Here is a 144,179-nt window from a genome sequence, read left to right on the forward strand (position 1 = left end):
TTTATATCTCACGATAAAACTCTATATCCAAAAATATCACAACATCAAATAACACTAGAGTTGTTAGTACACGTTGCATGCATTACGGAGGTCCTCTGTAGGGTTTCATGGAAGTTTGGGGGAAAAAAAAAACACGTGAAACTCTACAGAGGTGCGGTAATCTATAACCGCAGCCGTTAGAACCTTTTTGGGTTGGGCACCACGCACCCTGGCGAGGTTATAGGGGCCAGGTATCCTAAAAAAACAACAATTATTATTTTGTTTGTTTGTTTGTGTTACAATACATAAGCGCGCGCGCGTGTGTGTGCGTGTGTGCGTGTGTGTGTGTGTGCGCGGCACGTCGTTCCCCCCGAGAGAGAGAGAGGTTTACAAAGATCGCGATATACAAACATTGGCCCCCGGGAGTTGGAAAATTACGATATGGCGCATTCGCTCATTACTGTTCCCAGCTATAAGTTTTTCTCTCTCTCTAGCCCCTTGCCAACTAAAAAAAATGTAGGTAGGAGTTGGTAGCACTGCGAGAAAATAGAGATCATGCCTTACAAGAAAAAACCATTAAGGCGATTTTTATTTGATGACGTTGAACCCGTGTAGTGTTCCCATCCATCCATCTCTCTCTTTTACGGCAGTGCCGGCTCTCTTTGTTTAGTATATGTAGGTTGGCAAAAATTGCTTTATGCACTGTAAAGCAAACCTCAAGCAAAGTTGCCAGCCCCTTGCTTTAGGTTAGGTTAGACAAGAAAAGCTGTAGGTAGGCTGTCGGCTGTTTAACTCTTCCCTCTCTCTCTCCTCTCTCTTTTTGTAAAAGGCTATGGCAAAAGTACCAGTAGGTTGGCAACCTTGCTTTATGCACTGTAAAACAAGCCTCAAGCAAGGTTGCCAGCTCCTTGCTTTAGGTTAGGTTAGACCAAGACAAAAACCTTGGTGATTTTTTTTCGAGTAGGTGTTGGCAACACTGCGAGCCCCACTTCCGGTTGCAGAACTCTCAAGCAAGATTGACAGCTCCTTGCTTTAGGTTAGGTTAGACCAAAAAAAAACTTGGTGATTTTTTCGAGTAAGAAGTTGGCAACACTGCGAGCCCCCTGAGCCTCACTTCCGGTTTGTGAACTCTCAAGCAAGATTGCCAGCTCCTTGCTTTAGGTTAGGTTAGACCAAGAAAAACCTTGGTGATTTTTTCGAATAAGCAGCTGGCAACACTGCTCCTCACTTCAGCTCCTCACAAGAGGTTGGTGAACCGGGCTGATTGCACTACTCTGCAGCAACACATGCCTTTCATCTGTCCCTGTCCTGAGCAAGATCTATATACTCCTTTCCTTCCCCACCAATTTCCTTTAGGTCCATCTCTACATTATCCCTCCATCTTTGTTTTGGTCTTCCTATTGATCTTTTACCATCAGGTTTCCCAACAAGAATCCTGTATACTCTTCTTTCCTCTCCCATTCGTACCACATGATCTACACACCTAAGTCTTCTTGATTTAATCATTCTAATAATATCTGGACATGAATACAAATTATGTACTTCTAATTTATGTATATAAAGATCTAAGAAAAAAAGCAAACAACCTAAGTCAAATTCAAGCAGCAAGAGGAATACACAGAAACCAACATGGCATCCAGAAAGAGAAATCAATAGTCACACCCAGAGCACAGTTTAAAAAACTACATAGCTGAAACCTTAGAGAAACATAAAACTGCCAACACAATATATCTAGATTCTTCCAAGGCATAGGATAGAGTAAAAACATGGCTTGCTTATGGACAAACTCAACAACATAGGAATAAAATACACAAGCAATCCTTTTTTCAGTAGAAAATTCCAATTACTCAAGTAAGCTACATCATACGTAGTACATAAGAAGAGCAAATTAACATCATCAGCAGTAAACCATCATGCAACTTCTACCTGCTGAAACAACTAAGTGAGTATAATGTATCAGAAAAATGCCTACATTTCAGCCTAATTTACCTCTACATTAATAATACTACCAGAATACTAAGGCTTCAAAAGTGAAAACTAAGAATAATGTTCAGACTAAAGTACAGAGCATCTTGCAAAGGATTATTACTCCCTACATCTACAAGTCAGTAACAATTATTCTAAATACTACGAACTTGGACAAAATATAGTCAAATACACAACACAAGAAGGAAAATAATTACAAGTAAAACAGCAGACACTCAATATCTCAAAACAATCCGGTAAAAATATTCTACAACAAACTGCCTCATAACATAAAACTGCTAAGTCCCCAAAACATATACAAATACAATCAATAAAAACTACTTGAAATAGGAAAACTGTCTACAGTCTCACAAAGTTGATGTGAAATAACAGCAAACTTAGAAGCATGCACAGTCAATAGTGCTCAATTTGCATACAGTTCACATGCAAACTCTCATGAAAATGTTCAAAACAGTCTCCCAGCTCAGTTCTCATCTATACTTGGACAACAAAATCCTGCAACAAATTCTCAGAAATCCTACCTTTCCTACCCTTGCTTAAATAGCTAAAGTGCAATCTTCATACTAAAATATTGAAAAAAGGCATATCTATTTACATAAACGTGTGCACACATGTGTTTGTCTGCGTGTACTCTTAGATAAACTGATAAAAAAGCAATATAGTTATAAATCAAAGACTATAACTAATAATATTAATTTCAAAATAAGCTGATAGAAAAAGATATAATAACTACAGTATAAGCTTTTAATTTTTGTTAATTACAAAAAATAAAAGTTAAATACAGTAAATAAACCTGGTCCCTTAGATTGAAAAAGGAACATAAATTGAGACTATTTGAAAATAATATCCTTAGGAAAATATTTGGGCCTAAAACAGATGAGGAGACAAATGAGTGGAGAAGGTTACATAAATTAGAAGTACATAATTTGTATTCATGTCCAGATATTATTAGAATGATTAAATCAAGAAGACTTAGGTGTGTAGATCATGTGGTACGAATGGGAGAGGAAAGAAGAGTATACAGGATTCTTGTTGGGAAACCTGATGGTAAAAGATCAATAGGAAGACCAAAACAAAGATGGAGGGATAATGTAGAGATGGACCTAAAGGAAATTGGTGGGGAAGGAAAGGAGTATATAGATCTTGCTCAGGACAGGGACAGATGAAAGGCATGTGTTGCTGCAGCCATGAAACTTCGGGTTTAAGAAGGGTAGAGAGTTAGTTAGTTATACATTAAATAAGCATAATATTTGGATTGTACATAGAGAATATAACAAATGTACAATGCATTGTGCGAAAACTGTCAACTTTGCATTACAAGCAGAAAATTAAACCAGTTTGCCCTAGAAATACATTTTAAGAATAGCCCAAAATAGCATGCGTAATAGAAAATTAAGAAAACTTTCTGATGCATAAAAGTACTGACTAGTGCTGAATGAATCAATTACTGTAAAATATTATTCTCTGATTCAAGTAATTTAACTGTATCTTTTGTGTGTAAAATATAATTGTTAGTTGAACTGATAAGTACAAATATTAACTTTATACGCCTTTATGCACTCTAAATAACATAACTTTGATATATAAATTAGTAACAATTTGTTAAAATTAAGTTAAAGTGTAGAATTGTTTTCTTAAATAAATATAAAGTAGTAAAAATACTAAACAAATAATTTCTTCTTTTCCTATTTAAAGAATGCCAAGCAGTGTAAACCAGTTGTTAGTGGCTAAATAACATAAAATTTGAAGGCAGTAACAATATTTTTTAAAAATACTGTTTTTTACCTAACTTTGTGAATTAAATACTAGTACATTTTGTCAAATTATAAATAAAATATACCTATTTCTTTGATATTTGTACTAAAGTGAAGAAAATGTTACTAAAACTTGGCTAGTACAGCAAATCTTAGACTTTTAGCTTTATTTGTCCGTAACTGGATATAATTGTAACTTGTTAATCTCGCCAAACACAATCTTTACCTCAATTTTGGAAGCTAGCTGAACTTTAGCGTTTCGAATTACATATAGTGAAGGCCTCTATAGTGGAAAAATACACCCAGTCTGTAAAAATTTGGAAATGTTGTCTCGTTCTCTGTCGAACCAGACCAAAAATGTTCTCAGGTGTTTCAATATATTTCTTAACATAACTAACTTTTTAAAAATGCAGGTAGCTTAGTTTGTATAGCGCTAGGCTTTTAACCTATCTGTCCAGGGTTCAAGTCCCTGACAGGGTTGTTACAATTTTAGATTTTGTCATCGGATCTTGTGCAGACTTCAAATTTCATAAGTTATAAGCAATCTAAGTTAATTTTGGGAGTGGGCCAAATTGGTTCCTCATATAAAAAGCAATGACCAAATTGGTCGTAGCGCCTATGACCCTACTTGGGTTCATCCTCCAAAACATCTGCTTCGAGTCTCCGATGCCATGGTGGAGCCCGTTCAGGTTCTACCGCCCACAAGTGCGTTCCTTCGCCAATCCAGCGAAGGTGAGAATAATAGAGCGCAACCCTCTATATATACATTCAGCTCACTGATGGTCACCCCTTGATCTAGTTATTTTCATGCAATCACCTACATTTAGTGAATTTTGCCGTCTTTCTGTTTGATCTGTTAAATAAGCCAGTCAATAAAAATATACTTACATAGAAAAATCCTGATATAGTTGGATTCTCAAAAATATATACAATCAGTGTTCTTGATACATTTAGCACCTGAGATAGTATAAATCAAAATCTAGTTAGTGTTGGCATGTGTGCTTCTGGTACATGTAGTTACTTGAAAAAGCAAATATTGGTTGTGTAAAAAATAGCCTCCTTGTGAAACAATGAAAAATTAACATTATATCCTCATAGCATTAGTTGCAACTGCTTCTTGCAGATTAACAAAGCTCTGGCGTGTGGTCGAACGTCACCTATAATCCTTTGTAAGGTTCGTGTTGTCCTATAAATTGTCGATATACATGCTAAGTCCCTAGTTACAGCCTAAGCTTTTAGCTTCAATAAATGTATTTTAGTCCTCGGAGACATATATTGATCTTAGAGTAAAAAATAAACCTCGTATAATAAACCAAATGGAAATAACCCAAATGTTGATGCACCCAAAGAAGCCAGTAATACTTCAAAAATACCTTGAAAAAGGCTATAAAGCTAAATAATTCTTCTAGAATAGTAAAAAAGTTTGGAAAGTGTACCTAGACCCTAAGCCGTCTGTTAACTTCGTATTATAATTATATTGTTAAATTGTTATATGTAAGGGGAAAAAACAATATTAGTAAGCGTCCAAATATGGACCTTCGGTAAAGGGGTTTCAGACCTCATAGACACATCATAATTTTCGTTACACTAAAAAATTGCCCTCGTATAAAAGCAAATAGTTGAAATGTTAAACATTTCGTGTACTTTATCCAGTAAGCCTTAGCTAGAAATACAATAAATGCGTTACAGACATAAAAATTAAGCAAGCTTTGATATTCTAGTGGCACATAATAAGTATAAAATATCCTTTAAAATACTCTGACAAATAGTTGTGGGTTGTCTGAGATCAAAATTTTCAAGTCCTCTCTCCTCTCTCCTGCATAAATAGGCTCTAGAATTCACTAAGCCTCAAAATAATATTGGGTACATAAAATAAAAAGCAGATGGAGAGTGGTGCTGATCGCATCATCTCCAAAATAGCAAAAACAAAAGTATATAGAGCTCTATCTGGTATATTTAGAAAACTTTTACCTAGTATAGCAGTAACAAAATACTCAGCAAACTCTAAAATAAACAAACTTTCCTACGTGGCAGGCGTAACCTGCCCTAAATAAATACATATAGAAATACAGAACCAAAAATAGCATAGTGGAAATCAGTAAACCCTAATAATAATAATAATATATTCTGTGGCTTACATTTTAGCTAAAAGTACTTTTTTTTAGTGTTTTTAAAAAAAAAAAAAAATACTAAACTCTAAGTTAAAAATTTGTAAATGTATATATGATACAAAACAAAATAAATAAAAATTAATACATACCCTGCAAAAAATCAATAAAAAAGTTGAAAACCTCTCTTTGTGCATCCAAAATATAATAACAAATCCTTTCTGACTGGATTAAATTGTGTTATTTGAGTAATAATAAGCCTAAACTTGTAAAATAAAAGGGTAGAACTTGACGAAACACACTTCGTGTGTGTAAAATTTAATTCAAAACACATTTAAATTGTGTTATTTGAGTAAACGTGGAGAATAATCCTGTAAACTTGGAAAATATCTCTCTCTCTCTCTCTCTCTCTCTCTCTCTCTCTCTGTGTGTGTGTATGTGTGTGTGTGTGTGTATGTCCAAAATGTAATAAAAAGTATGTCCTGAACAGATGAAATTGTGTTATTTTGGTAAAAAATTAACAAAGTTGTAAAATAATAGGTTAAAAGTTGAAAAAAATGTCTTTGTGAGTCCAAAATTTAATAAAAAATGTTGCCTGAACAGCTGAAATTGTGTTATTTGAGTAATAATAAGCCTAATAAACAGATAGAAGTTGAAAACACACACTTAGTGTGTCGAAAATGTAACTAAAAGTCTTTCCTGAACAGATTGAATTGTGTTATTTTGGTAAAAATAAGCCTAAAGTTGTGAAATAAACAGATAAAAGTTGAGAACACACACTTTGTGTGTCGAAAATATAACTAAAAATCTTTCCTTAATACTATAAATAGTGTTATTTAGGTTAAAAATAGGTATAAAATTGTAAAATAATAAGTTAAAAAGTTGTAAAAATATCTTTGAAAGTCCAAAATTTAATAAAAAATGTTGCCTGAATAGTATAAATACTGTTATTTTGGTAAAAAATTAACATAAAATTGTAAAATAATAAATTAAAAGTTGAAAAAATGTCTTTGCGAGTCCAAGATTTAATAAACATTGTTGCCTGAATAGTATAAATAGTGTTATTTGAGTAATAATAAGCCTAATAAACAGATAGAAGTTGAGAACACACACTTAGTGTGTCGAAAATGTAACTAAAAGTCTTTCCTGAATAGTACAAATAGTGTTATTTTTGTAAAAAATTAATATCAAGTTGTAAAATAATAGTTAAAGTTGAAAAAATGTCTTTGTGAGTACAAAATTTAATAAAAAATGTTGCCTGAATTGTACAAATAGTGTTATTTTTGTAAAAATAAGGATAAGCTGTGAAAATGTTTGACATAAAGTCAAAGTTTGGTAAAAAAATAAACTCAAAATTAAGTTAAATAGCACACAGTAACATAAATTTACTACCTAAATCAATAATCAAAGGGTCCTAGGTTCGTTACCCCGTGATAAAAGCAAATGGTGAAAACTGTAGGCCCCGTCCCTGATAGCTCTCCCTTCTTCATAGTACAGATAAAAAAAACCTGCGCTAAAGCGTCCTGTGCCTTGGGGCAACCCTGAGCGGAATATTAATTGGCGGCTGAAACCAGTTCTACAAGCGACGCATAGCTTCAGAGATTTGACCCTTGCTGCGCATTTCCAGACATCCTTTGTTGTCTGGTTGAATCCCTCCCCTGCCCTACAGTATTGCATACCTTTCCCCTGTTCTTGCGTACTGGTTAACCTTGAAAAAACCGGTTCTGAAAACCTACCGACGCGTTCTCTGATTGGTCAATCAGGTTCTTCCTTTGTTCTGACGTTCTGACGTCATTTGACCTTGAACGCACACTCCCCAAATTCCTTTCTCGTCTACCTGCGCGGAATATTAATTCATTCTCTCTGTCTGGCATCACCGCACTTCCCCAAATTCCTTTCTCCTCTACCTTCACAGCCGAGTCGAGATTCTGAGACAGTATTCTGTCTAGCGTGTGAGACCACCGTGTTTCATACCATAATAACATACATTATTACATAGTACTAATTAATAATATTACATATCGCGGGTTCGAATACCGGGACCGTCTTCTTTCGTACCATTACCAGCGTTCATAGCGGTTCATAAACCATAGAAAACTTATTTTCAATACTATAAACATTAATTATTATCGATTTACACATTACATACTTTGCAGTAATGAATATAAAAACATATGCATAGCGTTTAGTACCTCTAATTACCTTCTATATACATATTTTTCATAAAATAAATAATTATATATTCATAAAAAGTTATAAACATGCAAATACATAAATGTAAAATATTCTAAGTACTTGCAAATAAATTCTAAGTACGTGCAAATTAGTTCTAAGTACGTGCAAATTAGTTATAAGTACGTGCAAATGAATTGCGAATATTAAATAGCAACATCCACTAGCGGGGTCCTCTACTACTATGTTCCACCACCAGGTTGAAATGTGGCGCTGTAATAATGAATATTGAATATTCGGAGTCCTTTCGCATGACAATAACGTCGTAGTGCAGCTGCACTATTACTACCGTTCTGATACAACAACTTCACCAGCAATGCACGTTCCTTCTTATTTAATGGCATGTTGATCACTTCCGAACTTTTGTTCAGCACTCACGTTAAGTGATTTAGCTGAGTTATTAATTAGAAAGACATTTGTTAGTGGCTGGAAGTTGCGAGAAAATAATCTCTCGTTTATTGCAAGATTGCAAGGTAAAGGCAAATCCATAACCAATTGGAGCAGTTTACGTCATTATTACAACCCATCATGGAAGTACAGCGCCACATTTCAACCTGGTGGTGAAAAATCGAACTATTTTTATCGCCATTCTCTTCCCCATAGTGGATTCACCAAATTTCAGAGTTCTACGATGCCTCAAACAGGCTGCAGAGGGCTCTGAGTTGGGTAACTTTAATTCTGGCCACCCGGTACATATCGAAGGTACACACGTGTACGAAATGACTTCCAAATATGACTTTCCTTCTGGGTGCTTAACTTTTTTTTTGTTGTTGTCAATGAGTGTATGAAAAGAATAGACTTAATTCTAGAAAATGTTGCCGATTTTTCAACCCGTTGATATCAACTATGGATGCATTCGATATAGCCTATGTTGATTTCTCTGAAGCTCTTGCCGATATACGTTATAATTTAATGAACTCAAACAAATATCAGCTGCTGGTACTGGGATGTTTAAAAGCTGGATCGGTATATCCATCTGTCCGGCAATGACAGTAAAAAATGACAACAATAGGTATTTTGGGAAGCTGTGTGTATTTTATGGGTAAAATGACGCTAAGATAAAATGTAAAAGAAAATTGATTTATCGAATTACCTATACGTAAAACTTCGAATGCTCCAGTGATAAAATGTTGCATTGTTTTTTCTTGTTCCGGCCATTTTGTTAAAAAAAATATGTAAGCAAAAAATGGATATGCCATTTTGATTACTGCCAGCAGAGCAAAGTGCATAGTAAAGTCACCTCCTATGTATGTGGCTGGGTGTGTGTCAGGAGCGTATATTCTAGGCTATCTGCGAAGCCTAAAGTCTAGAGAATAAAATACAGGCGAAAAATCTATCAGAAATTGTAAATAAAATTATTCATATCAGTGATATGATGATATTGATTCTGGAGTTGGCAACCTGATTTCTTGTGAGTTGGCAACCTGATTTCTTATGAGTTGGCAACCTGATTTCTTACGATTTGGCAACCTGATTTCTTATGAGTTGGTAACCTGATTGCTTATGAGTTGACAACGAGATTTCTTAGGAGTTGGTAAACTTATTTCTATTCATAGCCTAGGACCTTGTGACATAAAGAGATAGCCCAGATATTTGCCTCAGCAAATGTGTGTGTGTATGCAAATACAAAATATTCCTCTTATATATTTATTTATTCTTGTCCTCCTGGTGGAGTGAATTCTACTTTATTATTTGAGTACTGAATGGATTTGAATAAACTACTACATCAACGATATTCACTGTTAGTCAAAAGAAAAATACCTATGGGGCAGAGAGATCTTCATGGTATATTGACACTAATCAAATATTATTTAAGAAGTATTTATGTTGCGTAGAAATCACTGTTTTGAAGACTAAGTTCCTTTCTTCTAAATTAAGTTACAAAACTATTATTTAAATTTGTGTTCATATATTCATGTATTCTACCGTGCGTCCATTTCGATGTGCAGCCGAGAGATCGGGAGAAGCGTGGCGGGCGGCGCTGACGGAGATGCCGACATTTGCGGCCTGAAATGCCCGCGTATTTTTATGGACATATGCAGACATTTATATAAATATTGCAAAACGAGCACTAACCTGTGTTATAAGAGTATGGTTTTAATTTTAGTAGCTTAGTGACTGTATGTGCCGATGATTTTGACACGCCCACCTCTTGTGAAACACGGCGTAGAGGTTTGTTTGGAGAACGTTCTAACGCTGCACCAATATCATCGAGTTTTGCTTCGGTTAGAATCCGTCGTTTTTGCTTAGGTGTTTTAAAATTTAACGATACAGTTTCTCGTAATTTAAGGACAAGATGTCTAACCGTATCTCTGTGTGGAGTTGAAACGCATGGGAATTTCTGTACAAATTACCTACACACGTCTCGACACGAGTTTGTTTTCACGTACGTGTCACACATAAAATATCTTTGTTCTAACGTGAATCTTGCGGCTGGCATTTCAATCGTCTCACTGACACGTCACACATACACACTACAATAACACAAACAAGTAACTGCAAGTAACCAAGAATAACACTCTTGCGCACAGTACGAAATTAACACGCTCTTGGTTTACATTGCTCGCCACTATATTTACAACTCTGTCTTCATCTAGTCGCGAAGGAACAAAAAACTCGAGCTCGGATATTTCGGATTGCAAGGAAGCTCACGAAAACCATTCACTTTTATCGGTTTCGTCTGCAGTGTAATCCTGATACAGTGTTGCACATTCGAAACCTCCAAACGATTCCCATGGCCACAAAACTCTTTCAAGGATATAAACTTAAACAGGACGTTACTGGTCAAAACTATGATTAAAATGCTTTATTATCTGTGGCTCTTAACATCGTTTCTATAGCGTATTTATTTGTGTATATAAGAGCAGAACTTGGATGAATTACAGAAGAACTTTTGCGTGTTATAACACAGGTTAGTGCTCGTTTTGCAATATTTATATAAATGTCTGCATATGTCTATAAAAATAAGCGGGCATTACAGGCCGCAAATGTCGGCATCTCCGTCAGCGCCGCCCGCCACGCTTCTCCCGATCTCTCGGCTGCAGATCGAAATGGACGCACGGGTGTATATATAGGTAGAGAGTACGCTTTTGTCCGATTAGTCAATTATGTAATCTTTATACATCATAAGAGTACTCATAGATGGGGTTACTGTACACCATATAGAAATAGGATACACGAATTTACTTTCGACAAACACAAATTATTGCAATTTGTACTATTTCATTTTTTAGCTAAACGTGGACTAACCACATGTTACAAATTTTATAGTGGTTTGAAAAAATCGTAAACTTTTAAAACAGTATATTATTTCTTGCAGTTTATCATTTTTGTCAACTTAATAATTAATTGTGAATTTGACAAGATTGTATAACGAACTGAGTTCCTTTAAAATTTCCTAATTCAGCAACTTTCAGTATGACCCATGTAAAAATATAAATGAAACAAATCGAAATTGCATTTACTACATAACCGTGATATTCTCCGTGCAGTGTATAAAAACTGTGTTCTTAACTTCAGTTGAAAATGGAATCCAAACATCTGTGCAATGCTCCAGCCTGCTTTTGAACACAGATAAAGCCTTTGAAGCAAACATATCATCTCTGATGGATTGTAGGAATTATTTAAAACAATTCAGGCTTCTAACACTTCAACATGCATTAACTTTGAATATAGTGATATTATAGGATCTTAGTAATTAATAAATGGTACTATTACCAACACTGGTTATATCGAAGCTCTAAAAGAATTAAAGCCGTAAAAAACTATTGGTCCTGATCAACATAGAGCCATGGTAGTCTAGTGGCTATAGGTAGTCTGTCTCGCGGCTAGCCGAGTTCGATTTCCAATTTAGACTTGATTCACATCTGCGCTGAAGCAACACTCAGTTCATTCTCCCCTAACGCTCCGCTCACGGTCAGGAGGTTTCTGCACTAACGGCCAAGCTTCACTCCGGTGAAGGTATGATTTTTCTGTATAAAGAGCAGTGATGTGCGTCTACGCGTAAACAACGATAGTCTACATTCTACACGTAGACTATTTTATACACGTAGAGTACGTAATCTATGTAAACAACATGGCGAAAGTTGATAACTTAGCAAAGGGCGCCGTGGAATTAAAGAAAATTATACTGCTGATGTGTGAAGATAACTTTTCATCCTCTTTCTTCCAAATTCGAACAATTTCTCACCTAGGAAGAAACCTAATATAAGAAATATTCTAGTGTTTTATGGGAAATAGACAACTCTTGCCTCACGACTGCCATCTGTTGTTGTTTTTTGCATACTATTTATCTTCTTCCATAGTTGATAATAGAAGATGAGAGAAATTTTGTTGTAAATAGGATTATTTTCATTTCGTTTGGAACCAATATAGTTGAAAATGTCACTTTCCCTTCATGAAACCCTTGAAAATTAATTTTAATGCACTTTAGATTGTCTACGTAGTATATGTAAACTACAACCCAATGTAATCTACGCGTAGATTACGTGTATACAACGCATGTAGACGTAAACGTATAGTCTACTGCACATCACTGATAAAGAGCCTGCCGATTGCGAAAACTAGAATGTTTAAGGGATTTTCAAGGACGGACTTGGCTGTTACAGCACTGGATTTCGGAGAAAATGACGAAGAAGAAAAATGATTGCGAAAACGAAGATCGAACGATTTGGTTGATTTCACTTCGCTTTTCTGCCAATTTTGGCTAATCGCGAAGTTGAGGATGAGAGGTGATGTGATTAATTTGATGAAGAGGCATCGCAAAGACCACCCATGCTCAGATCTGTATTCGAAACCGTGACACCTGGCGTCGTAGCACGCTGTGCTAACCTTTCAGCCACGGAGGTCGTCCTAATACATTTTATTGATGTTTGTATTGTTGATTTATTATGGGGGTTTAGGAACCGGAGCGTGAATGTTGATCACGTCACTCCCACAAATGGTCGAGATCATAAATGTGCGGAACCCTTCCTCCACACCACCACTCTCCATGGCATGTTGTAACTTAAAACGCCGACGTATTTTTGGGAAACTAATGAGAAGAATTCAACATTCAGTAATCCGAAGACAGTCAAATTTTAATACCTGTATGTAATATTAATAATTACTCCTCATGTTATTTACTAATGATTAACCGGTATTATTTTAAACAGTTTAGAATTAATAAAATATTTATTTGGTTTACATCTCACTGTACACACTGATGTGTACGTATATTCAGAATTACTGTATTATTTTTCATTATGTAAATTTTTATTTTTGTTTTCAAACTTTTCAAATTATACAGCGTGTTCTGTTCAAACCTCCCACTTTTGAATTCATCATTGCTAAAAGGTTATGCAACATAATGGAATACGAGTGGTACTAGACGAACAAGAAACTCAAAGAATTTTATTGCATGATCTCGAAGTTCACCGTTCTCTCACTATGCGGTGCCACAATCGCATAAAGCACGATGGCGACTCCGCAGCAGTGCGCACAATCTGTATTCTGGTATGCAGAGACCAAATCAATCATTACAGTGCAAATAAATTACCGGAGAGAATATGGAGGTGAAGCACCTGATGGGAAAAACCATTAAGGCATGGTGTGCGAAGTTTTTGGCGACTGGAAGTGTTAATAAACAATCTGGAGGTTCTCAGATTGGATGTTATTCGTGCTACAAACGGTGCACACATAAATGTGTATTAGAGTTCAGTGTAGAGGTATATTCATGTTTAGTGCTTCATGCAATATGAATTGAAATGTGGGAGGTTTGAACAGAACATCCTGTACATCAAAATATATCTGTGCGTTTTCATTATTTTTTAAGAAAATTTATACAAGTTATTGCCATTAATTATATATTTTTGTAACATTCTGGTGTGGGGATTGAGTACTAATTTGGGGGGGGCAATGTTTGCTCTTCAATATCAAGAGTAAGTCTAAAATTAGCTTCAGAATTCTGATGGGGAGACTGAGTATTAAATTAGGGGGGATATGCAGCTCTTGATTTGTTAAATCTTAGATTGTCAAGAGATTTCTGTAGTGGTGGAGATCCATCATTAAGTTTCGAGGGACCATATTTACGAATATAATGTATAAAATTCCTGTATACCATTGGGAGTTCGTGTACTATCAAAATAATTTTAAGCTGGATTATTCGCAGTGAGAGATCGGGGGTCCTTTCGTGTTATAACCACCATTTGTTCGTTCACTTCCCAAAAAAAAAGGAGTAAAGTGAAATATAGCACTGACTTCTAAATTAGGAGTCTATGGATGGTTGCACGAAAAGGGGCGAAGGGGTCATTTTATCCTCCCTAAAAAAAAAGATGTATCTCGACGTGCAAAAGGAGAAAAAGTTGGACAAGAGTAAATGTCGCCACAATCTGTGAAAGTTTTGACTCCCTATTAAGTTAATATTCTGGATAGTTTGAAAAGAAATAGATCTAAACATGTTCTTGCTCGCTTCGCTAGCAAAGCTGCATTAAACAGTATGTGTATGGAGTTTTGATGAGGTTATTGTGAATTATTAGATACTACTAACTTTAATGCAGGTGCATTTAATGGTATTGTTCTATTAGAAATACTATTGTATTGTCGATTCTCTGCATGCTGTAATAGTTTTACGAAGTGTACTGCATACTAACAACTTGTGAATTACGATAAAGCAGAAAAATATTTAATGTCAAAGTCTGATTTCAAACTTCATGTTACAGGACAATTTTACTTTAGAAAGTGAAATTTACACTTAAAATAAATTCTATGTAATTATTGCTATTGATTATTAAAATAATCATATTTATCTCAAGTAGAACGGGCCTTAGAAATTTCGGTTAGTTTTGATGCCCATTTTGATATAAAACAACAAAATTAATCGGTCATAGGAAGAAACTTTGGTTAAAAGACAACTACGGCACGAATATTTGGTGTGCCCAGTTTGAATTTTCTATCCTAAGTTGAAAGCAATTTGTGATTTTAAAAATCGTATTCTCTGCCCATAAACAGTGTTTAAACGCACATACATAATTTGCTCTCTAACAAGTCAGATTAATCAATGTACTAGTAGCTTTCCGTATTTTGAAAATGTATTTTTAAAAATGAAAACAAATGATCGGCATTCAAATAAAAATCAATTACTGCTTATTTATCCAAAATATATTGGGGGTTCGAACAAGTGTTCTCGTGTTACCAACCAGGATAAATTGGAGTTAGAGCTTCCAACGTTTCGAGGGCATACATTGTTCTCATCTTCAGGAAATGATAAGATGAGAGCAATGTATGTCCTCGAAACGTTAGAAATTAACTCCAATTTAACCTGACTGGTAACACGAGAACGCTTGTTCGAGTCACGTCGCCAGGAAAGCTACAATTCCTATATTGGGGATATTGGGGCAGTGTTATGATGAACAATTATTTTGGGGGGATTTTGATGAACAACTTCAGGGGGATGAGCCCATGGCCTTGTGGGGATGGGCACCCTTGTGTTCCCCTACGTCACAAATTGTTGCATTGTGGATTCGAGCAGCCATGATTGAGGCCAGTTGTAAGCACACATAATTCAAGTGGACGGCAGAAGATACAAACACAGACATTCGTGATATAAAAGAAACGTGCAATTGGTGCAGATGTAACGAACGCTACATGGTGGATATTTCCTTGCAAACGAAAAATAAAACTGGCAGCAAACATGGCGGCTGTGCGCATCCTGACGTCACATGAAACCAACCTATTGGGAAGAAAGTAAATCACGTAGAGATCAGTATTTTGTACATTTAATAGCTTAGTTTGAGCATTGTTTATGTATTGATGTGTGACTATGATTTATTTATAATAAATTGATGTATTATATTTATATCCTTTCGCAAAGATTAAAAAATGGCAACTTGAGAGGGAACTATAGGATGTAAATCTCTCTCAAATCCTCATAAATACCACCCTGTGTATTGCAACTGCACATTACACTGAATATATAGCCCATACTCGGTATGCGAAGGATGAGGAGACTTTTGCACAATTTTAAAATTGAATTTCAAGTCATCAGCTTTCAACTGGGTTTCCAGAATGTTATACAACTTATGCTGCAAGAATTAAAAGAGTACAATTTAACTTCATAAGGTATTATTTCACTTTAAATAATTCGATACAAACTCATATCCAACCCTTTAACACAATACTTTCTTCTTCTTTTATATGGCCCTATCAACGTTTATATTCTGCTGACTTTGGTCAGCGTTTCTGTTATTATAGTTCTTTCAGATTCGGTACATTGTTTCATTTCACCAGTAACACGGATTGAAATCAAATCAATTATATATCACTTTTACCTTTGTACTGTTTCATTGTGAGCAATTTTTACATTTCAAGTCTACATTTTCGTGTATATTCGTATAGATTAAACAGGTTGAGTAGATATTTCTGATAAAATTGGTTGAGTTTGTGTTTTAAGTCCACTTTATGCACAGTAAGGCTAATCGGGACTACAGTTTGAAGTGGGATTCGAACCACTATGTGCCTCCACTGGGTATCGAACCCAGGAACACTTGATTACAAGGTGATGACGCTTCTACAGCGCCATCGGGAAGGCACCAATTTTGATAAAAGGAAATGGTGACACAGGGAATGGAAGTTTCAATCGTTGTAATCCTGTAGAGTATGATTCGTTTCTGTAAGAAAATTAGACATTCTAAGAATAAATGTTGTGTATCGGGGTTTTCATTATCACATTTGCAATTTTGTTGAGTTACAATATGAATTTTTGATAAATGTGCTGGTGTGCGTACGTGTCCTGTTCTCAACCCTCCGGCGGGCGACTTTCTTGCCCTGCAACCACATTTTTTTGCCGTGTCGAGACATGACTGGCGTCACCCTACCATCCACCCTCGTAATCTTCAATTGGGGTTTCTGCTACCGGTGGAGGAAGGCGCTGTTCTCCTGTCAACATTTCTCTATATACCAGAGACGTTTTTCCATTTCTTTGCATTCTTGGGGTGACAGAGTTACGCGCCTTCTCGTGTAACTAAAACTTTAATTATTTTTATTTTTCGCTTGCGTTTGTATCTATTACTAGTTTTATTACCATCACTATTATAGCAATGAAGTTTGATTATTATTTAATATTTATATCTGTTCATCACGCTATTTATCGGATAGACAACAACTTCTTATTGTATACGTGAACATGAATAAAAATACACATTTATATACATTTGTAAACTCAAGGACACAAACATTGTGCGTAAGAACATTATTACTGTACAAGAGAATATAAACAAATATAATTAAAATATTTAAACTAAAAGATACAAATAAAGTTTGCAATAATCTTATTATGTTACATACGAATGTAAATAAATATCATAAATATGTAAAAACTCAAAAGTGAGAACAACAACATTTAATTGTATGAGTGAAAATAAATATACAAATAAATAAAAATAAATATTTGTGCATTCAAGGATGGAAACAAATAACGTAAGAACATGTCTAAATAAAGTTATTCAACGATAAATGTAAACAAGCAAATTTTTAAAAGAAAAACGGCAAAGTTAATAATCTGTTGATAAAAACTATGACCTGCCGTGGAAGTTTATACAAAAAAAACAATGGGTTTTTATTTGTTAAATCTGCTGTCCATATCCTATGTATTAACACAAGACATTTTTAATCAATCTTCATATACATATAACAATTACAGTAGAGCGTCGATTATCTGAACGTCGGTCAACCGAACGACCGCTTAACCGAACTGTGTACTCGCTCACTTTCAGATATCTGTAATGAAAAAAGTACGTGACTTAGCTGCTCGTAAGCGTGTAGGATTGCTTAGACAGACCAAAATAGAGGATTTTTTTAAACGTTAATTTTGTGTACTGTGTGTATTGTTCATGCAAAATGCGTATGTAATATGTACATATTTTTGTTTAATAAACTGTACCACATACTATATATTCCTACTAAAGTTGCCTTTGTACGTTACTTTGTAATACATACTTAAAGAGATGCCTGTTTTTATGAATAAATTTACTGTACAGTACTTCTTTTTGGCAAATAAACATGTACAGTTCGATTATCCGAACAATTAGTTTTCCGAACACCCATGTCCCCCAATTACTTCGGATAATCGACGCTCTACTGTAATACGAATCGAAATAAACAATTTTAAAAATATTGACATTGATACAGCGTTCTTAATCTCAATAGCTCCCTGTTAATTTTATAAGCATGTGTACAACAGAAATAAAGTAAATACAGGTTATTCGTGAATGTTGAAGATAGTCACAGCATATGCATACAGACACACACGAATATGTTTGTGGAAGGAATATCTGATGAATTGCAAATACCGTTAGCTTTATCTGTACGAATATTCTACGGTCATAGGTTTTACAAGTGCATTAAATCTAGAACAATCTAAAATTGCCCATCGGCGGAATGATAATGTTCAGTCACTATGTACCAATTAAGGAGCATTTAACACAATCAAAGTTTCTCAAAGCACGTAAATTTCCACTCACTGAATCGTTCCGTATTCAGCTCTGGAGACACACCATAAATAATTTTCGGTGCATTAATTCCAAGAATTGAGTTGCACATCCATCAAATTAACATTATGGTTCTTGCGCAAACCCCACATTCGGTAGACAGGAACGCATGACAGTTGGAGCTATGTTGAAGGCAACATATCGTCCATTGAGAATGCAAATGTTCTATCTCCAAATTGTAAACAAATCGAGTCATTTTGGCTATATTTAGGATGTAATTGAAACAGCCACGAGAGTGCAAACTCCAACATCCAATGAAACCTTACGACAATTTCCCCAACCAACCACAAGCACCATCCCAGAATGATATAAACCACTTGCATTCTAACCTCAGTCACTTGTGGGATATGCTTAACCATGGTAGTGGTCTTCTGTTCGTACTTTTGTTGTTAACAGACAAGAATTTTGAATAATAGTGGGATCACAGTAGTTGATTGATTTCCAAAAATTTGAATTATTTATTTTACTTTGCTACCAAATGACAAATTTATAATGAATTGTTTCATCTCTATGTCGTTTCCAGAATGCAGTGTTATATCTGGTAGATAGAACACTACACTCTCATATCATAGCTAGTGTTGCGTGCAATTGTTCTATCTGAAATTTCAATTATTAATTACAGCATAAATATCTAACCAAGCAAGTACTTATTTTTAGAGAGGTTTCAATATATCAGCCTTTGCAATGATACAAACTTTCAGCGCAATGGTGACAAGAATCCAAAAAATATATCGTGTCAGACTTTATAGGGCTCTCCTGAAGAATGAAAAATTGGACATAAAACATTTACATTCTCAGTGGACGAAGTGATTGCAGAACGTGACGATAAAACGTGAATTGAAACTGTTTTTCCTCGTTTTGCATTTACTATTTAGATAAATATCGTTCTCGTCTGGTGTTACAGATACCTGTCTCGTCCTCAGTGTAGTTGCGAGTTGTAGATGCCAATGTCTAAAGCAAGATTTTCGATCTCGTATCGGATCTCGAAATAAAAGACACACATAAATAACAAACAAATGTATTGGAAATAAAACTAACAACATAGATTTATGCTTTTGAAACAAGGAATATACGTATTTACGAACAATCATCTATCCTTGTCTCCACCTTGTATCTTTGAGAAAAGATTGATTAATTGATTGTCTCGTCTCGATCTTACAATCATTCTCGTTCCCAACTTCGTTTCAACAAGGCCAAAATGTGGTTGCAGTCTCGAATTTTAAAAATTAGCATCTATCTCGAAATAGATAATATGTTAACCTAATCCTAGGACAATGTCTAGGAAACTGCTACAAACTAGCATTATTTTGTAATACAGTGAACGAATCAACAAAACTCCGTGTGAGCTCTATATTGTAAGGACTTTCCTGCAACCCTTCACACACTGCTTGGCTTATTCATTTTCCGTTGGCTGCTCCCAGAACATCTGCCCACTAAATCACTCCGTTCGTAATCCTGGACTCCAGAAATCTCCCCACTTGAGGAGAGTTATGAGCCTTGACTTACCCAGAACGAATCGTTTGCTTAAACGCGTACGGAATACATACACATATCCTCCCCTCGTATGAAATGCTCTTTACACACACAGTGGTCAAGGCAATGTAATTATTCGGTAAGCATGGCTGCCGTTACCAACTTGGCTCTCTTAGAACCAGAACTAGCTCCTGTGGAGAGGAACAAATCTTGTTCTTTTAGTTATAGTGTTTAACTTTTTATTATAAGTTATTTTATGCATATGTAGGCTCAGTGTGAGAATTAACGGGGGAGATGCTGGGGATTTCCCGCTCCACAAAACATTTTACAGAAAAGAAAATTAAGTTTTTATCTCTTCAAAGAAATGTAATTGAAAGAATGTAGTAGGCTACAATATTTCCGAACTATGTAAAAAACACAATTGAGAAATCATTCGTGTTCATTATTGGTCCAGTCTGTATGCAGCCTTATGGATGAAAGAATGGACACAGTTCTGCAACTAAACCAACTCACTGAGCCAAGACACAGCAGGCTGTTTTGCACTTATGTTTCCATGGTGCTGATATTTCACATGTATTAAAGCTTTCACAAGATACTTGTATATAGGTTGGACGGACATTAAGTTTGAACTTGGCAATATAAATTTTGTTTAGTTTACTGACAAATTTGCATACTCAAAGAAACCTAGCAGACAAATACGCCAATGAGAGAGTATTTTCTCCCCCCAAATCAAGAACCATTTGCACAGTGTATATGCTAATCGCGACTGGGCGTACTCTTAAACGTGGGGTACCAACAGTTCCGGGCCTCCACCCGGATCGAACCCGGGCCCCTCGATTACAAGGCGACTACGTTACCACTAATGGTGCCCGCAGGTTTTTTGTCCTCGGGGAGGCAGAGTAACATTTAACATCTTGTTCTTCAGCGACAGAAACTTATGTTTTACCTTTCATTATTATTATTATTTTACATATCATAAAATTGAAATTGAAAATACTTTGTCGCTATTGACAAGTTTAGACTGGAGTCCACTATTAAAATAGAAACTGGATTCACCTTCCTTCCCTTCCATAACATATATCTCCTCATTCAAGATATCAAGTAGAAACCACTTAATTTACTGTCCTGCATGCTACCTCTGGTCCATGTTCTTACACGCTGAAGTGCACTGTAAGAAAATAATAAAATTTCAAAATGACGAGACTGAGTTGTCAGATACCGAATTCGGGAAATGATTTCCGAAATTTCGAGATCCAGCACAATCGATAAAATGCAAAGGACCGTATTTGAAAGTGGTTAATTGTTTGTATTTTCTACACTATTAGTCTGAAACGTCTGAAATTGACAGTTTTCATTCCAGAAGTACAAAAGCAAACACTCGAGTATTTCCGTCCCGAAAATTTCCCGACCTGGTCAGGAAATTGTGATTTTTTTTTTCACTCTCGAATGTCCGCACATTTCCCTTCTCAATCCAGGCCCGTAGCCAGAATTGATCTCCAGGAGGGGCTCACGGGTTATCAGGGGGGGCTTTGTAAATCAAGTCCCTTTTTCAAAAGTTTAACAATGTTAAATGAAGGTAAATTATGTGTGTGCGGGGAGGGGTCATTAAGTTACATACAGTTTAGAAATGTCACACAAATACTACATTTTTCTATATACAAGGGTTGGATAAAAAGTAATGGCAACACTGCTGTTCCGTGAAAGGGGCGAGTCACAGCGCCACAACCGTTTCGTGGTTGATAAAGGAATGTCAGACGAGGAAGTGTAGTGAGTGGGGTGCGATTGTATGTTATTCAGTCAAAAACAGCAGAGGACGAGAGTGCAAGCGCCCTAACAATATGTTTAGGCAAGAAGAACAACGTCTCTTAGGCAGACGGTCAACGCAGCCTACTACTGCACCTTTTTGCAACACCACCTTCGTCTCGCATTAAGAAGGAAGTGACGGCACGTTCTGGCACGGTGTCCCATCATCCTGCTTGACAATGCAAAGTGTCACACTGCCAACACTGTGACGGCGCTCCTGCATAACTGGTAGTGGGAGGTACTGGAACATCCGCCGTATTCACCGGTATGAGACCGTGTGATTACGACCTTTTTGCCAAAATGAAGGAACCACTGGGCGGGAAGCACTACGACACGCGCGAAGCCATCATACGTACTATAGGGCGGTCACTGCGGGACATCGACAGAGATGGACGCCCAGACGGTGTACGACGCCTTCCATACGTGTGGCAGAAGGTCGTAGAGATGAAGGGGGGCGATTACATTGAAGGAATGTAACACGTGCTCCTCTGCCAATACAGTCAAGTAGCAATTATGCCAGTGTTGCCATTACTTTTTATCCAACCCTTGTATTTTAAAATATAACTTGAAGTGTTAAATGGCTGCCACTGAAATCATTCCGTACACACTCCATACTACGTTTGATGATACATATATTTATATTACCCAAGAAAATGGACAATATTCAATAATAGTGCCTAGCGTACATTCCACTCCCCGGCCGAAACAATAAAACTCCCCTTCGTTCTCAAAACTTGGGCGCTGTTAACCTTTGACGCAGATGCGGAGGAAATTTGCATATTACATCAGAGTCACAGATTTCTGTATAAATGGGAGGTCCTAACAGGGGCAACGAAGGTAAAGATAAAGAAGCTCCCCTGTGAAGGAACTTTCTGATGTCTAGAGAAGAATTGCCGCTACTTAAGACTTCTTATAATTAAGATGAACGACATATATCTATAATCAATATTTCTCAATAATCAATTCTAACAAGTTTAATTTTCTTCTCATCAGTGTAACAAATTTCCTTCTTGTTTTACATGCAGTTCCAAATCCCTTTACATCAGTGCTCAGCCAGGCTCGGGTCTGTATGCAGGAAGAGGCAAGATATTTGTTTGAAATCTGCTCTGAAGCCTGTACCTCATCACAGCACAGCTCTGTCAGGGATAGGGACATTGAGTATAAATTTAATTATATTCAGAACAAACCTCTATAAGATATGACAACCTGCAACAATCTGGATGTATGACATGTTTTGTTTCTGTATTTTTCAGGCTCTTTTGTTACAATCTTGTTTCTCTCTGCAACATTGCCATCACTATAATAATATCTGCCACATGTTCTATCTAACAACTTCATAATCGATGCAAAATAATAAACCTGAAAACATATCTGTAATCAATAATAATCTTGTCAGTAATTAATTCTAACTCATCAGTGTAACAAATTTCCTGTCTTGTTTCACATTTCCAAATACCTGCCCATCAGTGCTGTAGAAATACCAGCCAGGCTCGGGTCTGTGTGCAGGAAGAGGCAAGATATTTGTTTGAAATCTGCTTGGGTATAATTTTCTGAAGCCTGTACCTAATTATAGCATCACAGCATAGCTCTGATAGAGAAGCAGCCATTATAAATGTACATATAATGCAGATATTTGTGAAAACATTGACAGGCAAGACAGTGACCCTGGAGGTAAATCCAGAAGACACTGTTGCTGCTTTATAGCTGCTGCTGATAATCTGATTCTGATATTTTCCACCATTGTTCCTATATAAACGTTTCAACATACGTTGAATCAGATTATCAGCAGCAGCTATAAAGCAGCAACAGTGTCTTCTGGATTTACCTCCAGGGTCACTGTCTTGCCTGTCAATGTTTTCACAAATATCTGCATTATATGTACATTTATAATGGCTGCTTCTCTATCAGAGCTATGCTGTGATGCTATTATTAGGTACAGGCTTCAGAAAATTATACCCAAGCAGATTTCAAACAAATATCTTGCCTCTTCCTGCACACAGACCCGAGCCTGGCTGGTATTTGTACAGCACTAATGGGCAGGGATTTGGAAATGTGAAACAAGACAGGAAATTTGTTACACTGATGAGTTAGAATTAATTACTGACAAGATTATTATTGATTACAGATATGTTTTCAGGTTTATTTTTTTGCATCGATTATGAAGTTGTTAGATAGAACATGTGGCAGATATTATTATAGTGATGGCAATGTTGCAGAGAGAAACAAGATTGTAACAAAAGAGTCTGAAAAATACAGAAACAAAACATCTCATACATCCAGATTGTTGCAGGTTGTCATATCTTATAGAGGTTTGTTCTGAATATAATTAAATTTATACTCAATGTCCCTATCTCTGACAGAGCTGTGCTGTGATGAGGTACAGGCTTCAGAGCAGATTTCAAACAAATATCTTGCCTCTTCCTGCATACAGACCCGAGCCTGGCTGAGCACTGATGTGAAGGGATTTGGAACTGCATGTAAAACAAGAAGGAAATTTGTTACACTGATGAGAAGAAAATTAAACTTGTTAGAATTGATTATTGAGAATTATTGATTATAGATATATGTCCCTATCTCTGACAGAGCTGTGCTGTGATGAGGTACAGGCTTCAGAGCAGATTTCAAACAAATATCTTGCCTCTTCCTGCATACAGACCCGAGCCTGGCTGAGCACTGATGTGAAGAGATTTGGAAATGTGAAACAAAACAGGAAATTTGTTACACTGATGAGAAGAAAATTAAACTTGTTAGAATTGATTACTGACTTATTGATTACAGATATGTTTTCAATTAAATTTATACTCAATGTCCCTATCTCTGACAGAGTTATGCTGTGATGCTGTTATTAGGTACAGACTTTAGAGCAGATTTCAAACAAATATCTTGCCTCTTCCTACATACAGACCCGAGCCTGGCTGAGCACTGATGGGTAGGGATTTGGAACTGCATGCAAAACAAGACAGGAAATTTGTTACACTGATGAGAAGAGCTACTGAGAAGAAAAAATATTATTGATTACAGATAAGTTGTTAGAGCATATAATCATAGAACATGTGGCAGGGCAATAAGATTGTAACAAGAGAGAACCTGAAAAATACAGAAACATAAAAACAATAAAACATCTCATACATCCAGATTGTTGCAGGTTGTCATATCTTATAGAGGTTTATACTCAATGTCCCTGTCTCTGACAGAGCTGTGCTGTGATGTTATTATTAGGTACAGGCTTCAGAAAATTATACCCAAGCAGATTTCAACTATGCCTGTTCCTGCATACAGACCTCCCGAGCCTGGCTGATATTTCTACAGCACTGATGGGCAGGGATGGAACTGCATGTGAAACAACACAGAGAAGAGCCTATTAAGAATTAAACTTGTTAGTGACTTATTGATTACAGATATGTTTTCAATTAAGTTTATACTCAATGTCCCTATCTCTGACAGAGCTGTGCTGTGATGAGGTACAGGCTTCAGAAAATTATACCCAAGCAGATTTCAAAATTGTATGTACCACTGCAGGTATCATGCCTCTTCCTGCACACAGACCCGAGCCTGGCTGATATTTCTACAGCACTGATGGGCAGGGATGGAACTGCATGTGAAACAAGACAGGAAGAGCCTATTAAAAATTAAACTTGTTAGAATTGATTACTGACAAGAATAATAATTAATTGTTGATTACAGATATTACTCAATGTTCTTATCTCTGACAGAGCTATGCTGTGATTCTGTTATTAGGTACAGGCTTCAGAAAATTATACCCAAGCAGATTTCAAACAAATATCTTGCCTGTTCCTACACACAGACCCCCGAGCCTGGCTGATATTTCTTTAGCACTGATGAGCAGGGATGGAACTGTATGTAAAACAAGACAAGAGAAGAGCCTATTGAAAATTAAATGTTAGAATTGATTAGATTACAGATATGTTTTCAGGCTTATTTTTTTTGCATCGATTATGAAGTTGTTAACATAGAACATGTGGCAGATATTATTATAGTGATGGCAATGTTGAAGAGAGAAACAAGATTGTAACAAGAGAGCCTGAAAAATACAGAAAATAAAACATCTCATACATCCAGATTGTTGCAGGTTGTCATATCTTATAGAGGTTTGTTCTGAATATTTTATTGATTATGAAGAAACACAGCAATGTTAGATGGGGCAGGTTTTAAAATAAAGTGCAGTAATAATTTTATACTCAATGACAGTGCAGTAATAATACATACTCAATGTCCCTATCTCTGACAGAGCTATGCTGTGATGGGTACAGGCTTCAAAAAATTATGCCCAAGCAGATATCTTGCCTGTTCTTACACACAGACCCGAGCCTGGAAGATATTTCTACAGCACTGATGGGCAGGGATTTGGAACTGCATGTGAAACAAAACAGGAGAAGAGCCTATTAAAAATTAAACTTGTTAGAATTGATTACTGAAAAGAATAATTATTAATTATTGATTACAGATATTACTCAATGTCCCTATCTCTGACAGAGCTTTGCTGTGATGGGTACAGGCTTCAGAAAATTATACCCAAGCAGATTTCACATATATTATGCCTGTTCCTGCTTACAGACCCGAGCCTGGCTGCAGCACTGATGGGCAGGGATTTGGAACTGCATGTGAAACAAGACAGGAAATTTGTTACACTCTGACAGAGCTGTGCTGTGATTAGGTACAGGCTTCAGAAAATTATACCCAAGCAGATTTCAAACAAATGTCTTGCCTCTTCCTGCATACAGACCCGAGCCTGGCTGATATTTCTACAGCACTGATGATGGGTAGGGATTTGGAACTGCATGAGACAGGAAATTTGTTACACTGATGAGAAGAACCTATTAAAATTAAACTTGTTAGAATTGATTACTGACAAGAATAATTATTAATTATTACTCAATGTCCCTATCTCTGACAGAGCTATGCTGTGATGGGTACAGGCTTCAGAAAGTTATACCCAAGCAGATTTCAAACAAATATCTTGCCTCTTCCTGCATACAGACCCAAGCCTGGCTGCAGCACTAATAAGCAGGGATTTGCATGTGAAACAAGACAGGAAATTTGTTACACTGATGAGAAGAGAATTAAACTTGTTAGAATTGATTACTGACAATATTGATTACAGATTTTATACTCAATGTCCCTATATCTGACAGAGCTGTGCTGTGATTAGGTACAGGCTTCAGAAAGTTATACCCAAGCAGATTTCAAACAAATATCTTGCCTCTTCCTACATACAGACCCGAGCCTGGATGATATTTCTACAGCACTGATGGGGCAGGGATTTGGAACTGCATGTGAAACAAGACAGGAAATTTGTTACACTGATGAGAAGATCCTATTAAAAATTATACTTGTTAGAATTGATTACTGACTTATTGATTACAGATTTTATACTCAATGTCCCTATCCTCTGACAGAGCTATGCTGTGATGAGGTACAGGCTTCAAAAAATTATACCCAAGCAGATTTCAACTATGCCTCTTCCTACATACAGACCCGAGCCTGGCTACAGCACTGCTATGCAGGGATTTGGAACTGCATAAGACAGGAAATGTGTTACACTGATGAGAAGAGCCTATTGAAAATTAAACTTGTTAGAAATGATTACTGAATTATTAATTACAGATATTACTCATTGTCCCTATCTCTGACAGAGCTGTGCTGTGATTAGGTACAGGCTTCAAAACAGATTTCAAACAAATATCTTGCCTCTTCCTGCACACAGACCCGAGCCTGGCTGATATTCCTACAGCACTGATGGGCAGGGATTTGTAAATGTGAAACAAGACAGGAAATGTGTTACACTGATGAGAAGAGAATTAAATTACACTTGCAGCAAATATTTATTTACCTTGATTGCTGTCTCTGCTGAAATAATCAGGGCTGCCTGCTGCGTGTTGATTCCCAACTGCCAGATTCCTGTGCCTGAAATCACACTGAGAGGCTGGACGAAACTCTCCCACAGTTGCATATGTTATGCAAATTATTCTGCCCCAGTGCCTCAACAATACAATCATAAGTGCAATCTCTAAATTTTTGCCTTATAAAATACATGACAAGCTCATTCAAATATATATAGTTGGAATTTGATACAAACTCTGGATTGAAATCTTCACCACTGTACAAATTCCCATTATCAGTTGTAACAAATTCAATCTTCTTATTTTTAGATATCTTGTTAATAATTTTATTTGAATATTTATAATGTCTCCAATTTGAACTCTGAGATGCAATCATGCACATCCTATACTCTAAACAATGCTCATAGCAATTGTTGAACCAATAATTGTCAAACAATTTCAACCTTAAATCATAATGGCACCTGTCTGTATAAAAATTAACAAACAATCCAACAATTCTCTTGTACTTGTTGTATACAAGCCTTTCAAACTCACTGATAAAATTGAGATACAGGCATTGGAATGGCCTGTCACTGGCAAGCACCCACTGCATTTCAGTTTCATTCTGCACAGCAAACAGGTCATACTCGGACAGGCCAAAGAATCTAAGCTTTAAATCATCAACAAGTGACTTAGATTTTATGTATTTTGAAATACATCTTCTCTCAAAAAATCCTGTGTCAAGATTATCCATGCAATTAGATATGATACACACTGCCTTCTATAAGTTATTTGCTTGCTGCTGCTGCTGCCTTGTATTCCTCAGAAACTGCTTATGTGCTCAGAACTTGTTGTTCCTGTTAAACAAAAATAAATATTAGAATTTTGTTATGTTTATTATATAAACTTTCTTGGGGTTCAAATCAAAATTCTATGCTTAATAAAAAAATATCAGTTGGGTTCAGCAGTGTGTTTTGTATATTTAGTGTGTGTGTGTGTGTATATGTGTTAATATTTTTTGGCTTTGGTATTTATATAAAATTTCTTGGGGTTCAAATCAAAACTCTATACTTAATAAAAAATATCAGTTGGGTTCAACAATGTGCTTTGTGTGTGTGTGTGTGTGTGTGTGTGTGTGTGTGTGTTAATACGTTTGGCCTAGTTTTAAGTGTAGCCAAAAAAAATATCAAGAGGGGCATATTTTTAACAAATTTATGGACAACAATCTGACTGAAGTGCCTTTTGTAAGTGTGGACAAATCAATCTGAGGGGGTCATCATTTCACAGGAAATTCCCGAGGGCATTTTTACAAAAATCTTGGATTAGACAGGGTTCCACACTTGAGCAAAAAGCTCATATGGGCATGTTGAGCAAGTTTTAAGTGTAGGCAAATCTGCCTGAGGGGGGTTCATACTTTCTCGTCCTGGTTATACCACAAAACACACTACTGTGAAGTTATTTGAAGGGCTCGGGTGTAAAACGTGGTAAGTGACATTTGGGACATTTTTGAGTTATAAAGTAAAATGTATCATCCTTCAATTTTCGAGTGAAATTTCCTTGTCATATAATTTGCATTGGGCTCGGTGAAGCCTTGTGAAATTCGTAAACACAACACGAAAACAATTTATCTACATTATAGCTTCAAATAACCTTTTTTCTTAATGAACTCATGGTTTGTTTTTCTTGCAATCATTTATTATTTCAATATTCACCTATTCTGGTAACTATGTAGGTAATGTTAAGGGTTAGGTGATGGAGTAGCACATTACTAAACCGTTCCGCACTAACGAAAGGAATTATTATTGTTGTTATTAAATCCACTGTAAAATGGATTTTTAATTTTCTAACACTGTTTCCTCTCACTATATTTAACATGTTGATCCATGTTTTCATCGGAGCGGTAGGAAAAACTGGTCGTGATACTAAAATTAGGAACCAGTTTCCAGTAGATTTAATTGAAGAGGTACTAGAGAGAAGAACATAAGGATGGTATGGTCTTGTTACTACAAGAGCATTCCCTGACATTAGCTACGAGACTCGGCGGCAGCGACCCGGCGTCAGCGCTTGTCTTTCCCGATGAACGGGTCCGCGACAGTCGCACGCTACAGTATGTTTCTTTCGCTCTCCCTGCCTTCGCTCTCTTTCCCTTTCTGTTGACCTTGAAGACTGACGCCAGTATAATCCTCCCTCGGAAGTTGTGTTGTGTCGGGTCCGTGTGTTGAAGATTGTGGCTTAATATGGCACCACAAAAGTTTACATTCAACAAAGGATTTATCTTGTCGAGTGTTACTTCGGAAAGAAGAATTGTGGAGAAGTGTGAAGACGTTTTGCAACGAAATTTCCTGGTGTTCCCGTTCCACATAGGACCACTATATTAAACCTCGTAAAAAAGTTTAGGGTAACAAGGTCAGTTCTGAATAAAAGTGGAAAGAAAAATGGGGAAATCTAAAAAATAAAATATACAAAGACAATCCGCACACCATCCGTGAGTTAAAAGAGAGTATTATACGAGAAATCGGGAGAATTACAGTAGACGAATTTGCACGTGCAAATGCCAATTTCCTTCGGAGATGCCAGGATTGTGTTGCAGCAGAGGGACATCATTTTCTACACCTTCAGTAGTCAAGGTTAGTACACAATATGAGAACTGTAATTTTAATAGCCGACTCTAGCGACTGTCGCGGACCCGTTCACCGGGAAAGACAAGCGCTGATGCCGGGCCGCTTGCCGCCGAGTCTCGTAGCTAATGTCAGGGAATGCTCTGTATAATCAAGGGAGGAGAAAACCAGAGTAAATACTGATAGCGAGGCAAGAAGGCAGGAGAGGAAGCAGGCCGGGGGGTCTCACCCCTCATGAGCAACCGCCATCTAAAGGCAAAAAAGTGGGGGTCCTGTAGAAGCCCTGAAAATTAATATCTCGGTAAATTTCAACTTACAGGGTGCGGCAGAAATATTGAGACGGTTTAAATATCGCGCCACCAGAATCTCCCGACAGATGGCGCGCAAGTTCGTGTGCCGTTGTGTGCACAAGTTAATAGCCTTCAGTAGCAATGGAGCGTTGGTTGAGTGAGCATCGTGATTCGCAGTGGAATGTTACTTTAATGGATTCTGCCACTATAACGCCACGTAGATTCAGGCGCCACTTCAGCATTGGGAGAAATTGGAAAGTGCCGACGCGACAGACCATTCTGAATTGGGTAAGAAAATTCAAAACGATTACATGAACCACAAGCAAGAAGAAAGAGCCCAGGACGTCCACGAATCATGCCAACTCCGGAAGCTGGGGGAGTCAGGAAAGCTTTGCTGCACAAAGGATTGTTCGAGGGAGAATGTTATCCATCTGACTGACATTATTTTCAAGACATATGCATCACATATGCTTTTGCATGTACTTTCCAGTCATGAAAGTGTTTTCATCGTTATTCTGAAGTGTAATATAGATTTTGCAATTTAAATAGTCTTAATATTTCTGCCGTACCCTGTATTATACAAGATGTTTAATCATGCTAAGGAAGTAAAATTAATTATCACGTATCTAAATTAGATATTTGTAGGATTTCGGGGGTGGCTTTAGCCCCCTTGGCCTTCTCTCTGGCTACGTGCCTGAGAGGAAGGGTAAGACCTAGAATAGAAAGGGACAATATCTGTCAGAAACGGTTATAAAAAGAGGGAAGACCGTATTGTAAGTTAAGAGAATGGCTTAAGTAGAAAGATGGCTGAAGGACCCCCTAACAGCACAAATGGAAAGAAACAGTAAGTAAATATTTAACTATTATTATCCACTAAGATATCTGAACTAAAATGACAAGTACAAACATCTTATTATTGCTGATAGATTACTTAGTGTTGCTCATTTGTTCTCTTACAGTGAAGATGGATGAACGAAGTAGAAAAGAAAGGAATAAGGTATAATTGGCGTAAACTACGGAGGGGTATCGATAAGATGGTTGAACACGATATTCGAACCTCTCAAGCTCATACATGGGGCCCTATGCGGTATTTGAACCTATACTCATTGACACAACAAGAGGCGGTTGGTGTGATTTGCGCTGTTGCCACATTGCCGTGCCTATAATTGGTTTTGTTCAAATGTTTTTCGCCCATTAGGTATATTGGGTATGTACAAGAGTTTCTATTTGGTGAAAGGTATCAGGGTATATTTCTCTTTGGAAGCAAGGTTGACGCTTGTACAGCGCCGCTACTAGCGAATTTATTTTGGGGTGAAGACAAGGTGGATATATTTTCAGGTGGGCTGCCTTTTGGTGGACTTGACTACTGAAATTATTTTCATCTTCTTGTGTTTTAAAAAATCTCATTAGTTCTCTCATTACGTTTCTTTCTCTCTGTTTCTTACCTTCATTTATTTCCATTTCTTCCTCTTTCTTTCTTTATAATCTGATTTTCTAGCCTTATTTCTTCTCTGTTTCTTACTTTTATTCTTTTCTCGTCTCTTTCCCTCTTTTATATTGTATCATTTTATTTTCCTTTGTTCCTCAGCTTCTTATCTTTTATTTCTTTTAATTTCGTCCTCTTGCTTGGCTCAGTCTGTAACGCGTCTGACTACCACGCTCAAGGTCCCGGGTTCGATCCCCGGCCGGTTCAAATCCGGGAACTTTTCTAACGTTGGAAGCGGCCCCGGCGCCCACCCAGCGTCGAATAACATGGGTACCTGGGGGAAACCCTGGGGGGTAAAGGCAGTCACGACCGGATCAAAAAAGTGTGCGGCGTAACGCACACCCCCTATACGCCTTCATGGCGTGTGCTAAGCACAGGGGAGCACTTTATATTTTACCTCTTTCGTTCTGTTTTTGTATGCTGCCCTGTTGTACCAAAATATGATCGGCACTGTGGACCAAATGTGTATGTCTGTTGGACTGAGCTGAGTCTGTCTAATTTTGCAAGATGCACGCGAAAGTATTACTTACTGCGCGTCGAGTACAAACCCTTGCATCTGGAGTGGAGGACCATATGTTGTGTTCCAGTGGGTTGATTCAACTCGGATGTTTGCGGAATAACACTCACTGATAAGAAACGATGATATATTGATTAAAAACAAAAGATTACATGTTTATACAAACTTACTGTAATGCAGAGTGGTGGGCGAAATGAAGCGCTGCTTATGCTCCGCCATCTTGTCTCTGCGCACTGACTGAGCGTCACTCTTCTGGGTTCGAGAGTATGCATTGGCAATGCAAAACTGAATTCCCCTGACATCTATTGATAAAAATGACAAACATATTAATTGTGATCTGAGACACTTTCTTTAGTCTGATTTTCTAGTCTTATTTCTTTCCCTTCTCCGTTTCTTAATCTCTTTTTCTTGTAAAAAAAAGTAAAGTGTTCCCCTCTGCTTAGCACCACGCCATAAAGGCGTATAGGGGTGTGGGGGTAACACCCCACACTTTCTTGATCCGGTCGTGAGTGGGGGTGATGTGATCAGCATCACGTCCCTGACCGCCTTTACCCCCCCTTCCCCCAGGGTTTCCCCCAGGTACCCATGTCATTTTATTATTTTTTCTTGTTTCTTTCCTTTTTTCCCTAGTTTCAAATATTTTATTTATTTTCATTTCGTCCTCTTTCTTTATTTTTAATCTGTTTTTTTAGCTTTCTTTCTTCATTTCTCTCTGTTTCTTATTCTCCCTTCTTCCTTCCTTTCCATTTCGCCTTTTTTCCTTCCTTCAACACCATCTTACTTTATTTCTTCTCTGTTTCTCATGTTTATTATTCTCTTTCTCCTTCTTTTTCTTTATTATTTTTTGCTCCTCTCTCTCTTCCTTTCTTCTTCAGTGTATTTTATTTTTTTCCATTTCTTCCTCTATTTTCTGTTTAATCTGTTTTACTATATTCCATTGGGCTTGGCTCACCTTACCTTTTCCCTCCGAGGCAACGGCGCCTTTCACACAATGTTACTGCCATAGGATAAATATTTTTATGTTCGTTCTATAATCAAGTATACATAATGCTACTTTTTTATAAATCTAGTTCTTGGAAAGTGGTTTGGCAATACTGAGTCACTTGGTGGTCTGTGTAAATCATAGACTAATCCAGCATAATTTCGCAAAGAGGATATTCTTCAGTTCGTCCTAACGGCCGTCACGCTGCTACCCTGGTCACCTTCGTTAGGAAGGATAATAAGGATAATATATGGTTCCGCCGCCGAACTATCCGTTTGCTACCACCGAATAGACTAGTGTGAAATAATTTGCTTCCTCTGATTCAATTTTCTTGGAGTGATTTACGATCGATTTCGTGAGGGAATGGTTTATTTTAATCAGCTGGTCATCGATGTGGTCTCTCTGTCAAGTAATCACGTCTAACTTGATCAAACATGCTGCTACAGTTATGATTTACTTTTGCTATGCGTCTCGGGCAAGGCTCAAGCGAATCAACCACCGTCAGGCGCAACCAGTTAAAAATGTATACATTACTCATTTAGTACCAAGCATTGTATAGAAACAATTGAATGGGTGAGAGGAGGAAGTAACAGGTTTCACTGAGTGTAACTTTTGGGAAATGAACGAAATAGTTCTGGGCAGGCCCGTACCCAGGGGGGGGGGGGCAAGGCGGTCATGCTTTCCCTCGAACCATGTCATATTTTGATGCAAACCTACAAAAATAACATGGACAATTTTTAAGATTTTGCAAGAACTTAGATTTTCTTCTTGCACAGGGTGTACCAAAAGTTCCATTGCCCCCTCTTTGAATTGTAGACAAACCTGCAAAATGTTATTTTAACAGCATGCGTATGATGAGAGGATAGTATACCATTAAATCAGACCAATGGCCACCATTTACTCTGTGCGCACACCGCCATTTTCATGGCACAGTATTATTCGCCTCCAGGTGCGATTTGAAATCCTCCGTAACTTGGCTGGCGTGAAGGAAGCAAACGCACTGCGAACAGCTTCTTGAAGTTCCTCAGTTGTCCGATAACCATTATGGGCGACTTTCTGTTTGATGTGCCCCCATAGCGCATTATCACAAGATGTCAGATTTGGACTTCGGGGTGGCCATTTTAAAGGTGCTGGTAAATTTGGCGATCCTCGTCCAATCCGTTTGTCTCTGAACATATCATTGAGGAATTCTCTTAAAATGGCCACCCCGAAATCCAGATCTGACATCTTATGTTACGGAGGATTTCACATCGCAAATGGAGGCGAATAATACTGTGCCATGAAAATGGCAGTGCGCACGCAGATCCTCTGGAGTAAATAGTGGTCATTGGTCTGATTTAATGGTATACCATCCTCTCATCATACGCATGCTGTTAAAATAGCATTCTGCATGTTTGTATACAATTCAAGGAGGGGGTAATGGAACTTTTTGTACACCCTGTATAAATGAATGGGTTGTCTCTGGAGAGAGACAGACTCCAGAAGTCTGCAGTCTACTATATTTAGTAATTTTAGTTTTATAACCATTTATGGTCAGGACAGTTCACCATATTAACTCCCTGTTTTGACTTTTTCGAACTGCAGTCTTGATGAGCAAATGTCATCTTTTTGTGGTTAATTCACATTGAGACATGTCCTTCATTATAAGGATAATTCCATAGCGTTGGTAGTCACATTCAGGGTGGAGGAAAGGGGATCGCCCACCTTCCAATCAACAATCTTGTTCTATTAAAATGTTTCCCTCACTAATATTTTCCGAGGGTAAGAGTTTGTGTTATAACAACAAAGATAAGCAATTAGTTTGGACTTCAAACATACTTTACTACGAATAATATCATAAACACATACAAAGATGGAATAACAAAGAATGGTGTCATCCTGTGTGTGAATGTTGCATACATTTCTTGTTCTATCTCTCTCTCTCTCTCTCTCTCTCTCTCTCTCTCTCTCTCTCTCTTTCTCTCTCTCTCTCTCTTTCTCTCTCTTTCTCTTTCTCTCTCTCTCTCTCTCTCTTTAGGTCTGGTGACAGCATGGTGTAGAAACGTACTTCTACAGTCATAGATAAGATTTTATAAGATTTTAAACGGAAAAGAGTAAGTACATAAAATTTCTACAATGTCTAAGTAGCTACATCTAGGTAGGGGGTGCGAGAATCATTCTCGTCCTGGGCGCTGAAATCTCTAGCTACAACTCTGATAAGAAAATATTTCCTTTCGAGAGACCATTAATAGATTTACACTATTATAAAAACATAACACAATAAAAGTATGAAAATTTAATTATCATTTTTAATAAAAAGCAATAATTAAATAATATCCAACACTTATTAAAAACATTTCACCTTTCTTCTAATTTCTTGACATTTTGAACCAGTCGCTAGAGAAATTAATTTGCTAGTTTATAAATGTAGCAAATTAATTTGTATGTTCCCCCCCCTTAAAAAAATTCTAGGCCTGGTTCTGGGACTCAAGGTACTTTATTAATTTAAAAACTTTCTATTGTGAAATTATAATACAAAGCTCTGACGTAAAGCTTCATACGTAAATAGACACAGTTATAAACATCGTTGAATGTTTACCTTTTGGTTCTCACTTGAACGTAGTAGCAAACAAGAAATGCAGTTTTTAAATATTACAGCCAAGTTATTAGTTGATATAAGATTACTATGAGTGCAAGATAAGTGGTCTTGCCAAACTTTAAGGAACACGACATTTATTTTAAATACGGATGAAGCTCCAACATGAACATTACTTTGAACAGTGTTCTATGTACAGCTCTGCTATATTTTTTTCAGTTCAAGCACATCCACCCAGCTCCGAGCTTGCCTCTTCCTCATTCCCACCCCCATGCACTCCCCGTGCAGCACCCAATGAACAGGCGTGTGTTTGGTTGTGTTTGGAGAGGAACAGGTGACTGCGTGGGGAGACGATGCCGTGACCTTAAAGCGCAGTTTGGAAATGAAAGCAGTATAGTTGACTTGAAAACAACCCCACTTATTCAGATCACTGTTTTGTATTGCAGCAAGATGGAGCTCCTCCACATAATGGACGATGTTCGATTTTTTTCAGATGACTCATTTGAAGAGTGAACGCCGTGGTACCAATGATTGGCCTACGCGTAATTGTGATTTGACACCATGCGATTTTGCTTTGTGGGGAATTGTTAAGGATATGGTATACTCATCAACACCGGCAGATTTGCATGCACTGAAAGACATGCGTTTCATGTCATCAACAATGATACAAGTTTACTGCATTGTATTTGCAATTCTGTTGTTGACCGTTGCACACAATGTATTGCAAACAATGGAGGACACTTTGAACAAAACCTCTGAAACTGGGATTTTGTGTATCTACTTGTATGTATTTTGTATGTATACTTGAATTTGTGTATGGGTAAACCCTGTATATTGATAATTTGGAAACTGAGTTGCTGTTAAAAGTTAATTGCAACTTTTTGCTTATGTAATGGAAAAAGAACTTGAATTTAAGCTACTAGTCTCCAGAAATGTGCTTGTCTTCGGTACAAATTTTCATGACGTGTTTCCGATAATCTGGGCTTAATTGTTGTAAAGAATGATAATTACTTAACATATGTTAGAGCCTATTTAAAATATATGTTCACGGTTATATTGATTTGTGGCTTTATTAATGAGAAATGAGAAGTACATTTCGTAACTATTAAATACTATACATTTGTTTTGCATTCGCGTATGTGTTCATTCCTTAATCTTCAAACTACGGTTTGTTCATAACAGAACAAGGAGCTTTTTCTCATAGTATGTGACATTAGCAATTAGTGAAGTTTAATTCCATTCTGACTATATTTGAGGAACAGTTTCTCGCTGAAAAAATCACACATTATAAATTATTATTTTTTCCTCCCAAAGTGTCAGCAGCAAGCGCGCAATATTTGACACGTGCATAAAGCAATATGCATGTACAGTGCCATTTTGAACCCGTTACCTACGTGGGAGGCGGGGGGGACTGACAGATTTCCAATTCCGTATAAAAAATATGATTTTTAAAATTTCTTCTGCTTCGTTTGATTCCCAGTGTGGGTGATCCGAGACTCACCCAGCCTCAAATTAATGGGTACCTGGGGGCAACCCTGGGGATAAAGGTGGCCGGAGCGTGGTGTAGATCGCATCACCTCTAAAATGGCCGAGATCGAGAATATGTAGTACCCTATCCCTACATCCCCTAAATGTGCCTCCATGGCATGGTGCTATATGCACGGGGAACTTTACCTCTGCCAAGTGTAAATTTCTCAGTCGCATACTCTGACCTTCTTTGCTCTTGAAGGATAGCCTTGAATAAGTCCACGAGTCCATAAGTCCGGGATTAGTCCGGACAGTCCTGTTTTTTTAGTGCTGTCCGGGGTGATGAGAATCTAAACGTGAAAATAGCTACCGGTATTGAATATTCACGACCAGAATTTATGACCGGCAAGGATCGATCGATTATAAGTATCGATTATACCTTTTCTTACTTCGAGATATCGACTTCCGAGCGTTTCCGTTTCCGTACTTCCGTGAGCGTCTTGGTCTTGCAAGCGTGCGAAGTAACTCGTCTACATGTTTTTGATACAAGGAACATCTGCTCCAGTTGAGAGAGTATTTTCAATTATGGTCAATATTTGGTCTACAGAAAGAGGTAGACTTCTAGTATCCTCTGTTAAACATCTGTTGAATTTCAAAATGAATTCAGAAATTTCATGTTGTGAATTTTATGATGTTATTAAAACAAACAAGCCATTTCTGAAAAAAAGTCATGTCTAGTGAAAAGTTCAACTGAGTCAACTAAACATCAGAAAATGTATTATTCAATTAAAGATTTGAAAATTAATTGATTGATTTTAGATAATAATGTTAATATTTTGTTTTCCTGTACAATTTATAGTTTAATATTCCAATAAAATGTTAAGGCTTTTAAGTAATTTCAATTTATTTTGGTAAAAAAAACATGAAATTCAGCAGCAACGAGTTGATCGCGAATATGTCCTGGGTTGGACCCAAAAAAATATGGTAAGCCTAGCCTTGAATGGCACCAAAGGCTTCTGCCACCCTAGTCTACCCCTCGCTACGGGTCTGCTGAAACCAACTTATGCATTTGACTGTACAACGCCATCCTGCTGCTTTATAGAGATACGCTCCGCTCAGCACAGTCCCGTTGCAAGTCCTTCTAGTTAGGACTATCCCCCCTCACTCCCCCTTGCGGAGATTTAATAAGTTTCTTAATGCGAGTCAACGGAATACCCTAACCCAAGTTTTACTCTTCCAGCAGTGAGGCTAATACGAAAGGGAGAAGGAGGTTATGCTTTCGATCACAGCAAAGGTGGCAGGGGGCATCCACCCACCCCCCTCCTCCCCACCACGTGCCAACGCAACCGTGATTAACACGCATGTACACTCTTACACAATTAGACACACAAGAAGTGGCTGACCCTCACACATGTGAGTACACGTGTGGCGATGCACGAAACGCCAATAAAAGAGCCATTCTGCCTCCTCTGCTAATTACGTGCTTTATCATAGGCCTCGGGTCATCCAAGCCACTCCTACTGTGGATCCTAGATCAATCTATCTTGGTCGTAATCCATTATACCCCGGCTCACACCACACTGGTTTCTATTTGTTCGGAAAGTTACATTCACAATTAGTTCCTGCAAATTTCACACAATCAATGATCATTAATTGTAATCAAATAAATACATCAAGACTTACATGTGTTTTATTTATTGCTTTAGGAGAAATATTAACAAATGAACATGATATTAAGTGATAGAAGTTAAGAAAAAGATAAAGGACTTTAGAAGATATACTGTGAACAAGTCTAGTTGGAGATAGATTGTGTTTTGTCTTTGTTGAATGTCTTTCATGTAATTTTTATAACATGAAGTTATAAGTTAAATAAATGTTGTTTTTTTTCTGTGAACGTTTTGCCTAATTGAAGATTATTACATTAAGGAGTTAATAAAAAGCGGTCTTCATTATAGGAAATGCCATGGCCGTAGGCAGGAAAAAATTTCGGGGAGGGGGGTTCATTCATAATTATTCCAAGGGCGTCGCCAAAAATTTGAATAATAGAAATAATAATAATAATTGTACAATAATAATTAAAATTTCATAATAATAAAACAATTTTATTCCATAATAATAATACTAATAATTATTATTATTATATTATTGTTATATCCTTGAGGGGGCTTACTCAATCCAGCAGATGAGTGAATATCCAGCATAAGTTTCTTTTTTTTTTTTTTTTACGTTTCATACAGTGTGTACTGTAATGCACAATTATTTTACTTCGTCATTAAACTTTAGATACCTTCAAGAAAAAAAAACTTTAAAAAGTTAGATGGAAATTTTAGTCATAAAGTTTTTGTTGTTTGACTTTAAAATTAATTTTTTGGAATTTTGAAAAGTGTGGAACCAGTTATTCTCTTTAAGAGCTTAGCCTGGTGCATGGATTGTAACCTCAATCACGAACGTAAGGTGCTACGAATCTGGAGGCACTAGGTTTGAACTCCTATCAAGGGGGATTTATTTTCGACTTTATCGGACGGGGAATTTAAAAGCTGGAAAGGGAATTTTGGGACAATCATAAGGGAATCTTCAGTCTATATTCCTTGTGATGCAGGAACAACACTGGAAAGATGACAGCAGAAGTGATAATGGAAGGGTCGCGGGTGGGCTGCGATTCCGAGAATAAATCCTGTTTCACTTAACTTTCAGAATTCGAAATGTATGAAAATTGTAGCTCGATCGTTTCAACATTGTCTCCTTGTATTTTTGTGATGCTTCGAAAAAAAAAAATGTTACAGATTTTGGTTTCTGAACATCCATTAATGCAACATGTCAGAAGTTTCGGGGGGGGCTTGAACCCTAGAAACTCCCCCTCTAAATACGGCCATGGGAAATGCGTGTTACTTTGTTCTTCATAAACTTTAATCTTATCTTATAATATCTTAGAAACTAAAAGTTAAAATATACAAGACAGCAAGTTTGCCTGTGGTATGGATGTGAAACTTTGTCCGATACATAAAAAGAGGAAAATAAATTATGAGTATTTAAACATAAAATACTTAGAAGAATATTTGGGACTAAATGGGATGAGGAGACAGGTGAGTGGAGAAGGTTACATAATTTAGAGCTACATAATTTGTATTCATGTCCAGATATTATTAGAATAATTAAATCAAGAAGACTTAGGTAGGCAGGCCATGTGGCACGAATGGGAGAGGAAAGAAGTAGACATGGCTAAATCTATTCTTTTAAAAAAATGGAGAAATTGTTAAACTTCTCTCTCTCTCTCTCTCTACTTGACTTAGTTTCCATCCACCCTGCCAGTTTGAACACAGAAACACTCTGTATGCAGATACATATTGCACTATACATTGAAAACATATGGAAAATGCAGAGACGCCCTTCATATATTCACAATCTGGGTGGTGTGTGTGTGGTTATGCCCATGCACACACATGACACATGTACCGGGTGGTCAGAATTAAAGTTGCCCAACTCAGAGTCCTCTGTAGCCTGTTGGAGGCATCGTAGAACTCGGAAATTTGGTGAATCCACTATGCAGACCATGGGGAAGAGGATGACGATAAAAAAGAACAGTTCAATTTTCCGCCACCAGGTTGAAATGTGGCGCTGTACTTCCATGATGGGTTGTACAAATAATCACGTTAAGTGATTTAGCTCAGTTATTAATTAGAAAGACATTTGTTAGTGGCTGGAAGTTGCGAGAAAATAATCTCTCGTTTGTTGCAAGATTGCAAGGTAAAGGCAAATCCATAACCAATTGGAGCAGTTTACGTCATTATTACAACCCATCATGGAAGTACAGCGCCACATTTCAACCTGGTGGCCGAATATTGTAGTGGATTCACCTAATTTCAGAGTTCTGTGATGCCTCAAACAGGCTACAAAGGGCTCTGAGTTGGGTAACTTTAATTCTATCCATCCGGTAGTTGCAAGTGTAACAGAGAAACATGGTTTAAGAAATAGTTAAATATTCTAAATATACAAACCTCCTCTAATTTCTATACTTTGCATCACAAACTTCCAAGGGGGTTTCAGCCATATGAGGTGGATTCCTGGCGCCCCCTCCTTTCATTTCTACCCTCACACCTCCCTAACTATCCACCCTGGTCCCTCTACTTACCACCACCCCTCAATAGAAAAGCACGACCATGTTATATATTCACTGTTTTAGCAAGGATAAATAATAGCTTGAAGTGCTGCTAAAAACACGTTTATTTTAGGTAAGTATTTACTTATTACCTACATAATGATGCCAAATTAACAGTAATCTCTAGCTTCAATTGTTACATGATTTTTCAATGCAGTTATTAAAATATATAGCATCAACTTCAATTAATTTTTGTTTACACAAATTAAAGTATTTAAAACTCCACGCTTGTGCAATCAGAAAAGACATTTTGGTGCTATTCTTAACATTGGAGGGACAAAATAATTCTCTGGCGCCCTCTGGTACTGTGGGGAAATTGCCTTCCACCCCAAAGTTGACGCATATGATTCTATTGTAAAAATTGTCCATATAACTCTGTTGAGGAATCAGGAATTCCGCGGCACTCCATTTTATTATTAGAAATCCCAGTTCTTTCTTGGAAAACATTAAGTTATTTTGACCTTGTTTTTTCTTACAATTAAAACTTCCATGAAACGTTAACAAAACATTCTGCAACACAGTACGCATCCATTTTACCACCATCACGCCATATTTGTTAATCAATTAGACCAAACAGGAAATCATAATGTTTTTTGTTTCATTCTTCTCGGAATGTACATTAACGTGTAAGTACCATAAAAAGTTGTAGCGTCCACTATGTTTTTTTTAAAAAATGTATGAAGACATTTGCCAGTCTCTGTGTGCGTTTGTGTGCGTGAATGCGTGTAAAACAACTTTTACCAGGGCCGCCTCTAGGGGTGTGGGACGCATGCCACAGGGTGTCGCGCTCTCGATGTATCCCTAGGGAACATAAATATTGAATCAGAATTATAAAGAAAAAAGGCAGAAAAGTGCTTTTGAAAAATCGTTACTACACTGTTCAACAATGCATGAACTGAGTTAATTTTTTTAGATTAATTCTGTCGGATTCTCTGTCATTATTCTGTTTCTGTTACTGAGGGCTGAGGGTGCTACAGCCCCTCCAGAAATTTTGAGAAAATAAAAATTTTGAAACGAAACCAAGAAACAAGTGTTATAACTGAAACTCTTCCTCAAAATAACCCCTGATTTCATTTCTTGTCTTTGAGGAACCTTTAAGATGAGGTTAAAAATAATAATTGTATAATATATTTTATACAGTATAACCTTGTTAATTCAGACTAATGGGGAGGGGGATAAGGTGACCGGTTAAACGAAAGTCCGGATTAACTGAAATAACCTAAAAGAACAGCAGAAAGTGCATTAAAACTCCGTTTATAGCAGCAAAACACGTTTATTATGGTGTAATTAAAGGGCATAGGCACTATACAGTACATAAGAAAGTCTGTGAGAAACTCAATTTCATCAGTGGTTGACAGCCTTTTCTTTGGGAAGTTTTCTTGTTGATTTCTAGCCACATTCAAAATCTTGCATTCCGCCTTTATTTTTGCCTGCCAGGATTAACGGATTAACGAGTCTGGATTAACGGATTTAAAAAGATTCTGCAAACGCCAGTGGTTTCCGTAAAGTAGTGACGTTATGTTATCTGGCTGCAAAAATATGTCAGTGGCAACTGAGTATGCTATGCTGTTCATGGCTACAAACAGACATGAAGAAATATGTGTTTTGAGAGCTTGTAAAGCCAAAACAAATTTTCAACTAGCAAAGAAACGTTAGGAGTCTGAAGGGGGTTAGAACGGGTCGGTGGACCAACTGGAAATTAACATCGTTAATTTAAAGATACAAGAATGCAGAAAATGTGTTACTGTTAAGAACAGAAAAAAAGTTCATTTAGTTAGCATTTGAACACAATAATCAAAGTAAAAATGCATTGGATCGAACACATTGAGTGAAAAATACAGGAACAAGGTTCTATTCTACCATTTCATCCAAAGAAGAAATGGTTCCACAGTTTTCAAAATTCTAATAATTACAGTTGTAGGTGAGAGGTCACACAACAAACTTTATGAAAAACAATTCCCTTAACATTTCAAGCCCTTTCTTAAACGAGACGTGCAAAAGTTAATATCAAAATGCATTACAGATACTACTGCATAAAATTCAAAATAAATAATGGAAAATAGTTGTGCTCGTATTCACTCGTTTGGTGGATCAAGTCTACACATTTAGATAATAATAATAATAATAATTATTCTAAAGGTCCCGGGTTCGATCCCCGGCCGGTTCAAATCCGGGAACTTTTCTAACGATGGAAGCGGCCCCGGCGCCCACCCAGCGTCGAATAACATGGGTACCTGGGGGAAACTCTGGGGGGTAAAGGCGGTCAGGGGCGTGATGCTGATCACATCACCCCCACTCACGACCGGATCAAGAAAGTGTGGGGCGTTACCCCCACACCCCCTATACGCCTTCATGGCGTCGTGCTATGCACAGGGGAACACTTTACTTTTACTTTTTTATTATTATTATACAATTATATAATAGTAATAATTATTATTATTTCGAATAAAATTTATTTTTGTTAGTTTATAATATTTATTATTGTATAATAACATTTATAACCGTGGTAACAATACTTATTTTATTCTACTATTCAACTTTTATCATTTGCGTGACCCTCCCCTTACAAAAATTTCTGGCGACGCCCATGCTGTCCATATACTATTTAGTATCAACATATGCGCACGCACGGGGGCCAGACTTGCCTTGGTACGCCGTCATGAGTCCTCAAAAAATTTAAAATGTAGAAACTACTATTAATATTATATAGGGTAAGCACACCAGTTATTGGCATTTTAAGAGGAACTAGTTGGAAAAAAATTAATTACACATATTGTATCAGGACATTTTATGGGTTTCTGTATTTTATAAACTTTGACATCTGTTCTGAAGTGAAATCGATTGAGACATAATAAAAACAGAAATCAGTTATTTAATTATTTAATTTTTTATTCAGAACCTGATAATGTCTAGTTGTTGGCATACACTGACCAGTTATTGGCACTCCATATTTACAATGTGCTAAGCCTCTAACATTCACAGTTATTGTAGGTTACGTAGCAGCTAAGTCTATATTGTAGTTATAAAACAATTCAAATTGGAATATGTCTAATGTACATTATGAAAGAACTCAGAAAATTAAATCAGTGAAGTGGTTTAAATACCGAAAGTCTGTACCAATAGTTGTCAGTCTGAATGCTGGTACTTGACACTGGTGGCAACTACCGGTTAACATAAAGCTATCAAAGTCAGATCACTCGCATCGTCATTCTTATGTTTTAAATATCAGCATGGTAGTGTTAAAAACATGAAAGGCCTATTTCTTCCAAATTGCGAGTTATTGGCCCTTGTGCCAAGTAAATGGGCATCATGCACATTAGCAATACCAAAGAGTGCAGCGATTAAACAATTTGTTGGCAATGGGACGTCAATGCACTTCCCTTAAGGTCTAGCTAACCGTTAAACAAGAACCATGTGCAATAATTTCATTACAACGATAAATAACAAGAGAAACATGAAAACATATTCCTTAACCTACCTGCTTAGAATTGAGCAGAAATCTTGAAAATCATAAAAGTCTTCCAGATATACAAGATCTTTCCACAAGAAATAACAAACGAAATAGACACCGCTTGCAAATGTCATCAATGGAAGACAGGGTAAAAAGGCGGGAACAACACAACACCAATGTTGCCAGTTTCACACAGATCTTAATTTCTACAAATATTCCTCAACGTGCCAAAAAACTGGGCAGTGCCAATCACAGAAAAGCTTACCGTACGTGTTTAAGCTATGTTTTTCATTTTAGATGTCTGTCTGTCTCTCTCTCTCTCTCTCTCTCTCTCTCTTTAAAACATTGTGATATTGTTCACTTTCAAAATCAATAATAACGTAGCAAAGAAGATATTTTTACTTTATACGCGTAAATCACTGTGAAGTGAACAGGTACAATATTATATCTTATGACGTAATGTGTAAATTGATTTAATGAAAAGGATTCAGCTGATATTACTTGTAGTACGTATTCAATTTTTCCAGTTGGTTATTCTATACAAATATTGATTTTCAATTGTTTACTTTCTTTATTTAGATAATATAAACATCGTCACAAGGGTAGGAAATACTGTGCTAAGTGATGAGTAGGGAACGCATTTTAAGGTGCAACACCTTTCCAAAAATATAGCTGTTTTCCTACCGATCGTTTGAGATATGTATTTTAGAACATGAAATCAAGTCAAATGAACGTACTTTCTTGCATCTTTTCAGAGATTAGCACTTTTATATTCTTTATGCCCGTCTCTTTGATGCTTTAGCACTCTATTCCTTGCTTTTCTTTCATGTTTTGTTAAAAAATTGGACAGAAAAAAAGTGATTTTCACTCTTCTTGAGCAACTACGTAATATCCTAGTCTCATTTTGAACAGCAGAACGAGAAATATATAATGGCACAATTTAAAGTATACCACGTTTACCATAAATTAAGTTATTTGGTACAGTGTTGCATAAATAATGTTAATGTAACTGGTTTAGACCTGAAAAAAGCAATTTTATGAGCACCTTTCTTTGCATCTTTTTTAAAACAGTTTCAGAACTCTTTTTCCCTGTCCCGACCATAATTTTGCACCTTAAAATCCGTTCCCTCTGATACTCATAAATTATGTTAAAATGTTATCTTCACATATCCAATAGTTTCTATGAACAAGGAACATTAAGTTAAGACAACTAGGCTAACATTGCTCTGCGCACGCCTTTGAGCATCAGCACGGTGAAAATGTGTGCACGCTTGCTTTGCACCACAGTTTACCAAAGAAGCAACCTTTCTTCTTTTTCTTCTCTGTTTTGAAAACAGAGTGGGAATTTTACTTGAAGTCTGGATGGCCGTTTCGTTCCTTCTTCTAAGCCTCAGGAAACGCTGTACAAACAAGAGCGAACAGTTGTGAATAGCTACGATATCATAAAGCTGAAGAAGAAGTTCGCGAGTCGAGAAACACGCGAAGTTGTAAAAAAAGAAAAGGAAAAAAAGGAGGGGCGAAAAAAGCAACAGTCACTTGTTAAGATAGGATCAATGGTCCATACTCAAACATGGCCGCCATGCGAATGTTTCCTGCTCGCAAAATAACTTGTCTCGACTTTTCCGCGTGACTGAATCGCACAGTCCCAACTAAAGAAATCGTGGACGACAGCTCGCCACCTGAAATTCCTGTTTCTAACTTTATGCAGTGACACCGAGCGGCATTTGCAGTTGTAACACGCAGCATTCCACAACAGAAAATGCACCGTCTGGTTGTAGGTTCAGATTTTTACCGCAGGGTGGGGCGACGGTCAGGAATAACATGGATCACAGGAAATAAACTTACGCTTAAATAAAAGAAGATAAATCCTTTGCAGGAAATGAATGTATATTGCACCTCGTTTCCCTGAAACAATAATTATTATACTGTGTTGACGTATGTGTTAGTTTTTGAAAAGTACGAAAAATCACTTTAATGAAATATAACTTTTCCTTTCTAAGTTGGAAACGCAATTTCAAAAATATTGTTTTATCAATTACTCGTGCGTACCCTTTTGTGTATTCATTAGATATAGTATTAACTATCCTCTGATAAAACTTCCCACATTTTGAAATTAACTTTGCACCATTTCTTCCAGTTCCCTTCAGTTTTTTCTTCACCCTCGGTAAAAGGTCTGTGTTCCATGTTTTCAGCTTCAGGACAGGTCGAATTACCCTAGCTTGTTAGACATACAAATCTGCCATTTCATTTCCTAAATTTTGATAATGAGGTTAAATGAATTCTCTGTTCTTTGAATTCTGTAAAGTTTTAAAACCGTTTATAATGTATGGAGGACATTTAAATAATAAACCGTAGTTGGACTGTATTGATTTTCATACACTTTTGGAATCCGTTCATATTAATATATTTTTTTCTTACAATTTACATGTACAAATTAGTGCTTGGTAAATAGCATAAGCGTCAGCAGTAAATATGGAAACATCTTCCGATAAATGTGTCATAATTGTTTTTTTTTCTTCTGAACATCATATATGGCACACACTACACATTGATTACTTTCTTGATCCATCTGTGCAAATAAAATAATAATCTTTCCATTTTTTCATGTAATCCATATCAAACCAACAAGACCTTCATCATATTCTTCTTCTTCTTTTATTGGCTCACACCGCCTTTTAGCGATTTCTAGCCAAAGTTTCCGAGTACTGGTTTATTGTCTTTGATTTAGATCCAAACAGGGGTGCCCACAGAGGGGATTCATGACGCGCTTACGTCATGGGATTTTTTTTGGGTGGGGCAAAATTGTATAGTTTAGCTACCATATCTTCACAAAAAAATTGGGGCGATCGTTTCGTTTGATTGACTTGTTATTTATTTTTACTTATGGTTATTAGATGTTCAGCATCTACTTTATGATTTAGCAACATTTACAAGAACACTATTTCCGGTAGCAAACATGAAAGTGAGCCTTGCTTTTTTCCTTTTTAGTCTCTTAATTTCAACTTCAATGAAAGGTTTCGAATGTCATGTGCTTTTCGATTGTTGGCATCTCGGCCAGTGGTAAAGAATCTCTGGTGTTTTCTTTGTGGTAGTTTTTTGTCGACTGTGAATTTTCATTTCGGGGGTGGGGTGGTAAAGGTGGTAAAGGCACTTTCTTCCCCCCAAAATTCACCGATAGGGACAGATATTATGTATATTTACATATATAAAATATTGTTCATGCCAACCTTGCTCCGCCAAATTTATTTCAAGTTGCCGCCTCTGGTGTAAAGTTTACGAACTTCAAAAATTTAATTTTATAAAAATAAAATTATCGACATTCAAACAAAAATCAATTACTGTGTTTTAATCCAAACTATATTTGTGTGTGTGTGGAGGGGAGGTCGTGATTAACATTTTTTTGGGGGGGGTTGATGATTGACTTTGGGGGGATACGTCCACGGCCTTGAGGGAGATGGGCACCCCTGGATCCAAACACTGTAAACTGTGCGCTATTCACTTTCCGCAAGAAATTATATTCTCCTTTGTCACTTTTTGAGAACCTTTCTGTTCCTAAGGCATAGGCAGGTTTCGGTATTTGTTTTGTTATTGTTTATTCTTGGTGTTATTGACACCCAGAATATTGTGACGTTGTGTTTCCGGGCAAATCTACACAATGTTAACATAATCGAAGTTTCAGGTTTGGAGATGAGTGTTGATATGGATATCGGAAATATGATTTTTGTGCGTTGTAAACTTTTATGTGAAGTATCACAATGGTGTTGCTGTAAATGGCATTGAAAAATAAATGCTTAAGACCTGCAGACTTAGATTTTGATGATAATTATTTGTAAGAAAGCATCCATGCAATGAACTAAAAATGTAAATTCTTGAAGTTGGGAGGTTAATAGGTTCATTGTTATTGGTTGTTAAAAAATAAAAATGGTCAAATTGTAATAATTTCGTAATGAATTTTGACTATACGAAGTTGAGACTTGTGTCATTTAAATGTTCTTGATACCAATAATAATTGTTAATAATTCTTATATTTTTTAAATTCTTTTAATTTTTCAAAAATATATTTTGAAATATATGTTTCCATACATCCTTAAGTTTGAACATGTAAAGACGGCGAAAAGCTTTTTGAAATGTATATCACAATAAGTAAGACAAACAAATATATTGGAATTGTGATCAGGTTACAAAGAAATGATTTATTTTATTAAATCAGGATCTACTCAAGAATTTAAACCTTGTAGATTGTCTTCATTCAAGACAAACATTGGTAGAATATCATTATATCCCAATAGCTACGCTAAAAAATATTTGAGAACATAGCAGAATCCTTAAATAGCTTCCGTCAGTAATATATTTTCCTAGATTGTCAAGCGATAAAATAATGTTTATCACATATAAATTAACGAGGACATCTACTGGTGGCACTGAAATCCTCCGTCAAGCAATAGCTTTAAAACTATGTTATTAGAAAGTCCTTAAAATATAACGAAGTGAAAGAGAATTTGTTTAAATTTACACTGATGGACAAAGCCTATAAGTATTCTAGAAAATCAGGGTTTTCTGACGTTTGTCATAGTGTCGCTTTTTAGACCATAATTAATACAAGCACTGTATAAATTATTGTGAATCACAAAATAATAAGAGAAAGAAACGAGATGTAATGGTGATACATCAATTTCGTTCCATTTTAACTTAGGACACACATGATGTGTGTATAATATCTAAATACAAGAGCACTTTCAGGATGACCATCTTTTTAGGGGGTATCGACAAAACTTCAGAGTACGTACATAACAGCGAAACTATAGGGCTAAGTGTTTCTTATCATAACATAGTATAGTATTCACAAGATGCTATGAATTCGAATTTATTTTATTGTGACTTCTTTACTTCATGCAATAGCTTTGATGTACATGTCGATGTTATATGTATTATTACTATGTAGAAAATGTACACAGGTTTCTAGGCGTTCAGCATAGCTATTGTGCTTTCCTAGAAAACATCTCGATCCGCTTTATGGATTGCTTGAAAACTAATTCCCTTCCTTCTATTATCATGAATAGGGCTGAGTCGATACCACTTTCAACCTATACCGATTCCCAGCGATACCGATACTTGAAAATTGCTAAAATTGAAATTTGTTCAAAATATTGACCAATATTGATGTGTAAATATTCTTCTCAAACTATATGAATCAATTTTACAAGAAATTTGCTTTAGAATATTCAAGAATAACATCAAAATATGAAAATAGATATCATGTAATTGCAAGATATAGTTTTTTGTGCAAAAATTGGTGCAAATCAATAGAAAGTTTGAATTTTGCATTGTTTCCAGGAAAATTAGACTCCGTGAAAGAGTTGCGCGACATTTTTCCAGCCCCGTGAAAGACCAAAACGCAGGAACGTGAATGAATAGTCCTGTTAACATGGGATTTGTTTCAAAAGTATAATTATATGTAACTTTGCCGCTGGAAGTTGGCTAGGCAACAATGACACGTGTTTTCATGGCATGCCAAAAAGAATATATCCTGTCTGTGGATCCAGGCACCAGATCCTCGTTGCCCTGCAAGAAGCAATTCCTGGGGTGTGCTACGAGGAAATGAGGTCGAATTGAATGAATTGTTCCTTTTAAGTCCACTTCATGGACAGATAAGCTAATCGGGACTGGACCTACAGTTTAAGTTAGATCAGAACCACCGTGCAATTGCCTCCACAGGATATCGAATCCGGAAGAGAATCCAATCCGCCTTACGGTCTGTGTTTGTATTGTTCATTCATCAATGCATTCCAATCATCACTCACCCTCATCCAGGCGAAGTTCTGCTCTGTGCCGAAAGTGCAGCTTCAATATATTATAACTTGCGCCTTTTACTTCATGTTATCTTCGTAAGATCCACTTAATGCAATATCACATATCAGCTGATATTTTCTTCCAAAACCCTTTCCCTTTTAACCATTCCCTTTTTATTCAATGCCCCAGCCAGATCACAAGCGTTACCGGTTTTCCCACAACTTCTTCCAGCACAGTTTCGTTTCACACACTTCACTCCACCATTTCTAAAGCTTCCAGCAGATTTGCCTCACTTCGTACTGTCGAGCTTTCTGCGCCATACACTGTTACGCTCCTCACGATCATTATTAGTATCTTTCTCAGTCCCTTGTTCAAAGGTCCACAAAACACTCTTCTTCTATTAAAAGCTTCCTTCACAATCAATGTGGACACTTTTCACTTCCTATCTTTAGTTCTGCTTATGATCAATCTGATCTGAAACGATCAACCCATTCAGTTCTTTCACCTTGATTTTTTTTTATTTCCTAAGTAGCCAACTCACTAGCATTCTTACACCGGAAGGCTTATGGCTGCAGCAGCACAAGCCTTCCATCTGTCGCTATCCTGGGCAAGATCAATGCAATCTTTTCCATTCTTAGCAATTTCCTTTAGGTCCATCTCAACGTTATCCCTCCATCTTCGTCTTGGCTTTCCTACAGGTCTCTTACCATCAGGTTTCCCAACAAGAATTCTGCAAACTCTTCTTTCCTCTCCCATTCATGCCACATGGCCTACCCACTTACGTAAGTCTTCTTGATTTAATCATTTTAATAATATCTGGACTTGAATACATATGATGCAGTTCTAAATTATGTAACCTTCTCCACTCAGCTGTCTACTCATCCATTTCTTTGATTTCATTTCGATAAATATTACTTTATCTTGTTCATATTATGAGATTATGAATACGTTAATTATATGTAATTTTATTTTTATGTGTTGCAACAACATTTCGCAGGGCTTGTAACATGAGAATCTTCTTTACTTTCTCAGACAGGATTTTGGTCTCCCCGATAGCGTAGTGGTAACTTGTCATTGTAATGAAGGGGTTCTGTACTCTGTCCCTGGAATCTTTAGAGCGATCGAACGAAAGCAAGTCTCTGCGCAAGTAGTGACTCGAGAGTGCTCTACCAAGGATCTCGTGGGAGGGGACGGGATTGCGTGGAGGGGGAAGCGACTGCAGCTACCAGCCTTTGCAGCAGCGTGTACTGCTTCAAATGCTTTCTCCCCTTTTCTACCGTTATGCGCGGCCTTACTTTAAAATTCCCGGAATAGAGTATTTCTTCTCTGGAGGTACAGTGGTTCGGATACCCACCGATACCCACCGATACTCTTACAGATTCCCACCGATACCGATACGTGAGAATTGCAATAATTAAAATTTGGTCAAATTATTGATCAATATTGGTCTGTAAATATTCTTCTCCAATTATATGCTTCAATTTACAAAGAAATTTGCTTTATAATATTCCAAGAATTAAATCCGGAACATTAAAATAGATATTTTGTAATCAGAAAATACAGTTTTAGTGCAAAATTGTTGCAAAACAGAAATAAAGTTTGAATTTTGCATAATTTTCAGGATAAGTAGACTCCGCTAACATGTCGCGTGGCATTTTTGCGGACCCTGTCAAAGATCAATATTCAAAGGTATCGGCTGGTATCGGTAGAAGAATTCCAACCGATACTTCCCGATACCGATACCGATACATCGGCATCGGTATTGGCTCAGCCCTAATTAAGACTGAAACATGCCCCCTTACTAAAGTCTGAAACAATGTTACAAGAAACCATTCAGAGGCTCAACCACGAATTTTTGTCTGGGGGGCAAGTATCAGGATAAACGTGCCAAAAATAATAATAATAGACATTATTATTATTATTATTAGTAGTAGTAGTAGTAGTAGTAGTAGTAGAATTAAAGACGTTGTTATCCTCGTAAATCACGCAAAAAGAGGGGTAGCAATCGGTATTAAAGCATTTGTGTTGGAACAAACGAATTCAAATAATTTTTCGACACGTTCAATTTCGCATTAGCTAATACTGGAAAACAAGTACACAAAATGTATTTTTGAAAGACAGAAAATGCATGACGAATATAATTGTTTTTGTACATATGACATGTATAACTTTTATGTACAACATATGTTTTACACATTTGCAAGATGGAGTGACGTAAAATGAGAAAATCCATATGCAACATATTAACACTAAATTGTGTACGTAATACGTATTCAAAGATTCTTTAATACAAGTGCATACATACCAACATATATGTGTGTATATATATAATATATATATGATATTATTTAAATACATAAATCCATTCGCCTCATAATAAACCAACAGCAAAAATGATATAAATTGTATCTAACATGTGCACTGAAAACCACGTTGCGAGCGAAGCGAACAATAAAATTATAAGAAATGTATTTTATTTGTATAAAGTTTGAAATCGAGGGGGGCAATTGCCCCTCTGTGACCCCCCTCAAGGTGCACTTGGCCGCCTTGAAGCAAAAATGCAAGAAATACATGAAAACTAATTCGATCTTGAGTATCCTTTGTCCTGCTACTCTTAGATTCTGCTAGTTTTGCTTTTTGTTTACTTCAATGTTTGCCCCCCCTGCCCCTCCTACAATTGATTTCCGTCCAAGGTTTTTTGGGGGGCAATGTCCCTCTTGCCAAGCCTGTGGTTGTGCCACTGTCCTTGCTGTCGGATAAAATGCAGTCCTGGAGATTACCTGAGCACTCAAAACCTTCCCTTGCACCTCTTGAGGACTCGAAACCCCGAAATCCCAGTCCCACGGGAGGTGCAGTCGCCCCACTCCCTCGGTTTCGAATTTTCACGTCCTACCATTAATCGCTGCCACAAAATAATTCAGGATTCAGGATCTGAAGGTCCCCGGGGAATGCTAGGGGTTCCTCCTTTGTATGAAGTTATCTGCAAAGCCTTTCAATTCAGAGATGAACCCGCCCCACGCAAAGGCAGTAGCTGCTCTGCACACACAGAAAGGCTGCGAAATTTCTCGGCATTGACGACGCATGCACATATGTCGATGCAGTCCAAGGAGTGTTTCCACCCAAAAAGCCAGAAAACCGGTTGGGCTCTTTTCATTTGGGCATAAAAGTCGAGATGTGGTGCAACCGGTACACGGACTCCTTCGCAAGACTCTTCCTTCCACTCTTGCAGAACTCCGCTTGCATACTGGAAGCCTTATGGGGTGCTCAGCGTTGCCAACCTCCAGATAAGAAAAGGCGCTGTTTGGTCTGGAAAATTATGCTAAATGCTGATAAATTGTGCTAGGATCTTTAGTCTAGGGCAGAGGTTCCCAAACTTTTTCGTAGTGTTTCAAACTTTTTCCACGGCGCCCAAGTCAGGATGTAAGCCTATATAACATTTGCAACGCTCAGTAAGTGTGGTCAGTTTGCTTGCCTTAATTTAAAAAAATAAACAAATACTAAATAAGCACATATTTGGAACAGTGAAAAAATTGGAACATTTCACGGCGCCCCTGTAAGCCAGTCACAGCGCCCTGGGGCGACGCAGTGCAGACTTTGGGAACCACTGGTCTAGGACCTAAAAAATCTAAAACAACGACCTATAAAATGACCGTAAATTATTAAAAATAACCTAAAAATGAAAAAAAATTATCTTATAATTAAAGCTTCATTTTTTTCGTAAATTACAAGGGAGAAGTTTCGCACTTAGTTAAAAACCCTTTGTCTTGTGGTTTTAACTGCCGAATAACGAAATATAGACCGTGACGTAACGGTCCGGTGACCGTATTTTCGATTAATAACGAACTTGCCAAAAATACAGTGTCATGAAAATTAAATTTATGAGTTACAAATATATTTAAAATTTACGAAACAAAAATGAAAAATAAACATAAAAAATTAATAAAATGCAATAAATACGGCAAAAAGTACTAAAATAATGACCCAAAAGCCATAAAAAGGAAAGAAAACCAAACAATTGCAAAATAAAAAAGTGTTTTCTGGTTCGAACTTAATGGAAACAGAGTGATGTCAGGTTCAGCATTGTTGTCAAGGCTCAGAAAAAAGGATGATTTGTATCAACTTCCGAGCACTGATTATAACAATGAATATTACCTTACTGCTAATTAGTAATAGCAATTTATAGGCCTCCCCGATGGCGCAGTGGTAGCGTAATCGCCTTGTAATCAAAGGGTCTCGGGTTCGATACCTGGTGGAGGCTCATAGTGGTTCGGATCCCACTTTAAACTGTAGGTCCAGTCCCGATTAGCCTTACTGTGCATAAAGTGGACTTAAAACACCAAATCCTATAATAGTAATTTATTATTATAATTCTTTCCGACCGAGATGCCTTCAACATTGAACGAGAGAAGTTTTGAGATGGTTCGCCGTCTACAAAGCGGAACAATTGTTTTATTTGCGCATACAGTTTCTTACACATTTCTTTCCATGAATTGTTCCTCGTGAACTAAAGTGCGGAGAATAAAGAAAATATTAAGATAATGGGGTGTGATTGGACTGGATATAAGATCTGGATATAATTTTATTTTTAATTTCTCAGATTATCGTCTTTTGAAGTGAATTTCTCACTCCCAGAGAAGCAACTTTGGAAATTATGCTAGATTTTTCCCATTATGCAAACGTAGGGTGCTAAACGCACTGCCATGAAATTAGGCGGGTGGCAGAAGTTTGCGCTGTTGCCACGTCGGAGGTTTTAGAGAATGAAAGATCTCGATGTAATCCATGTGATACAAACTGACAGTATTGTCAGGGATGACAACCAAGCACGTATTTAGGAGGGGTCCAGACCCCCGAAAGACTTATTAAGTAAAAAATAGTGAAAGTAATGAAATAATAAAATAACTGAAATTATATAATGACAATATACTTGTATAATCGAATGTTATTTATTTCCGCCCAACTTCTAGGAAGGCAAGAATGATATCGTGATCACACGACGTGGAATGACAGTACCAAAGAAGATTACACAAGATCTATTATTACTTACAACGTAACATTCATGAAATATGACCAGAAACTTTACTTTTCGTCAACTGGATCTAACATACGTGATGTTATGTCACTATTCTTGTACCATCATTTTACCTATTCATGTAATAAAAAATTTGGGGTGTAAGGGGTGCTCCTTCCACGTAGTGCGCCCAATAGTCAACCTCACTTCCACGTAGTACACCCTAGACTGAAGACTAACGAGGCTCTGGCGACTGGCCCCATGGCCAGTATAATTTTGTTTGTGTTGTCCTATGTTTTGTCCTTATTTGTGCTGAGTGCTCCTTTTCAGCCTCAGCTTTTAACGAAAGTCAGAAGATTTTAATATTTTATGATTTTAGTTATGCAACGTTAGAGTTGTTATGCGTAGTGATAAGGGGCTGGATCCCGTATAATGTGACGGGTTCAAAATAGCCTTAGTGCTGACGGACCCAAAATTTTAAATTCAAATCCAGTCAAATCAAATGTAATACAACAATAATATTATTTAATTGTAATATTTTAATTAATTTAATATAATTATCATTATTTTAGTTCAAACATTATTATTTATTATTTTGACACTCTTGGTGTGGACTCCCCCCCCCCCCCCCCGAACTAGGCGTTGCCACACAGTGCGCGGGAACCAGCGACTTTTGTCCCACTCTTGCTTTGCTCTTCCCATGTGTAGCACCACCGCAATTCAGTCCAGCTACCTATTTTTATAGCCGTGCATTTAGATGCCAACGAACCTCAAATTGTGCTAGGCTTAGCATCACTGTGCTAGGTTTGGCATCACTGAGTGCAACGCCGCAGGTCAACGCCGTATGCTGATTTACACGTAGCGCGTGCAGTCCCTGGACATTGCTGTCAGAGCGAACGGCTGAAATGTGCGATATTAAAGCCTTCGCAGTATCGTTGTCCTCTTTTAATAATAACGCGTGTATGTTAATGGTGCACGCAACCATAGCGTACGCCAGAAAGTACATTGGTGATAGTTCAACTTGGTTCCACTCCACATCGTTCGCGTCGAGCGTCGCCGAGTTTCATTTTTTTTTGCTTGCCCTTGCAGAATTTTCGCTGCCGAACCACGCAAGGTGCCAGAATTTGTTATCTAAGAGACGGGAAGAAATCAGAAAAACCTTTAAAATATATGCTTGTTGTGATTCCTTTACTCGCAGTTACAGTATGTGCTTCATTCTTGGACCTTGTGCTATATGAGCGTCGTGATTGGTCGTGCCTTGATTATTGTTGACTTTCGCGGCCAGAGAGACAGATCTAGAAACGGGAGAAGGTTTTCAACGTCAAACAACCCCTAAATATTATCGCAATATCGTTAATATTTAATAACACTGATAGTAAAGCATGTAAGAAGATAGTAATATTTAAATTTAAAAAATGCCGTCAACTACACTGCTTTCGTTTTGGGTCTTTGCCGAGGAAGAGAGTGACATGCCGTGACATGGCGCAGATGCCAGCATTCTCGTCCCGTAACGTCTCGCTTATTTACGCACACAGTAGCGTACGCAGGATTTCATCAAGGGGGGTGTTATCTCGAAAACTTTCTACAAATTCACATTACCATTGTTTTATTATACTTTAATTAATAATAATAAATTAATTAATAATTCTTATAATTAATTAATTAGTTTAATTACTACTAATGCAGCTACTATTTATGAAAGAAATAGAACAAAATTACAATTCTTTTGTTTCAAAATAATTGTCTAGTCAACGGTTATTTGTATATGATAAGTGTAAAATGTGAAGAAAATTTTAAGTGTGAAGAAAATCCATAAAAACAAGCAAATATATTAAATTTATTGAAATAATCGAAATATGAAACTCATTCAAGGAGCCGCGCTGGTCTAGTCTGACAACTTCGTGGGATATCCGGGTTCGATTCCCGGAATTGGTTGGAATTTATCCAGCCTTGTCTCCGCACCCAGCCTATGGGTATCTGAGAGCAACCTTGGGGGATGAAGGCTGCCGGAGCATCGTGCTGATCACATCACCTGCAAAATAGTTCGAGATCAAGAATCTTTGGGGCCCACCACACCACTATGTGTGACTTCATGGCACGGTGCTATATACACGGGGGAATTTACATTACCTTTACCTATGGAACTCACCCAGGGTGATGATGAAGCGCGAGAATACATGTTGCTAAATTCCACTGAGGCTATGTTTTCGTTGTAAAGTAAGTTTATAGACATTCCAACACATTTATCCCTTCTAGGTGATTCACAAAAGACTTCTTCGACATTATTTAATGATGTGGATGTAGACTCAGCATCACTTGAGAGTTCACAAGGGGATGTGAAATCAGTACCGGGAAGAACGTTTGCAATAAGGACGAAGCAAGGAATTTTCACAATTCTCGCAAGAGTCACTGCGCGACTTTTTGCAAAAGAAAATTGCAAAATTGAACTTTGCGGCCGCTTAGATTGTGTTTGGAATGTTGTGTTTTTCTTCATGCTGCATGGGAATAATAATCCAAATTATTATTATTATTATTATTATTACTGTCGCAGATCTTTGACTGTGATAAATTAGCCATTTTTAATTTTTTCTACAGCATTTTCCATAATATTTCAAGAGCTCAAGGGGGGAGTTTAAACCCAGTAACCCCCCCTTGCGTACGCCACGCACATATCTTTAGCATATAGACAATTATATTTATATTGCATAACGAGTACTAACTGACCTGTGTTATAAGAGTTCTTCAAAGTTGTTAACGTGCTATCTTGGAGCAGAGCCAAAACGAACGAAATGTATGAATATGTATATACAATATATACATACATATATATATATATATATATATATATATATATATATATATATAGTGGAAACCTTGTCAAACTTACTCTCGTAGAATTATTGGTTTTGAACCACAAAACTGTATTTGTTATTTATACATCTGTTAGCATACATGAACGGACGGACACGATGGAATGGAATTTGTTTATATTATGGATCTCACTCTGAACATACGTATTGTTTTGAAAGACAAAAAGTTAAAATTGAACAAATAATGAAATGTAAGGAAAGAAGGAAAGAAATATAACAAGGAGAAAGAGGAGAAAATGGAAATGTAAAGACAGAAGAATAGAAAAAGAACAAGGAGAACGAGAAAAGAAGGAAAGTATAAAGAGAAAAGAACAAGGAGAACGAGAAAAGAAGGAAAGTATAAAGAGAAAAGAACAACAAGGAGAAAGTCAAAAGAAGAAAATGTAAAGGGAGAATAAGATAAAAAGAACAAGGAGAAAGGAAAAATGGGAATGTAAAGAGAGAAAAAGAGAAAAGGAACAAGGAGAACGAGAAAAAGATGGAAAAGTATAGAGAGAATAGAACAAGGAGAAAGTCAAAAGAAGAAAATGTAAAGAGAGAAGAAGAGAAAATGGACAAAAGGGAAAGAGGGAAATGGAAATGTAAAGAGAGAAGAAGAGAAAAAGAACAAGGAGAACTAGTGAAGAAGGAAAAGTAAAGAGAGAAAAGAACAAGGAGAAAGTGAAAAGAAGAAAAACAGAAAAAGAACAAGGAGAACGAGAGCAGAAGGAAAATAAGCGATTTATGTTATTAATAGTGCCTTTTTCTATATCGCCTCCTTCTCTTTAACACCTTCGTTTCTTACGACTCAGTCACAACCACCTTTTACCAATTTCAAGATTTCATTTGATTTCTATAATTACAATGAATTTATTATGCATTTGATTTTAGTAGTTTTAATAAAACCAATTCATTTCACTCAAATTTCTCAGCATCTTCGTTCAAATATAATATAAAGACATTCCTCATTCTCCATTACCGTAATCCTCTGAATTTTACATTCATTCAAGTCCCTAATGTACTTCTGCCTTGCAATACCATTTTCTTTGCACTGTCAGATAATATGAAATTTGACACTTTGTTCTGATTTTTTTAATAGACCGATCGCTAAAAATATTGTTACTTTTTATGTAAAAGTACCTTTCCAACCTGGCGTTGAAATCATACCAGCATTGTAAGAGGCGTTCGTAGGAGAGGATTCAATTTTTCCATTCCTTAACAGTCTCCCTGTTAAATTACAAAATCTATCCCCAACGTAAGCTCAGGTGAAATTGCAAAATTAGATATGATTATCTTACCTTGCACAAAGAGTTATATTAGTTGTAAATTGCAGATATATCCATTAAAATTATATTAATTAGAAGTTACTTCTTTAAAAATATAGTCATGTATTTTCTTTACAGTACTTTGAAAGCGGAAATAGACGGTCATTTCTATTTCAGTCATTTATCGAGCCAACCTTTACAGTGCAATTCCATTAATTTCTTTCTTTCTATTCGAAAATGTTACGACGAAATTATGTATCTGCATCATTTATTTAGAAATACACATCGAATTCAGAACTTGCTGGATCTGTAGCTAATTGCATTGAGTGTACAAATTCCTAAGGTTCTAACAAAGAACAAGAAAATAAAAGAAGGAAAGGATGATAGAAAGGAGAGACAAATATAAAGATATGTGCAAAAATGCAAAAAGAGTGAAGAAAGACAGAAAAATGAAAGAAAGGAAAAAAGAATAAGGACAATAAGAAAGTGAAAGGAAGCAAGGAAAGGTAAAATGGAAGGACAATAAGTTTAAATGAACAAAGAAGGAAATATAAATGGAGAACGAAAGAAAGAGAACAAGGAGAAAGAGAGAAGAAGGAAATGTAAAGAGAGAAAGAGAATAAGGAACAAGGAGAACGAGAGAAGAAGGAAAAGTAAAGAGAGAAAAGAACAAGTAGAAAGACAAAAGAAGAAAATGTAAAGAGAGAAGAAAAAAGAACAAGGAGAAAGAGGGAAAATGGAAATGTAAAGAGAGAAGAAGAGAGAAGAACAAGGAGAACGAGAGAAGAAGAAAAAAGTAAGGAGAGAAAGAACAAGGAGAAAGTCAAAAGTAGAAAATTTAAAGGGTTAAGATAAAAAGAGCATGGAGAAAGAGGGAAAATTGAAATGTAAAGAGAGAGGAATAGAAATAGAACAAGGAGAACGAGAGAAGACGGAAAAGTAAATTGAGAAAGGAACAAGGAGAAAGTCAAAAGAAATAAATGTAAAGAGAGAAAAAGAGAAAAACAAGGAGAAAGAGAGATGAAGGAAAAGTAAAGAGAGAAAAGAAGTGGGAGAAAGTCAATAGAAGAAAATGGAAAGAGAGAGGAATAGAAAAAGAACAAGGAGAACGAGAGAAGAAGGAAAAGTAAAGAAAGAAAAGAACATGGAGAAAATCAAAAGAAGAAAATGTAAAGAGAGAAGATGAGAAAAAGAACAAAGAGAACGGGAGAAGAAGGAAAAGTAAATAAAAATGACAAGGAGAAAGTCAAAAGAAGAAAATGTAAAGACATAAGAAGAGAAATAGGACAAGGAGAAAGAGGGAAAATGGAAATGTAAAGAGAGATGAATAGAAAAGAACAAGGAGAACGAGATATGAAGGAAAATTAAAGAGAGAAAAGAACAAGGAGAAAGTCAAAAGAAGAAAATGTAAAGAGAGAAGAAGAGTAAAAACAAGGAGGAAGAGAGACAAAGAACAAGGAAAGAAAAAGAAAGGTAAGAAAATTGAAAGTTAAATAGAGAAGGCAAAAATAAAAAGAACTGAGGAAGCTTTTTATTATTTCATTTTCCATTAGTTCATTCCAGTAGTCAGCTCATTCCTTGCAAAACTTCTGTCTGGTTCTGATTTCAAATCAGTTATTTGCGTGAAGAAAAACACCCATGTCTAAAATAATTATTTCTCCCTACTTAGAGACCCTGCCCTAACCGAAAGTTCAATTCTTTTTGCTTCTCCTATAGAGATACCGTTGTAATTTGGTTTTGAAATTATTGTTTGCCGTAATCAAACTTACCTTTCACCGTCTCCAGAGCCGAAGCGCCTTGCTTCTTGAGTTCGAGTCCCGACTAGGATAGGGTTGCCTTATTGAGATTGTTATTTCATCAATCCCCTCTCTCATCATCATTTATCCAGACGCATTTCGTTCCCGGTCCCGTCCCTATATTCCTCTCATGTCAGACACCCCTCTCCCGATTGACCTTAATGTTCCCCCAGAAAAGTAGAAATTCTATTTCAATTTGCGAATTTTTCACATGTTTTAGATTCAATTTTCTATAATCTTGAATCAGGCGTCATATTTTCACACAGAACTGGGCTTATAGAACACATATAATCTGTTATTTTGATAGTTGCATCTAATATGTAATTTTACTGAAAATGTAGCCGTTGATCACTAATTTTGCCATGTTCGAAAAATTCTCTCACATTTTCCAGTTTCCAAACTAGATAAAACTTGTCGAGAAAACACATACGTCAGTGTGGTCCAAAATTTCATTTTTGTACAAGAACTCATACTTTTGCACTTTTAGACTGTGTTGGCAAATCTCGTTCCCAACTTCATTCTCTAGTGCTGATTTTGATCACGATACCATGCTTCATATAAGTAGAATCCTAAAGTCTATAGAACATTTAAACACAAGCGAAATTTAAACCGCACCACGGGAATATTATTAGACCATAACTTCATCTGGAGGCATTTTGAGTATGGAGTATGCAACACTGAGGACGGCGCAGAGCTTTGTGGAGCTGTGGTGCTCGTGCGTTGGAAATTCATAATTGTTGAGTTCTTGGAAATTTCTGCGAACGCAGACGCCTAATCGTCTCCGTTTCAGGGGACTAGCCTGCGTGGTGCGTCCACGTAATTGTTCGCACGTGCGGGCCAAGTGCCATTAAATAATACGATGAATTCAAAAACTATCCAAGAATATTAAAAAAAAAAAAAATTAAAGATTTTGAACTCCTTATAATATATGCATTCTGAAATATGCATCACAAACTAGACTGAATTATTATTGAAAACAAAAATGGATACCTCGGCACTAAGGCTATTTGTATCTTTCTGCAAGAAGAAAAGCCTCTAAGCAATAAAAAAACAAACAATTTAAGTTAGTTGATGAAAAGCACAAATGTTATGGTTAACATTGGCGTCGCCAGAAATTTTGTGTAAGAGAGCAGACCACTGATAAAAATTGAACAATTATTATTATTATCAACATATAGGTATACAATATACACAGTAATAACTATTATAAACTAATAAAAGTAAATAAAATTTATTCAAGATATATTGCTATTATTTTTATTGTTGTCATTTTATTTTTGGGGAGACTTTTTTATTGGATCCACCAGCTGAGCGAGTATCCACATACGCAAATGTTAATTTTCTAAATTTTATTTTTACATGACGTACTGAAATATATAGTTACTCTATTTTGGTATTTACATTTATGCGAATCATTCAAGAAAAAAAGTTAAGAGGAAACTTTAGACATGGTGTTTATGTTGTGTGGCATCTCACATATAACATATAACAGAAACAAAGAGAGAATCTAATTTTAAAAAAGGAAGAAAAATAGAAAAAAGAAAGAGGGAAATGAATTTGAAGAAAGGAGGAAGAAAATAGAAAATGAAAGAAAGAGAGAAATGAATTTGAAGAAAGAAGTAAGATAATAGAATAAGAAAAGGAAAGAAGGAGAAATGAATTTTAAAAAAGAAGGAAATTTAAGAACGAAAGAGAAAACGGGAGACACCAATGGTATTGCTCGTATTTTTTTCTTCTAAAAACTAGGGCAGATGCTTTTCTAGGGAGCCCTGGCCCTCCTATCTTTCGCAACTGTTCACTTTACTCACTTTGAAAAAAATACTTATAACCGACTATAGGAGGGGGGTCGGAGGTGAACGTAAGTCTGCGGCCTTCGAGAGGCTTCCTCTGAAAAAAAGAAATATTTTTTTTTTTAAATAGCAACAAAAATGGAACAATATTTGAATAATTATGTCTATGGAAGGAACCAACGGACATAACCTAAGAGTTGTAACCAGGGACATGATAAATACTTGCAGTTAGTAGTGGGCTACGCGAAGATGTGAGCATTGAGTGTCTCCTCCAAACAGGGAAGCTGTCACGGGAAGAAAGGGCAAGGGTGAGCCACCCTCTCCTGCTCACTGAAATAGCCTAGCAAGGCTAGTAAGTATTTTAACAGTGGTATTCGTTTATAGCCGAATTACATTAATACAGAGGGAGAAACAATTAATGTAAGAGAGAGAGAGAGAGAGAGAGAGAGAGAGAGAGAGAGAGACACTGAGAGACAGAAAGAGAAAAATAAGGTGAATAAGAAACGGAGAAAGATAATCAAAGGGATAGAGAGAGAAATTAATTGGAAGGAAGTAGAGAAAGAAACAGAAATAAAGAGAAAGACATGAATTGGTGAAAGAAGGCTTAAAAAGAAAAAAGATAGAAACGAATTTGAAGAAAGAAGGGTGAAATTAGAAAAAGAAAGAAACAAGGAGAGAATCTAATTTTAAAAAGGAAGAAAATAGAAAAAGAAAGAGGGAAATGAATTTGAAGAAAGGAGGAACAAATTGAAAAAGAAAAAAGAGAGAAATGAATTTGAAGAAAGAATGAAGAGAATAGAATAAGAAAGAGAAAGAAGGAGAAATGAATTTTAGAAAAGAAGGAAATATAAGAACGAAAGAGAAAAAGAGAGAAACGAATTTGAAGAAAGAAGGAAGAAAATAGAAAAAGAAAGAAAAGAGGAGGAATTGAAGAATTAATTTGAAGAAAAGAGTAATTCGAAAAATATAGAGAAAAATAGAGAAACTAATTTTAAAAAAGAAGAAAGAAAATAGGAAAAGACAGAGAGAAATGAATTTGAAGAAAGAAGGAAGAAAATAGAAAAAGAAAGGGAGAAATGAATTTGAAGAAAGAAGGAGGAAAATAGAAAAAGAGAGAAATTAATGTAAAAAAGAAGAAAATATAAAAATGAAAGAGAAGAAGAGAGAGAAACGAATTTGGAGAAAGAAGTGAGAAATTAGAAAATGAAAAATAATGGGATAAGAAGAAAATGAGAAAGAAATAGAAGAGAATTAAAGAGAGAAAGAGAGAAAGTGTATTAGAGATGGGAGAAATTAAGAAATGAAAGATATGAGGTGAAGAGGAAGAAAGACAAAAAAAGACAGGCAGAGGGAGGAGGGAAAGAAAGCGAATACAGCGTTACAAGATGAACATTAACACTAAACTATTAGGTAGGGGGGGGGGGGAAATAGCTTGGTGGTAACGTTGTCGTCTTGTAATCAACGGGTTTCGAGTTTGTTTCCGCTGAAACTACATTGAACATTTACATCTGTAATTTCAGTCCCGATTTGCATAAAGATTATTTTACTCGGAAGGTCCTTCATGACAACTATTCCATCACCACCTACAATACCATCCAGCACCAAAAGCATTCTTCCCGGCCTGGTGGTGGTATATCAAAGTATGAAGACCAGAGTTTGCCACGAACGGTAAGGAGTCCAGGCACGAACTGCTAACGGGTATGGTTCATGCACAGACTGGCTGGATAATGATTGCGAGCGTTATAATTATCAAGGTCACTTGATTGGAGGTCATCGAACAATACGTCCGTGGTGTCATTGTTGGCCGAATGGCCAGCTGAGACTGCCCGCATTATCATTGTTAAAGAGAGCTACCACGAATCTGCCCTCTGTTTTCAAGGGGGAGGGGGAGAGAATGTGATGTGTCAGAGCTTTGAGGTCGCCGAGAGTGCATTGCCTTCGCTTCAATTTCGTGCCGGTGCACCGGAGCACGCGTTCATCTCGGATACCATCTTCAGCCAGCCATTGGCTGCCTCAAGGAGCTGACCGGCTCTCTGATTGGTCACCAGCCGTGCGAGGACACTAAGGTTGGAGGCGAGGATGCAGACATCAGACACAAGCTGAGAGCCGAAGGAAAGTCTGGGCCGGTCCGAAGAACTCGAAGGCCCTCTTCTTTTAACAGAAACTCCGTTCGTCTTTCTGGTGTCGTGTTTTGCGTTTGAGGACCTCGTGGACAACCTTGCAGTTTCTGAAGCTGGACGCTGAGGAACACCCACACCCGAGCTTTCAGAGGCGCGAATCCTGGCTTTGTCTTCAAACCAGATGAAAGTGTTCTCCGTTACGTAATCGTAGACCTTGTCCCGCGCTCCTGACCTCAAACGGGATGAGAATCGGATACTCCGAAGAGACAAAGACCACCGCTCCTGTCCATCCGAGAGGACAACAATGAATGTGGCGAAGCAGTTAACAATGGTGGGTCCTCCTATTGTCGGGCGACCCTTTTTACGTCCTTAATCCACCTGCCAGTACCATCGCGACTGCAAAATCTCCATGTGTAGTGAAGAAACCGGATGCTTCAGACCCCAAGAGGAAATTCTCATCTGCAGGGCGGGTCCGTCCTGTTACCTCACAGCGGAGGCCGAATAAGGTAAGTGAAGTGGCTGTTACATAGTACAAGGCGACCTTGTTCTTTCAGGACTTCTAATCTTGTTTCTCGCCTTCGTGTTCTAAAGATTCTGTTTTAGAAATCCGCGCTTGAGCCTCAACGTACCCAGTTCTTCGATTCCAATTTGTCCGAGGCCGTAGCCAGGATTTTATTTCGGGCGGGCTCATCCTTTTCAGCACAGAAATATTCGTAGAGGATAACAGGCCACTGATAAAACTTGATTAGTAGATATAATAATAACAATAATTTTTATTACCACGGTTATAATTGTCATTTTACAATAATAACTATTATAAGTTATTAAACCAATTTTAATCAAAATGCGTTATTATTATATGGAGAGACTTCGCTACCCAATCCACCGTAAGAGTGAATATCCAACACAACGGTTGTCCATTATTTTTCATACATTTTGTACAGTTAGCGTACCGAAATTCATAGTTATTGTATTTTGTTAACTTTTACACATTCCTTAAAAAAAAGGCTTTAAAAGTTAGAGCCAAATTTTACCCAGAAAGTCTATATTGTGTGACCTCTCACAAAGAAAACTATACATTTTGAGAGCTGTGGATGCATTTATTCTTTATTAAATGGTAGAATATAAAACTATAACCTGGTTCCTCTATTATACACTATTTTATTCGATGTAATGTTTAATCCTACTAAGGAAGTAAAATTAATTAACACTATTTAAATTAGATATCTGTAGGATTTCTGGGGGAACTTCAATCCCCTTAGCCCTCTCTCTCGCTACGTGCATGTATCCGAGCCAAGTCTGAAAGCATTAGGGCTGAGCCGATACCGGATACTACAGTACAACGTCTGCGGGAAACAGAATTTCATCAGTGGTTGACTGCCTTTTCTTTGGGAAGTTCTCTTGTTAACTTCTAGCCACATTTAAAACCTTGCATTCTGCATTTTTTGGCCTTTTGCCTGTCCGGATTAAGCTAAGTCCGGCTCATCGGTGTCCGGATTAACGAGGTTTTACTGTATTACAATTTTCAAGCATCGGTATCGGTGGGTATCGGTGAGAGTATCTGTTGAAAGTGTTATCGGTTAAGGCCTAGAACGAATGAAATAACCTTATTTGCAACCCTATATCTAAATGTCATGTCAGTTTTGACGATTCAGATTTCGAGCTTCAACATCCTTATTTGCAGAAAACCTTTACTGCAAGACTTTCTGTGTTCAAAACCTGTCCCCCTCTTTGGTGAAAGGGGTTAGCATAATGCATTACGGAGGCAATAACTTAAAGCTACAGTCCTGTGAAAGTTCATTCTCATACCCATTTCGTCAATTAATCAATATCTCTCATCTTATCGTTAATCTACAGAGACAAGGAAATAGTGTAAAGAACCAAATTGGAAGCCAGTTCACTAACTGTTCCACTAACTCCTAACAACTTAAGAACAATATGGTGTTTCTTTTCTGCTTATGGCAACGATAATAATATTATTTTCATGCATTCCACTACCATAACGAATAAAATATAAGTGAGTCATTTGTACTTACACAAAATAGTGAACAAATGTCAGTAAGTTTCTGTTAAACTTACCTTCTTATAGAAATTCGTTAAGCAGGAATCAGAATAAAGATTATTTTAACTCCATATAATGCAAATTGATTTAGTTTAAATTGACATCACACTCATCGTAATGTAGCCGTCGGTAATACAACCTATTACCTATTGAGCGTAAGTACACGTATTGAGCCTTTTAGTTACGCTATCCGTGTGTAAAGTATGGTGGTACAAAACTGGGCTTTCTCTTATAGTAACTCATCAATCCCAAATACCGGTTAACATGTACTAATTGTAAAATATACGTGTTAAACCGTTCCTTAACTCGTTAAGAAATCGCTAATAATTATATGAATGTGTAACTAAATATTTTATGATCCTTTATAAGAGGCAATATACTTTAGTTTAAAATTGTACAATTGCAAAGAATGTATATTGTGACTTAAGCAAAACAAAATAATAAATCTTTAATAGTTATTACTTTGATACCCTTACTTGAAGTCTTATTGGTAGTAAGCAGTTGATTACTCTATAGAATATAATAGAATAATGACAAAAAATAGTTTCTTAATGACGTCAAGGGCCCGAGGAACACTCGGATCTCTTTGAAAATATTAATTACGATAATAATCTTGAATTTGAATTTCTTTCAAATCAATTCCGTTGACAAGAACGGAAATATTAACAATTTTATACTCGTGAACTGAGAAGAGCAATTTTGGTGGGAATATTGTGTGTTATGAAACTTCAGACACAAGGATTGTTACGGGATTTGTTGCCACGAATCGTAAAATACGACTGCAACAAATCTGGTCTCTGCTATAAAAAATGTTTGGAATCACCAAAGAGATACCAACATGTTTATTAAGTGATCCTAAAGAAAATAGAAAAATATATATTTAACAGTATTGTGCTTCGTGTTCTAATACAATATTTTAGTGAAAGTTTATGATCAATCAAAATCACCTTTTTCATAATTCTAAACTTAGTTGGTCGTATCAAGGTTACAATTTTGTAACTTTGCAATCATGTATATTGACAATTCCCACCTTATTTTCATTGGAAAAATGGCTAACTGAAAAGTACTATTTTGAATAGTTCATCAGTGGCAAAAGAGGAACTATTATCGTATCAATTTATCAGTTAACTTGTAATAAATTAATGGAATGAAATTAAATAATGCCTTATTCCGTTCAATTCATTCCTGATGTGCAAAAATCATTCACGTTGTTCTTGTAATGTTAGTAGAGCATGTCTTCAGACTCGTGGCACAATGAAAGGGGTACTGGGTTCGAGGCACTGGACGCACATAATAATAATAATAATAATAAAATCGTCTTTATTAGAGCTGGCATGTTTCTGCCTCGAGGGCCGCTCTTACAAACAAACCCTTGTCAGGGTGATTAATAGAAGGTAAAGTAAATATAAAGTACAAATGGAATATATGAACATATCCTGAGTACATGTATGATGGATGAACATTGAATACAGAAATACAAATTGAATAAAAATAAGAAAGAAAAAAGGATTATATGTATAAACAAATAGACATAGATATCTAACGTTTGTCGCATTCATCATTAGTACATATACATGTATAAAAGTCAGCTGGAACAGTGAATGAAACAGCAATAGCAATAATAATAATAAATTGAAAAGACAAAAGAAAAATTATGAAATTTAGAATGCTAATAGTTATAACAAGTTACATGAACAGAGTTGCCAATTATTACAATGGATATATATATATATATATATATATATATATATATATATATATATATATATAACAGAAAAGTTGCTCGTGATTATGTGCTTAGCTGCCTTGCTAGTAGATTAAACTGCTTTATGACACTGGATGGATGTTAGAGAGGTTGGAAGAGAATTCCATTCTTTGGTGGCAGATACGGTGTACGATATTCCGTAGGTTGTTGTATTATGAACTGGCACTGACAATAAGTTCTTCGCGTTACATGTTGATGCCTTCTCGAATTTGTATTCAGTTTCTCAAAGATATATTAAGGTTGTATGCTGCTTAGTACTTTATGTGTTAAAGTTAGTAACTGATATTTAGCAAAATTCTTTGTGTTAAGCCAATTCAAACGGTGTAAGTATTTTGAAATGTGGTTCCTCTTTTCTAGCTTGTATATGAATCTCATGCATGCATTTTTGTAGTTTATTAGATATGCAGCTGCTTGCATTGAAAGCAAGTATAGCTCCATAGATTTACCGTTATAATACTAAGCTTTCGCACAATTCTTTTCATAAGCTCAATGCCTACAATATTCTTTAAGTGGTGGTACAAGGCTCGAAGAGATTTGTTGTCTTTCTTTATCTGCTTTCAGATATGATCTGAACATTCTATGTGAATATCCACAACAAAGCCTAGGTTATTAACGGTCTTTTCTAAAGTTAATGCGTAGTTATTCAATTTAGGAAGTATCATGTGATCTGTGCTTTCGCTTAGCTTTTTCACAATAAATTTGGATCCTATTATGATGAATTTCGACTTGGTTGGGTTTAATTTTAGGAGGTTAAATTGTGCCCAGTTACTAATAGCGTCGAGGTCTTTTTGTGGCTGGGATATCGTACTTGAGTATTCTTTTACCCCTGTGTGTATGTAAATCTGAGTATCATCAGAATATTGGTGATACTGAGCATGTGAGAGACTTTTATGCAAGTCCATTACATAAATGGAGAAAAGAAGAGGTCCAAGGATGCTCCCCTGGGGGACTCCATTACGAATGTTTAACCAGTCAGAAGAGCAGCTATTTTTGCCTCTGATTTTTACACGCTGTTCGGATCCCACTTTAAACTGTAGCTCCAGTCCCGATTAGCCTTACTGTGCATAAAGCGGGCTTAAAACACCAAATCAATCAATCAATTGTGACACAATGACAAAATGTGCTGAAATTCGCGAGACAACTACAGAAATCATGTAATGTGTCAAATTCGCGTTATTTCGAGATTTCATAAGCATAAAATAGGTGATTATGATTATGACATAGCATTGCACATATATAAACACTTCTTAGCAACAATTAACGTTTCACGATGTTATTGCATTTGTGTAATATCTAGGTCCTTATCCATAAAATGTTCAAATGGAAGATGCGGAATTCTTTTGATTGTTTTCAAACGCAGCAGAGTTGTAAAATTTGATTCACTTTCTTAGAAATGAAAATATAAATGTTATGAGCAAAAACACTTAAAAAAACCTTTTGCATTAGCATTATTATTTTATTTTGTATATAATGGAGTCTCATTAATGTGCAACTGTGATGAAAATTGCATTAGCCGATACCTGAATACTCGGGCGAATAATATTTATGTTTCTGGAACTCGCTAACGTGCTTATGTACCATGTTGTGTGTCTGCATGTAGGCATTTATGACTAGTTTTAAGCAGTGTGCGAATAAACTGGTGGGGGGGGGGTTACTGGGGATTTCCCCTTCACTAGGTATTTTATCCCCGGCAAAAGAGAACCGCTTTTTTCCCTGCCAATCTTTTTATCCCCCTCAAAGAAAATTGAAAGCACATAGTGCACCATTTTGTAACTATGTAACCTTAGAATATAAATATACTAAGTGTTGTAAATTATGTATAACTGTTATCATTTGGTTTAATGACATAGGTTAGGAATAATTTTCCAAGGTACTTAAAACCGCAAGACAATAGCTTACTTTACTGACTGTTATCATATACAAATTTGCACACCTCAAAAAACCTACCCCTAGAGATGTATCAAACATGGGCGTAACGTGGGACTTAACTTTGGGGGGTCAGAATCAAACTGGAGACTTGACTGTGATGTGTGGGGCAGAATTAAACTTGGTTCTTAACTTTTGGGGGTCAGAATCAAACTAGAGACTTGACTGTGATGCGGGGGACAGAATTTAAACTTGGTACTTAACTTTGGGGGGGCAGAATAAAACTAGAGACTTTGAGGTGTAAGGGGGCAGAATCAAACTTCGGACTTAACTTGAGGCGGGGGCAGAATTAATAAGTTTTCCATCCCATAAAAATAGCGCCCAGAACTATTTTCCTCAATAGCTTACATTTGCACAATCATAAAAAATATCCTTCAATACTTTGCTACTCAAGTCCCAAGAGGTTAACGAAAGTATCATTAACTTTTAGATTTATAGCCTGTTACGTCTATGGTATAAAAAATACGTCACTGAGTTGAAATCCCCCCCAAACAAAAAACTGTATTCGCATAACTTCGGTGCACCATTTTACCTTGAGGATTTCAATGTCAGTGTTCTTGAAAGGTTGTTGACCTCGAACAGCCTACTTGGGTCTCAGTGTATCGCGTTGGTGAAACGTGTATGCAAAAATGTAGCAATGACATAATTAATCTCCAAGTGCCAATGTAAGTTTTTATACGAATGACGCCAAAATCTGGATGCAAACAACGAGGTGTGCTTGTACCTCTTTCTCTTCGTATTGTCTGTAGCATATCGCCTGAACAGTAGAGCTCGTGTTTCACATGTTACATATTTAAATATTTTGAGGTATATTTTCCGTTTAGAGTATAAACATTTCCTTTCGGCACTCGCACTTATTTCTGTCACATGAGTACTCGCGCGTTATATTTTTTATAACACTCTATTTTCAGTCATACATAGTTCTTTAATAAAGTAGGTTTTTTTATTTTCTTAATATTTATTAATGTATTAATATTAATTGAGACATTGTATCTCAAGCAATTTACCCTTGGGGATGGAATTGAACTCACGCATTGTAAAAAGTACAACACAGACACATTCACTGCTTCATTCTTCTGTTGCAACTACACCAGTAACTAAGAGAACCATATATTAGCAGTAACTATGAGGAAGGACCAACAAACGAATACGTTGGTAGGATACATTGTTGGTGACCAAGCTTTTCTTTTTACTTTAAAAATTATACATTGTTGAAGTTTTTACAACAGCGCGAGTGCCGGAAGGTTAAAACATAAGGTATTTATCAGGATTTCATAGAGAAATAAATATAGATATATATCAGTTAGGCAAACGTTCCAAAAATACTATGAGATCTCTCAAATTCTGATATTCTTGTGATTGTGACAGACATGTCACCTTACTTTGACTCAATCTTGTTTCAAGCCATGATATTGACCGGCAGAAATAAAGGTTACGCGTGTATCACATTTCTTCTAGAAAATGGGAATAATTACTGGAGGCCCTCCCCTATGTTGTACTGGTAACGTGTTCGCCTTATAATCAAGGGATCCCAGGTTCGATAGCCGGTGGAGGCACAAAATGATTCGGATCCCACTTTAAACTCTAGGTCAGGTCCTCATTAGTCTATCTCTGAATAAATTGGACTTAAACCAACAATTTAATCAAACAACCAATAATAACTGGAGGTCAGCAGTTCGGAGAGAGGCTGTGACGGGACTTTCCCGAAAAGCAAATAGAATCTTAAAAAATACACAGGGATGAAGGAAAAGATAGACCGTAAATTCAGAACCAGTCTAGTTCACTGCACTTCTCGACTCTCTCTGAACTGAAGCATCTAGTTGGTTACAAGGTGCAAAACCAACTCGTCTGCTTCGTTGATTTTGGTGTCAAGCAGTGTGTTTGGTGTCTGCACCACGTTCTGGAGCGGTGTGGTGCGTGTTAACTAAGGGTGTGCGGGACAGAATTTTTTGGGTCGGGACGGGAAAAATTCACCATTTCCCGAAAAAGTCCGGAAATTTTCGGGACGGGAAATGTTCGAAATTTCCCGATGGTCTGGAAATCTCGAATTCTACACGTCATTTTCAACTTAAGTGATTGTTTTTGCATTTCTAGTACAAAAACTAACGATATCAGATAAGTTCCAGACATTTACAATTCATATAACGTCGAGAATTAACAACGTTTTAAAATGACCATTCGGTATTTCCAGACTGCTCCGGATCCCGAAAAGTCGGGAAGTTATTTCCCGAAGTCGGGATCGGGACTGGAAATTTTTTTCGCGATCGCGGTCCCGGCTTTTCGGGATCCCGCACACTCCTAGTGTTAACTAATCAAATGAACTTTTAAAGCAGCAGACAGGCATTTGTTGAATCTTCTGAACTTCAACACCGCTATTCGTCTACTAGGTTGAACGTCATTTCCTTTCACCAGCCACCGGGATACACCTGCACTACACCGAGTGTCAAAAAGTGCCGCGAACTAGACGGGGCTAATAACATAAGACGATCCAGTGTGAACACACACGTCGTCAGAAGCTAAGACGCTTCAAGAACTTTCTACAGCCTCGCAGCCTTTCTGAAGACCAACAGGTAGCGCCAAGAATCGAAAACCAGTTCTCTTGAAACGCCAGTTCGGTGCATCCCATCCAGCAGGGGATGCAGGACGGCATTCAGGGACGTCCCACGTGTCCTGACGGAGGACAAGGAGGACTTTGTCACGCTCTTCACAAGAGTCAAATGCACAGGAGTTGTTGAACTCCGTCCTGCTACTCAGCTGATGTTTCTTCTGAAAGGATTTTTTTTTAAAAAAAAAATAACTGAAGTAGTAGTTTGCAGAAGTCGCAACGTTGAAACTGTCAGCAAATCCGTGCTACGTACGGGGGGTGGGGAGGGGGCAAGAAAAATATAAATCGTATAAGGCAGAGTGCTACCGTAGATTGTTTCATTTGTTCATTCAAGTTCACTTTATGCACATTAAGCTAATCGGGACTGGACCTATAGTATTAAATGGAATCCGAACCACTATGTGCCTCCACCGGGTAACGAACCCGGAACCCATTGATTACAAGGCGACGACGCTACCATTGCGCCATCGGGTGACCCTAGTGTATTAAGTCCTATGCCATTTAAATACACCATAACAAACGTGTTTTGTTGCTATAAACGGAGTTTTAATGCACCTTCTACTGTTCTTTTAGGTTATTTCAGTTAATCCGGACTTTCGTTAAACCGGTCAACTTATCCCCCCATTAGTCCGGATGAACGAGGTTTTACTGTAGTCATAACTGATGAAGTTTCATCATCTCATTTTCAGTTTTTCTGAAAATGCAAACTTTGTATGAAACTACTCACTGGTTGTGGGAAACTGTCATAACACGTTGGCAAGGCAAAGAGTTTCCTTCTAAATATCCTAACATTGAACTTCTCTGAAGACTAAAATGCAAGAGAAACGTACCTTCTCCATATATTCGTTAATTTAAAAAATCGTATGTCTCTAGTTTACAGTCATTAAAATGTTTGAAATAAGCTAACTGGACTCTTTGTAAAACCATAATAATAATTAGGGCCAGGATTTTCATGACTTAGCATATTTTTTTGGGTAAGGATCATGTGTTCCCTAAACATGAATGAAGAAACTATTTAAATTAAGGTGCTTTTTAAGAGCATTTTTTGGCATTTTTGGCCATTTCTACGTGATAGAGCATAGTTTGATGGATTTTCGGTCATACTCAGCATCGTATGTTTGCATTTTCAAGAAATATACAGTCATTTTCGAAGTGGATTCGTTCTTACTCCCATTTTTAATCATTTTTTTTTGGGGGGGGGGGCTGTAGCAAAATCTTTCTCATTTTTATTTGAAAATTTTGAGAAAGTATTCATTGTGCATTGCAATTCAGGGCCCATGAAGTGAACTAAAGATAGTACGTATGTGAAAATATCTGAGCATTTAGATATCAATGTTTGAAACAGTCCAGTTATAAGGACATATTTTTCAAATTATAGGGAATATTTTGTAAAATTTTAGGTCATAAGAGCATATTTTATTTTGCATATTTTGGTGATTTTTAGGTCATAAAAATTCTTGCCCCAATAATAACAATTTTTGTGTTGAAACATTGACTTTTTAATATTATTAATCGTGGAGTTGAAGATTCCAAATCAATTTTTGAAAAATACTTTACCTGTTAGCGTTGACATTAAAACCAAATGTTAGACAGTTTGATAGGAAACGATGTCAACAATCAACTCAACTCTACAATCGAATACAATACCATATTTTGAAAAGGACATGACAACAATGAAAACATGACAGCCAACATACTTCTCTATTTTGATTACCAACTTCGAAGAAGGCATATGGAACACCAAATACATTAATGTTTTAATATTAAAACTGATTGCATATTGCAAGACATTCGTTAATAACCTTGAAGCAGAGGAGAATATTACACATAAAGACATTAGTATTCTCAAATTGTTTTCTCCTATATTTTAATAACAATAAAGGCTTTAGTGTATTTAGACTTCGCTTAGCATTAGGAACGTTAAACAATTCAATTCAGGAAAAATCATAGAAACATATTTTTACTGCTAAATAGAAAGCCATATTCATTCTTTTTATGGACATACACACAAACAATATTCCTAGTGACGTCACTAATACACGTTGACGTTATTGTATGAAAAATATAAACAAATAGTCACGCCAAGTTAGAATGAATGACTTGGGCATAATTATGAAGCATTGGATTAGTATATCATGCAGTAGTTATCAGAAATTACCATTCTTGGTTTCGTCTCAGTCTGTAAATACAATTTCTTGTTCTAATCTTTGTCTCGACTCGAAGTACAGTTCTTAAATCTGTTTCGGGCCTGGTTGCGCTGCTGCCAAAGCCTGCGAAAAGAGATTTTTATTGTTAAGTTGAAACCACGCCACACAGGTTGACAAGTGCTACTAGTGAATTATCTTTACAATTGCGATATATGTATTTTACATGTCTACAAAGTAATGAGGTGAATATCTTATTTGTAGGCCTGATTAAGTCTCGAACGACACCTAGAGGTCACTAAGTCTTGTTCTCAATATTTAAACGACTGTCTTGGTCATGATCTCGTCTTCATTTGACAAGCAAAGTACAAAGCTGGCCAAAAACATAACTTGCAAGCAGGAACCCATAAGTTACCTAATTTACAACCACGGTCTTAACATCAGCTTCAATACCTTGCAAAAGATCAAGTTTTTATCCAATAAACCTGGGTAACATTATAGTATAAGGGAAACGGATTTCTTCAAATTTACAGGAGAAAGTACTTACTGAAATCATTTTCTGCAGCGTTGTTGATGTTCGGGAATGTAGTTTTGATCCATTTTAATGCGAATGCATGTTGTTTTCTGCCAAAATCTCTGTCCGACACGCTGTTTCTGCTGCCGCCATTTGCTTTCTGCACCAGAGCACAGTGTTCCGTGTGTTAAGATCACGTAACCCCATAGTCAGTGTTTCAGCCTCGCCGTGTTTTCACTAGAACATGACGTGCCTAACATACTTGCCTAACCTAACTTAACCTAACCTAACCTTACGGAAAATGGTTTTTGGAGCTAACGTGAATGGTTTTTGGGGCTAACGTCAATGGTTTGTGGGTCTAACGTCAATGGTTTGCGACGTATTAGCATAATTTCAAATCCGGGCACGAAAGTAGGTATTTTCCGGTGAACGAGGTTGCAACACTGTATAAATCGACAAAACACTCGCACAACGCGCCCTGAACCAGTACGCCATAATGTGTTACAGAACCGAAATAACAAGTAACAGTAAGTACTCGTAAATGTAAGAAATAGACATTATCTTAGTTAGAAATGCATCATTTCACCTTAGCAAATGTTCCGCATTCCAAAATAGTACGTTAGCAATGTAAAAAATATGATTTATAGGTGTTTCCCTTATACTATAGTAGTACCTATACCTGAACACTCCAGTGCTTGTCCAAATTGTTTCCTGACCATTCTTCCATTCTTACACTCAGTATGGTTAGTTGGTGAGTTTGCCTATAAAAGTGATGCATTGCCTGAGATAACTTGCCTATCATTCATGCGAGAGTTGTTAGCCAGAAAAGCGCACCGGTAGATGGCTCTGACCACTAACATTATTTTAAAGACTTCACATCTGCTAAGCATTTGTTTATCTACTTGTTGTAGAAACAATTTACACAGCACCAATTGAATTGTTTATTTGAAGACACTTTGGTTGTAATTTCCTGAGTAATTAAAACATACACTAACCTCAGTCGAGTTTTGCCAAGATAATTATTCAAATAATTTTCATTTAGGTGCAGTAATTTGTCTCACCATGAAGTTTGGATTTTCTCTCCGCCACCCCAACATATACGAGGGTCACTATTTATATTTTGAGCCTAACATTGAAAAAACAGGAATTTGGCATTGAAAACTGCTTTATTGTTTTTCGAAGTATTCTCCTTTATAGTCAATACACTTTTGCATTCGTTCGAACCATTTGTCAAAGCAGTTTTTCCAATCTTCTTGAGACACCTCCATAATATGGTTTTTGAACGCATCAACGGCGTCTTCCGCCGACGAAAATCGTTGTCCACGCAATTTATTCTTGACATTCGGGAACAAGAAGAAGTCATTGGGTGCCAAATCAGGACTGTACGGCGGATGACCCATCAATTCGATTTTTTGACTGTTCATAAAGTCGGTTGTTAGACGAGATGCGTGACAGCTGGCATTGTCTTGATGAAGAATGATCCGACGGCGTTTGTTTGTTTTCCGTATTTGACCGAAGACCTCTGGCAAACAAATTGTTGTGTACCATTCAGAGTTGACCGTTCTACGTTCCTCTAAAGGCACAGTTGCCACGTGACCAGTTTTCCCAAAAACACAGGCGACCATTTGTTTCGATGTGCTTCGAGCGCGAGCAACTTTTGTTGCATTGGGTTCATCTTGAAACACCCATACAGTCGACTGCTGTTTACGTTCCGGCTCATATGCATATATCCATGATTCGTCACCTGTTACAATCTTATATACGTCTTTTGAAGCACCACGATTGTATTTATTGAGCATTTGTTTGCACCAATTGACGCGAGCGTCGTTTTGAGTTTTTGTCAAATTGTGGGGGATCCAACGAGAGCATACCTTTCACACAGCTAAATGATCATGTAATATTTTATATATGCTGGTGGAACTAATGCCTATGGTTGCCTCAATCTCACAGTATGTCACATGACGATCTTGCAGTATTAGGTTTTGCACAGCATCAATGTTTTCTTGAACAACAACTGATTTTGGACGACCTTCGCGAATCTCGTCGGTGAGCGAATGGCGGCCACGATAAAATTCGTTATACCAGCGTTTCACAGTGGCAAAGAATGGGGCTTCATCGCCAAATGTGGAAGTAAGTTGATCGATGCACTCTTGTCTTGATAATCCACGTCGAAAATCGTAAAAAAATCATCGCACGAAAATGTTCACGAGTTAATTCCATTTTATTGTTGTCGCGCAATCTCCAAGGCAACATAAACAACACAAATGAGTCTATTGACAAAACATTTGAAGTACGTTATGGTCAATAATGCCAGACGATTCCGTGCAAACGTCAAATCGCGCCTAACTTCAATCAGTGTTGCCAAGGCTCAAAATATAAATAGTGACCCTTGTATTTATATTTAGCGATCCACCGTTATTTACGGAAGCATAGTTATATCCATGGGTTTTGAAGGAGGTTAAAATACTCTAAAAAAATGTTCATTGCAATTATGAGTAGGAAATTGGTGGAAACTATAGCTTTGTTTTCTACTGCCTACATAATTTCCATAAAACTATGAAGTTTCTTGAAACTGCTACACATTATATAGAAGTTCTGGAGTGTTTTATAAATTTCAATACCACACTGAAAGATATCACTGCAAGGTGTGGAGGATGATGAAGAAATCTCATCTGAAATCGTTATTTACTAAATTCACGTGATATAATCATGCACTCCACCCACTAGTAGGGGTGTAACACCTTTGCAGTGATTGGCCAAATACCAACATGTCTTCTACGTAGCACACTCTGGACTGCAGGTTGCAGAATAACGAGTCTTTGTCTTCTGGACCCACATCCAGTAAAATCCTCTGCTCGTGTTGTGTCGTGTCCTTTCATCAATATCATTTTATCACTTTTCATCCACATCTTCGCGATTAGCCAAAAGTGGCAAAAAAGCGAAGTAAATTAAAATACATAAATCAACTCCGCCATTGAAGCCACAACACACAAATCCTTTTGTAATTGATTACATAATGTACTACACTTCTGGATCACAATGCTTACCGCTTGCATTTCCTAATGTTATGGTCAAAATTAAGAATAGCCTGAAGAGTCACAGGTTTCCCAAACTATCGTTAATGGTAATGCAATTTAATAGCCTTAATCAGGCCCGTACCCAGGGGAGGCGCCATGGGGGCCATGCCCCCCCCCCTCGAGTGATGTTTTTTTTAATGTGAACCTATAAAAAGCTACGAAAATAACCTACGATTTTTCAAACTTGTAAAAATTTCAATTATTTCCTTGCATAAATGAATGTGTTTGTTGTGTAGAGATTCAGTCTCCAGAAGTCTGCAGTCTGCGATGTTGGGTACTTTTAGTTTTATAACGATTGATGCAAGGCTACCAGCAGTGGCGGCGATTGGAGGGGCATGGTGGGGGCAGTTCCCCTACTATTTGCACTGTTGCTCCTGCAATATGGCCTCTTAATGCTAAGCGTTGTCTACCCAGACCTGGTAGAGGCACATAGTGGTTCGGATCACACATTAAACTGTAGGTCCAGTTCCAATTAGTCTATCTGTGCATAAATGTGGAAAGTGGACCTTAAACAAAAACTCAAACTCACACTTGTCTACTAAAAGAAAGTAAATTGTTCTCCCCTCCTTCCAGTTTTGGCACCCAATCGCTGCCACTGGCTTCCAGGTGAAAATCTCTCTCTCTCTCTCTCTCTCTCTCTCTCTCTCTCTCTCTCTCTCTCTCTCTCTCTATCTATCTCTTTGTTTAACCATAGCCCACTACGATCCTTCCTCACATTTAGAATTCTTTATTGTAATAATTTAATTTATAAATATATTATTTGCTAAACATAGAATTATCGTGGCTATTCAATGGTTCTGTGAAAGAAAATAAAGGAAATTTAAAGACACTTTTAGCTTGCGAAACTCAGAACTATCCGAATACTTCTGACCAGTATCGGCGATTTGGTGCCAAAACTGGGGAAGGGGAGGGGCAAGGACAATTATTTTCTCTTGGTAGAAAAGCATTAAGAGGCTATAGTACGGGGGAAAAAGTGGCAAGAAGTCGGGGGCAACTGCCCCCCAGTTCCTCCAAATAGCCGCCACTTTACATATATATATGACACGCTTCTGGCCCCTCTCTCAAAAAAATCCTGGGTACGGGCCTCGCCTTAATGCACAGCAATGAAATTTAAACATGTATGCGACACTGTCAGCTTGACTCACAAGAATTTCCATTTTGTTAGTTTTTATTTGTACGCCTGCAATAGACCCATCTACTTCGCTGCACTGTTTGACTTGCTCTGCACTCTCACGTCTATTTGGTTACAGAGTGCAACAACGACTCGTCTATTTTGTTGATTTAGTGTCAAGTACTCTATCTAGTGTCTGCATCGTCTACACTACGTTCTGGAGCAATATACGGTTGGTGTATGACCACGTGGTGCGTGCTAACCAATGAAACGTGCTTTGAATGCAGCAGACAGGCATTTGTTGAATCTACACCCCTATTCTTGGGTACAGCATCTACTTGGTTGAACGCAATTTCCTTCCACGAGCCTGACACTGGGATGCACCTGCACCACACATGCTGTCAGCGTACTAGACGGGGCTAACATGATCCCCAAAAAGGTGGTCAGACGGTGGTGTCGATTACACCCCCCCCCACTATGGTTGAGATCGAAAATGTGGGAGGTCATGACCTCCAAACCACTTGTGCACCTTCACGCCACGGAGCAATGATAAGTGGGATCTGAGTTACTGAAATATGCCCCAATCAAGATTCGAACACGGCTCCTTGCCCCCAACTCCACCTCCAAAAGCCTTACGGAGTCGGCGTTACTCGGATCATGACTACTTTCAACCATGTTACCCGGGACCTCTTAATTGCCAATCACTAGCGTTAACCACTAAGCTATCGTTACATGTATGTATGTATGTATGTATGTATCATTACAATACAATTTTTGCAATTGGGACTCGAACTACACCTACAGTTGGAACAATAACAATTGTCCAATTTGATTGCGTAGGGAATCGAACACGAGACCTGTGTGCCTGAACAGGGCCGCTTAAAGGCCGGGTGCCAAACTGGGGTGTCCTTCTTGAGTAGCGCCAAAACCTTATTTTGAATACATAAGCGTGGCTATTTGTTTCAGAAAGAGTTGTTACAAACCAGATATTTCAATAACAAGAGATGGAAAGAAATTAGTCCCTAAAAAGAAACATAGATGGCAGCATAAGACGAAAGAATATAAGTAAATTGTTGGTAGATAAATATAGATTTATTTAAAACACAAATAGGACGTAAACATGTAGAAAATATGAGGGCAATGTATAAAAATAGGTAATAGATGCAAAGGAATATGAAAATGATTTTCATTAATTAATAAGTTAAAGCGCATAGTCAATTTTTAGGCATGTATAGGGAAGTAACGAAGCAACTAAGCAAAAATGTGGGAGAAGCCTAGCTCCGTCTTTTGCATTTTTCCGAGAAGAAATGCTGCATAACGTAATGCATATATTGCAAAATCATGTATCAATTTAAGCTAAGAGAATAGTGTCATTTTAATATCATTATGTATGTATTAAATAAATGTATACTTACAATACAAGGAATCTTTAACAGTAATACTTAAAGTATGTAAGAATAATGCAATTATTTCTCTTTTTAAAATAGTATATATGTAACACGGTCAACGTTTTGTTGGAGGTGGAAAGTTAGAGATAGCAGGGTGGAAAGGAGGGGGGGGGGTTAAATATCCACCTAGCCCGGGCGAAACATTTATCTTGAGTCGCCCTTGTGCCTGACACATGAGGACACCTCAACTCCGACGCGATGAAGGTAGGAGGATCGAAACGTGCTTCAGCCGAGCGGTCTCGCTGTCTTCTTGCCATGGCCTCGGCTGAGAGGAACACGTGCCACTGGTTCTACAATGCAGGTATTGTTGCCGGCGAAAGCGCATGCGTAGTTACTGTGGCAGCAAGCCCCCACGAACATGTTCCTACTGGCATATTGCGCGTTGCTGTGGATTCAGTGTGCGAAAGGGCCCTTTGATAGAACAAAAAATGATTTTATTTACCAGAAAAGACATGGTAATACAGCGATTCTACTTCTTCATGTATGTATTTCCCTGTGTGTGTATGTGTATATACGCTCCGGGCTCAGAGGCGGAGTGGTCGTCCCGGGTTCGAATCCCGGCCTGGACTCATTCTCATCTTCGCGGTTAGCCAAATGTTCCAGAAAAGCGAAGTGAAATAAACTAAATTAATATAAAAATGTGAATGAAACCGAAGATATCATAGGCGTAACTTGGCGGGGGAAAGAGGGCACTTGCCTACCCCCCAAATTTTTCAGGTTTGTTGAAATTTACAAGTTAAGGGTACTTTTGTTAACATCCTAAGACTTGAGGAGCTAAGTAATAAATAATAATAATTATGAATTCGCAAATGTAACAGTTATTTAGCAAATAATCCTAGGCACTATTTTCAAGAGATGAGAAACTTTTGGACTCTGCACCCCAAAACTTAAGCCTCAAGTTCGTACCTGCTCCCCCCCCCCCCCCTCAGTACTACGTTCTGGAACGGTGTAGCGTGTGGTGTATGACCACGTGATGCTTGCTAACTAATCAAATGAACGTTTAAACCAGGCATTTGTTGAATCTTCGGAACTTGAACAACGCTTATCGTCTGCTTGGTTGCTTCCTTGCACCAGGCCGGTCCACGTGGCGGAGTGGTCAGCACATTGCGCCAGGCCGCAGTGGCGGCGATTGGGTCCGAAAACCGGGGGGGGGGGGTCAAGGTGCCAAAACTAGGAGCAAACCCAGTATATTTTCCTTTGTAGATAAGATTTAGCATAGTGCGGGGACAAAAGTGTCGAAAACTCGCCCCCCCCAATCGCCGCCACGACTCGCCAGGAGTCCCGGGTTCGAATCCTGGCCTGGGCATGGATATTTGTGTGTCCATTCATCAATTTCATCATATCATCCCACATTTCCATCTTCGCAAATTAGACAAAAATGGCTCAAGAAGCAAAGAAAAGTAAAGTAAATCAATGAATCAATCAAAACCTTGCACCAGCCTGACACCGGGATGCACCTGCACTAGAACTGGTGTCAAGAAGTGTAGCAAACTAGACGCCGTTATTCACTTCATTTTTCTTTCCTTCTATACTCTGTCACTGGAATCACTGGAGTAACGAAAACAAGCCCTCTGCTAAAATTGGACTTGAGAGGGTTCAACTAATGAAAGCGTGAGAGGGGAAGTGAGTGCATGGAGGGGAAAACGCGGCTGCATGTACCAGCTTTTTGCAGCAGCACTCATTTCTTTGCTCCGCACACACTCTCTCTCTCTCTCTCCTTATCTACCGTTTTGCGCCGCCATGCTCCACAGTTTGCTGGGACAGAATGGCCCTGACAAACTATACATTTATACTTCAGGACAAACTTAAAACAACTTGAGTCTTCTACCTCATCTTGAGTGACCACCACGATGTTGCCACTTTGTCCGGAACGGAACTGTAAGTCTATTCACAACGTAATAGGCACATTAGAAATTTGTGCATCGAATACGTTAACGCATAATTGGTTGTATTATGTAATCTTGCGCTGTTTATCTCTAACTTGGATGTAATTAGTATTGTCATAGACAAGGGTTTATTGTATTTAGATTGCGTGCCTTTCTGCCAATTTTGACTAATCACGACGACGAGTCTGAGTGATGAAATTGATAATGGAAGGGATTCGAACAAGAAACGTTTGGTAAAAACGCGAGTTTATTATTATTATTATTATTATTATTATTATTATTATTAAAGAGAAGCACGTTAAGTACTCGATTTCCGATCACGCCTCCGAAGTTCGCTAGTTAGTCAGTACATACGTGTTCTTTGAAAATGCTCATTCATAATCTTCATCCAATCACCACTTATCCTCGTGGTAAACGTCCAGACTTGTAATCAAAGGGTCTCGGGTTCGAAACTCGGTTGAGGCCCACAGCGATTCGGATCCCACTTTAAACTATAGGTCCAGACCCAATTTGCCTGTCTGTGCATATAGTGCACTTAAAGCGAGGAGATACACTTACGCACCATGTGTGCATTTATTTGAATATCGTCGGAATGGGCAATGCTACTGAAGAAAAACGTGGAGGTACAAGAGACTATGAATTTCTCCACGTGTGGCAGCTCGAGACGTTTTTCATAGTTGATTATTAAGCTAGATAAGACCTGTAAAAATATGACGAATAAGAATTTTCGGAATCCCATGTTTTCCTTATGGGGAATCAACTTCAATATCAAGTTACGACTAATCAAATGGGAGTTTCGACTTTTCTGCTGGGCAATCATTTCTTCATACTGCCCTCTTCCCGTTGATATCATTTTCTATTCCATCCGAAGTTATAACAAATCACAAAATATTCCCATATGCTCAATGCATTTCTCCTTGCCTCCTGGCAGTGTTGCCAAACCTGTTGCACATAAAGGAGCTAAATTTCACCTTAAATGGAGTTAAAACTGACTTTCAAGGAGCTAGATTTATGAAGTGCTTCCTAGAGTAATGTTTGTTGTGAAAGGGGTTGGGGCGGTGCTATTACCGTTAACTCTAAATTGATGACAATCTGGCTCCAAGAGAGCTAAGTTGACAACACTGACTCGGAGGGAAAAGCCAGGCGGAGACTGTTTCGCATGCCCTTAAAACAACAACTCAATATTATCCTCTTCGTCGCGATTAGCTAAAAGAGCTAGAAAAACAACACAAAATAATAAAAAATAGATACAAATGCGTTCATTCAATATTTCTCATAGTAACTTCATCACATTATTTGTTCCGACCTTCTTGGTGGAGTGGTTAGCATATCGCGCTACGACGCCAGAGGTACTGGGTTCGAATCAAGGCCCAGAAAGCGAAGTACAGTAAAACCTCGTTAATCCGGTCCCCGATAAGCCGGACTTTGCTTAATGTGGACAGGGGCAAAAGAAAGAAGAAAAAAAGGGAGCAGAATGCAAGGTTTTAAATGTGGTTAGAAGTCAACAAGAGAACTTCCCAAAGATTGATTGATTAGCTTTATTTTACTTCCCTTTTTGTGCCTCTTGGCTAATTTGCGAAGATGGGGATGAGTGATGAAATGATGTAATTGATGAATGGACATTCACAAACAACCAAGCCCGAGCGGGATTCGAACCCGGGACCCTTGGCGTAGCAGCGCAGAACTTCCCAAAGAAAAGGCAGTCAACCACTGATTAAATTCTGTTTCCCGCAGACTTTGTACTGTACTTTATAGAGTATTTAGGCGCATGCTCTTAATAAACGTGTATGTTGCTATAAACGGAGTTTTAATGCACTTCCTATTGTTCTTTTAGGTAACTTCAGTTAATCCGGACTTAATCCCCCCCGCCCCCATTAGTCCATATTAACGAGGTTTTACTGTAATAATAAACCAGATAAATCAACACTAATCTGTATCAAGATGTTACGAAAAATGGCGGGCGATATGCTAAAACGTTGGAATTAGAAAGATTTTTGTAACTATATAAGTAAGAAGAAAGAAATGTTGGTCGTATCATCGCGAAATAAATTCCTGAAACCAGCTCCGAGCGCCGTGTGAATTCAAGCTTCAAGTATCCCTTCACCGTGATTTTCACCTTTGGATTCTTTTTTATTCGATCGTCTTTTTTCTTCTTTCTTTACGTCTTGCTTTTACAATTGGCTATCTCCAACCGTTCCGCCACGTTGGTCCAGCATCGTTCCTTCTGCTTACTGAAGTGTGTTGGCAAAGCTGCTTGCGCCATCTGCGCGAGTGAGGGGGGGGGGGGGCGGTTGTCCGAGACAGGCGGGATTAGGCGATGTTTGTCATCGTCAGAAAACCAAGAAAAAGAGAAGGCTTGAGACTTTAACCATAAGTTGGAGCTGTGATTATGGCAGCAAGTCAATTGAGTGATGGGGGTAATTTTTATTAATGATATACATTGAAGGAAGCAAAGGTGTGCTAACAATGAGGTTTGTCCGTGTTTAAAGGCAATGAAATCTAAAGGAGAGAGAAAATAATTGTACTGATGAATTCTTTTACAGATACTTTCCTCACTTATTGCTAATAACAAAGATTTCTAGATTAACCTAGGAAGGCAAAAATGGTTCAAAATAATTAAAATTCAATGATATCAAGTAAGAAAAAATCACGCCATCCATAAAGTACATAAATAAAGCTCTAAGGATTTCTCTCTCTCTCTCTCTCTCTTTGTCTGCCTCTCTCTCTCTATCTCTCTCTCTCTCTCTCTCTCTCTGGCTCTCTCCCCCTCCCCCTCTCTCGCTTTCATACACACGAAAGTGCTAAATATTCAGATTTATGCATTCCAACATGCTTTCGTAGAAAATGTTTCTTTTTACACAAGAAATATCAGTATTTTTTTTATATATTGAGAAAATTTCAGATAGGGTAGGGTGGTACATTTTCGATATAGGTACTATTTCGATCACCCGCTTTAAAAAGTCGAATATTTTGCTTCCTGTTACTGACAACACTGATTTCAGGAATGAGAGTTGTTGCGTCGGGTGTCAGGTGTGTTGTGCAGAAACGTCGAGAAATTCTACGGAGAACCCGGAGAACCAGACGTAATTTTGTATGGCAATGTGAGTACGTGGGAGATAGAATAGGTGCTTTGTACATAAACGTCTGCCTGTCATTTTGCGTGGCCCGTGTTTATGCTTGAACGTAGGTCAGCGAAATTCAGGTCAAACGTGGACAAGCATGTGGTGGCTGTAGCATGTGACATCTGTAGCTATCTGGTGAGAGATAAGGGAACTACAGAAATATTTGTCTCCATGCACAAAGTGGTACATATTCGATCGGCGGAAATGGTACAATTTTGATCAGCGTACAGTTTGAGTTCCATTACCCTAACGGGTACAACACATTACTTCACAAAGTAAATGCGTTGTTGAATTTATTGTTACAGATGCCTCGCAAACGAACACCGAAGAAAGTATATCAAAAGTATTCGTCCCGAGTTCTCGAACATGCCGTGCAGAGTATTCTAGAGGGACACTTATCTATACGTGGAGCATCGCAACTTTGTCATGTTCCATTTGTCACCCTCCAAAACAAAGTAACGAAGGCACGTGAAGAAGCAGCGGGTGTTCATTCCCCTTCGAGGATTGATGTTGGCCATCCAACAGTTTTCTCCAAGCAGATGGAAGACGCAATTGTGGAGAGACTTATGTATTTGCAAGGGCGAGGATTTGTATTGACACCGAATTAAGTGCGTGTATCTGCGTAACGATGTATGTAGTCAAACAGAGTTATTAAACTAACAGAATATGCAGTTTGTTTTCCTTTTGCTCCTGTTGGCCTACGTCATACAAGAAGTTTCACTTGTAGTATATATTAAGGATACTGATTCTTCACTCAATGTTGATCTAAATTGTACCGCACGGTGATCACATTTGTATCTTAGGTACAATTATAATGAAATTTTATCCGACCGAAATTTCGTTCTTCTGTCTACAGTCATGTCATGTCATGTTATGCCAGCGTCTTTAGTAAAAAGTAAGCATTTCATTGGCACAAAAACTAATTTTGCTGCCTATTTTTTTCAAGTTATATTGAATTGAATTTTTTGTCATCGACAAAACGTACCACCTTACCCTACAGCACATAGCTTTATTTTTAGAATTGACGGACTCTTGTACTTGGTTCCTGAAACAAAGCATTTTGCAGTTTTTTAATGGGCAAGTCTTGGCACTCTCGGAATAATTTGAGTTTGAGTAGCCTGGTAATTGTCTAATATCGATATAAATAAATGTATACAGATATTTGTCATTATTGATATTTCTAGTCCAACACAGTTATATTCAAACTTTAACATTCGTGTATTATCACACATATAGCCTACATTCTCCCTGGATACATAGGCTACAAAAATGTAGCCAGGTCCCAATTAGCCTAGAGCATAATGAATAACTCAGTACCCTATATATCTGTACAAAATATAAAAATACAACGTTACGCAAGCATTTTAATATCAGTTTTCAACAAAAAAGGCTACTGCATTTAAAGTTTAATATTTTAATACATAATCAATAATTTTGCTTTATAAATAGGCCTACATATTACAATCTGCCTTGTTTTGAATATTCTATTTCTTCTAAAGCTTTTGATTGGTTGGTTGTTTTATGTTCACTTTACGCACAGAAAGGCTAATTAGGACTGGACCTACAGTTTTAAACTGGAATCCGAAGCACTGTGCCTTGTGCCTCCACCAGGTACCGAACCCGGGATCCCTTGATTTCAAGGCGACGTTACTAATGTTGTTTACGTCATCCTTTTTTGATTCTTAACTTTTAAGCACTACTTATCTCTTCAATCCGTATATTTCTCGATATATTCGCGCAATAACTACATGTCCCCATGTGACCGAAAGAATTGGGTGAATTTCTTGCGAATAACTGACAAAGTCCGAAGCGACGTTAGACAAACGAAAGTTTACGTCCTTTTTTTATACCTCCAATAAAGATTTTTTTTTAATATACACCTCCCAACTGTTTGCTTTTGCTATTGTAAAACACTTGAAATTCCTTATTTACAATTGTTGTCAACAGTAGAGAATGAGCATCAAGCATCGGCTGCTGGTTGTTTCAAACGTAATTTTGGCAACGTTGGAAGAGAGTCCCAAATCGAGCAGCCCATTGCTAACCCCACCCTCGCTACTAGTTGCGCGCCCGACCTCAACGCCAGAAGCAAAGATTTTGTGGCACGTACGGGATTCGCTTCTGGTTTCTCTTCAAGACAGTCACAGTAAAGACTGTATTTTATTTAGCTCGTGTAGTGTCATATTGTTAAAAAGGATTTTTTTACAATTTGAAGTCCATATTTAACTCCATATTTTGGTGAAAATAACTAAATATGTATTTACATATTTAGCACATTTTTCTACACATAAATCCGTTCCGTGATCATTACCACGGTCATATCTCAACAGCTGAAAGGCATGTGGATTGCAGACAGAAAACTTGGCAACAGACCGCTTGAGATTCTCCCCTTTCCTAGCAACCATTCAGGCCTTTAAGATGAATCCTTTCTTGCAGCATCCCTACAGATCAGAAGGTCTGGACCAGTGCAGGAGGCTGCATCAGCTGACATGCATCCTGCCATCTTGATCATCCGGTTCTGTCGGTGAATACAGGACAGAAATAACTAGTTGGGTTCTCACACAATGGGGGAGGTTCCTCGTCTCTCCTCGTAAAAATGTATCTCTGAAGTTTTCCCAAGTCTGAGAGGGTCAAGGAAGGGGAGGTAGAATCCACCTTCTGTATTTTTTCCCGTAGCTGTAGAAGATTGTGAAATCAGCTTATACTATGAACTGGTTCTTACTTTACGTCACATCCGTTGCATCGCAGATTGATATTAGGTACGTTTTGAAACAATTAAAACACGTATGCTAAAATGTTCAAGTTATATCAGTTGTACTTGCAGGCTATATCAGTTTACTAAATATCCACGAGCCGATAGTGCTAATCCCGGCTTAAGCATGGATGTTGTTTATGATGTCCCTTCATTAGCTTCACCATATCATCCTCAATTTTGCGATTATCGAAAAGTGGCAGAAATGGAGTACTGCATGCGACAACTTTCGCTCGATCGAACTCATTCGAATATCCCACCCTCGAGCGTTTACAATGGAATATCATTCTAATGTGACAATAATCGTATGCAAAATATCCGTCCTGGCAGCTTCAGCCCACAAGCATCTAATACATGTTCATCACTGTATTAATAAGATAGACTAAGCAACTACATTTTAATATGGAGATGACGACTATTTTCACTTAAGTTTCAATTTTCCTGCATCTTTCACTTCACGAAGGACCCACTAACACAGTAAAATGACTGTTATACGTCTACGACTCTGTCTTGAGCGAAGAAGCTCTGAATTCCTTACACTATCTAGTGTCATTCGTGCGAAATATTTTACGCTCGAGGAAAATTATCTCACTGCAGCACTCTGAAGTAAAATAAACAATCAATCAATCATTATCTACCTGGACATGATGTTTTTCAATTGAAGGGCGATGGAAAAAAAGTTGATCAATTTTCTGTCGTAAGCGAAAGAGTTGTGTCATTTACTGCCATTTTGATGCTGTGCTGCTGTCTTTCAAACCACCCATTGGACACTTCCATTCATCAAAGCATATGTTTTTTGTACCTTTTCATTTACGAGTTGAATAACGTTTCGCAATTAAAATTCATTTTTCTGGAGTTTGACGAGCGTTGACTTACCTGTTTTCTCCCCATGGCCTTTCAATTGAATTAATTTAAATATCGACCAAGGTGAAATTTATACAGATTAACCCGTCCAAGATAATCTCAAATCCACGTCTCACACGAACAAGTTGAAAACATCCGAACAGAAAATAGTATCCGACATTCGCAGCATATAGTCCTAGTCAGTATGAAATATTGAGACCTATCTTTCCGACTTCCAGTTAATACTTTTGTCTTTTAACGATGGCGGCGCCACTGAACGACTTCCATATTATTATACGGTTTGGAAAGAACGGAGTTAAAAAAAAGTGTTGCATGAATTACGAAGTGCAGATTAATGATTTTTTTTTTTAATTTGCTTTATTTTACTTCGCTTCTTGTGCCACTTTTGACAAATTTGCGAAGATGGAGATGAGTGATGACATGATGAAATTGATGAATGGACACTCACAAACAACCAAGCCCGAGCGGGATTCGAACCCGGGACCCTTGGCGAGCAGATTAATGAGTATTGGAAGAAGAACAAAATAAAAATGACGAAATATTACAGAAGATTTATATTGGGCAATTAAATAGCCCACTATTAATTTGTAAACTAATATCGAAATAAGACAAACACAAAAGATTAAGTAGTTAAATATTTATGACAATATTCAGAAGAATCCATGTCTGTAGTCTAAAACCAAATGTTCCACTGTGGTTCTTAAATAACTTTAAGAATCACATACTAAGAGTGTGATTCATAGCAATTTAGGAAGACAGGGATTATGACGTTTTGGCGGAGAAGTGGGGAGGCGAGAGATAGGGGAGGGAGATCACTGTAGTTACATTGAAATTTACTTCTTTTTTTAAAAGAAAACCGGCAACCTGTGGAAGCACGTGCGACATAATAACGCCAGTTTATGTGTGCACTGTTCCGTTACGGATTTAACCGCGAAAACATTTATTTCGAGGGAAAAATGCATTGTGCCATTGTATCTTTCTGATGTGACACGCTCATCATACAGGTTGTTTAGAAAGTCTGCGTGCAAGTTTAAATGTCAGTAACCTCACAAGCTCTAAAGAGTCAGTTATTGTAACTTTTTATTTTGTTTTGTTTTGTTTGTCAATTTACTGTTTTATCCATTTGCCCATACGTATAGTTTCTTTTCAATAATGAGAAAACTACAAATAACACCACTTTAATGGTTCAAAAATTAACACTACTAATGATATGGGTGAACTATCTCTCCCGTTTCTTCCACAAATTGCTTCCAATTCCCATTATTTGCAATTTATCTTCTCTACTCTAGTCCACATTCCTCAAACTACATTGCCTTATTTCTCATTTACCAATGCAGAACACTCTAGACTAGAATGTAATGATCAGCTTCTAAATTCTCACACACAGCAGTGATATATCGTAGTTCCTCTTTTCAATATTCTAAGTAGCCCTAATACACATTATAGTATGTATTACATTATTTGTTTTATTAACTTCAAGTTAATAATATACAGTACTGAATAATCATTTGTACTGTAACAGCCGAAAAATAACAATAATATGACAAAAACAATTAAATATGGCACAGAAAAAGCTACACACACATTCCTAACCAATATCGGAAACTGTGTTCTGGCAAGCGGGGAAGCCTATAGAAAAGAGACTGCTGTAGAAGGGAGACATTGTAGAACTTTATGTTCCGGGTTGGTCTAGTGGGTACTAATATATTAAAATGTTTGGTTAGAAATTTGGTTTTAGTTTTACCATTGATGATTTTTTGCAAATATTTGGTGTCTGCTAGTTCGCGACGAATGTGAAATGGTTGATATTCAAAACAAACATAATATCTGTTTTAAGGAGGTGTCTGAGAGAAGATATTCTGTGGCGAGCAATGGCGAGGAAAAAGTTGAGGACACAATCTATCCTGGAGAGATTAGTTTTAGTCCAGATAGGGAAGCACTATTCAAGAATAGGGGAGATAAAATATTTGGAAAATATGCAAATGGTTGATTGGTTTTGGATTTCAGTGAACTCGTATGCAAGACCAAGGAGACAGAAGGCTATTTTTGTAATATCTGTTATGTCCGCATTAAGTTAGTTTTCGTCCGTGATAACACCAAGATCTTTTTGAGATAAGAGGATTTCCTTCCTGCGTAGCTCAATTTATCTCGACTCTATCACACAATTGACTTATCGATATTTCTTTTTGACCTGTTTATTTTGACGACTGGAAAAATCTCTGTATACTACGTATAGCAGGATGTATAAATATTGCCAGGAAAATTATTCATTACTAATTTCATTATTTCTATTACGTCCGTTTTTAAGGAATAGAATTGTACGCAGATCAAATTGTTGATGTATTTTCTTGTTCATACTCGTTAATTATATTTTAATGGACTAACCAGTGCAACTGAACTCAGTGAATCGTGGAGTATAGTTATATTAGTACATTCATAGGAATATTTATGAGTGTATTCAAATTAATTAGTTATGTCCATGCTCCAGCAACGATATTCTTATTTTATAACAATGAATATAGAGAAGTTCGTTTTAATGTAGAACTTCAGTAAAATGTTAATCTGTATTTTAACAGTTAAGACTCTCAATTGTCCATTCAAAGGATAACAAACTACTAGCGCCATCTCTTGATCAGATTATTATTTACAATCTCCTTGAACGTTTTAAAGTAAAATAGGCAACACAAACTTTCAAGTAGGACTTAGTTGTTACATATTAGCTTTCTAATTCCACACACATGCCACTTACAGTTCGAGAAGGTGATGTATCTTTTAAATCTGGTGCTTTCTCGTACGGGATTGGTCTTTGCACAGTATGAGACTGGCTGAAACTTAACAATCTCGGCGCATGCTTAAGTAGCCGTCATGTTTAGTGACAGGGCAGTTTAGGAAGAGCTTTGACCTGGTGTTGAAGTCTTGACGTAAAAACTGCAGGCATTCCATTCAGCTTGTGCGTGAGAACAGAGCGGGGGAAGAAGAACCTCGCTTCCTTTCTCTCGGAGATTTTTCACGAGAGAAGCGAAACAGTTTTGTGGGAACCTTGTCTTGCAAGGACACTGTGAGCAGACGATACCTCCACACCAGACGGTCTGGGAACCAGTGTTGCCACTTCAACGCCTTCCATTTTATTCAAACCTTCTTGAGAAGATAGTTACACAACGTTATGCATGTATAACTTAGTCTGATCTGTTAGTTGGATGATTAATATAACCTTGCTTCAGTACGTACTAAGTGCATTGAGTTTCGTTCTCATGATTTCGTCATCGTGATTTTCGGATTCAAGTCCCGTCCTGGTAGGGGCGTCGCCACTGGGTGGGCTCTTGGTGAAATAGTCTTAAGCCTCGGCTGGATGTTGAAAGAAAACCAAAATTCGAGGGTGTCGTTGGTTCCGTTCTAACAACAGTACCAAGGGAACACGAGGGAGGCGCTGACGTTGCTTTCAAGAAATTCTCCTTTTTCCCAGCGAGAAATCTCCCATATTCTTACCATCGTTACCCAGTTTCAGCAAGCCGACCTAGCTGCTTTTATGATCTTGCAGGGAGGGGGAGAAGGGAATGGTCGTGTCCACTGGCCATTGACAGATGTGCCGGAACCCTGAAGAATAACTGTTTTCCTTTCCTTAGTTGAAAGAAAGCTTACACATCGTCCTTTGAGATCACCAGCCTATGCACTGTGAAGCTGCATGCTTCTTTTTGTTTCCTTCGATACATTCATTTCGTTACAGTAAAATGGCCAACTAACATAGATTATGTAGTAAAATACCTAAAATATAAATTCTCCGCTTTGGAATCAGGATTCTGTTGTTACTGTTCTCGTACAAGAAGCTACACTTTGTGTTATCAGGGCCTCTCCGATGGCGTAGTGGTGACGTCGTCGCCTTGTAATCAAGGGACTCCGGATTCAATACTCGGTGGAGGCACCTAGTGGTTCTAGTGGAGTAGCAGCCGCTCCCGCAACCCCGCAATTCGGTGGGGGGGAGGTGTAAGGGCCCCACAATGTGCTCTTGAATTTCTTATATAATCGCAGAAATTCCACATATAGTGTCGCTTATAAAAAAATCGATTTACGAAACAGAAATCTGTTCCCAGTAACATCATATACGACGTCTGCGATAACAAGCAGTGACGTATTATCTCAGCCAGAGGGGCCCCAGTAACTTGTCATATGGGTCCCCCTCCGAAATGCAGAATTAACTTACTTGCTCGCAGATGTCCATCGATAGGAAAATATCCCTCATCTCATACCTTTGTATCTACGCAGTTTGTCGTAAACGTAGTGTAGCGTGTCAATTGTCTAGTTATGAATCCAGTAGAAATATTCAGTTGCTCAACCAGTCGATCCTTATTTTACAATAAACATTAAAATTGTTAATTGTTAAAAAAGTCGCCCTAGTTTCGAGTGTAAACGAAATTTTAAAATTTTACTCGCTAAACTGCTGGAAAAGGAATACAATTCAATTGTATTCAAATATTATGCACCATTACCAAGGAGGGCCTACCAGATGGCTTATTGGTAACACCTTGTAATCAGAAGGTCCCGGGTTCAATAACCGGTGAAGGCACTCCGCTCCCGAAGGAGTGGTTTGGATCCCACTTGAAACTAAATATTAAGATTTCACCAGATTTCTGACTGTGATGCACCGCAAAGTCATAAGTCCTATAGTATCGAAAGTCAGTTAATGAATGAATGCTTCCTTAGATAATGTTACTAATAAGTCTCTTCAAATTTAAGGGAATTCCAGGAGAGTGTCTTCTGTCTCATTTTCCCCAGCCTCTACATCTTCCAACCAGTAACATAAATTTTCTGTTATTTTTGTATAATTTGTCTTTTAATTTTTAGGTTCATTTAACGCCGACACGTCAGTCAAAATTGTCAATTTTTACATAAACTTACATTAATTTTTGTATTAAGTCCTATGATATGCACAGATATGCTAATTGGGATTGGACCTACAGTTTAAAGTGGGACCCTAACCCGGGAACCCTTGATTACAAGGTGATGACGTTACCACCATGCGATCGGGGAGATCATTAATTTCAGATGAAATTCATGGTTTGGAATAAATTTATTAAAATGTTGTTACTCCACACCAAACTCACACAGAGCATTGTCGTCCTATTAAATTTTGCGCTTTATACGTTTCATAATAATAATAATAATAATAATACGCATGATGATCATAATAATAATAATATGATGAACGTTAATTTAAATATTTATTTTATTATTTACTTTGAGCCTCAATAAATTAAAATAAATCAGTTCTTGGGTTTCACCGCGCCGCAAAAGATTTAGTATAAGTAATATAATTGTCAAGATGCGAAAATGGGAATCTCTGAATAACCCTCTTCCATCCTACATTTTCTTCAATTCCCATTATGATGCATAACCTAGATATGTAAAAAAAAAATCGGAGAGCATCACAGAGTAAGTCAACGAAGTAACTGGCTTTCTTGTTTCGGATCAGACTTGTACGAACCGACGTAATTTGTGTAAACTAAGTGATGGCGATTCACTTCCTCGACTTCCAAGACTGTCTGTCTTGTATTTTGAAAGTAGCCACGCACTGAAGGAATGAATGCACTTCCCTGAGTTTCCAAGGTCTTTGCACGGACAAAACATAAACCAGATGTCAAAGCAAGATAAGTTTACAAATTGCGGTGTTAAACCCTCCCCCTTCCACCGCTCCGAGCGGCACATGACCGGTGCCGCAGATGGGAGAATACACATTCAGAGGGTTGCTTGCCCAGAAGCGACAGCAGCGCCATAAGCGGAAAATCCTCGAACTTTCAGAAGGCGTATTAACTAAATACTTGTCTTTTTTGTAATAAAATTATGTAATTTCTGTTGAAGATATTGTGCAAACTCTTGGAATTATCTATATAAATTCACGACACTAAGATGCACAATATTGAACCTAAATGGTAAATTGGTTTAAAACTCTTCAAACGCCCCATTTAAAGCTGCTTTCACATCCAATTAATGATGCATTTCCAATTTTTTGTACGCCAAACTAGAATCCCAAATCGATTTTGTATTCGGTACATTACTTCGTGTATCCTTCTAGAAAAGCCTTGCAGAGTATCACCGAAATTGGAGGCATATGTTAGGAGATTTTGTCAACAGAAGGAGAAGCAGTTTTCAGCTGTTGAGAGAAAAATCCAGCCGAGGCTTAACCCACACTCTTGCAATGGCGTATCCATCCGGGGAGAAGGGGGCACGTGTCCTCCCAACCACTGAAAAAGAAATGGCAATTGTTTTTAATCTGTTCCGTGTATTCTACTTAGAAATAAAATAAATATTATTCCCTTTTCAAATCATTGAAAATAATGCACTGCTCTGCTTGGGAATTGTTTGCTTGCCTCATGGAAAAGTTCTCGATACGCTCTCTTGCCCACTCAGATCTTCCACACATTGCAGAACAACGAAGTAAATAGAAATTGATTGATTGATTGACTTGGTGTTTTACGTCCACTTTATGCACAGTAAGGCTAATCGTGACTGGACCTTCAGTTTTAAAGTGGGATCCGAATCACCATGTACCTCCACTGGGTTTCGATCCCGGGACCCTTTGATTACAAGGCCGAAGTAAATAGAAAGAATGTGACAGAAGTAAATATAGAGAAATTGAAAGAGAGGAATTGAAGAAAAGGGAAGGGAAGAAATTTGAAAATAGAGAAACTGGGAAGAAGAAATGGAGATATGTGTAGAAAGAAGCACAGTAAGAAGTAAGATATAGACAGAGGAAGAAAAGTAAAGAGAGAGAAAGATGGAAGTGAAGAAACAACGGAAGGAAAAGTAGGAGAGAGAAACAGAGTATGAAAAAGAACAAGGAAAAGAGAAACAAAGAGACAAAAGAGAAGAAAGAATGAAATCAGAGAAAGAGAGAAGGAGAAGAGAGAATTAAAGCTACTGACAATATTTTATCTGCCCCTTGAACCCATCTATCATAAATTCTCTGTCACCCCTTCAGCATCCTGGGCATACCCTTCAGCATACTCATCAAAAGCAAAATCATCTTCATTATTATTCTAAAGAGAGAGAAAATACAAATGAGAAGTCAGGGAACCATGGAAAAAAAGTCACAATGAAATTAAAGAAGGAGTTCGTTATCTATATTAAAGTTACCATCCTTGCATTCGTTGAGAGTGAGTAGTTACATTCCTAGAACAGGCACTTCAACGATTCATCATCGTCTCAATTAACATAGGATGGCAAGAATGATGCCAAGTAATTAAAATACAAAAGAAAATATCAAGTGAGAAAAGCCACAACACGTCCGAAAAATCCTCTAAACTGTGTTTACTGTTATAAACTATTTTATAAATACAGGGTGACCCTTAAAAGTTAGGCAAATAATTTAGTCATTATTCCGATCACCTTTGGGGTCACCCTATATATGATTATTTTTTCCATTTAAGGCTAAGCGCAGTGGTAGCGTGGTCGCTTGCAATCAAGTGCTCCCGGGTTCGATACCCGGTTCGGGTCTCACTTTAAACTGTAGGTCCAGTTCCGATTAGCCTTACTGTGTGTAAAGTGGACTTAAAACAGCAACCCAATCAATTTTGGCTAAGCGCGACGAAGAGGATGAGTGATCTTGTGATGAAAGTGATGAAGGGACGTTCACAAAGAACATAAGTGCAAGAAAAGTACGCTAAAACAAAACAAAAATAAAACAAAATAAAATCAAAATTGTATCTATGTTGTGTGTGTGTTAAATGTAAATAATATTTTACTAGTAAAGTATAGAAAATAGAAATGTTTCAAAGCATTATGAGACATGTGAATCTGGCATTCTTGAATTTCAGAGCAATTTTTTTGATGCATTGTAAAATTTCACTTCCGCTGGCAACACTGAAGAGATTCCACGGTATAATTGACCTGGCAACAGTACTTGAAACAGTCTACTCTTTGGGAATCTGAGCTTACCTGATCTTTTCCTCAAATATTGAATACAAAACGATAATAACCTGGCACATTGAACTATTTCATTTATTCCAATTGCTTCGTTCATTACTCTTAACTGATTGAATCAGCAAAGCTAACAGAAATCTGTACTTGCTCGAATGTCTTGCTCATACTTCCGTAATCAAAGTGCACCTGGTTTGTCTCCCTACTGGAGGGACATTCCTTTGGTTCGAATACCACAGCAAGCTGTAGGTTCAAGCAGGGCTGGATTTAACTTTTATCCCACGGCTAATTTCGCAGTTATTTCTTCCTTACCTCTGACACCATATTTGAGTATGGTGTCATTTTGTGTCATTAAATGTCTTGGAAATGAGTCATAAAGTTAAAGTAGCTGAAATGCTTAATAGACCAAGTAACAGAGAATACAGAGAATGTCAAATGTCAACTTCTTTTGCACTTAGTACACTGGAAACAGCGCTTCCTGCATGTAAGGTTATCTCTGGCGCCTGAAACCTAAGTCAGCATCATATCATCTATAACAGAGCTGGCCTCCACGATGGTGCCGTCAGCCTCCGTGGCTGAGTGGTCAGTGCAACGCGCTTCGAAGTCACGGGTTCCGGGTTCGAATCCCTTCTAGGATATGGATGTTTGTGTTAGTCCGAAATGAGTAAAAACGAGAATACAGTAAAAATTTATATATGTGAAAGTTGAGAAAAGTGTGAATGACGGGCAATACAGCCGCATGGGGGTATTCCTTTTTTAAAAAAAATGGCGCAGTGGTATCGTAGTTGCCTTGTAATCAAGGGGTACCGGATTCGATCCCGGTGGAAGCACATAGTGATTCGGATCGCACTTTAAACTGTTGGTCCAGTCCCGATTAGCCTTACTGTGCATAAAGTGGACTTAAAACAACAATTCAATCAATTTATTTTTTATTTACATTTTACTTGAGATTACCGCTAAGTAGTTTTTCCCATATCTATATATGTACTGTACATAAACTTACATTTTTAGTACATTATTATTAAAAGATACTATGAACAATTTTTTTTCTATTAAATACCTAGGTAGTTAAGCCACATTTTCTAAAAAAAAGATAACAATATATATCCAACTGTAAGGTTAGGTTCACAAATAGTGTTGCCCACGAGACGGGACTTTGACCTGTCTCGTCTCGTGGAAATGCTGTGAAATGCTGTCTCGTCTCGAAAATATTCGTTTGTTAAAGGGACACATGATCAATCTCGTCTCGTCTCGAATTTTTAAAAGCCTGTCCCGTCTCGTCCCGTGGGCAACACTATTCACAAATCAAAGATTCCAAACACTGAGGAAAAGGAATTTCACAGTTTATAAGAGTTTTATAGAATGTCTCTCTTTCTTGTGTGTATCTATTACACTCAAATAGGATATGGTGTATATCTTCCTTGTTGCCACATGTACAGTTTGGGTTTTGTAGAATCCGGATCTTTTGTAAATGACTTTTAGTAGTTGTATGTCCTGACCTAATACGATTTAGTAATGCTATCACATTCCGTGAACCTTGAACTTTTGTAAACCAAGGTCTCATTCTATTGAAATTAGCTATCCTCTGATAAAAGCTGCCTGCATTTTGAAATTCACCTTTGCACCATTCCTTCCAGTTTTCCTTCAACTTTTTCTTCACCCTCGGTAGAAGATCTGTGTACCAGGTTTTCAGCTCCAGTACAGGTTGAATTACCCTAGCTTGTTTTGCATACAAATCTGCCATATCATTTCCTAAATTTTGACAATGTGCTTTAACCCAGGTTAAATGAATTATCTTTCCCCTGCTCCTTAAATTTTGTAAAGTTTTTACACAGTTTATAATGTATGGGGAGCATTTAAATAATAAATCATAATTGGACTGAATTGAATATAATACACTTTTGGAATCCCTTAATATTAATATATTTTTTTCTTGCAATTTATATGTATAAATTAGTGCTTGGTAAATTGCATAAGCTTCAGCTGTAAAAATGGAAAAATCTTCCGGTAAATGTATCATAATTGATTCCTTCTTCTGTACATCATAAACAGCACATCCTACATTTTGACTACTTTTTGAACCGTCTGTAAGTAATAATCTTTCCATCTTTCCATGTAATCATATTTTGTATATTGTTCAGGAAAATAAATATCTCTATATTCACAAACAGGAAAATCTAGAGTATATATGGGCTTACTCCTTACTTTCAATAATTTTTGATGATCCTCATAGTACTCATTATATAATTGCACCCATCCTATATCTTCGCAGTTATTAATTTTGCCTGTATCATATAATTCAACCAAGTCGAATAGAATGTCGTTAAACGGATGATTAGCTTCTGACATTGTTTTTAACAGATATTTAATAGACATTTCTCTTTTCCTATAACTTAAGTTCCATTCGCATGCTTCCATGTATACAGCAACATTGGGAGTACTCTTCATCAGTCCTAGACACTTTCGTAGAACTTTCCTCTGCATTACTTCCAAAGGTCGAAATACACGTTCCGAAATTGTATTAAAGACTACAATCCCGTATTCTATTGTTGGTTTGTAATAGTTTTTGTAAAAATTCATCATGGTACTAGGATGACTTCCCCATTTTGTTGTAGCCATAGAACGAAATACATTGTAAATTACTTCTGCCTTTTTCACTAACATTTTTACATGAGGTTTCCATGTTAATTTACTATCAAATATAACGCCTAAATATTTCACTGAATTTTCTATGGGAATGTGTAACTTTTTTGTGTATTGATTCACATTTTTCGGAGCTCCTTTTTTACTAAATATAATCAACTTTGATTTTTCTGACGATATATTCATAGACCTATTCTCAAGAAATTTCTTCATCTCTATTATTTTCGCTTCCATGTTGGTGACTCCTTTATTGATTCGGATCCCACTTTAAACTGTTGGTCCAGTCCCGATTAGCCTTACTGTGCATAAAGTGGACTTAAAACAACAATTCAATCAATCAATATAACAGAGCTTTTTTTTCTTTTTTTTTTTTTTGCTTAAATCACAATTGGAGTACATAAAATGCTCAGCTTAGAACACCATGTTTTGTATTTTCTTAAATATTTATGCACGCTTTTCATCCATTAAGCTAATAACAAAAATGGTATTGAATGATGAAGTTGATAAGAGGTCGAACACTAATAGACATTTATGCATTTGTCGGATATTGTATTTAAGACCTCAGGCTTAAATTTAATTTAATTTAATTTTGTGGAGCAATTATGAAAAATGAGTGGTGGGTAATTGTCTGTCTTCTTCATTACATTTTTACTTTATTAATTATCTCTTTTGATGATTTTTTCCTCCCCCTCCATCAATTCTTGCCTTGTTCGTCCACGGGATCCATCTTGCCTTTGCTATTTAAAGCTTTTACAGCAAGGAATAAAATTCTGACCCCTTTCATTAATATATTTTAGCTAACAGCTAACCTGATATGCAATTTAAAATATATTTGGAGCCAGTACCCAATTTATGCTAACTAGGGTATCCCCCACCCTCCTCCATTCGGAGCAAATGAAAGTATAAGTGATCTTGAACAAAAGATTAACGTTGGAAGTCAGAATTTTGTAGTCAAAACGTAAGCAAAGAAAATAATAAGCAGGTATTTGCAGATGATATGTGTCGAATGCCAATCTTTCTTCAAGGCGATAAATTTCACGGGCAGTGGAATCAAAAAAACCTTTCACGTGTACCTGGTAACATTGGAATCTTCCTCGGTCATGAGTCATAAGCCCCCCACCAGTCTCTCGATATCCAAACTAGCGGTAAAGACTCAAGGCTCTGCTCGATGAAAAACAATCGCTTTCTGCGAAAAGAAGAAAAAACTGTTTCTGCAACGTCCTTCATCTATCCTTGATCAACGCAAGATGCTTTTTTTTTTACTTCTTTTTGTCTCACAAGTTGTCTGCTCCCAAAGAATTCCAATCCTTCTTCCTTTGTTCTTTATCTCTCTTCACGCTGATTATTTGCCAATTTATAACTCCCTTTCGGACCCAACATTTCTTCTAAGCCCCAGTTCATTGGCTCCAAGGCGGGTGCGTAACAGGCGAGTCAATCAGGCACTTCTTGTGTTCAAAATCTTGTGACGTCATTTTACCCAGTTGACAAGAAACTGCATTTCCCTCGTGTCTTTTTCATTATGAGCAGTGGCGTGCCCAAGGGGGGTTGGCTGAGGTCATAACGCCTCCCTTTGCATCAGTATTCCTCAAAAAATTCAAAGGAAGGAAATGACGGCAAATTATAACCGATTGCTAAAAAAATATATACGTAAATCCGCCTTGGAAAATCATGGTCACGCCACTGATCATGATGGTAATTGATACACTATTTATGGTAAATTATGAAGTAGAAATGCTACCAGAATTAGACAGGTTGTAGTGAATTGTATAGAGGCAAAGATAAACTACTCTAGAACTCCTAAATATGACACAACTGCCTGACATTCATTCTTTGTCTAGAATTGCATTTCAAGATATTATGTTACAATGTGTCAATTTGTATTATGGGGCGACTTTTTAACACAGCAACAAACCTATATAATTGTTCATGTACAAATTCTCATTCGTAAATATTATATTCTTTAATTAAGATGTAGTACCTAATAATAATGCCTTTAGGATTACTCTTCGTTTTTTTTAGAAAGTGTTCAGGAGATATTGTAAGAACGCTCTTATCTGTGAATTGTAATAAAAAATAGGTAATAGGACGGTATAAGACAGTACATATTCATTATCTACCATATACTGTATATAGAGTTTAGATCACCAAGGAAATTAATGTAAAATAGATAAAGAAATAAATATTTATTGAATAACAAAAAAATTATGTTAGGCCTAGTTCGCGGTAAATTCCTCATAAACATTTTATGCATATTGTTATAAGTAGTAGTTCTTATATCTTCTTTTGTACTGTCATTCAAAGTCATGTGATACCAATATAATCCCAGCCTTACAATAAATTAGGCGGAAATATGTAACGTTCAAGTAAAAAACAAATACTAAACATGTATGTTTTCATGATTTAATTTTAGTAATTTCGGGGGCGTCTGCCTCCTACTAAATATGTCCTTGCCTCTAGTTTCTATTTTTATACATATTTAAGAAAGGGAAACTAAATATACATTTTATATAAGATACAAGTGCTCAGCTTCAAGAAGGGACCTATCTGCCCTCCTCCATGAAATTAAATTGTAATTACGCCACTTGAGTAAAGTACAGAGCACACATGTGTATTCTAAAGAACAGACTACAAAGAACTTATTTGTCAAGCAAAATCTAGCGGTTTTTTATATCTACGTGGTTAAATCACGAGATCGTTAACCACCGTCCGCGAAATATGCTCGGAAAAAAGAGACTAAAAAATTTGTAATTACCGCAAATTATATACAATTTGCGACGCAACAAGCACTGCTCGCACACGCCTCCTGCTACTTCAAAGGCTGCTGGCATAATTATCCTCTCCTTGAACCTAACCTTTTTGTTTCCAGATGAAGCGTTTTGTATTTTTGTACGTATTTGTATTTTTTTTTCACCTTACATTGTTTTTGCTGTCTTTTTAGCCCAGTCACGACGTTAAAGTGTGGTATTCCAGCAATTCTAGTGACATGTAGACTTGTCCTTTGTTTAGCCTGCCACCTGTAGTTAGATTTTGAAGTGTTCGAATTAAGAATATACAAGTGGGGGATAGGACTCAAGAACATAGTTTTTACACAGGTGAATCCAAAAACATTCATGACAATGACAATACCTATTTCTTTTATTATTATTATTTCCAGGGAAAGAATTTATGTGTACCGAAATGCATTGGCCAATGTAACTATTTATTTATTAAAAATATGGAATTAAATGCAGACTCACAATTCTGAAAAATGTCAATTTTCATTAAACGAATATTTCACCAAGCTAAATAAAAATCATCAGCCTTATATGACATTAACTGATAAAATTGAAATACAAAATATTCTGTATTTCCTGTTGCCTAAACAATGAATAACCAGACTTTCTTTTAAGTACTGAAACATTAATCTCCTACTGTTTTCCTAAAGACTCCTATTGACTGAAACATATTCGGAAAAATCTGAAGAGGTTAAATATCACCATGACAGTTTATCAACATCCAGATTAGATATTGAGGTTTCTATACAAGTTTCATCCCGTTTTTCAAGGAACATCGGAACTCCACACAGCAGTTTTTCTGCATCAAATACATCAGGATCAGTCTTAAAGATTAGATATGTTTAAATTAAATTAAAATAAGTTACATCAAAATATGCTATATTCTATGCAGTTAAAAATATCAATTACATGAAATCTCAAATAAAAGTACTTTCATTTTTTGCGAGTTTTCCCATTGCAATTTTAATAATGAATCACTGTTTGTACAGAACTAATTTTATACGAGTAGCTTGACCTACCTTACAAAAATCCATCCAGAACATTCAAGCACAATACGATGGAGGACTGCCTTCCTAAAGTACAAGAGTATTATAATTTCAACAGTTTCATGTTATTATTTTCCCGTATACTTACACTAAATTAGCTTGGAAAGTCTTAATTGGAAATAGCATTTTAGAATTATAACTTTGTGCGCATTCGTCAGGATCTCTTCCAACCTACGTCACGCGAAAATTAACGAAAGTGAGAAAGTTATCGGTGTGCCAACCTGCATGACTTCATCTTGAGATAATTTAACACTACTTACCGTATTACCCGCACTGTTGCCAGGGCTCAATAGAATAAAAGACTAGAGTCAAACCATAAAACTAACTGATTGTGCTTGTAAAGTTAGTAAAATATCTATGTTGTCATACAATATGCAACGAGTACATCAATACCACACATTATGTTCAGGCAAATATCAGTGTTACAGGCATGAACAAGAATATTCGTACCTTGTGGTGAGGTTGAATTGGTATTATTACATTCTTCTTCTTACAAAAGCTTGTTTCTGAATATACTAATCCAATCATTCTTTGGAAGCAATAATCTTGGGACGAAGATGAAAACATACCCTTTTCACGTGTGGCGATGACTTTGAGCTGACAGACCCACCCCAACTTTCGCATTTTTTTTATGAACACATTCCGCTGGTTGCTTTCCGAGTTGACTTGCTACACAATTAACAGCAGGCAGGTAGGAGAATGCAAGTAGCTATTTTATAGCCATCTTGATTTCTTTATGGTTATTGTTTTTGGCAAAGTTTAATTTCGCTATTCGATTTATCTCGTTTATCCGGTATAGCCACGTCATTTCATACGGTCGTAAAAGTAATAGGCTAATAAGAACGGTAACATTGGTAGTTTTTAATTTTGGTGTATCATCTCAATTGCTTTCTTCGCGGTTCACATATTTCTAAGTGCATTTTACTCTTGTTAAAAACTTTATAAACTATATTTAGAATATGAATCGCTCATTGCATTTTTATGGTCCAATTCCTTTGAAGATTTTGAATAATTCCTTAGGGATTACCTTCAATGTACGAGAGTTTGATCGTATAGCTTAATGGGTGTGTTACGGACCTATCATTACATCAAACATGAGAAATTGCAGCTGTACTAGAGCATATTTGCTACAAAATTAGAAATACTGTCAATATTGTTTTCTTTCCCGTTCAGTTGAATTTGTTTATTTTTTTAAAACGTTTGTTACTTACTTACTCTCTAGCATTCTTAAACCCGAAGTTTTATGGCTGCAGCAACACAAGCCTTTCATCTGTCCCTATCCTGGTCATGATCAATCCAACGTTTAAAACGTTTCTTACTCTTTTCTGTGTACTCTTTTGAAACTCGATGAAGTTTCTTATGAATCTTGAAAACTTGGATTATATGTTTCATTGGGTTTTGACATTTTTATTTGAAACTTTGATTCTATAATCTATATTCTAGCCTAGAGTCCTGGTACCACACTGGCGTATCATTTAAAAAATATTATATTTATACTCTCTCATTCCAAGAATGTTTATACTGATTGGTCAAATATGACAGAGAAGCATTTGTTGCTAGAAATTATGTACGAATTAAAGTGAAAGATTCATGACAACAGTGAACAATATTTATTACATTGTGCACACTTTAGATCCTCCGGAGTGGATTAAACAGCGAAAAATGTATTCATAGTAAGTGTATTGCTGTAGATAAATTAAGTTCAAACATTTGAGGTCAACAATCTAAATCTCTGTGTGAGCATGGAGTAAAGAGCAAAATTACAAAGATGGGATACAACATTCTGTGGCTCCACAGCAAAGTTGGTTTAAGAAAGCACAAAATCGACGTTAAGTAAAAAACTAGAAATCCAAAATAATTTTAGCACTTTTGGTGTCATTAATTTTCAAACAACGTCACACATACATTCCCAGACTCAAGAATGTGTCCGATAGTCCCACCTGCATGTATCCACCTTGGAAATCACACTGTAGGAAAGCAGTAAAACATGCCCATCATCAGATTTCTTCCATCATTGGCAGTCTAAAAGCTGAACGTAAGTCTTTGGTAGACATCGTTACTCAATCTTCAAAGCTGTTACGATTTGACAGCCGGGGACTTCTTGTGTCAATCGAGCTGTCAATTCTTCTCGGTGCTGTGGCTCGATGCAGCGCTGTACGAAAAGGAAAAAGCACTTAGCATTCAGAGCACCTGGCAACATTTGACTTGTACCACACGACTAGAGGAGTTCGTGACGTTTGGGGTAGCATTCAAAACAGTCGTGTAATGGTAGGGAGAGCTTTGAAGAACTTGAAACAACGATGAGTGGACACATCTCGAGCTATTTTTCACTCTATATGTACACTTCTTGTAAACAAATGCTTGTTTTGTTGGTTAAATTATCTGATCAGTTGATTTCTCATGTGAAGCATGCTCCAACCAGTCAATTACACAAGGTAAAACCACACTCTAGATGTTAATCTTTAAAGTTCTTTTCATACTTGTAAAGATGGTCGAGTGCAATTTTAAATGATAATATTCATCATAATCTTTGAAGTTTTATCACGTGCTAGTAACTTGGGTAAACAGTGGAATTGCTTGGAAATAGTGAAGTTAACTTAATTCATTACAGTTAAGATAAAGCCTGTATGACAATGTTTCATTTGTACCTTATGATCTTTCTTTAAAACGTTTTCTACCAATTGTTATTGGAACTGATACAGAAATACACGAAATTCTTTGGTTGGCTCTAGATATTGTTATTATTATTTATTATTTGAAATAGGGTTAGACTTAAGTTTACAGTTTATTTTACACAGATTAATTATCTTACTATTTAAAAAAGATTCTTGCTTTGATTTACGGTTTTCTCTAACATGTTAGAATTAAATCTATTTACAAATGATATAATAGTCATAGTTCACACTAAATAATTGAACCCATAGTACACTTTAGTTCAGTGAACTCATATAGTACATAAACAGCATAAAAGGGTTTGATTACAATATCTGAATCACAGTGTACGTACATTGAGCTGAAATATAGTTTATGATTGTTTTAAAAGCAATCGGTAGTCATATTAAATTGGATAGATATTAGATACCACTGGACCCTTCCTTGCAAATGAATTGAATGGTCAAGTAACGAACTCGCGTCAAAGGTTCCGTGATCGACTCCCACACTGGACATGTGCATTCCTTTATATTACACATTTAGCAATTTCATCTTATCATAATTTATCCCCATCGTCCCGATTAGCATAAAGAGGAAAAAAAGACGTGAAATAAGATTGATTGATTGATTTGCTTTATTTCACTTCGCTTCTTGTGCCACTTTTGGTTAATTTGCGAAGATGGGGATGAGTGATGAAATGATGAAATTGATAAATGGACACTCACAAATATCCATGCCAGGCCAGGATTCGAACCCGGGACGTAGCGCGATGTGCTAACCACTCCGCCACGGGGGCCGACACGTAAAATAAAAATAAATACAATAGAAAATGAGGGATACAAGGGTGTCCTTTTATGAACGCACACAAATATGAACCTGTCTTCCATGTGGTACATCCTACACTGCATTTTGCAGACTAACGAGGCGCTGGCGTCCCTCTTCAGCCAGGATATCCTCTGCAGGAATTGTGTTGTGTCGTCTACTTATGTTATGTGTTTATCCCTTCATTCATCTCATTGTATCATCATTCATACCCATCGTCGCGATTAACTAAAAGTGGTAGAAAAGCGATGTAAGATAACCTAATTCAGTCCATCATCAAAAGAAAATGAGAATGCTTTCACCTAATAATTCTCCTGATTCGATTCTTTTTCGGTGGTAAGGTTGGATGGCAGCCAAAAAACTAAGATCTTGCCAAGCCCTTGCTTATTGGTTTTCATAACTCTATTCACTACACCAGGGGTTTTCAAACTTTTAGCTGTTATAGCTCCCGTCCACTTCCAAAATCTACACGCGCCTACCCTCAATAATAATAGATAAATACATGTGATGTGACCGTTGAAGATCAACACAAGATCTCTTCACGTGTATCTAATTACTGTTCGAACACATACAAGTAATGAAAATGTAATGAGTGTAATTAATATAGGTGATGTACAATTTTTTAATGTTTATAAGCTGGTGACAATTCATTCAGCAATACGATGATAGCAAAGGATAAATACAAACAGAAGGAAAAGCTGGATAATAGATGTTAAAACAGGAATACAATGTTTGAATTTCTTCGTTTAATCGTAGCCCTGTTTCATCTAACAAGCTCAATGTATGAAAGCAATTATGAATGCTTTCATCTTGTAAACCTTTTGATGACTGGCACCTTGTCTAAACATTGAGAACATCCAGTTTGTGTATAATATCTATAGTATGCCAACTTCTGTGCAAATGCACTATGAATGAACTCTTCACCATTGGCGTGGTTTTCTTCTACATGGTACAGTGGGATCCATAGTTACCGTGCAAATTGTCCATCACCATGTTCGTGCACTTTATTTGACCCAATAAGAGCTTCAAGAATTAAAAGAAAACTTAAAACAAGCTGTTGACAACTTCTGCACCAGCATACATAAAAATCCATCGCTTAAAAACACATAGCATGTAAGAGTACAAATAATTAAAATAGTCATGGACAATTTGCACTGTAATACTCATGGATGCCACTGTACAAGTGCAGTTTCTGTCTCAGTTAACAAACACGGGAGATAGACAGTGCTAAAGCACAACTAACGTGAGTTGTAATGATACGGAAGAAGACATGTATAATTTTCTTTAACACATTTTAACTATCGGAAGAAATAATATGTTTTCGGAAGTTCTCGTTCTTCCCCAAGGAGGCGTGCCGCACAGTTTGAATTCTACTGTGAGACCGCCTGCAGTGTGGGTCTTTCTCCAGTTAGGTAGTGTTTACGTAGTGAACCTTCCAAAGGATGAATCACGCGATCTCCCACATTGATGTGGGACCTTGAATGGACGGAGGGACATATGAAGAGATTTTCTCCTCTCCTCGGTGTGACTGTAGCGTGGGAGGGTCTAAGCTAGGCTCGCTTGCTCTTCGCGAAGAAAGGAAGCGACTCGCATCCATCAATGAAGAAGCAGAAACGAATACGCTAAACACGGGATTTCATTTTCTATATTTGATACGTTCTTAGACAAATTATATCTTAGTGCCGCGTCCCCATGTCTCGGAAACTGCCAGGGGTAGAAAGCAAACCTTGCCCCGCATAAACATTCAGCTCCGTATATGGTTCTGCGTTTTCCTTTCATCATCTATACCCTGTCTCAGTTATCTCTGGAGCAAGGTCGCGCATAGAGGCAGAGAAGGGGAGGAAATCGAGTGGACAGAGCGAAGCAGTACAAGCTGCTGCGAAGGCTGGTGACTGCAGTCGCTTCACCCTCCACGCAATCCCATTCCCTCTCGCGTGTTAATTGGTGGAGCCGTCTCGCGTCACTATCGCGCAGAAACTTTTTTTCGTTCGTCTGCTCCAGAGGAAAACTGCGGACTTGTTCATAGCTGGTGAACGACACCAGCTAACGCGATGCACCATAACCAGTGGCGTGCACAGGATTTTCGAAACGCCCTGTTCATTTCGAGCCCCTCAACCCTCTCCGAAGAAATAATCCTGCGTACGCTAGCGCCTCACAAAGTAAATTACTATTTATTTATTTATTTATTTAAGAAACAATTCGAAATACAGGTTTAGCCATTTTACATTGAATGTATAACAGTAGAAAAATAACAAAAAAAAATATATGCGATAAAGAGCCTTACACATTTTTGTACAACAATCTTTTAAAACATGCCTGATTTTCAAAAATGCCTATTTGGCCTGTTAACTTATTGAATTGGCTGCGTAGTCTGTTACGCCGTATGAGGCATAAACCTTTGATTCTGAGGAGCGAAAATTTGAGTGCTTCTTGTTGAGCGAGATGGCTCTCAAAAAGGAATTCCCTGCGGAAGGCGGTCACTTCTGATGGTACCATTCACTACCTTGTGGAGGAATACATTGCCTGCCAGTTTATGTCTCTCGTGAGGTGGTTGGACATTGAAAATTTTCAGATGAATAGCTTTTGTAAGTGTTTAGTGGATGGAATTTGGTGACGAACAATGGCCAGGAAGAAATTTAGGACAGAATGTATCCTGTCTAAATTTTAAGGGCTGGCCATAGACCAGATCAGAGAGCAGTGTGCAATTTTAAGGGCAACGAAAGATTTGTAAAAAGTACTGAGAGCAGACAGGTTTATTTCGGTAAAACGTGAAAAAGAATGTAAAGCATCTTCGCTGAACATATCGCAGGCTGAATATTATTTTGTTGTTAGGATACCCCCTTTCACCACCGTCAATCATTTGACAAGTTCTTCCACAATTTTTCTTTATTTTATTTTTTTCTATTTTCAAGTTCTCGATTTTTACAAGTCAAGAAGGGGAACAGAAAATGAAGAACAAATATTTTTTACAAGTGTGATACGAGTGCTTTGATTAAAATTGTACATAAGGAAGGACGTTCTGTGCGTGTGCGTGTTTTCTCTTTGAACACAATTATTATTTATGAAGTATTTTGGGTTTAATGTTTTTTTCTTTACGGAGAAGACCATTATAGCTCGTTACTTCGCTACGCTGTCACATATTACACTGCCTGCGTCCTTATGAAACAGCTACAGACCACATTCGACCCCCTCCATGGGCAGAGTTTGAGCCTTTGCTTTAGGAGGGGGGCAGACTCTGGGAGAAGCATATGATGTACCTGAGGATTATTGAATACCCCCTAGTTTATAAGGGGTTCGGAGGCCTTCCCTCAGAAATTAAAAAACAAAAAACTTAAAAACACTTAGTTTTAGGTTTATTAGATTTGAAAATGTTAAATTTCCACGCTTAAGTAAAATATTAATTAGTATATTGGTTGTCAGTTTTAAAAGAAGCAAAACAGTACGATTATTGCATTTTGCATTTCATTAAATTGTTATTGATACAATACACGTATTACTTTAAAAAATTTACGGTACAACTTCAGAAATTTTAGAAAAATTAAATTGGAAAGTTCTTGTGATGCCTCAGCAGTAACTGGTGACGCAACACAAAGTCATTTTACGTTTTTCTTTCTTCAAACTGTACACATCAATCAAATCGTCTAAGACCAGCTATTGCAGTGCAATTACCGCAACATGGCAAACGTCAAGATTTGCGGTATGGCTTCACAACAAAAATGTAGTAACTGAACTTAATAATGTGTTATTTTTTAGTATTTTTTAAAGTTGGGGGGCAGGCTCCCCTGGCCCCTCCAGAACTCCGCCTATGCTCCCCTCGGCCCTTCTGTTCTGGTGGCACGAAAGGCTGCACGACCAGACGAGTTTGCTCCACACGTAATGGACCGATGACGTATGCACGCTCCTCCATGACCTTGCTCGCAACAGATCGCGGGAGAGTCCTGTGGGTGAACGCAAAGCATGATGGTATCTCGACGTCAGCTCATTTTCGTGCGTTCCGCCAACAATTTGCAAGTCGTTTCTTCTCTGTTTTCAATTTTCTTCCTCTTTGAGTTAATCGCGACGATAGGGGCACCATCGTCTCAAAAACAATGGGTTGGCTCAAACACTTGGAATTATAAGTTCACAAAAAAAAGAAAAAAATAGAATATAAATTGCCCACCAACAATGATCTTTAACATTTTAAAAGAAATAGCTGATATTGAAAACTGCTGCTGATGTGTCTTCAGTGGGGTTAGTAATGACAATGCAGGAAAAGATAACCAAAACGTTACACTCCGTAACGAAATTCCACTGCACGCTACAAGTAATAATTTACTTTGTAAGCAGTTCTGAGTTACTTATACAATTACTATTTCCTGCTCACACGTTCAGAATGATTCATGCATTAGTGCATTTTTATTCCTTACTTAGTTTGCTGTTGATCTGCAGCTACAAATTTAATGTGAGAATTATTGAGCTCGTCAAAATTTGAAGTTTTTAGTTACGAACACATTGAAAATGACACTATCATTACCATGTCTTTCTAATGTTTCGTTTAGGAATAAATCATAAGTTAGGTGAGCAAGCACTAACTAACTAACTCTCTAGCCTTCTTAAACCCGAAGGTTCATGGCTGCAGCAACACAGGCTTTCCATCTGTCCTATCTTGAGCAAGATCTATATACTCTTTTCCATCCCTACCGATTTCCTTTAGGTTCATCTCAACGTTGTCCCTCCATCTTCGTCTTGGCCTTCCTACAGGTCTCTTACCATCAGGTTTCCTAACAAGAATCCTGTAAACTCCTCTTTCCTCTCCCATTCGTGCCACATGGCCTGCCCACCTAAGAGTCATTCCATGCCAAATCAACACAGATATGTGCAATTTTTAACCTGACCATCTCCGATTTTCATGAAATTTGGAGAGTTGAAACTATGCATAGAACTTAGTAACTATGAAAATTTTTAGTTTCGTGCGTCTTGTAATTGTTAAATTATTCAAGGTCAAAGTTTGCAGAAATTGCCATTTTTGAGCCCGCTTAGCTATACTAAATGTGCTGTAACTCCGCCCCTATTTTGCCTAGGAAGCTCAAATAAAGCTTATTGTACAGGGAATTGAACAAGCTTTCCAGTCATATATAACAAGCCTACCTTTGGATAAAAATATAATTTTGTCACGTGACCTTGACTTTTGACCTTGAATATCTCAAAACACGTCATCACCAAAAATCGCGAAAAAAATATATTTGGTCCCTCATGCCATACTCTAAAACAGGCATGTCAAACACGCGGCCCTCGATATATTTTTGTGCGGCCCCTTTGCTATTACCTGTTTTTAAGTAGTAGAACCTTCAGATGTAGCAGTTGCTAAAATATCTGTGTTATTTATTTATTTGCCTTCTACAGAGAAAGGATATCTCCAATTGAACTGTAACACGATGTGAAATTTCACACGTTTTCCTCTTGGACAGGATATACCCGTCGGTAGGTGAAAAAATGTGATCGTGTTGCATTATTGGGTGGTTGACGAATGTAGTGATTGCCAGTTGTTCAGAGTCGAAGGCTAAGTCGTCTACCTGTGCAGTTTTCCCTCCGGAATCTAGAATGAGGGGAGGGTTGAAGGGAAAGGGGGAAAAGCTGCCTTCACCTGAAAACCTATTACCGCATCTTATAGTCTGCACGACTCACCCCTCCCTTGCCTCTCCCGCATCTTTGCTACCCTCATTCGGTTCCATTTTCCAAGAAGTTCTGGTCTAACAGTCTATTCGGGTTGCTTTGTTTGTGCTACCAACAATGTCTTTGTCGAAACCAAGTGGTAGTAAACGAAAAATTTCTGATGAACATCGTAGTTTTCAAGAGAAATGGGAGTTGGAGTACTTTTGTTGTGAAGTGAAAGATAAAATTGTTTGCTTGGTGTGCAGATCAACCATTACTGTACCGAAGTTATATAATGTCAAACATCATTATGAGCAACACAGAGCTACATACAACCAATACGACGGATTAATGAGGCAAGACAAGCTGAGAGAGTTAAAGGCAGGATTGAAACAACAACAAAGTATGTTTACTAAAGTAGCTTAAGAAAGCGAAGCTGCGGTACGCGCAAGCTACGCATTGTCGGAGTTGATAGCTAAACGGTCAAAACCTTTTGCCGAAGGCGAGTTTATTAAACGGTGCTTGGTAAAAGCTGCTGAAATAGTTAATCCCGCAAGTGTAAAAGCTTTTCAAGGCATTTCACTATCCCGCAACACGGTTGCTGAAAGAGTAACCGAACTGGCCTGTGATTTGAGTGATCAAATTGAAACAAAAGTGTCAAATTTCATTGCTTATTCCATCGTTTGTGATGAGAGTACAGACATCGATGGTGTAGCTCACTTAGCTGTGTTTCTTCGTGCTTGTGATGAGGAGTTCAACATTTTCGAGGAGCTATTGGACATTGTACCGTTGCATGACACAACTACCGGTGAGGATATATTTATTGCTGTTCGTGAACTTTTGCGGAAGTATGATTTACCTCTGTCAAAGTTATCCTGTGTAGCTACGGATGATGCCCCTTCAATGATGGGAAAAAACAATGGTTTTGTGACAAAACTGCAAAATGAATTTCGTGAAACCTGCGATAAACACATGTTCCATCATGTGCATTGCATCATTCATCAAGAGGTCTTGTGTTCAATAGTAATCAACATGGAAAGTGTGATGAAGCCTGTGAAAAAAGCTATCAACTTCATAAGATCCCGTGGCTTAAACCAGCGACAATTTTCTGCTTTCTTAGCAGATTTAGAAAGCGAATATTCTGGAATGCCTTACTACACAGAAGTGCGCTGGCTATCGTGTTCTAAGGTTCTTGAAAGATTCTGGAACTTGAAAGATGAAATATGTCAATTTTTGGAAATGAAAGAACAAGACACCAGCCCTTTTTCGCAACCAACGTGGTTACAAGATCTTTCCTTTCTTGTTGATATAACGAAACACTTGTCAGATTTAAATTTGAAACTGCCAGGAAAAGATCAATTAATCACCAACATCAATGATCAAGTCAAAACATTCGAGCGTAAGTTATCGCTTTGGGAAAAACAGTTAACAAACGAAGACTTGACACATTTTCCAACTTGTTCTAAATATAGATCAAGTTCAAAGGACCCTGTTTTGTACAAAAAGTACGCTGAAAAAATTGAGCTTTTGAATACTGAATTCGGGAAAAGGTTCCACGATGTTCGTTCTTTCGAAGACAAGATCTCCTTGTTTTCAGCCCTGTTTACGACTGATGTAGAAAAAGTGGCAGCACATTTTCAGATGGAAGTAATTGAAATTCAGTGCGACTCAACTTTGAAACAAAAGTACAGCGAAGTGGGTATCCCTGACTTTTACAAGTACTTGCCTGCACGTTTTCCAGAAACCCGCAAATTTGTGTGTGAAATAATTTCCATGTTCGGTAGCCATTACCAGTGTGAAAAACTTTTCTCACTCGTGAAAGGAAACAAGTCATCAACGAGATCCAGATTATCAGACGTTCATCTTAGCTGTGTTCTGAAAGTAGCTGCTTTAAATAAGATGTCTCCTGATATTGATAAGTTGGTGGCAGAAAAAAGATGCCAGCTGTCAGGCAAGAAGCAATGATCAAGTTTCAATGAATGTTCAATATACTTTATTAAGTGTTATGTTAGTCATTCTCTAAAATAAAGTATTAAAGAAATTTTTTTTTTTTTCCTTGCGGCCCGCCCTATCGAACACTACTGACTATTTGGCCCAGTTCAGATTTTGAGTTTGACATGCCTGCTCTAAAACATACCAAAAAATCATTCTGGGACTGCAATGGGATCAGAAGATACAAAATAATATGTGTAACTATGTGACTGATAAAACCCCATTACATGAACTATGAAGAGTCAAATGTCCCTTAACACCCCTTACAAAATGTGAAGGAGTTATCCTGGGTATAATTGGTCATAAAAGAAATAGGTTAGGCACAGGGAGATTTCTAGCCGTGTGTGTCAAGCGCAGGTCCGGCATATTGTTGACGCCATATTGAATTCAACGCAAACATTTCAAAGGAAAAGGGGTTATGTGATATATCAAATGAGGCTAGAATTTCACGAGAAATGAAGTGACGAAGGATTTTCCAACATATATTTAACCAGCAAAAATTTATTACTGCATGCTTGTAACCATTTTCTCCTTTTCGAGGTGTTAAAAACAAAGCATTGGAATGCTCCTAACGTGTTAGGAACTCATCGAGATCACGCTGACATCTTGGGAGAGAAAGAAGTATACGCACCATTGCAGATTATTTTAATCAGCTACATTCACCAAATAGTTGAATAGTGAAGAATATTGGGAAAAGTATCTCAAACAATTACGTGACACTTCCTTTGGAATGAAAAATTCTTCAGTGACGAGGCAAATTTTTATGTTCACGGTGAAGTTAATAAAAATAATATGCAATACCTGTGATTTGCTCAGTCGAATGGTTGTTGCTGGTAAGCTAATTATGTGGTATAATGTATGGCGAACGGAAATGGTTGGTCCATATTCAACAACAGAACCTTAAATGGTGAGGGCTTCTTGGATTTGTTAAGTGAACAGGTTTTTTCACCCTTGCTTACGGGATATGGCACTTTTCGAGAGTTTTGAAACAGGACAGAGTGTGACCACACTATGTAGACATTTTCGCAATTTCTTCATGGTAATTTTCTAGGTAGATTGACGGGCACACGGGGATCTATTAAAAGGCCTGCACATTCCCCAGATCTAACATCTTAGGAGGACTTTTACCTTCAGAAACATTTGAAGAGAATGGTGCATGCACTAAAAGTCCCTGATATTGACCATCTGAGAGAAGGCATAGTTTCTGCTTGCGATGTTGTTGCACATGCTACATTACCAAATGTTCTATGCGAGTGTGAGGGACGTCAACGAGTGTGCTCACAGGAACATTGACAACATTATAATGTGCATATATCGTAAGTGAAAGATATGTGTATAACTTTTTGCTGGTTAAATATATGTTGGAAAATCCTTCGTCACTTCATTTCTCGTGAAATTCTAGCCTCATTTGATATATCACATAACCCCTTTTCCTTTGAAATGTTTGCGTTGAATTCAATATGGCGTCAACAATATGCCGGACCTGCGCTTGACACACACGGCTAGAAATCTCCCTGTGCCTAACCTATTTCTTTCATGACCAATTATACCCAGGATAACACCTTCACATTTTGTAGGGAGTGTTAAGGGACATTTGACTCTTCATAGTTCATGTAATGGGTCTTTTATCAGTCACATAGTTACACATATTATTTTGTATCTTCTGATCCCATTGCAGTCCCAGAATGATTTTTTGGTATGTTTTAGAGTATAGCATGAGGGACCAAATATATTTTTTTTCGCGATTTTTGGTGATGACGTGTTTTGAGATATTCAAGGTCAAAAGTCAAGGTCACGTGACAAAATTATATTTTTATCCAAAGGTAGGCTTGTTATATATGACTGGAAAGCTTGTTCAATTCCCTGTACAATAAGCTTTATTTGAGCTTCCTAAGCAAAATAGGGGCGGAGTTACAGCAGATTTAGTATAGCTAAGCGGGCTCAAAAATGGCAATTTATGCTAACTTTGACCTTGAATAATTTAACAATTACAAGACGCACGAAACTAAAAATTTTTATACTTACTAAGTTCCATGCATAGTTTCAACTCCCCAAATTTCATGAAAATCGGAGATGGTCAGGTCAAAGGCTGTGTTGATTTCACATGGAATGACTCCTAAGTCTTCTTGATTTAATCATTCTAATAATATCTGGACATGAATACAAATTATGTTGTTCTAAATTATGTAACCTACTTCACTCACCTGTCTCCTCATCCCTTTTAGGTCCAAATATTTTCCTAAGGATCATATTTTCAAATTCTCTCAATTTATGTTCCTCTTTCAATGTAAGGGACCAAGTTTCACACCCATATAATAATACAGGCAAAATTACTGTTTTGTATTTTTTAACTTTTAGTTTCTTAGATATTAAACGAGAAGACAAAAGTTCATGAAGAGAGAAGTAACATGCATTTCCTGAATTAAGCCTACTTTTTATTTCCTCCTTAATATAATTTTCACTTGTTAATATTACTCCTATGTATTTGAATTTGGAAACTAGTTCAAACGACTTGCATAGATGAACAAGCACAATTTCCTTTAATTAAACAACAGAGGAATATTTATATATAAAATGCTATTCCTTCAATACGTGAGAAAGAAAAGGAAACAATAGATGAAATTTGTGAAGAAAACTGTGCTTGATAATTTATTCATTAAATTACATGCACATTAATTCTTGTCAAGGATTTGATTGCAAAATTGGAAAATTAGGTTAATGGCCACTCAATTGTGACGTTTCAATTATTTTTAAACATCAGCGCCATCTAGCGGTGTGGTTGGAACTTGCAATGCCTTTGGTGTTGGGAAATTGAACAAATCTAAACATATCTTTCACTCGAAGTCTACTAGTAAACTGTTCAATTCAGTCTATTGAGAATCGTTCATTGAACATTACGAACCGTTCAACGACTCATCCTTACCAGACAGTGCACATCCCTGTCACAGTTAGCTCGTATGGCCTTTAGAAGGTCATTCACGCTGTATAAAGGAAATGAATTCTTAAGTGAGTTGGAATTTACCTTGAGCTGTTCTGTAGAGACAATGGATCCGCATTCATTCTCATGGGAGGATGTTTTTTCACACACATCCTTCTGAAACAAACTCGTTCATGAATGAAGCGCCCAACAGCTGACTTTTCGCAGCGTATTTTCCCGCGGAGCAAGTTTCGCCACGGCTAAAACAAAAGAATAAAGGGTAGCGCACACTAGCGCATTTTTTTGCTACCACTAATTTTATCTCGGTGGGTGTAGTCGTAGCATAGTGGTAACTTGGCGAGGTCAAGGGGGAACACGTTCTCCAAAATTTTCGGTTTTAATAAAATTTACAAGTTGGGGGGGTGCTTTTGTTAACCCCCCCCCCAGAGACCTGAGGAGCAAAGCAATAACCAGTTATTTAACCCATGAGTAGTAGCTACAGATCTACGAGGTGGTCCGGAAGTCTTGTTACCCCCCCACGTTCTTTGCACACATGCGTATTTCTTGCATATATTTCACGTCACATGACTGACATTTGTCTTATACTTAAACTCCTTACCAGCTAACTGTAGACCAGGCGAACGAGAACAAGTCTCTGCGGAACTAGTGACGCGAGACGGCTCCACCAATGAACAGTGAGAGAAATGGGATTACATAATGGGCGACGGGAGTTACCCGATTTCCTGCTTCGCTATGCAGTGTTGCAAACTTTGAAAATGATAATACCGATCGCACATGCCAAACGGACCGTATTTTTGCCTCCAGGTCCGTAACATTGGTTAAAGAATTTCTTAGGGAAATATTAGGGATAAAACTGCAAGAGCAAATTTTGACAAGCCGTGCATTTAGCATACGGACTAAGGTCTGGACCGTACGTCCTTACAGGACCGTAGGGTTGGCAACGCTGCGCTTTCACAACTAGATTTTCATCCTCCTCCTCTGCCGATATGCGCGGCCCTGCTCTACAGTTAGCTGCGACAAGGTATATGTTAATATGTAAACATCCAGTACATCAGTGTGAACATGACACCTCGAGTAGGTTTGAGCAAGCTACATGTCCTTTTCTTATGTCCGCATCTCTCTATTCATTGACATGTGTGTCCTCAAAGAATGCTTTAGGGATTCACAGTTCGGCTGATGGTTTCCGCAATGATTTTTTGAATGGACGTTAGTGAGTCCATACACTTGCCACAATGTGTTCTTCCACACTGTGGGATCTTGTGTCTGTCATCTGAAATGAACTGAGTGCACATAACCAATCAGTCAATGCCAGTCATATGAAGTGAAATATAGACGAAAAATACACATCCGTGCAAAGAACATGTGTGTGGGGGGTGGGGGAAAGGGGGGCAAAACAGACATTCGGACCACCCTGTAGATTCCCCTGGAGTCGATGAGGTAAAGAGATTACTATGAGTGAGCAATGTGTACAGGAAAAAATACACCGTTTACATACTGATTTAACTTTAGCCAATTTTGGTGATTGTTACCTATGTAGCCACAATGGCGCAAACATATTTTCGTGAAATTACAATTAACTTCAAACATATTTAAATATGAAAATATGATGGAAAATACGATGAATTGTGACTTGGCCACCTCCAGCCTGCTATTTGTTTTAAATATTTATCCATCAGCCAATCCATTGAGGAGAATATTTGCTTCAACATATGGCAAAAAGCTGGGAGATGAAGATTTCATCTCCTGTGAAAATGTAATAGAAGTAACTGCTCATTCGGTACTAGTTACTTGGAAAAATCATAAAGTAATTAGTTGGTATACCGTTACTCGGGAAAAGTAACTGTTACTTCCAAAATCCATACGAGCTGGTTTGCACAGAAGAGGTCGAAGAAAGAGAAAATGAAAAAAAGGGGAGAGGAGAAGAAGAAGAAGAAGAAGAAGAAGAGAGAGAGGATTGAGAATGATCAGAAAAAGAGAGAGCAAAGGAAAAATGGAAAGAAATAAAAAGAAAAAAGAATTAGGAGAAATAAGAAAGGATATAGAAAGGGATATATATATATATATATATATATATATATATAGAGAGAGAGAGAGAGAGAGAGAGAGAGAGAGAGAGGGAGAAGGAGGGAGAGAAACAAATAAAATGAAAAAGAATGGACGAAATAGATAAAGAAATTTATAGACAGGAAAAGAAGACACGATGAGTGTGATAGAATCCCTTGAAAATGGAAGTTAAAACCACCTTCAATATACGTAGTTGTTCGTTAACCCTTCTCCAGCACAAGTCTTTGCATGAGTTATCTGTGAGAAAGTAAAATGAAGCACAGTGACGACTACATAAATTTCATTGACTGTTATTTTATGGAGTAGCCATATGCGCGCAGCCAACAACAAACTGTCCACAGTGGCGGCGATTGGGTTCCAAAACCAGGTGGGGCAAGATGCCAAAACTGGGGGGGCAAAGACAGTATATTTCCCTTTGTAGATAAGATTTAGTATAGTGCCGGGGCAAAAGTGGCGAAAAGTGTGGGGGGGCAACTGTCCCCCTCGCCCCCCCATAATCGCCGCCACTGACTGTCCATAACCATGTTCATTCAATCTGTCTTCTGTAACGTACGCTTCAAGAAATATAGCATGAATAGGCATAGGACAACCTTTCCAACAACAGAAGTACAGCGTTATTCCTCAAGACACACAGAATGAGTAAGAAAATAGAACGAAAATAAAGATGCAAAATTTGCACAATAATCTTTGCGGCTAATTGTACATAACATATATCGTTGGATTCTCGTTAAACAATTGCCCTTGGACATACAGAGTGTCCCAAAATAGTGTTTACACTCTTTGAACTTTAATAATGGGAATACTAACAACGGTTTTGCGTGTCACATACCTTAACGTTGTAGATGTTCATTGGCAGCAATACTTTATCTGCAATGCAATAGAACAGATCGACCAGTGCGTAGTTTGAGATCGGTTAGTTCATATGAACTTTCCAGCTTGCTCATTACCAGTGCCTAGTTACGGATAGGTTAGTTGATTGAACTATCCAACTTGACTAGTGCCTATTTTAAGATGAAGCAAGAACAACACACATTGGTGGTTGACTGTTTTGCATGCATCATTTCATATCGAAATAGTATCCAGATGAGATCAAAAATTGTACTTTTCGTGTTCATACAATATCCAAAGGACGTACAAAAATGTCTAAATCAAAGCATAATGTCCAGATTACGTCCCACTTGATGTCCAAAAGTGATCCAAAAATGTCCAAAACATATCCATTTCTGGATATCTTTTGGATATCACGTATGCGGACAAATGGACCAACAGATATTCCTGGATATCTGTAGGATATCCAGAACTTCCGACACAAATATCCAAAATATATCCAGTGGATATCTTTTGGACATTTGTGTGCTGTGGGATGGGACTAACATCAAAGGTTGTTCAGAAGAGAGCAGAAACACAAAGTAAGTCATACCGAGATTATAATAATTAATATATTTTGACAACAAAGAACATATTTCATGTATTGCATTTATGTGATTCATCCTTTAATAACAATACGTTCATAATAACAATATTTTTATAATTATGCGTAACCGATTTTTCAGGAAGGTTGGGTGGTAAACTGATCTCCTTGGGTCAAAATAGTATGGTCCCCCCAGCTGTGATGGAACTAAAGACAACAGAATGCCTACACATGCTCACACACACACTCAATGTAGATTTTGAAGCTTCAAATATAAAATGTCCAGTCAAGTTATCTTCAACAGTTTCTCTGTTATTAACATTAGAAGAGTGTAAACACTAATTTGAGACACTCTGCATATAGAAGTTAAAATCCGAGGTGCAAGGAAGACCAAACCACTTAGCGTAAGAATGATAAGTTTGATAATCTTGTCTAAACTGCTAACGCTCAAATTCATGTACAGTTTTCTTTCTTGAGTCTCATAATCTTGCATCCTGCAGGATCCTTTGTATGCAAATTTCATCCATTCCCTTCATCTTCAAGCACGTCATGGATTTCCCATTGTTCTTTTAGCGGGAGAATAACTGATATGCTCTGCAGGCTATTGTGTTCGTCCTGCGGCTTGTGAATCCATTTGACGCCTTCAAGACGTATCAGAATCATATTTGAAGGGCAGACAACGACCATTACGGAAAACAATTAAGTACATATTTGCATTAATTAAAGCTAATTGTTTTCCTCACTCAGAAACGTCCTTCAAAATTTAAATGGGTCTTATCTTTTCTGTTGAATGTTACCTGAAAATTTAGCGTTAATTGGTTTATGTTTACAAATGTGAGATGTGAGGAAACTGTCAGAGATTGTTAACATTGTTTCAAACTCTCAAACACTTAGAGATGCCATTGTGAAACGGGATTTTGTAGTTTTGCTTCGCTTATTTTAGATGAATGATGCTGAGGTTCATTCATTATTTATGAACGGTTTCTCCTCCTGGCTGTATACATGAAGTGTTGGTCAAAATAGAGAGTAGATGTGCCATATTTGTCGTTTACAGTACAGAGAAATTGAAATCACACTATTTGAAGACATTCCCAACGACAACGTGTGTCTGACCTCATCCGTAATAGTGTCTGGATACTAAGAACTATGATGATACATACTTCTAGTATTATGGAGACGGGGTGATCTTTCGTGTAGTACACCCAATTGTCAACCTCACTTCTCCTTGTGCACCCTGGACTGTATTTTGCAGACTGACGAGGCTCTGGCGTCCGTCCCTATGGTCAGCCAGTATAGTTCAGTGTGCCCAACTCAGAATATTTTAATATTTTAGTTACACAGCATGTTATGTTATGTTATTTTAGTTCTGGTAAGGGGCTGGACCCCGTATAACGTGACGGGTGCAAAATAGCCTTAGTGCTGACTCACCCAAAAAGTTTAAATTCAAATTTAAAAAATTATGCAGACGGGAGCGTCGCCATTGGGGGAGGTGTCTTCCCAGTTCACAGATTGCCTGAATTCCTTCCCATTCACAGATCATGACCCCCCGGTGAGTGTGACACGTGCAGAACCTCTTCCTAATTCATAGATTTCACCCCTCCCCTCCCCACTTTCTTGATTGTAAGAGGTTAGGTTAGGTTAGTTTATAACGGTATTTGACCAGGTACGTAACGTGGAAGTAAAGCATTACATATCAAAAAACTTACCTCCATCATTATTTTTCCAGGGTCCATATCGCATAAACCAAAGAACTTTCACTTGGATCATAAAATGTTCACTTTGCACAACCACGTCAATTCGCGTGTGTTTATTGAATGAATCCGTGAAGGTGTCTGTGGGGGAGTGGTAAGGTAGTTCCTCCGAGGAGGTGGGCGCGTATTGTGCACGGGGGAGGGGAGAAATCTGTGAATCTGGAAGAGTTTCGATAAGTCTGCAAGTGTCATACTCCGCCAGGGGTCATGATCAATGAATCGGGAAGGAATCCAGGCAGTCTGTGAATTGGGCATGAGGGAGTAAGGGCTCTATCCAATCTTGAAATTGCGAAATTGGCATTAAAAATTTTCTATTAAAATCCACATTTCGCCGTACAATTACGTCACACACTTAAGGCATTGAAGGAAAGCTGGTATTTCAGAATCTGGAAGTTCCATTTTTATTGGCGCTGACTGTACTTCCACCAGGATACGAGCCAATAACCCTTTGATTATAATAGATTAGTAGGTCCCGGGTTCGATTCCCGGTGGAGGCACAAAGTGGTTCGGAGCCCACTTTAAACTGAAGGTCCAGTCCCGATTAGCCTTGCTGTGCATAAAATGGACTTGAAACACCAACTCAATCAATAGATTAGTAATTTTTGTAAAATAGAAGTAATTCTACGTTTTTTTGTATTAACAATGAATGAAGGGAGGTATAAGCTTGTGAATTCATTTCCTTAGGCGGACGAAACTGTCACAAAGATGGGAAATATTCGGCCTAAAAACACTCTCGCTCTATGTCTATGCCTCTATCACTGAATTTATAATAAATTTACACTATTTCATGTATAAGGTAATAGAACAACAAAGAACTTACCTAATCTAGCGAGGAAAGAATACATTTTAATCTTCTTCATTACACATCGGAAGAAAGAAATAAAGAAATCGTTTAAATCAGAACAGGAAAAAGATTCCAGAAATAAAGATAATCAAAAATTAGCTATCGGCGCATACGACGCACCATGTTTTTCAAAACTATTATTAACGCCTCATTCGCCGGCAAATGCGGTAATTTTATTTTGCCGGGAATAATATTTTTTGTGGGGGGAAGCCCCGGGACCCTCCCGTAGATTCGCACATCAAATAACTACTGGCATAAACATTTTTCTAAGGGTAGATAGTCTTTCCCCATGGGTGGTTCTAGCGAGGAAGAAAGCAAAGATATGCAGAAGAACGGAAGAAAAACAGAGCCTGTAGATTCAGGTGTCCTGGAGCACGGAGCTGTGCTTTAACTCAAGGCCTCTTAACCTTCAGCTACCATATACAGGGAGGCATGAATCTTCTTCACGCCACCAGGGGACTCTGGCACATTCGTCTTCCCAAGAAATTCGCGGAAAACTACTTGGGAATACCAAACGACAAACCTCAGCATGTAATGCAGATTGAATAGCTTACGAGGTCTCGTCAATGTTGCCAGGTCCATGAAGTTCAATGTCGCGAGTTTTTCTTTCTTGTTTTATACATTAAGACACATCCGCGTAAGTCTGGCAATACTGTTGCTGTAAAAGTGAATAAGGTGTAGAACGTGCAGCATCACAAACTTGAATTTTACAAAGTGCAGGTTGAGTTTATAGTGCAATGGAAAAGTGAACATGTGCATGTAGAAGTTATCACATTCTTCACCAGATAGCGCTCATATCCATTCAGTTATTTTGTACGTAAAAAAGTGTATGTATCAATGATGTGCATTGCTTTCTGTTAACAAGGTAATATGTTAATATTGTACAACTAAAAAGCCTATAGAAGAATTGGACATTGTCATCAATGTGAACATGCATTTTATATGTATTTAAACATTCTCTATAAATTACTGTACACATTTCCATATATAAGAATCCTAATAATTGATTTGGTCAATTTTAGATGCTACCACATTATATTATAGGAAATTGTGGATTATCGCAATGAATTCATATTAGTTGAATCCTATCTTCTGCAAATACGCTATATTAAGAGACAAACTGCCGGAGTACCAAGTGACACCATCGCCATATATATTCCCCTTGTTTTACGCATCGAGAGCATCTAGAATTGTAACAAACAAGCTGATGACAACCCATGCATCAGCATGCTTTAAAATCTATTCCTTAAAAACACGTAGGATGCAAGAAGAAAATTAATGCAAATAGTCATGAACAATTTGATGAGCAATACTTGTGCATCCCACTGTACATTATTGTAAATAATAGAATTGTACCGACGCTGGTGCACTGGGATGTCCGTCCACTACTTCGTTAGTGTTTTGTTTTAGTTAAACATATACTGCGTGAAACAAAATGAATTAGCATCACTAGCACGTTACGTGTTAGAGCCACTAGGTACGGTAATGGATTAGATTAATTCCTAAAAAATACATTAATTTACCTATTGAGCTACTTATCGTAGAGGTTACATTACAGATTCTCGCAACAATTCTATATAACAGGGGTGTAGTTAGAAACTGTTCGGTAGATGGTGCTAACGGAATCTGTAATCCTAGTTCATTTGTTGGTCAACACTTAACTATCAGAACATGTTTGTTGAAGTTACGTGCAGGTGAAGACAAAATGCCCATCACTGTTATTATTTGATTTGTGCACGGTATGTTTGCAGGGATTTAAAGAGTCTCCTCTGCAGTTTTTGATCCTATTCTTGCCGCGTTGGTGACTGATAGCATATAGCCTAGTGTTTGACATTACAGCTATAAGATAAGGTGATCATTGCGCTGTGCCATGAATGTAGGGTTCGATTCACATTCTCGGCCACTTCTTTTTTAGAGGTGAGGCGATAAACACCACGCTCCGGCCTCTTTTAGAGTTTGGGTCAATACCAGAGCTCTCCATGGAAGGACAGTTTTTCGAAAAATTTCCACGTGAAATCACTCAACACGATAATCGAATCTCGGTCTTCTCCCGCTTGCAGTTAAGCGCATTACTGACTTGTCCACAAGTATCGATTTTCTTTAATATTGTGGCCTTTTTCAAAGCATTTATTTTTCCCATTCCAGAAGAGCCAAAATGTAGAGAAAGCGGAAACGAGAAAATGTGTGGTATTTTATTTTATAACCTTATTGATTGATTGATTGATTGACTTGCTTTATTTTACTTCGCTTTCTTGTGCCACATTTGGCTAATTTGTGAAGACGGGGATGAGTGATGATATGATGAAATTGATGAATGGACACCAACAAACATCCATGCCCAGGCCAGGATTCGAACCTGGGATCCCTGGCTTATTGCTTTATTTAATTACATGCTAGGTATATAGGCATATATATACTGAAGCTCTTCTATGAGTTTCCTGCAATCTTAATGATATATAATCCCGGGATATCTTCTTGTTGCCTTCTACTTATATCTGTGTCTCTGTACTGTATATCATTCATCTGACGCTTTCTTTTTGCCTTCTCCTGATTTAAAATAAATGATGGGGTAACTGGGGAGTCATAACCTTCGTTTGGATTTTCTGGGAACACCTGAGATTAAAAAGATACGCCTGGCTGATAATATAATAATAAGTCATAACTTGTCTTACGGAATACCCCATACGAAAGTTCTGGATACGTCACTAAAAGTAAATGAGCATGCTTTCAATTCGATCTGTTTCGAAGCAGTGATGAAATTGTTGATGGCACTTATCTTGTTGCAGTAACAATTACATCACACATGCTGGCAAGGGTCGTAAAGAGCTCTTAAAATCCCTACAACCCTGCATTCCACACCAGTTTCACGATCGCGGCAAAAAAATTGCAGACGTATTGGTACCACTGTTCGTCCGCATGAACCGGCAAACGTTCATCGCATTGTGGCCAGGCACAAGGTCGTCCTTACCGGAACTCTTCAACCCTGGAGCGACCGCACCCAAGGCCAACGATCTTCGACTTTTCCGTCTACACACCCGGAATCAGTGCAGGATGATGTGACCAGGAACCTCCAAGCTGCCCAAGGAAAACCTACAAGTGACTTCTCCTCTTGCGATCAAAAAATTCATACAAGTTAGCGCCAGGCCACACCCAACACTTTGGTAGGTCCTTCTCTTCACGGCTCTTAAGCAATGCGTGGAAGCGACTCACGTGTCTTTGCTGGCCACGGCCTTAGGTGGTGCATACTGCTCTTTGCGAAGTCTACATCGCGGGTTCGTTGCCATTTTGACTGTTCAGCTGCTTCCGGATGCTGTTTGCCCCGACTGTGCAACCTTCCATACTGTAAGTAAACCTCGTGGCAGTTTCTGTCGAGTACAAACGTTGATTTATTTGGCACCGTCGGCACTGCTGGCACCAACGATGCACGCATTGGTAAGTACTACACAGTTTTAGAGATAGTTAACAACTGCAACGAGAATAAATTCGTTTGGGTCTCCAGCGTTGTTTCTGTGGTAACAGTAGCCTAACTATGCCCTGTCCAAGCTAACTGTAGAGCAGGACCGCGGTGAAAGTGCAGCGTTGCCAACCGTACGGTCAAAATTTGCTCTTGCCATATTATCCCTAATATTTCCTTAGAAATGCTTAAACCAATCTTACAGGCTTGGAGACAAAAATACGGTCCGTTTGCCATGTGCGTTCGGTATTATCCTTTTCAAAAGTTTGCAACGCTGCATATAGAAGGAGTAAATCGGGTAACTCCCGTCGCCCATTACGTAATCCCGTTTCTCTCACCGTTCATTGGTGGAGCAGTCTCGCGTCACTACTTGAGCAGAGACTTGTTCTCGTTCGCCTGCTCTACAGTTAGCTGGTACGGAGTTTAACAAGCTCTGCACCCCTCAGCAACAACCACCTTCAGTTGTGCTCCCCCTATTCGTTTAAATAAAAGCGTTATTTCTAAAATATTAATTCACGCCTACATTTATATTAGGTATATAAAAATATGAAAATACATTGTAATTTGAATCAATAAAAAAACTGGTGCGAAAGGTTGATGTTCTACATGTTTCATCTTTTGATTTCAGTTAACACTACATCCCGAAAACAAATAATTTCTGTAGCTACAGTGCAAGATACATTTTCATATTTCCTCCACCCGGTGGAGGCACAAGTGGTTCGGATCCCACTTTAAACTGTAGGTCCAGTTCTAATTATCCTTACTGTGCATAAAGTGGACTTAAAACACCAATTCAACAACAACAACATATTTCTCCCAGAAATGAGGAGCGGATTCCACTAACTGTCTGTCGATGTGTTCCGTTAGGGCACTAACTGCTTGGTAACAATTCATAACCATGATCCTTGATGGTAAAACGTCGATTTCCTTAATTTATATAATATTTTAAGAATAGTATAATAATGCATTGTATACATACATAACGTTTTTCTGTAAATTTCTACCACTGGTTCACTGTGGATGAAGTTGATGGAGATTGTTTTCAAAATATAATCGTACTTTGAAATAAGCTATACACATATTCAAAAAGACCGTTTGGTGTAGTGGTAGCGTCGTCTCCTTGTAATCAAGGGGTTCCGGGGTCGATACTCGATGGAGGCACGTAGTGGTTTGGATCCTACTTTAAACTGTAGGTCCAGGCCCAATTAGCCTTAGTGTGCACAAAGTGGACTTAAAACACCAACTCAACGTATTTAAGTACAAATGGTGCCCATAAGAGCAATATTCGAGCCTATGATTTTCCCCCCAAAAGCCTGATGGTAAGGGGACAGTAAGAAAAAGTGAATATACATACTCAAATAATAATTATTGTAAACTTAACTTCAAAATGTGAACGAATATACAGTTGAAGATATCAAGTTGTGATGTTCGCAATAAAATGAAACATAAAATATTACGTTCTTTACAGCATACCAGGCCTCGTCTCGTAATAATAATAATAATACAAACTATTAATTAACATGTGTAAAATATGTATTCTAGTCTCATTATTAGCAGAAATAATTGTGTAAATATGTAATATTAACATATTTTCGGTTACAGTTACAGCCACTCAGCTCACGTTGATTGTACAGTCACAGACACCTCTGTGTTGTAACAACACCATTGAATTTCAGTGCGACCATTACAACCCAGAAGTGCCTTAGACCGTACATGAAATAGCAAATTCAAAATGCATAGTTTGTTTTCCCGAGTCCGAATAACAGAGCCTTCCGTACGGAGGTGGAAAAGTATACTAACAATGCGTCACGTCAAAGAAATAGACACACTGCAGTGCATGGAAGATAACTGAAATTGTGCTCCAAATTAATACTATATTAAAATGTATTCTCAAAGTTTGTTTTAAGACCACTTCATGCTCCGCTAGGCTAATAGGAACTGGACCTACAGTTTTAAGTTGGATCTGAACCACTACGCCGGGAATCGAACCATGATACCTGATATGATTTTTTTTATTCAGTCCAGTGTAAGACAGAGACTAATACATGAAGGGCATTCCATGAGAAAGTGTTCCTGAACCTCAATTTTTAAAATTAAATTCAATGCTGACTTTAACCCATCTTGTGAGTGAACAATCTAAATTTGTCTGTTGGATAAAAAATCAAGTATTATACATAATTAAGTTAGAAAGTAGAAGGCATTTTACATATTATTCGTTTATTTTAAGTTTTTGATTTGCTTGCGCTTTTGTATTGTGTCGCACTCGTGACACCTAAAATAATTAAATTCTCCTTTAACTATTACATTCCCCCCTCAACTCCACTAGAATATTCAAAGGTCAATAGAAATTAAAAGAAATGTATTATTAAGTGTAGAGGCAATGTTTCGCCTACCCCACCCGTGACACAAAATTATCCACTCTTAGCTACAAATCTGGGAAAGTATTTTAACGTTAATTATAATTAAATCAACAGTGTTATGTTTGATATTTCATTGCACAGAAACTGTAAAAAATGTTGCTTAGCTATCAGTAGAATAGTTACTTTATAATAAAATGTGTAGTCCACGAGTCCAACCCGTGACAATGAAATGTCCCATAAACAAATGAACGTTAGCATAGAAATAAGGATTTTAGCATAGAAACCCTATGATTTCAAATGGCTGGTCACTGTCGTAGGCTATTTATAATTATAAAATGCAATGGAAAGAATCAAAATACGTAATTCCGTAAGAAGTTGACCTCTCTAGGAGCGTGAATTTCCTGTCATCGGCAAGTTAGGACTCTCCTATAGGAACATAACCTTATCGTATTCAAGTATTCAGGATGCTCCTATACGACGGCCTCTTTCCAAACTGGACATTTTGTGGACATAATGACAAAGGAATATAAATTATATTTTGCTAGATAATTAACGCTGCAGATATTAAAGAAGATTATGATGTCTAAAGGAGCCGGACGCGGGTACGTGACAAAATATGACATTTGTCAAAACACGTGAAGAAATAATACATGTAATTTGAATATATTTTATTATATCAACGCTAAGCATTACAATATAAGAATGTAAACTGTTTATTAATTTTTATACATTTTATTATAACTATGTGAGTACAGATACTACAGCCTTAACAGATTAGGGTTTCAAATTTTTCCAACTAAATTGAATTCATACAAATAATTTTAGCTATGGTACCCGCACTCACTTAGGACTATTTCTTCTGTAGTAGTTAACAATATTGCTATGTAAACCATGTCCCATGGTGAAACATATTTTATTCATTTACAAATTCGAGGTCCCGGGTTCGAATCCCGGCATGGGTATTTATGAGTGTTCTTTCATCAATGTCGTCATATAATCACTCACCCTCATCTTCACGATTAGCCAAAAGTGGCAGAAAAGCGATGTAAAATAAACCAAATCAATCATTTACAAATTCATTTACATTCATGGTTCCACCATACTTATAAACTCTACTAGTGTGTATGTGCCAAAGTGAATTTCAAATAAGACTTTTCAAACAAGTTGTTAGTCACCAACTAACAAGAGCATTACAATAAAACACACATTGCCATAAACACAGTTCTAACATTTAACGATTTCTACTCTCCGATGTAACTGCTCCGTTTTTCGGTTAGCCAACTTGTGCTCGCGTGATGCCTGAGGAATTAAACTTGGATGTCTTTCAGCTGTGCACCTGGCTGAAACATTCTTGGGTGCTTGCTTGTCTAATTAATTTAGATGCTTTCATGGTGAAGATACCTTTTTCGCAATTATTTTTAATGGGGAAATGACGTTGCAAGTTAAGAGTTGGGAGTCGAAATAAATGTATCCAGCTCTTGCAGATTTTAACTAATCTAATCGTTGCAAAGTTCGAAAATTGTAAGTAAACACAGATACTGCCAACTGAACTGAGGAAATTGTTTTCAAAGAGGAAAAGTGAAACAATTGAATTTCAATCTTGTCCTACAGAAATGTTCTACTTTCTATTATTTTTGCTACTCCTTATTTCTTTCACTTTATGATCCTGTTGTTCATTATTTCAAAATTTTGCCATTTCCTATATTATTCTGTTCCTAAATATTTGCATACCATATTTATCTAATTTCTTCATTTATTTCGAAATTTCTTTTTCTTTCCACCTCAATAAAGGCAACAATCAATTTTCTATTATATTACTTTCTTTTAATATTGTTCTTTTAATATGTTTCTACATTCTTGATATTTGTAACTTTAGTTTTCTCAGTTCGGATACTGGGTATTAGAAATCCTGATATCGGATATTTACTTATCCTTGACCCCAATATTCCGATAGGTATCCACTGTCTGGATTATCGTCGTAGCCGTGACTGACCTTACTCAATCGCTCACATAACACAACCAACAAATTTAAGAAATGCGCTATTACTTTTTTAAACTGTTTTGAAATAAATATTTTTTGGTCTGAACCTTATGACTCGTTTTTTTATTGTTGTGAACAAAATTACAATTTTATAAATTTCACACGCTTCTATGATGATCATATTAGAATAAGATTCGGTTGGATATTTTTTTTCCTATTTCTATAAACTTACTTCACTCACCAAATGCACTTGTTTCGTAATAATAATACAAATAATAATCCAGGAACGTCGGTGTTCCTTGTGACCCAAGCCTCTGCTATGAACATAGATAATAGCTCGTCTAGTTTGCTGCATTTTTGACACTAGGTGTAGTGCAGGCGCAGGTGTATCCCGGTGTCAGCTGCTAGGCTATTGCGAGGAAATGACGTTCATTCTGTTTCCAGCTTTAAAACGAAGTAGGTGTGGCCAACAAGTTACCGAAATTTGTATTAATGCGCGCGGTGCCCACTTTCTATTCGCCAGCACTTGCCCCTCCCTCCCAGCGCACGTGTTAGCTTTGGTGTCAGTATTTTCCACAACGTTTCGAAACTAGAGTGACTTTTAAAAATGTGCAAATATTAGTTTTTAAAATGAACACTGTTGTAAATACGAGAGATGAAGAAAATATAATAAAATAGAGGTAAACACTTACCAACGATGTCAGTTCTCGTCAATGGTAATATACCATGTAAGAAGAATTCACACAGCTGGCCGTTGTAGCGGAGTGGTTATCACTGTGCGCTACGACGCCAGGAGTCCTGAGTTTGAATCTTGGCCTGGGCATGGATGTTTTTTTGTGAGTGTTATTTCATCAATTTCACCATATCATCACTCATCCTCATCCTTGCGATTAGCCAAGTGTGGCAGAAATGCGAAGTAAAATAAACCAAATGAATCATGCAATAATTTAACCAGCGTAGACAAACTCATATCCATGAAGAAAAAAAAACATCCACTTTCCTGTTGACGGCAGCAAGTCCAAAATCGGATAAAATGTGCCATCCGCGTTTTTGTTCGGCTGAATTTCCTGGCGGACCGCATAAATGCTTGTTTTTAAGACACCTGTTCAGAAGTTAACGATTCAACACAATACTCTGGATTCACCGCAATTTTGGTATCGCCACTTGTTCAAGGTTTCAAATGTAGATGTTTTGTAACACTTGCTGTTCAAGCCACATCAACATTCAATGATACTTACAACCTATAAACACTTCGCAAAATCTCGAGATAGAGAACCACCACACGGCAACGGAGAGGAGGGCAGGTTTTGCAGGGTCGAGGGGAGAAAAGCTATAAATAGCCGTGTGCTTGAGGGTAACAGTGTTTCGGAAGATTCTTGACCACGGGAAGTAGTGTCTCCAACTATGTTATTTTTTCCCTTATGAATTAGATACAAGAAATGTGAAGTGCTTATTACGTACACCAATGTTGGAACATTAATAAAACTTTGTAGTTGCGAAGTTGGCTATATAGCAATTAGATACGATAACAGCTTTGGAATATTACCGAATTGTAACGATGTTTCTATAAAGGTCGGGTAGCAACACTGAATGGCAAGGTTTGCCCATCTGTAACGCCAAAAGCTTGTGTCCCCGCCCTCTACAAATTCCTTCTTGGAAGCAGTTGCCAGTGTATGCATGTGGCATTTTTCTTTGACAAGCTGGGGGAATTCGGGTTCCTGAAATCTGAGCATGTTTTATGTGGGAAGTAAAGGAAAGGAAGCGTAGGTGGATAATTTAATAAATGCTAAAGTAACATTCCGTACGATTTTAAGCATCACTGGTTGTATTTGCACCAAGCACTTTGGCTTTCTCAAAGGTTTCGCTACAATCTTTTGCAGTGTGTTGATTTTACCATTCTAGATAAAACGCATGAAGTTGAAAGTAGTGTGTGCGTGTTTGTGGTATATACATCAACACGTGTGTAATCTAGAGATTCCCATGTCAGTCACGGTCAGTCTAAATCATGTTTTCTGATTCTGTCTAGTCCGGTGCTTCAAGATTATAGACTTTACTTAATATTGCGAATTTGCAACACTGCACAACACAGAGTGACGGACAAGTAGCGGGAATTTCGTTAATTTGAATGAGTAAATGTCACCGTAGGTGCTTTACTAAAGAATGGTTATGGATTCATAAGCAAGGATAAGGCTAGTAAATGCTTTCACCGGCATCCAATGCTCTATTACTCTAGTTTCAAGACGGCATTGAATGGACTATCTATCAGGGTGCAAAAGGTCTGCGGAGGGACTACTGCCAGAATCCACCAATAGAGCTGCACTGGCTTTCTCTAGAACACGTGCTTTTGTTTACATCCACTTCGTAGTGGAAAAAAATGGACTTTTAGACGAATAGCGGTGTTCAAGTTCAGAAGATTCAACAAAAGCCTGTCTGCTGCTTTAAACGTTCATATGATTAGTTAGCACACACCACGTGACCATACAACACATTACACCGCTCCAAAACGTAATAGCAAACTCCATAATCTATCAATACAGTCTCATAAACGTTTAATATGTTTCCCGCTATTCCACAGTAAATAAGATAACGTGTTACATTGAAATCGATAGTTGTCATTTATACTTGTGTAACGTAAGGGCTAATGCCAATCTCGCTTAGTTTAATTTAAAGATAGAAGCCCGTTATGCATTGTGGGTAACCTGACTCGAGATTGTTCGTCTGCCCTTGCACGCTCTACTTAGGTTGCGTGTGAGTGTAAAAGTTAGATGATCCTGTGCGTTACTTCCACCGGTAAGCTTAAATGATATAATGAAACATTCAGTTGATAACTTTACTGCCTTAACAATCGCCACCCGACAACAATTACAAGCAATAATACTGGCTTCGAAGGCCAGTATCAGGATGAATTCGGGTCGTATGATTCACACTTCGTTCCACATGCGTTGAAGATGGCTAATGATAATGTCAATGCCCCGAATTGTTGCTTTATAACTCGACGAACTTTGTGCTTCCTCAGGTGTAATTGTACACTGGCCTCAACAAGTACTCCGGTATTTTGTTTCTTTATACAGCATATTTGCTTGCAGAAGATACAATTCAATCTACAGGTGTATCAATATACCCTGTATAAAACACAACTTATTACTAACTTCGTTGACCCTGTACTAAGAAGCTTCTTGCTGTTAGGTTTTTAAATTAGCAACAAGCACAAAATATTTAAAATCTTGTAATAAATAAAAGATAGAAATCAACTTGCGATGTTTCTTTCATATCACTATATCCCATAACACATTTTAAAACGTAATAGTGATGATGAAATGTCCTTCTTATCAAAGATGTTTATCCTTACAATAAAATTGTGTGTGTTACAAAGAATGACAGTCACAAGCTTCAAAAGTGTAATATTTGTCGCTTGTCGAATTGGAATTTAGTCCTCGAACAAACATACGACAACATTTCAGTGATTTGCCTGGCAACGTTGCAAACAAAACTGCCTGTTTCAATTCGTGGACCTTGCATTGAGTAAAGCAACGCTAATAAGCACAAGGTGTAGGATGTGCCGTATATGATGTACAGAAGAAAGATACAATTACGACACATTTACCAGAAGATTATTCCATTTTTACTGCTGAGGCTCATGCGATTTACCAGACACTAATTTATACATATAAATTGCAAGAGCTAATATTAACGGATTCCAAAAGTGTATTAAATTCAACACTGTCCAATTACGATTTATTATTTAAATATTCTCCATACATTACAAATTGCATTAGAACTTTACAGAATAGAGGAAAGATAATTCATTTAACCTGAGTTAAGGCATATTATCAAAATTTGGGAAACGAAATAGTAGATTTGTATGCAAACCAAGCTAGTGAAATTCAACCTGTCCTGTAGCTGAAAATATGGTACACATACCTTTAACTAGGGTGAAGTAAAAGTTGAAGGGTAAACTGGAAGGAATGGTGCAATAGTGAATTTCAAAATGCGGGCAGTTTTTATCAGAGGATAGCTAATTTCAATAGAACCATGCCCTGGTTTACAAAAGTTAAAGGCACAAGAAATGTGATAGTATTGATAAATGGTATTAGGTCAGGTCATACAACTACTAAAAGTCATTTACAAAATATTCGAATTGTACAAAACCGAAACTGTGCATGTGGCAATAAGGAAGATATACATCATTATATTTGAGTGTAATAGATACATACAAGAGAGAGAGACATTCTACGAAATACTTATAAACGGTGCAATTCCTCTTCCACAGTGTTTGGAATCTTTGAATTGTGAACCTAACCTTACAGTCGGCTATATAATATCATTTTTTTTAGAAAATTTGGAATATCAGTATAGTAAGAGTAATTTGTACCAATAGTGTCTTTTTACTGTAGACAAACTAAAAAATAAATATGCAAGTTCATGTACATTTCACAATGTCGGTACAGTGAGTGTAACGTACTTCTTTCTTTGGCGCAGGGTTTAGAGCATAATGCTGCCACACCAGAGGTTGTGGTTCGATTACAGGTAAGGCACTAATACTTACTTATCCCATCATCATCGTCTTGACGAAAATAGAAAAGCAGAGAAGTGTAATCTATACACACATGAACATATATGTAATACCTCTTTCAATATTGGTGATTCCACTTTTCTAACTCTCTCTCTCTCTCTCTCTATATATATATATATATATAGATAGATATATCCCACCTTTGCGATTAGCCAAAAGTAGCAGAGAAGCGAAGTAAAATAAACGAAATCAATCAAAATTATTATTCAATAATTTTAATTCACCTTCCTTAATACTTCAGAGTAACACTATGTACTTCATGCATTCTACCAAAATCAATTTTCTAAATATTTATGTTTCAGGTTAAAGGTAGTAATGTGTTGATACTGTTGACAAGAAACATCTTATTTCTTGCGTAGAAGTACACCAAGCTTGTTCAATAACTTGCTTGAAAGAAGGCGCCATCTATTGAGAAGAAAATAAATTACAAGGTATTGCGTGGTGCTGTAATGCCCGATACGTAGTTAATTTTAGTGAATAGGTTTCAAATAAGAAATTATTGTCTTGTAATATCAATCGGAAGTGTTTTGAGTATAACATCACTACATAGTGTATTTTACAAGGCTACGTGCAAAAAATTTTTGATGAGATAATTTTATCAACTTTATAGGGACCTGCCTGGCAACACTGCTGACTTCGTCCTTTTTCGCTGCTTCTATACTGCCGTTCCGTGTGAAAACTTCATTTTCTTTGTGTGCAAGGGGAGTTTTCTCTGCATAAATAATCAGAAAGTAACAACATTATCTTCTCGCAATGTTGATGTAGCTCGATCGAAGTTTGATTCGATTGTTTTCAAGACTGTAATTCTTCTTCGTGCAGTATTTGCATCGATTTCATTGTTGTCTTTTCCATTCGAACCTCGTGCGTCCGAACAATACATAGAGTTGTTCAGACGACTCGGCAGTTAGGTAATGGCGCTTAAAAGCGAATGGGAGCTCCGGTAGTTTAGGGGACATATATTCACTTATCTGTCGCCACGGCTACCTCCGCATGCATCTCAATGGTGAACCATGACACTGAAAACAACTTTGCATCCTTACGATCCTACGTGATGAGAATCCTTAAGGATAATCGTGGTGAATCAGTGAATCCTTTGGTAGTACATAAGAAGCTCTTCGAAAATTTATGTTCCCAGTTCTTCAATGCTGCTTCTATAAAACATAGTTCGTTCTGTCTTGAATTTACCTTGGGCAAACTCACCGTTGGGTTAGGCATAATCCGTTCTTTACGTGGTGGGAAGAATTCACATATATGCTATGGTGTAGCCGTAGGCAAATATAAAAATAGTGAATTTTCATTCTCTTATTTTGCTTGTGTCTTTTTAAGGAATATGATATTTCTGATGCTCGATTTATGGTTGTAATTTGTCTCATTGGGGTTTTTGTTCCCACTAATCATTGCATATAACCAACAAACGTGCCCATGGATAATTTGCCTATTCCTGTCTGTTTATATCAATGGGATTTATATGCACTGTTTTACTTTTAATATTAATGTAGTAAGAATGTAATTCCCTGGGTAGGTCTTAGATTTTCTACAATGACAAACTTTAGTGTACATAACTTTTCATTCCCCTTCTGAAATGTTGGTAAAAAGCACTTTTAAAACAAATAAAATTAGTTCATATCAATCCTATATCATGTATGCTATGCTAAACTATTTTAAATTTGTTAGATAGATCTTGTCTTACAAGGAAACATCAAGTGATTTAATTCAGTTTTTTGTAAAATATATATTGGATTCAGTATTCCAAAACTATATATTTTGACCTGAATATTTCGTACATTGATATTTCACACGAATATTTCCTGTGTTAAGTGGAACTATGAAAGATGAAAGTGGTGCGTAATTCATTATACATCTAGAAAAAAAAATGTGAATTGAAGAAAACCTGTCTACATAAACTTTTACATATTACCACTTGATGTAATATAATACCAATAATATTTCAAACGGTACATATTTTTTGCCTATTCATTACTTGACGTGTTTCGACGTTTACCTGAGGCAACATCTTTTATAGATTTTTTGTGTTAATCAATGTGCTTAATTTTTTGTCTGAAGAAGTCAAAGCGAAAAGGCCACTCCCAAATTACCTTCTTGGATGACTTAGCAATATGTACATGACCAGTGACTAATTAGTGTAATGAGGTTAGTGATCCCGTCTCTTCATCATTTTCTTTGGGAGTTTTTTTTTAGTTTGATGTCATGATCACAGACATCTGTTCCAAGGTCCGCACTGATTGGTTTATATTCGAAGCTAGTGGCGATGATAAGGACCTGGAAGTATATGACTGGGGGCTCAAACAATTGGTTTTGTATCCCCGTCATAAAGGATTTTTAAAACCATTTTAAATATTTAATATACAAGGATCGTCCAGAAAAAAAGGACGTTTTGGTGTAAAACACAAACGACATATGATGTGTGCAAAAAAATTATGGTACAGAAACTACATACCTTATTCTACCTTTCTACATATTCGCCATACCCATTCAAGCACTTATCATGGAGTGACATCAGTTTCTTGATACCGTCATTGTACTTCTTTCTCGCCAATGTATTCAACCATGAAGTGACTATGACAGTGTGCTCCTTAGTTAGCAGTCGAAGGATCCATCTGGCACCGTTTATCTTGTACCGAAGAGAAGAAGAGATCGTGAAATTGCAGGAAAGATTCATGCACAATGTCTAATGTGAAACGTCGGTCAGCCTTCAGTTCTTCATCGATCTGTGTCTTTAAGGTCACTGTAGGTGGAGTGCGCTGTGCGCTGCAGTCGAATGTTCCTTCCTTCCGGAAAGCATTTTGCTGTCAAACACGCTGTCACTACATAGTTGAATACATTGACGGTGACCGAGTAAAATTATAGTATCAACAAACTGATATCACTCTATGATATGTGCTTGAATGGGTATGACGTATATGTGGAAAAGTTGAGTTAAGTGTGTAGTTTCTGTACCATAAAGTTTTTGCACACACATTTGTGTTTCACACCAGAACGTTCCTCTTCTTTCTGGATGACCGTCGTATATTTTTCAAAATATAGAAGTGAAGACTGTGTGAAAACTTTTTTAAAGTAGAAATAAAGACTTCCACATTCTGCACACCAAATTCCATGCATTCCATTTTTCACATTGGAGTCTGGACTGAATTCACACGTTGCGAAATGGAAAACATTTGGTGGTCTTGGAATTTCCTGGAAGATTTCCACACCTATACGTTGACTCTGAGTTCCAGCTCCCAATCAGTCAGCTTTAGCGCCTTGGTCGCCATTGCAACTTGATTTGAAGTTAAACTATCGCTACATTTCATTCTGGTGATGGGAACGCTTACACGCGCTGACAGAAACTGCCTGAATGTCAGCACAAGGATCATTATTTGGATTGCCACCTGCTGCTTCCTTGAGACACAGTGTTACATATGGAAGCCTTTACGGTTGGCAGAATCCCATTACTCTCTTCTTTATGGGTCCCTCGGGGCGACCGTCATTCGTGGAAATCGTAGAAAGGGTCATTTGGCATGGTGTCCATTCGATCAGATTGCTAACTTTCTGATAATGATTCACTGGTGCTATGGAAGTAGATTTTTCAGAGTAAAATATATTTAAGTAATTAATAAGATTTTTCCTGACATATTTTTTCAGTTCAAATGATCAGAAACAAAATTTTTACAAGAAGCCAAAAGAGGGAAACTTTTAATAGCATTCGTTCTCGCACCACTCCTGTTTTGTTCTACTTTTTTCCTTCTATACACAACCATCTCTCCCTTAGCTTCCCTATCCTACTACTCAATCTCTTCTTCTTTCATGGCCTCCCCGATGGCGCAGTGGTAGCGTCTTCGCCTTGTAATCCAGAGGTTCTGAGTTCGATTTCCGGTGGAGGTTCATAGTGGTTCGGATCGCACTTTAAACTGTAGGTCCAGTCCTGATTAGCCTTACTGTGCATAAATTGGACTTGAAACACCAACTCAATCATTCAATCTTCTTCTTTCTTGATTAGACCTTGATATATCACCACGAATTTTTCATATCCTCCTACCTACTTCTTCTGTACAATGGAATCCATGAGTATTGCCGTGCAAATTGTCCATGACTATTTTCATTAATTTTTCTCTTACATACATTTTTATGTATGTTGGTGCAGAAGTTGCCAACAGCTTGTTTTGAGTTTTCTTGAAGCTCTTATTGGGTCAATTAAAGTGCACGAACATGGTGATGGACAATTTGCAGGGTAATACACATGGATCCCACTGTACTACTTCATTTTACACTTTTCCACGTTATCTTTCTTTCTTTGTACACCCTCCTCATCTTCATTTCTCTCAGCATGTATACGTTCATCCTTTACATCACTATATGCCCATTCGCCTATTTCCGTGGCAGCGTGCTACAACACCGGGTGTCCCAGGTTCGAATCCCGGTCTGGGCATAGGTGTTCATTCTTAGTGTCAGTATGTTATCATTTTCATATAATTACTTATACTCACCTTCAAAATTAGCCAAAAGTGGCAGAATAACGAGGTAAATGATCATAAATTTGTTGCACAAATCTTAGAAGGTTGTTACTCTGTCCCAAAGCCTTTAGCCAGAATATCTATTCGAGTTACTCCATATTGTGTAAGAACAAAAGGATCGTTATTGACTACATGTAAAGATTATAAAAACAATTATTTTCACTATCCTGAAGATAAATTGTATTTTAATGTATTTATCATGTATAATTTAATGTATTTATCATGTATTTAGTATTTCTCTTTTACATTTACATTTTTATCATCAAATCTTGTAATATACATTTGTAACTTATATATATTTACATGTATACGTACTACTGCACTAAGGCTCATCAGCTTTTTTTTTTCTGCTGGATAATATCAGCATAAATAAATAAAAATAAATCAGTCACTGTGCACTCATCCATTGGCATGGTTACTCAGAAATAATTGTCGTTGCTTTTATACCAGGTGTCCAAAAAGTCGCTTGACCGAGAAATAAATATTTGTATATATTTATTAAATTATTGTTAATTTAATAACACAAGTATTGTTTTCAAATACAAATATTTATTTCTCGGTCAAGCAACTTTTGGGACACCCGGTATATTCACTTATGATTTTTATTCAATTTACTTTTTCATGCTTTCCACCCTTTCCTGCACTCTATCCATATCTTCTTCGCCCCATTTATTCTTATCCTTTCTCTTCTCTAGGTTCCATTCAAACGAATTCCAAAATCGTTTTCCTTTGTGTTGATTTTGACCTTTCTCCTCATTATAACTCCATTAAGCCTTGTTTCCATGATTATGAAAAACTAAATATGCTGACCAAGGCAGTAATTTATTTTATTAAAAAACATAAACTAACGTAACGTTTCAACCTTCTAGCAAGGTCTTCTTCAGACTCTGTATCAAGTACAAAAGTAACCAGATACAACAAGAAGGGTAATATATATACACAAACATTACTCCCTCCAGACTATTTAGAAAGTTGTTTGGAACTTTCTAGCAGATGACTTTCACTTTCCAACTTTACTTTCACCTAAAAGGCTAAATAAACACTTCCATATAGAATGTGGTTGGACTTTTTTAATCTCACGCTCTTTTCCCTTCATTTTTCTTCCTTCTCCTCTCCTCTATTTCTCTTGTCCTTTCCACTCTTTCCAACATCTTCTTCCATTCTTTGTTTAACTTCAGTCCCCCATTCCAGTTCATTGTGTCTTCTTCGCCTTTCTTCTCTATTTCCTTGGCTTCCTTCCATTTTCTCACTAGCATTCTCTTCTCCCTTCCTATCTGCTTAGCCTCATCCCACTCTATGTCATGTCCTGTTTCTCTCGTGTGTTTAAATATTGCATTTCTCTCTCTCTTAAGTCGTACATCATCCCTATGTTGTTTCAACCTGTCTTTCAGCCTTTTTTTTTTCTTTTTTTTTTTTTAAGTGACAAAAATAAATTTTATAAAGAATATGGAGGACAGAATCAAGAAAATATGCATGAAAGAATGTGAAAAAGAAGGCAAAATAAATAGCCTATGGAAACAGCTGGAAAAGAATGGCTATGAGAAGCAGGATAGACTGGACATAAACAGAAGAAGTAAGAAAACGGGCAGGGGAGAATTGGAAGAGAAAGAAAAAGAGGAGAGAAGGTTTGGAATAAGGAGTATGGGGAAGACCACAGAAAAGATATGCAAAGTGCTTAGGAAAGCAGGAA

Source organism: Lepisma saccharinum, chromosome 22 (genome assembly GCF_977018435.1).
Source record: "Lepisma saccharinum chromosome 22, izLepSacc3.1, whole genome shotgun sequence".
NCBI lineage: Eukaryota > Metazoa > Arthropoda > Insecta > Zygentoma > Lepismatidae > Lepisma > Lepisma saccharinum.